The 143,599-nt window shown below is 40.6% G+C and overlaps 10 protein-coding genes across 15 annotated transcripts in view; 4 read left to right on the forward strand and 6 right to left on the reverse strand.

The window, feature by feature from the left end:
• Positions 1-47, forward strand: part of LOC133022559 (myosin heavy chain, fast skeletal muscle-like) — a 13,252-nt gene extending 13,205 nt beyond the window's left edge. Inside the window, exon 39 of the mRNA XM_061089381.1 lies at positions 27-47. Within this exon, the coding sequence (XP_060945364.1) occupies positions 27-47 (21 nt within the window). The remainder of the gene's footprint in view (positions 1-26) is intronic.
• Positions 48-9,562: 9,515 nt separating this feature from the next.
• Positions 9,563-20,676, reverse strand: stxbp2 (syntaxin binding protein 2). Its single transcript, XM_061089389.1, has 19 exons — positions 20,619-20,676; positions 17,262-17,311; positions 17,094-17,175; positions 16,706-16,782; positions 16,548-16,623; positions 16,250-16,353; positions 15,656-15,804; positions 15,486-15,570; positions 14,604-14,734; positions 14,404-14,511; positions 14,039-14,096; positions 13,855-13,920; positions 13,630-13,710; positions 11,831-11,972; positions 11,580-11,686; positions 11,401-11,499; positions 11,229-11,314; positions 10,341-10,501; positions 9,563-10,250 (listed from the first exon to the last, which is right to left on the reverse strand). The coding sequence occupies exons 1-19, from the start codon at positions 20,653-20,655 to the stop codon at positions 10,171-10,173; spliced, it is 1,779 nt and encodes a 592-aa protein (XP_060945372.1). The 5' UTR covers positions 20,656-20,676; the 3' UTR covers positions 9,563-10,170.
• Positions 20,677-25,598: 4,922 nt separating this feature from the next.
• On the reverse strand, positions 25,599-26,993 carry LOC133023264 (protein PET100 homolog, mitochondrial). The gene is made up of 4 exons (XM_061090250.1): positions 26,898-26,993; positions 26,641-26,727; positions 26,496-26,528; positions 25,599-25,930 (listed from the first exon to the last, which is right to left on the reverse strand). The coding sequence occupies exons 1-4, from the start codon at positions 26,922-26,924 to the stop codon at positions 25,841-25,843; spliced, it is 237 nt and encodes a 78-aa protein (XP_060946233.1). The 5' UTR covers positions 26,925-26,993; the 3' UTR covers positions 25,599-25,840.
• A 1,602-nt stretch (positions 26,994-28,595) lies between these two features.
• brd4 (bromodomain containing 4) lies at positions 28,596-59,880 on the forward strand. 2 transcript variants are annotated; one of them, XM_061089399.1, is made up of 20 exons: positions 28,596-28,675; positions 46,766-47,159; positions 48,045-48,182; positions 48,275-48,410; positions 48,491-48,822; positions 49,082-49,141; positions 49,295-49,678; positions 49,780-49,908; positions 50,564-50,794; positions 50,887-51,116; positions 51,476-51,807; positions 51,912-52,007; positions 52,102-52,476; positions 52,968-53,876; positions 53,986-54,092; positions 54,181-54,331; positions 54,441-54,571; positions 54,680-54,885; positions 56,139-56,469; positions 57,462-59,880. In XM_061089399.1, exons 2-20 carry the CDS (start codon positions 46,914-46,916, stop codon positions 57,528-57,530), a joined length of 4,593 nt encoding a protein of 1,530 aa, XP_060945382.1. In that variant the 5' UTR covers positions 28,596-28,675; positions 46,766-46,913; the 3' UTR covers positions 57,531-59,880. The 2 variants fall into 2 exon arrangements, with proteins under 2 accessions (XP_060945382.1, XP_060945381.1); XM_061089398.1 differs by lacking the exon at positions 28,596-28,675 and adding an exon at positions 37,191-37,821.
• A 3,829-nt stretch (positions 59,881-63,709) lies between these two features.
• Positions 63,710-68,373, forward strand: lpar2a (lysophosphatidic acid receptor 2a). The gene is made up of 4 exons (XM_061090146.1): positions 63,710-63,781; positions 65,232-65,978; positions 66,452-66,717; positions 68,122-68,373. Exons 2-4 carry the CDS (start codon positions 65,240-65,242, stop codon positions 68,218-68,220), a joined length of 1,104 nt encoding a protein of 367 aa, XP_060946129.1. The 5' UTR covers positions 63,710-63,781; positions 65,232-65,239; the 3' UTR covers positions 68,221-68,373.
• A 2,386-nt stretch (positions 68,374-70,759) lies between these two features.
• On the reverse strand, positions 70,760-101,881 carry pbx4 (pre-B-cell leukemia transcription factor 4). 3 transcript variants are annotated; one of them, XM_061090145.1, is made up of 9 exons: positions 101,124-101,881; positions 96,956-97,029; positions 81,528-81,772; positions 79,904-80,094; positions 78,875-79,010; positions 77,860-78,016; positions 76,272-76,375; positions 74,901-74,987; positions 70,760-71,946 (listed from the first exon to the last, which is right to left on the reverse strand). In XM_061090145.1, exons 1-9 carry the CDS (start codon positions 101,306-101,308, stop codon positions 71,857-71,859), a joined length of 1,269 nt encoding a protein of 422 aa, XP_060946128.1. In that variant the 5' UTR covers positions 101,309-101,881; the 3' UTR covers positions 70,760-71,856. The 3 variants fall into 3 exon arrangements, with proteins under 3 accessions (XP_060946128.1, XP_060946126.1, XP_060946127.1); XM_061090143.1 differs by lacking the exon at positions 76,272-76,375 and adding an exon at positions 98,732-98,845 and having other exon boundaries at positions 71,877-71,946; XM_061090144.1 differs by lacking the exon at positions 76,272-76,375 and having other exon boundaries at positions 71,877-71,946.
• Positions 101,882-106,889: 5,008 nt separating this feature from the next.
• LOC133023737 (uncharacterized) lies at positions 106,890-112,230 on the reverse strand. The gene is made up of 11 exons (XM_061090799.1): positions 112,136-112,230; positions 111,873-111,903; positions 111,525-111,789; positions 110,633-110,706; positions 109,471-109,543; positions 109,272-109,359; positions 109,087-109,143; positions 108,112-108,183; positions 107,856-108,003; positions 107,107-107,194; positions 106,890-107,004 (listed from the first exon to the last, which is right to left on the reverse strand). Exons 1-11 carry the CDS (start codon positions 112,228-112,230, stop codon positions 106,922-106,924), a joined length of 1,074 nt encoding a protein of 357 aa, XP_060946782.1. The 3' UTR covers positions 106,890-106,921.
• A 5,317-nt stretch (positions 112,231-117,547) lies between these two features.
• On the reverse strand, positions 117,548-128,866 carry atp13a1 (ATPase 13A1). The gene is made up of 25 exons (XM_061090196.1): positions 128,377-128,866; positions 126,928-127,017; positions 125,686-125,949; positions 124,577-124,732; positions 124,420-124,489; positions 124,212-124,318; positions 123,236-123,365; positions 123,109-123,164; positions 122,872-122,998; positions 122,598-122,735; positions 122,339-122,459; positions 122,048-122,205; positions 121,709-121,884; positions 121,510-121,620; positions 121,291-121,416; positions 121,103-121,211; positions 120,755-120,948; positions 119,871-119,967; positions 119,599-119,783; positions 119,285-119,399; positions 118,996-119,192; positions 118,735-118,877; positions 118,495-118,606; positions 118,263-118,406; positions 117,548-118,166 (listed from the first exon to the last, which is right to left on the reverse strand). The coding sequence occupies exons 1-25, from the start codon at positions 128,698-128,700 to the stop codon at positions 118,056-118,058; spliced, it is 3,561 nt and encodes a 1,186-aa protein (XP_060946179.1). The 5' UTR covers positions 128,701-128,866; the 3' UTR covers positions 117,548-118,055.
• LOC133023227 (coiled-coil-helix-coiled-coil-helix domain-containing protein 5) lies at positions 128,514-132,927 on the forward strand. 2 transcript variants are annotated; one of them, XM_061090198.1, is made up of 4 exons: positions 128,514-128,728; positions 130,637-130,777; positions 130,878-131,029; positions 132,578-132,927. In XM_061090198.1, exons 2-4 carry the CDS (start codon positions 130,647-130,649, stop codon positions 132,604-132,606), a joined length of 312 nt encoding a protein of 103 aa, XP_060946181.1. In that variant the 5' UTR covers positions 128,514-128,728; positions 130,637-130,646; the 3' UTR covers positions 132,607-132,927. The 2 variants fall into 2 exon arrangements, with proteins under 2 accessions (XP_060946181.1, XP_060946180.1); XM_061090197.1 differs by lacking the exon at positions 128,514-128,728 and adding an exon at positions 129,668-129,767.
• A 1,897-nt stretch (positions 132,928-134,824) lies between these two features.
• The window catches only part of lmx1al (LIM homeobox transcription factor 1, alpha-like), a 24,418-nt gene continuing 15,643 nt past the window's right edge, over positions 134,825-143,599 (reverse strand). For both annotated transcript variants that reach the window (XM_061090363.1, XM_061090365.1), the window contains exons 4-9: positions 140,180-140,412; positions 138,413-138,576; positions 138,218-138,295; positions 138,003-138,123; positions 136,867-137,022; positions 134,825-134,982 (exon numbers count right to left, since the gene is read on the reverse strand). In XM_061090363.1, the coding sequence (XP_060946346.1) occupies positions 134,825-134,982; positions 136,867-137,022; positions 138,003-138,123; positions 138,218-138,295; positions 138,413-138,576; positions 140,180-140,412 (910 nt within the window). The remainder of the gene's footprint in view (positions 134,983-136,866; positions 137,023-138,002; positions 138,124-138,217; positions 138,296-138,412; positions 138,577-140,179; positions 140,413-143,599) is intronic.

Here is a 143,599-nt window from a genome sequence, read left to right on the forward strand (position 1 = left end):
TAATGATCTCTCCTTCTTTCTTTCAGGGAACTGACTCGGCTGAATAAGATGCAAGATCCAGCTGAGGCCTTTCAACCAAGCTCATGCAATATGGCGTGAATTTCCTTCTTTAAATCTTCAATAAATATTTCAACTTACACAATTGTTGTTTTCTTCTTAATGCTTGTGGGACACTAAGCCAAAAGTCACAGGGAAAAGTGACATGACCGTGTATTATAACAGTGTGCTTGAATGTGATGTCCAAAATTACAAGTCAAGATGCATCATATATTTACTGAAAACATGTAATAATAAACAATAGATGTACAAATTGATCTACATTAATGAATAATGTTACAAGTTGAGTGAAGGTTGTTATTAACCCAAACAGTCTTTGTTCTTCGCCAATTGTGTGCATGAACTAATAAAGCACAAACACGAACAGCTTATCAGGTTTAAATTAAGGTTTTTCTGTTTTTTATTGTTATTGTTTCACACAGTTTGCCAGAGTTGTGGGTTAAATTACAGCCAAGCTACAGTTTCTCTCTTTGGATAAGCAGCTAAAGCAGTATAACATAATTTAACAGCATACAAAGCGTTTACATTTGAAAAAGCAATGCAATTAGTTCTCAGCCAAACCACTCATTTACACACAATGTGTATCAACATATATATGAAATATTTGCCCAGCAAAATAAAACAGAATCATCTTGAGCTAATCTTGAGAATCAAAAACACTAACTAATGACATTTCACATTTCTTCTTAATCATGTTCCTCAAAAGAAAATTTACAGTGTCGCAAACCTGACTATTGTTTATTGCCACCATCCTTCCTATCTTTCTTTCCCTTTCCCTTTCCTTCCCCTGTCTTGTCCCTTCCCCTTCCAGGATCCCCTTTGGGACTTTGTCCTGCTTCAGCCATCGCTCTCTGCAGCTGGGCCATGTGAACCTTCTCAATCAGAGAGAAGCAGTCGTCATCTGGGCTGATAAGTGGGCTTGAAGTTCCAGCATGTGCTCTGCCGGTTGCACTCGGGTTAGGAGATGAAGGTCTTGAGCGAGATTTCCTGGGACTTGCGTGGCTTGGAGAGCCGTGCCTGGACTTCACATCGTCTTTTGGGACGAGGTTTAAGTTGAAGGACAGGGGTCGGCCATGTCCTGGGCTGAGGGGAATCACAAAGGAATCTCCTGGTGCTCCTAGAGTGAGGAAGACCTCTGGGAATGTACACTGTTGAACAGCATCCTCCTGTCCCTTTGATAGATATAAGGGTCAAATTAGCATTGATTAAGACTTACAGCTTTTTCAAGACAATAATGCAGTACAGCTTACCTGCTGTGGTGTGAAACTCATTGATACCCTCACTGTAACCTGTAAAACAAAACAAGTGATTGTTCAAAACAGCGTCTAAGGTTTCACAATGATTGGCCTTTCATGAAAGCTTTAGACTAGACCAGACTTTAAAATCACTTCCAGCAGCAAGTGGTCAGACGTGCACCTTATTGCTGAAACTCACAAAGAAAGGAGCTTGACTCCATCCCCTACATCTGTTTTTATTTGAGGTAAACATGTTACCTGTGCTGGAGAGTGGAGATTCTTCTGATATTCAGTTTCAGGGGTAAATGACGCAGATCTGGGCAGGCCAGATGCTGCATTGACCATTTGGGGTTGAGTGGTCGGTCCGCCCTTCCTCGGTGTAGTTGGTGTACTTTCAGCCACGGTGATGAGTGGAGGGCAGGCCTTATAAGAAAAATGAAAACAATAGGCAATTGAGCTCTCAAGTATTTCATTATAATAGCTGTGACTTCTTTTGAGGTTATTGTGGGTTAAAGGCTAAAGTGTAAGGCAAATATTGCTGTGTTAGCTTGCTTTTATTCTCTACAGATGTTACAGATGTGTGTCCATAGTTCTAGAGTTGAGATCCATGTAATCGAGCCCTAAAGAGGCTCCGAAGAATCATATGGCACGATGTTTCTGTCATGAGTTCGACTTTTGTTTGTCAAAGGAATGTGTCACGTCACAACCTGCATACCACTCACTTTCTGGAAGTGGAACGAGCTACAGTTAGCAATATTTGGCAACATTCTTCACTTCCACACCACCAATAATTAAATGTGGGGTCTCTTACTGGGATTTCAACCTTTGCACTTCCTTTTCGTTCAGAATTGCCACTTATCCCCGGCAGGCGAGACAGGGCCACACGTTGATCGTCTAGCCGTCGCCCTTGAGTGGAGCTGATGATTTTGAAGAATGCATCAGCATCTGCACCTTTTGCAAAGAGTCAAGTTATTTCTTTGACGTGTAACTGGCATAAAACACATTCTTGACCCGCGTGCTTTGTGTGTCGTTTCTGACCTGTTGGTCCATTATTTGAAGAGCTTCCATTGTGTGTGGGTGAGGCAGGTGTGCTTCTGCTTGGTTGTAAAGAGCAACGCTGCTCATCCATACGTCCGCCTTGTGAATGACTAATCATATTGAGAAACTTGTCCTGCTCAGCGGGAACGGCCTTCTAAAAAGAAAAGACATGAGCAGTGGTACAAGTCACAAATCTCACAAAAGAGGCTCAAAATAATCAGCATGAAATAACATTTGTTCTTCAAAATGAGGAAAATGAGCTTTCCTATCTATCCCATTTCCTTCTAAAATTTTTGTTGCGCTCATTCATGTTGTGACTGATCAGAATCTATCTGGAGACACATGTGGGTGTCTGCGTCATCATTTCTAATCGTCCTTGACAGTGTTTTCAAAAATCAATAATTCCAGAGTTGTGTGGACGCCAGGTGGAGCGTTTTAAAAACAAAGTGTAATAGTCGAAGGGTTCAAAACTATGAGCTGAACATTAAGCAGCGTCTCACCTGCTGATCTTGGGCGGTTTTGGCACGGCTTAATGAGGAAGACCTCTGCAGAGTTTTATCAGATGTCTCTGAATTAGGACGATCTTTGTGCTGAGTAGATTGGGTCCCAGGATTTTGGAAGATCTGAGGTGCAGAGCATCGCTGTTCATCCATCCTTGACCCCTGTGAGTGTAAAATACAAGTCACTGTTGTAAAGACGGATCCAAGTGGTTGAGCTTATTCTTAAACATATTCTGTAGATGCACAACACATTGTGAGACTAAATTAACAAGAATAATTAAGTTTTTCGAAATGTTTTTTTTTTACATCACATGAAGTATGAGGCCAACCTGATGTTTGGAGACCATGTAACACAAGTGGCTTGCGTCCCTCTCTGCAGCGCTCGATGTTGATGTGCCCCCCCCATTCTGTATCCCTGGCAATGAAAGAAGAGACACTCGCTGATCATCAAGCCGTCGGCCTTGAGAGTTGGACAGCAAGCTGAAAAACTTGTCAGAATCTGGACCTGGGATGGTGAAAAAACAGACATTTTGAGCACACGTTTAAACTATTACTATTAATAGGAAGGCAAACATATTTGGACTCTAACCTGTGGGCACGGTGCTCTGACTGGGCTTGTGTTTGGGTGTGGCCTGGGGAGTAGCATTTAAGACACATCGCTGATCATCCATGTGTTCACGCTGGAAATTACTCATTAAGTTAAATAAATCATCCTTTTCAGCGTCAGTCAAGTCCTGGATGTGGAAGAAAAAGTACATGCAAAGACAAATGAACATTCAGATTGCAAGCATTTTGCTTTGTTGTTTTCAGATGTCGATGTTGTGAGTTTATAAAATTCACCTGTTTTTTAGATGATTTATCTTTACTCTTTAGTCGTTCTACGTCTGAGCCGGGGCTGAAAGAGGCTGAGCGTGGAGGACCAGAACCAGAACTAGACATATCCTTGTTTGGAGAAAGCTTTTTCTCTGGCTTGAGGATTTGACCCAGCGAGCATCTTTGCTCATCCATTCTGGAACCCTGAAAATATATCGTGATCTTTTCAGCATTTCTGGTCGTTTCTTATCAGGAAAAAAATCCAACAGACCATTATTAAATGATACTTTAATGATTATTTAATGATACTTTAATGATGGTCTCATCTAAATTACAAAAAACAGTCCCTTGTTAACGGTTCTTAAGATAATAACATGTTTATTGTTATATGTTTCCATGAAAACCTTTAAGTGATGCACATCAAAACCACACATGAGAAACTGCACTGCTTTGTTAAGTTATGGCTGTTTGGACTACAAATCATATTTTATTTGTTTAATATTTGTTAATATTCTAGTGACTCTTTTGAACATTTATAATCAGTGCTGACATCAAAACAGAAATTTGGTGACTTCCCCGATTGCAGATTTTTTGTTCTGACAATAAAAAGGACAAACCTGGACTTTAGAGACCATGTAACACAAGTAGCTTGAATCTCCTGCAGCGGGAGATGTGGTCTTTTCTTTCGGTATTCCCGCTAACGGCTGCAGGGCCACTCGCTGGTCATCAAGCCGGTTGCTTTGGGTGTTGGCCAAGAGATTGAAGAACAAATCAGAATCTGGACCTGGGGAAGAGGGAATACAAAAACAAGTGAATTAGTAACATGTAGGTGATTTACTTTAAGAAAGAAAATGCAATTTGTCGGAACATGGAGGAAGCAATCCTTCACCTGTGTTTCCTGAACTTGCCATCTTTCTGTCTGTGTTTTGGGGGGTGCAGGGAGCACTCTTGCTGGGGTTCAAGGAACAGCACTGGTCGTCCATGCGCCCTCGCTGTCCATGGCTGATCATACTCATGAACTTAGCCTGGTCATCAGGTGACTCTGTCTATTGGACAAAAACAGCGTAACAACCATTTGACCAAATGGAGATTTTTAATTATATAATCAATCCAGCAGGAGACGTCTGTAGTAATTGAAGCTGTATGAATGTAGGATAGAACGGACCTTTATTGTATTGGAGCGGTCACGCTGAGGGGGAACATCTAATTGGTGGACGGGTGACTGAAGCTTCCTGTGTCTATCTGGAGTACTCTCGGTCACAGAGATGTGAGGTGCAGAGTCGTTCTGGTCACTCAAAGGTTTCTGAGGAAACAAGCCATATTTTGGAGGACAGATTTATTTATTCATCCCACCATCTGTGCAGGTACATTCACTCAGCACTTTGATAACCTAGAGCCTGGTACCTGGTAGTAACCCTTGAGGTTATCAAGGCATTGTCCCTGCTTGTTGTCCAGGGTATGGGAGGACTCCTTATAGTTTGAACCTGTGGGGACAGGGAGGAAAATGTCCACAATCAATGTACAAAAGGACACATGCAATGTAGATAGTATCTAATGTATTCATTCTTTCTACCAGCAGGTGTAGTTTGGATTTGTGCAGTTTTGGAAGGACTCAAGGTGCAGCGTTGTTCATCCATGCGTCCACGACCTGAGAGACTCATGATGTTCAGGATCTGATCCTGCTCCGGAGATTTCTGTGGAACATTGGACAAAAGATTCAGCAGATAATTAAATAACGTAAGTACAACATCACAATTTACAGAGAATGTTTTTATCCTTGACAATATCATCTTTTGACCCAAACAATTGTGGCTTATTGCCTGATATATATAATCACAGAAAATTAATTCCTTTCTAAACACTCTATGTAAAACATGAATTTATCAAAAAAATTCAACAATATATTACACTGTCAACAAATTGCAGGAAAAGCATAAAAACGACATAATACATTTTCAATTTTTAAACCACAGACTAGAATTTAGATACATTTATCGATTTAAAATTTAAAATCAATGCTTAATACTTTACAAGAAGAACACAACATTGAAATTAAAAGTGAGTGTAACGTTCCAAAGGACCTACCAGCACATTGTTGGACGCTTCTGCATTCGAGTCCATTTCAGCAGCTGCCATCATGAAAAAATATACAAAGAAATGGAAAAAGGTTCCTGAATAAAAACTATATGAACTGAGAAACTTAACAGAAAGTTACACAATAGTATTTCCTGTCATCAGTGAAGATCCGTTCACTACGTCCTGAACAGAACTACTTTCTATGTTTGCCTTGGCATCTGTGATCCCAATCGATGCTGCTCCAGATGTGTTCTGGATGTGGCTCGGTGCAAGGCTTTTAAATGGACTTAAGTGCTGAGTATTAACCCATTGCCATTAAGACCCCAGCCGGTGTGCTGTTGTTAATATTACCATCTGTAATCCCAGATGAAAACATAATCCTCAGCATGGAGGGGATCATCTTCTACACTGATAGGTCGGTGTCCATGCTCTGCGTCATGGCCTAACACTTTAGTTAAACTTTGTGTCTGTGAGTCTGCCTCGCTCTCATTAAAAGGTGAAGGAAGGAAAACATAGAGATGGATATTTGCACCGTGGGTTCATTTCAGCCAAAACTAAAAAACACAATCGCGTTAAAGAAAAGGGTGGAAATGATAGCATGGTACTAATTCTTTTATATATTCATATTATTTTATATTTATTACAAATAAAATCTAAATACATATATAACAAAGTGTTTCAATTTTACTGAGGGTAAAATTTAATATATTTATATAAAATAATCAGTTTGATAGACTGGTTAGATCAATTGAATATAGTTGTGAATAAAATACATTGGAATATATTCTATCCAGGAGTAAATACAAATTATATATCACTATGGTAGTTACATTATTTATTTTTTTATTTTATTTTCCAAAAAATAATCCCTTTCCAGTCACTGCCAATACACTGCAATAATATGAGCACTTTGTCACATCTAGAGTCTGCGCAAAAAATAAGCATAAGCAAAGAGTACATAGTGTTGTTAAGCTGCACCTATTGGCCAGGTTTTCAAAAGTCTGGAATGCATTAAAAAAAGGACCCCACGCCTTCTGAAAACTCCCACTTGAGTGCTTAAGCGAGTATCTAACCTTCTCCAATTTTAAGCAGGACATGATTTCTTCTAGCCATTGTGCGTGAGTGGGGGAGGAGGCATCCCTCCCATATGTGGAAGTGCAAGAATTGACATATTATCATCCGACTGTAGCTCCATCTCTACCCAGTCAGGGCAGTCAGGTCGGCAGTAGTAAAAAGACCAAAACGCAAGACAGCGCAAGTTCGCAGCCCAGTAATAGAAACAAAAATTTGGGAGAGCAAGACCACCAGTAGCCTTGGTTTTCTGCAGGTGGTTCTTGTTCAAACGTGGTCGTTTACCTTGCCATATATATGAAGAAATAACTGAATCAAGAAGTTGAAAAAAGGATCCAGGGATAAAGATAGGTAGGGCCTGAAAGAGGTACAGAAATTTTGGTAAAATGGTCATTTTGACAGAGTTAATACGTCCGACAAGAGATAATGACAAGGGTAACCACTGTGCTAATAATTGTTTAGTCTGATTCAATAACATGGTAAAGTTTTCTTGGAATAGATCTTTGTGCTTTCTTGTAACTGAGATACCTAGATAGGAAAACTTCTTATTCTCAATTCTAAAAGGCAAATAGGTAAGGTCTAAAGCTTGTGCGTTGTTGTTGATAGGAAACAGCTCGCTTTTGTTAAGGTTTAACTTATAGCCTGAAAATTTACCAAACTGACTGAGCAGCGAAAGATTGGGAGGTAGTGAGGCAGTAGGATAAGAAATAAAAAGCAAAAGATCGTCCGCATATAGGGAAACTCTATGCTCCGTGTTACCTCTCCAGATGCCAGATATGTCCTTGCAAGTACGGAGTGCTGTAGCAAGCGGCTCAATGGCCATGTCGAAAAGCATGGGACTCAGGGGGCAAATTAAACGGCCTTGACTGCTGTGAGTTCGTGCAAATTGTGGCTGTGGGGTGTGAATAAAGTAACTTAACCCATGAAGTAAATTTTGGGCCAAAGCAAAATTTGTCAAGCACAGAAAAGAAGTACCCCCACTCAACCCGGTCGAATGCCTTCTCTGCATCGAGAGAGACAACGCATTCTGGGATATCTTCAGAGGGAGAGTAGATAATGTCAAGCAGTCGTCTAATATTAAAATAGGATTGCCTGCCTTTAACAAAGCCAGTTTGGTCTTTGGATATGATTGTAGGGAGGACAGTCTCCAATCTATGGGCTAGGATCTTGGCTACAATTTTAGCATCCGAGGGAAATAGGCCTGTAGGAGGCACATTCAGTCGGATCTTTACCCTTCTTTGCAATAAGGGTAATACAGGCCTCAGTAAATGATGGAGGAAGTGACCCTTGCCTGCAAGATTCGGACAGGACTGAGCATAACAGTGGGGAAAGCAGCAGAGAGAATTTCTTAAAAAATTCTGCCTGGAAGCCATCGGGGCCTGGGCACTTGCCTGACTGCATTGAAGAAATGGCTGAAGCTATTTCTGTTTGGGATAAAGGTTCTTCCAATCTTTTCGTAAGGTCTGATGAAAGACTAGGGATGTTAAGACCACTTAGAAAGTCAGAAATTGCATTAGAGTCACTCTGACAAACTGAGGTATAGAGCTGGGTGTAAAAGTCCCTGAATGCTTTGTTAATCTGTAGGCGAACTGTAGTTATAAGGCCATTTGGTAACCGGATCTTAGAAATATTTTGTTTTGCTTTTTGACCTTTGAGTTGATTGGCTAATAATTTGTCAGATTTGTCTCCATATATGGAGAACATGGTTTTACTCTTTAAAAGTGATTGTTCAATTGAGTAGGCGGTGAGCAGATCGAATCTGGTCTTAAATTCCAACCGTTTTTTATACAAATCTGGACACTTAGTCTGGGCGTATTGTTTGTCAATCTCTCCGATTCGGTGGGCAAGGTCTGATTGTTCTTGGTGAGATTTTCGCTTCACTTGTGCGGAGTAGGCTATAATCTGCTCCCGGAGGTAGGCCTTAAGAGCATCCCACACAATTAAACAAGAAATGTCTGGAGACATATTTGTAGTCAGAAAAAAGGCTATTTCCTCTTGCATGAATTTGAAGTTATCATCCGACAGCAAAGTCGAATTGAATCGCCACTGTCTGTTCCTCTGAGGGAGGCCAGGGAGAGACATGGTCAGGACAATGGGTGCGTGATCCGAGATGACAATACTTTGGTAAGCGCACGAATTAACCAGTGGAATAAGTTTGTTATCGATAAAGAAATAATCGATCCTTGAGTACGTGTGATGGACGTGTGAAAAAAAAGAGTATTCTCTGTCGTATGGATGCAAAGAACGCCATATATCACAAGCACCATAGTTAGAATCTTGAATAGAACGGGCTGACCTACTCGCTGTGCTGGGTTTAGTAGAAGATCGGTCCAAAACCGGGTCTAACCAACAAGATACATAAGAGAATATGTATTAAGATCTGGGAGCAATGAAAACAGTCGTTCAAAAAAACCTACGTCATCCACATTAGGAGCATAAATGTTTACAAATACTACAAGTGTGTTACATAGTTTACCTGAGACAATCACATACCGACCGAACCTATCAGAGATCACATCATGTTGCACAAAGGGAATATCTTGACTGATAAGAATTGAAACTCCCTGGGCTTTTTCTTGGAAAGAGGAGTGAAATCCCTGTCCCGACCATCGTGACAACAGACGGACGTTATCTGAACTGCGAATATGGGTTTCTTGTAGGAAAGCTATTTCTGCTTTAAGTTGTTTCAAATGTGAGAAGACATACATTATTTTTTACACAACTTATTATACCCATTCAAAGTCCTCTGAAACACTTCATACAAAACATCAATTAAAGTCAATCTTGTGTTTATTTAATAACTCATTTTTAACAACAAAGAAACAAACACCCACCACACTTGCTCCCAGGAATATATAAGCATATTATGAATGTGCAAGATATCATACGACAGCAGTTGAGACATTTTGTCTGAGATTCAATTTCCAAGAGGAAGGGGGAGAGATTTTACACAATTAATGTCACTAAATGAACAACGCAAACATACATTGACCTATGTACATAAACTTGAATAAGATTTTTGGTGTGAGATGATCCAGTTTTGTGGAAATTATGCAGATTTTGAGTAAAAAATTAGGGAAATCAAATATAACACAGTAACAAAAATAAGATTTTGAATAAGAATAGTACAATAATCTAAATATTAGCAATTCTATTAAATATTTTTAATACAGTGTCAATCACAGCAGTGTACAGATCCCACATGACAAAATAAATGATAAAAATAAGGCTCTAAAATAAAATTATGATTCACAAATGTTTCCCTCCATGGCTACAGCTAAAATTTCTCTTCATATTTCTCGTCAGATGACCCGATAATCTGAAATGAGAGACTAAACCCTTGTTCCAGTGTGCTCCTCCCTGTTCAGTGTTGTCGCTCTCTAACAATCGGGATTAGGAACTTGGTCCAGACTCTTGAGGTCATTGAGGAAGCTGGTTGGAGTCAGGATGTGAGAGGACCCTGTTAAGAAGAGAGGGATGAATACATTTGAAAAAATTTCTGGAGAAGGCAGATACGAGAACCACAGCCTTTCAAACAGCGATTGCTTACCGATCAACACTTCCCATTTCCCCTCAGTGGCGCGAGTGACTTCATAAGCAGAACGCATCTCGGAGTGGGACGCCCCACCAATCACAAAAACAATAAGTCGAGGTCCAGTGCGATATTCTGTTGGAGACTTATTTTTGTGCCAGTGTCCAAAACGTGCACTGCTGTAAAAGAAATAAAACAATAATTTAGCAAATAGTCACTATTACTAAAACTAAGATCTGGTAGTGAGCAGCCAGTCTTAGTACCTTACAGAGATCCAATAACAGCAACTACTATGTTATGCAATAAAACTATTTTTTCCAGTCTGGAGATGAGCTTTATTTAAGCATATTGTCTTGTTGCTATACATTGTTTAAAGCCGGACATTGTCATGTCCGGTTTCAAATGTGTGTCCTTTCCTATGTGCTGTAGCCAGACTATATTCTAGTGTTAATACTAATGACCACTCAGCTTTAATTCTGCACTTTGCTGAAAGGAAGGAGACATTCTGCATTATACAGATTATGACTGAATCCAGGTCCATCATCATGGTGGGTATTCCCTGAGGGATTAAAGACTATTTAAAGCAAAACTGGCTTCATTTCACCTTTTCATCTCCAGCCTGCTTTGTCAAATATGAGATGGAGCTCCAACTAAGTTACAGGGATAAAAGCTTTCTTTGACATTAATCTGTCTGCGTCCCGTTTATATTTTTTTAAAGAATAAAGCTAAATTTCATTTGAACATTAGATTTTTTTCTCAGATCTCATATTCTTCCTTTTAAATATCTCAACCTTTTTTAATTTTTTATATATATATATATATATATATATATATATATATATATATATATATATCCTGAACTCTCATAAACGTAACCATCTACAGCTCACATATTATTTCACCCACCTGACTGCAGTCTGAGTTGTATTGATGGGAGCAGGATCAGAGATGAATGGCCATTGCTTTCTGTCCAGCTTGTCTTCTATGGCACTCTGCAATACAGAAACACAGATGTTCTCAAAAGCTGAAAGCCAAACGGGGCAGGTGGGCCACCAACACCGTATTTTAGCTGTTGTACCTCCATGACATCCTTCAGGGTGGGTGTCCATCTAGAGAGCTGGTATGTGCTCTCTTTGCGATCCTTCCGCTCTGGCAGCGTGTTCCCAGCATTGCGACCCTGACAAGCAACATATCTCACGTAAAAATTTAGAGCAAACAACATTGAGACTTTAGCCAAATTGCGATCAAGAAACTTACCCCAGCTATAATGTTACAGCCCAGGTTCTGCAGGTTGGTGATGATGTTGCTGTCGGCCTGTATGTTAGCATGCTGGATGAGCTTTACCAGGTTCTCCTCCCCGATGCCTGCATGGAGAACCAGACTCTTAATAGGTGTGAGCAATTCGGTCTAATGAAGCAGCCGCAAACACAAACATTTCCTACTTTGAACAAAAAAATGCAGGTTTAAAAATTCTACAATAGTTGAAAGAGTTGTGTCAAGGGCCACACCTTTTTTCTTGTGAAATATGTACAGCAGGATGATGCGGATTTTGTCGTAAGCTTCAATTTCTTGGTTGAGAAGCACAGGAACAATGCATTTCATGGCATCTTTCAGTGGCTCCCCTTCTGCATTTGATCCAATTGCCAGGTCCTGTGGAAGACAACCATGGTTAACTATTAACATTTGTGCTGGATGTGAGATTGTGAGATTGCTGCTGGAATCTCACAGAACACTTAAAATTCAAGTCAGCTGACAGTCAACTCACGGGACTATTGGCCTCTCGACCTCACTCTATTTTATTTGACTTTTACTTGCATGAACTGTAAAAGTACAGTAATCACTCGAACTCTTTCACTAAACTACTTCAAAAAGGTTAATACGGGCAGTCCAAACACTCAAAACTGATCTTTCCAATAATCTCTGAATATTTAAAAGTTGTCCCTAAATAAACTTTACACTTAATTGCACTGTAAACTTCCTGCATTATGTAATCCTTTAACTGCGTCAAAAATAATGGAAAATATTTGGCCCTTAACCTGGGCTTTTATACTTACATCTAGCTTTGGGGGATTTCCCTTTTATGCAATCCTGGGCACTGTGTGACCTCCTTAAAAAGTCTTGCTAAGCTTTAAAACAATTTTGGACTAAGCCTTGTTAGGGCCAATCAGCATCGGAGCCTTTTGTGTGCGACTGAATCTGGACAGTGACTACAGAAGCACAAATAAAAAACCCTTTGTTTATAATGCTGCACATACATTTGTATTGGGTTGCCCAAACAATGTAGAACACGTAAACGCATGACAGCTGAGAGTGATCTGTTGTTGTTTGGATCACACTGTTCGTCTTAGAGCCAAAAAATGTCCACTAGATTAAAGAGGCAGCTTTCAGACATGCTGACAATCCATTAGTGCAGTCAGGTGATTCACCAGAAAAGAGCCCCATTAACAATGGCATTTCATAATGCCACAACCATGCACAGCTTCCTCTGTGCTTGTTACTCATTTGATGCCAGACTAAATACAGCATAATACAGTACATCCCCTCAAGGAGAAGAAGCATGTCTGGCACATACATATGACACACTAGGAACTGGCACCATATTGAACCATGGCTTTATCCTAAGGCTCTTGTTGATGGAAGGATTTTGACATTACCATGTAGATGTTAAATGCCTTAGCACTCGGTAATGACACAACAGCTTCTTCTACATGTCTGTGGATATATGCCTGTTGACGTCCGGTCCCAAGCTTCTTAGTCAATATTACGATTATGATTCTCCGTAAAAGATTTAATAAAAAAAACACCAGACTGTGCCAGTGCCATTTGAACATACTCCAGAGGATCTATAAATAAAGACATCACATCAAGGGTACTTAGTAAGCAGAGGGAGTGGGATGAGTAATTCCATGTCGGATACTCTCTCCAAGATACTTACTGTCAGTGATTAACACAGTGGGGCATTCAGGTTGATCCCTTGCGATATAAAATCTACACACTCCAGACTGACAAGCTGTTTGGCCAATGATGTTTGAGCTGAGAACTCCCGAGAAAATAATGTTCAACGGCCTAGTGCTCATGTATGTCCCCCTTTCTCTTCAGGGATCAAGACAACATTTTCCACGTTCTATTTATACCTACTATTACAGATGTAAATGTAAATGACTAGGAATTAGAAGTAGTTCAAACATGTTATTTTAACTATCAGTGTTGTTTGTTGCTACAATGACAATACTGATTGTGTCCAGCGTGACCAGAGTCAAAATGTTGATGACACAGTCAAAACATGACTAGTTTCAGAGTGACTGACCTGTTCCACTTCGCAGAGCTTATCAAGAGAGGCCTTGAATTTCTTCATACAAGCTTCAGCTAGGTGCAAGTGAGTAGAGTACTGTGAATACAAAAGAGTATATATTTAATAAACTGTTTAACTCAATCAGGAGGATTTGTTAGTTGTAATCATGAACAGTTAAGACGGTTCCTTCCCCTACAACAGAAAACGTATCTTATAATGATCATGCTTCATGCCACTCACCATGCCCAGCTCTTTCTGATACTGAGGCATTTTCTTTAACATCTGTGACAGATCCTTCATGTTGGCCTGAAATGCAAAAGCATTCAATCAGAACTGCACAATCACACAAACACAGTTCTTTCATGTTATATTATGAGCATCTGGAATAATTGAACCAAAATAAGTACTGCACATGAGCACTCACGTTATCGGTGCACATTCGCTTGCTCTCACAGAAGGTGCGCAGAAGCTCTGTCACTTTCCTGCAAAAGTGGGCAAATGATAAGTCATTTAATTAATTATTTTTAAATCAACTTTCTTACAGCAATCTGACAAATGGCTACAATACACTACAATGGAACTTTATATTTCTATTTAATTAAATCAAGTATTTAATTTATTGACATTTAATATATACTCTCTTTTTCTGCTTTTATTAGTAATTTTAACCACATGACACAATTTCATTCTTGGAGAAAACACACATGGGGAAATGTGTATTTTTAATACTATAATTAATATTTTCTTATTAAGAATAAAACCAGACATATGTATTTTCGACAGACTTACTTTGTGACATCTGCGATGTGCATATGTCTGAGCTGCACCCAGAGCTCATCATCTTCATCCAACAACACTTCCCTCTCTTTTTCATTCCCAATGCCGGTTGTCTGATAACTTCAAGAAGTTAAAAAAAAACACAAATGAGAATACAGAGAAAAGGAGAAAAAAAAAAACAGCATCTGATATGTAATAAGATGATCACTTACGTATAGATATCCTGTTTGATATCTAGCAGGTCGTAGACCATTGCCTGGAAGGTTAGCTCATGTAGAATAGGCGAGATGGGATCAAACCCACGATCCACGATCAGTAGCTGTGATCGTGCCTTATCTGCACCCTAAATACATTTTAAATAAGAAGTATCATCAGGTATAACTGAAAGATCAGATTTGCCTCAAAGATGCATCATGGATGAGAAAAACTTCTTTCTGTTTTTTGTTATGCAGTGAAACTTGTATAAGCTCTTGTCTATCCAAATTCAACGTCACTGTCTGATTGCAGTATGAGGCAGCACTTAAGGAAATGTTCAGTTTCAAGTACAGTGAAAATAAAGAGAATGCTTAGACAGTGCTGCAGATTGATGCACTTCAGATGTGTGGGGACATAAAAAAGGAACAGTAATACATGCCTGTCAAGACTCATCTCAGGAGCAAGGACATGTCAGCTAAGAAAGACATGGAAGAAGAAAAGACAGAAAAAGGAAAGACCCAGCAAAGCGTGAAAAAATAATCCACCGGAAATTAAAGCCAGAAACCAGAAATATCCACAACCTGTGAATGTAAAGAGCAGAATCCCAAATAGTGTGTAATTTCATTTTCTGAGAAATTTTGAAAACATAAAAAAGTAGCGTATGGGTGTTTTCACATCTTTTTAATCTGCTTTGTTTTCTAGGGAGCACACAAACTGTAGCAGCTTTTGTACTAGTAGTGGTAGCTCCATGTTAGATTCCATGGCAATGTTTCTCTTACAGAAATTTGAACTAGTTCAGACAACAAAGTGTGAAAACGCCTTAAGAATTCAGTCCACCATTTTAACAGAAAGCATTCTATTAAGAGAATAAAACAGATAAGGATGTTGTCGTTCCTCACCTCTCCCATGCTTGGGTTGTCAGCTTTGTGAGCAATGAGGCGCTGGTGAACCTCTTCAGCCAGTCTAACAGTCTCCTCTGGTCCTCTTAAAAACAGAAAGACATACAACAACAGAATCAGCTAATAAATTCAGTAGTTAACCACCTCCAGTATATGCAAGGTTTCCATACTTGCGATATCGGATTGCAGGGTACTCCTTAAGTGTGTCACACAGGGTCGCAATCTGCTCGGCCAGATTTTCCATCATTTTGTCTTTTTTCTCATTAGGCTTCGTACTATAGAAATTGTACAAGGACGAAGGGTCATCCAGGGAGAACACCTGCAAGTATGAGGGGAATTGACATTTAGTTTTTCCATATTATGTTTGTAACAACCAAGCTACACCATGCAATATTTTTACAGTACATTCACATAATGCTCATAAAGTCCACAGAGACCTCTGACCCCACTATACAGTTCTTCTCAGCATCTTTCAGGTGATTGTTTTACAGACCACAGCTTTACTGTTGTGTTTCACCTTTAACACTCTCATCAACTTCATTTCCAGAAGCAGTGGGCTAACGTATATGTGAAAAGGTTCTTATAAACTGCAAGGCCAGCACCAAACTCCACACTGACAAAAGTAGTGAGGAGCTTTTGAACATGGTAGAGCAACTACTAGCCAGAGTGAAGAGATTGTTTTTCTCAACTGAACGTTGGAAACCGAAACACACTTACAATGAAAGTGATTAAGAAAAGTGCAGCTTAAAGAGATAAATCCTCACCTGAGACTCATACGGCAGAAAAGCAACATTGATCTCTTTCAAAGTCTTGACCACCTTGGAAACTCTGGATTTCCCAATCTCAGCAAAGAGACCATCTGGACAAGCTGTGGGAGAATATATTTAAAAAACTATCAATGTTCTGCAAAGAACAATTTAATTTACTGATAAACAAAACCATATATCAATATTTTCTATATTAAAGAGAGAGAGAGAGAGAGAGAGAGAGAGAGAGAGAGAGAGAGAGAGAGAGAGAGAGAGAGAGAGAGAGAGAGAGAGAGAGAGAGAGAGAGGATCTTACTGTCAGTGAAGAAGATGTGCACTGCTTTGTATGTAAATGCTGCATCCTTGAAGTCGTTAATCAGAGCACGAACAGACTGAAATAAAAAAAGAATTTGTTTTAAAGATAAAGAATATGAAAACGTAACATTATAGAAGGAATTCTAGGCAAAGGCTAACCTTCTCCACTGGTGAAATTAAATAAATGGCCTCCAAACTAGAGATGGGCTCCCTACGTTTGTTGATGTCTTCCACAACTGAAAAGCAGAAAAGACAGGAATTGTGCTTCAATTAAAAAATTCTAACAATATCAATAATACATACAGTGAATGCTGTAAATGGTATGGACTGCATCTCTTTCATTTTCATCAAATCAAGCAGTGAGAATTTATGCTGTGGGCATAGGAAAGTTTACTTCTATCGAGATGTAATGTAGGGAAGAGCATGAGCATTTACTGTGAGCAACACAACATATTTCACATTCAAATAAAATGCAAATAAAAGTATCCTCTCTTTTGTATACAGAGTTCCATAGTGATCCATAGGATGCAACAAATATATAACTTACTGGTCACCCCCTCGGCCAAAATATCAGACATCTTGCAGCAAGATGACAGAATACGCATGCTCATGTGGTCCACAATGAGAACCTGAAGAAACACAATGTACACAAGGATTATAACTTCTAAAATCTGTTTTTGTTTATAGTTTTTTTTTATCATTGGGCAACTTTTACCTTCCATTCTCCATCCTTCCGCACACTCTTAATGACCCCATTAAGGATTTCTGTAGGAGAGACAAAAAGGTTCATGTGATAACAGTAAGATAAGGAATTATCTCTAAATATCTCTAGATCAGGAATCTGGAACTGTTTTGATGCATGGCTGTTCCCCAACAATCTGATGAGACAAACTGAAAAGCTGCGGTGAGTACAGGTGGATCACTTTACCCCAAAATAGGGACGGGAATCGGCAGGGACCTCCCGATACGATACTATCACGATACTTAGGTGGCGATACGATATGTATTGCGATTCTGTAAGTATTGCGATTCAATATTACGATTTCCTGGGATTTCTTTTGGTTATTTTTTTTTTTTTAAATACTGGACCATGGAAAAATGTTGAATCATACCTTCAAATACAAAACAGTCCAATTCACTTAGAGCTTTACAAGTTTTATTTCAAATATTAACATTAACTTAATGACTGCCGGGCAGCCAATAGAGAAAATAAATAAAAATGTTCCCTATTATTGTATAGCCCCTGTCAACTGCACACAAACTGACAGATTAAGAAATGTATGCCACTTAAGCTACTTTTAAACAATAAATAAAAGGTAAATTAAATAGAATGAATAAAAGTTTACTTAAAATATAAACTTTGAACTAACAAAAAGTAGGCTATTGTTGTTTGCATGTAGGCGATACAAAGCTAGTGCTTGGGTATGTTTAGATTCTTGTGCAAAAACAAGAGCTGGTCAACATGCTCTGGGGTGATGTTGCTCCCCCCATATATCCCCCCCCCCCCCCGGTATAAACCAATAAATATGTTTTTTTTTTTAATTTTTAAAAAATCGATTTGGGAGGCAGCATGGCGATTTAAAATCGTCATTCACAAGAATCGCGATTTGTAACTTAATCGATTTTTTCCCCCATCCCTACCCCAAAACATCCTGAAATCAATCTTTTAGGGGGGAATAGCAGAGGCCCTATTTCACACATGCAAAACCCATTATATTTAGTGAGACTATTGATCAGGCCAACATCTTTCCCCCTCAGCTAAATATTCTCCTCAGGGAAACTCTGAACTACACCCTGAATCCAGTAACACTTGAAAGTCAGTGGCTTATAGTGCACAGAAGGAAGGAGTGCATACAAATAAACATGGAAATGAAGAAGTACTCTGATGTGACACGTCTTCCCTCAACTTCCTTGTTTGACCTATAAACACAGCAGTCACTTCCTTATACATATGACCAGTTGCTTTAGTCGCACATTAGTTTTTCTCGCTAATTGACATGTCATTTATCTGTTTACAGGAATAAGTTTAACTCAGAAGTTTATAATGAAGAAAAAACATTAATGCCCTTCACCTTCTCTTAATTACCATTGAAATCATTAACAAAGACTATGTTTAGAGTTGGAAGATGAACACTATATATTTGTTTCTGGGTCAAGATGATAAAAATAGGAAGGCAGAACTAGTACTAACATGCATTCATTGAACTGTCGACAATGATAGTGTATCCCGTCTCAATCCAGACAACAGGACAAAAGGATTACTTAGGAATTGCCCTGATATGTGAATGGATTGTTAACAAATACTGAACTAAACCTCAATTGACTTTATTGTACCAATGCTTAGAATTGATTCCTACTGCTGACAGATTTCATCAGACATTATCATCACAATGACAAAGGAGAGCACACACACACACGCCCATGCTTTGACTCAAGTTGCTTGGACAGCAACGTTACATACAGCTCGACAACACAACTCTAACACCTTTTCCAGATTCTCTCCATCCAACCCAACAAATACACGTGTTCTCTAATCCACAAAGAGTTGAAAGATACGAAGGTGTGTAATCCCAAACTCACAGATTGAATTAGATTATAGAGCTGCGAGAACAGCAAGATGTTGTTGGTCACGGTTACTTGTATTACCAGTACATGCAGATTTCAACAACTCTCAGTCTGGGTGTGTTCACACTACACTCTATCACACACAACAACTAACAGCAGACATCTCCCAACCCTTAACACAATGAAACGGTTGTATTGACATTATGAATACACAACAGCCTAATGTAAATTATTCAATTGTACATAACCCGAAACCTGTATTTGTTTTGCCTTTATGGAGAGTTGTTTTACACAATGGTTTGCACACTGTCTACATATTCTTACACTCATAGTATATTATATTATCTATTGTATAGTCAAATACTTATATCTATACCTCTACTATATATCATATATTATATCATACTCTCTGTATATTCTTTGTATACATAAGTCTATATACACATATTTATACATGTGTACATGTTATAATTATTATTATATTACTATTACTATTATTATTATATATACTGTTGCTGCCATTATTACTATATACTGCTATTATATTGGTATAATTACTATCATATATAAATATATATTATGTTATATTATATAATATATACTGTACTATTTGTATATACTGTCTAACAATAACATTACCATCATATCATCAGTACTATTACCATCATCTTGCCACTGCACCTTATCTACCTATTTATCTTGTGTTTCTGTTTTTTATTCTTTCTACCTCAATATTTTTTATTTTATTCTATTGTATTGTATTTTATTGTATTCAAATATACCGGCTGCTATGACCACTTAATTTCCCTTCGGGGATGAATAAAGTAATCTATCTATCTATCTATCTATCTATCTATCTATCTATCTATCTATCTATCTATCTATCTATCTATCTATCCATCTATCCATCTATCTATCTATCTATCTATCTTTCTATCTATCTATCTATCTTTCTATCTATCTATCTTTATGTCCAATACTGAACTAGCATTGTTTTGATATTTTTACAATACACGTTTGAATTGAAGTTGACTCCGAAGTATCAGTCATGCTGACGTTTAGATGACGTCATAAATGTTCCTGCTCCATCACAGGCGCAGCAGCTCAACTTCCTCCTCGGTTAGCTCGCTAGCGTTAGCATAGCATCAAAGTTGGGACTGTGACAACATCCCCAGCGCGACTCTTTCCCTGGTTCCTCCTGACCCTAATCCTGAATGTCACAACCACACGACTCCTCTCTCCCCACGAAGGCGATGCTAGCGACACTTGTGACGCAACAACGCCACGTTTAACCCCCCCAATTCCAGTATTTACTTCGCCTTTTAATTGGGACCCGAGACAGGAAGAAACGTCTGGTGGACCCACGTCCCCAAACAAGGGTTTCACTGGTTAGTTTAACTTCCGTTTACGAAACTGCTACGATGACACGTCACGGTACTTTTTCTCGTGTGACTTTATTCTAACAGAGTCTTGAAAATATTAACATTAGAAGCAATAAGTCACTTACTTTCCCCAACTACCGCCTTCAGTCCGCCCGCTGCCATCTTAACAGCCTGCAGGTCCTCACTTCCTTGTCAGCGCCTGTCAGCGCACACAGGTATTCACAGAGAAACACTGCCCCCTAACGTCGGAGAGAGCACATCTCATCTGAATCAGAAAGTATTTATTGCCAAGTAGGTTTACATCTACCTGGAATTTGCTCTGGTTATTGGTGCATACAATGAACATAGAAACATAAAAACACAATAAATACACCACACATAAGAAAAACAATAATAATAATAAGAAAAAAAAACAGTATATATTTACTCACTATTTACTTCTTATTTACTCACTTTTTCTAATATTTATACAAGGTAGCATTTATTTAGACAAATATATCTATATAAAAATATATAAAAGATATAAAAAGTGAAGTGAAAGGTGAAATGCACGATGCACAATGCAAAAAGCAAAACAGTGAACGGTGTCAAATTGCAATATGCAATGTAATACAGTAGGCAATAAAAGTTGGAAATAAATTATCCGGAGTTGTGTCCCTGATGTTCATCATAGAGAGATACATGAGCATCTCTCTGGTGAAAGAGCTCCCGGTTTTAAGGCAGAAAACAGAATTAACTAACAAAACAAGACAAAACATCGCGCACCAAATCACGAGGCAGCCGTCCACGGCGCCATCTTGATCATTAATCTGCACTCAGTTGCTGTGAAAAAAATAACAGCAGCATATTAATTCAAAATCATTTTATTCTGAAATAATAGCCTGCCTTGGGCTTTTATATAGATAGATAGATAGATAGATAGATAGATAGATAGATAGATAGATAGATAGATAGATAGATAGATAGATAGATAGATAGATAGATAGATAGATAGATAGATAGATAGATAGATAGATAGATAGATAGATAGATAGATAGATAGATAGAATCAAGATTTTTTTTATTGTCAAATGAACAGAGATAACATGAAGTAGTCACTGTCAATGAAATGCTTGGGTCACACACTCTCTTTAAGCAATGCTCAGTAATGTCAACCCAAAAAAATAAAATAAAAATAGAAATAGTATAAAATAGCATAAAAAAGAATAAAATAGAATAACATTGAAATAGAATGTCAAAAATCTAAAATAGAAAATAAAATATATACATCTAAATATATATCTTTACAGATGAATGATCAATTTGTGCAGTAGTGCAAATAATATCTGCACTCAGTTGCTGTAAAAAAAAGTAACAGCATCATATTAATTCAAAACCATTTTATTCTTAAATAATAGCCTGCCCTGGGCTTTTATATAGATAGATAGATCGATAAATCGATAGATAGATAGATAGATAGATAGATAGATAGATAGATAGATAGATAGATAGATAGATAGATAGATAGATAGATAGATAGATAGATAGATAGATAGATAGATAGATAGATAGATAGATAGATAGATAGATAGATAGATAGATAGATAGATAGATAGATAGATAGATAGATAGATAGATAGATAGATAGATAGAGCATTAAATTAAATGCATTCATAAACATTAAACATATAAATATGTATCGTGTATATATAAACATGTCATTGCTCACTTTGCATCTAATTGCATTGTGTGTCTGAATTTAGTCATTCTCTGTCTCTTGTTGATTTGCATCTCCCTGTAGTCCCTTGTTTGTTGTTTTGCATCTCCATGTTTTCACTTTGTGTCGAGTTGTACTTGTGCTGTGTTTCTTTGTAATAGTTTTGCATCTGTTTTTGCTTGTTTGTGTAGTTTGTACATCTGTGTGTTGTTCCATGCAGAAGCTCTGGCCCCTTGGACTCATGGGCCTGTGCCTAGTATGGCCCATTTAAAAAATGCAACCGCAAGTAAATAAAACATCATCATTTGGCTTTGAGCAGCATTTCACAGGAGGATTGGTATTTATCAGCCCATCAAATCATAAAAATATTATCATACCATATTTTGAATGTGACTTTTAAAATGAGAGGCAGCTGCGAAAAAGAAACAGCTGCAAGAAAGAAGTACAGGCTCTCTGTATTGGCAGTGTCTCCAGCCAAAGACTGTGAAACAATTGACTGCCCACTTTCATTCGATGAGCCTTGGGAAAGCCATGTCATCTGTTAATGAGGATGGCTGAGAAGTTTGACATATTGTTATGCCTGATTATTGTCAGGACACATCCAAGACTCAATATCAGACTGTCCTCTCAGAGACTGTATCTTCATACTCAGGAGATCAACAACATATTTTCTGGTCTGATTGAAGCTCAAGTCCAATTCAAAATGATTTATCAACTGGGATTCTCAAGCATGTGAGAACAAGTCTTACCTCTTAAAGTAAACTGCCTCGCAACTGTTGCATTTATTTTCCTGTCAACACACAATCATTGTGATGTGTGTAGCCAGGGAATTGAAATCATTGCAGCTTCATTATTCCTGCGTCCTTCATCATAACCCTTTTATTTAAAATTAAATGAAATGAAATGAATTATGCGCAGAAGTGGACTGCGCAGGATTAATTTAGTTTAATTTAATTTTTTGGGGCCCCAGCACTTACAGGCACTAACGGACAGTGAAGCCCTATTGAAATTGTAAGGATTATTATTATTATGATTATATATTATAAATGATTATTACCAACATGTAAGGGAACATGTTCACATTGACCGATCTTCACAAAAATCAATACACATGTGTATCATGACTAGACAAACAAAAAAGTCTATAGGTCCAATTTGAAATTGAAATTCCACATTTTTCCTTTGAGGTACTTGTACCAGGGCTTACATCAGATCAACTTCAAATTGAGATGAGAGTCATCACAACAAGATGGAGATACAAACTACCTCAAAGATCGATTTTTCGTCACACGGAGTGACCGTGACGTGACGTCAAAGTTTGATTACACGCCATTAAAACACGATGTTCGCGGACATACATTTTGACCGTCAGGACATCACGTGATTCTCCTCTTTAATAGAAATGTTCAAACGTAATCTGAAAACCCATCTTTACTCATTAGACCTTCTTTGTGCCTAAATTGTCATTACAGTAATGAGTGGTGGTGGTGGTGGGGATATGAAAATGATTGATATGTGTGTCTTGTTTAAACATTCACTGTTATAATTGTGTTGTAAAGAACTTTGGATCAACAAGGTAGGTTTTATTGGACTAAATAAATGAAGTTGTAGAAGTCGTATAAACACTGAGATATATAATGTAAAGAGACGTGACTGAGGATCTGTGTGTTCTCTCTACTGACAACTCAAGAGACATGAAAACGCCAGGGGACACCATGTTGTTCTTCTTGATAGTTACTCATACAACCACACGGATGGACTCACACTACACACACACACAGCTCCTGTCTGCACAGTGACATGCAACAGACATATAAGCCGTGATGATGTCACGTCACGGTCCAGCAGCTGGGAGTTTTTTTTACACAGCTCAAATCAAATCAAATCAAATCAAAGTTTATTGTCACATGCACCAATGACAACTTCATTGGAGCAGTGAAATTCTTGGGACATGGCAGGCAGCATCTACACAGTAGACGGGCTTTACAAAATTTTAAAAAAGAATTGACATACCATATAACATATTAAAATATTAAAATGAAGCAGAAAAATATTTAAACGAAGCAGATGTTTACCGGGTGGAGTGGGGAATATTAAATTAAAACAAAAAAATATGAATATATATGTAGTAAGTACGTAGTAAGTGGGACCTCTGATCTTTTGACCTGGCAGGCAAGGGCTTTACAAAATAAAAATAACATACCATATAACATATAACATAGCAAAGCAAAAAGAAGCAGCAGTTTACCAACAGTTTGAAGCGGGGGGAATATTAAATTAAATAATATGAATATATGTGTAGAAAGTGTATTTGTATGGGTGGTGGAGCAGAATGTACATTGCTGTTACACATTATAGGTTAATGGCGAATATTAGCCTCTCCTTGGCTGAATTATCCCTTCCAGTGAAGACTGGGAGTGTTTCCTCTTCTTCTCGCTACCGCCCAATTTCTTTTTCAGCATTTATAAATTGTTTTAAACTTATCAACGAGGTGGTTTGCTCTCTTGTTGTAGCCACTTGTTAGAATTGAACCTGCCGCGAGTGTTGCGTCACAGGCCAGCGACGGCTACTTTCTCTGGGGGACGGAAGTCAAACAAGATTCGCCTCTTTCTCCAGCGCCACCTGCTGGTCTGGAGGATTCTGACTGTTTTCACTTAATTTTGATTTTATAATTATAACTTACTTTATTTGACAAAATAGTTGTGACACTCCTTCATAGTTTTTTTTAAGAGAAGTCCAAACTGAGAAACAAAAAATAAAATTAACATAACATTTATATATTTCATTAAATCTATTTAAAATATATATTTGTGATAGAAAAAATTATCAAATACAAAGCTGATCCTGTTAAATGCTCATTACCAGATTTATCAAGTTGAAATTGTTTATTTTATTCATAAACCCAACAAAACAAATTTAAATGCAAACAAAAAATCTTGAATTAAAAAAGGAGCAGAAAAGAATAATCTTAAATAATATTTCCCTCTTTCACAAGACCTTTGCAAAGCAGATAATGTAATAAGGGTCCATATCGTCTGTGTTGTGATGGCGCCTTTCTTCCACTTCCACACGAGCCGCTTCCCGTGACCTCTCAAGCTGTTGACGGAAGTGCGAATAAATTCAAATCTCCTCGACTAAACCAGCACTTACCGACGCTGGGGTTTTTGTGGCTTTAATGTAAAAACATAAATTGTAACCACTTTCGAACTTTTTGCAAATTTTGGTAAGAATTTGAGCATGTTAAAGCCCTCAAAAAGCCAATTCATTTGCCTGAATAATAAATCCTTACAATTTCAATAGGGCCTCACTGTCTGTCAGTGCCTGTCAGTGCTCGGGCCCTAAATACATTTTATAGGCACTGTACCTCACAAAAATAAATTATTGTAATTATACAAAATCCAACTAGATATATAATTCAAATAATTATTTATTATATAACAAAATCAGCAGCCAAACACAAATAATTCACTTAAGCATGAAATATTAGGCTTCATGGGTGTAATTACTCCCTGGAAATCATCCTGCAAACTTCTCAGACTTCCAATGAGATGTGGTCTTACTCCAGTCCAATCAGTTTCTTCTGCTCCAAAAAACAGTCCCGAATAATCCTGCACGAGTGCTGAGCTCGTGCATTTCTTCAACACATAATCCTCAGTTCTGAGATTCCTCAGAAATATGTTTATTGAGGTTCTTCTCCTTTCGTACACGCATTCGCTCTTTGAAGTCTTCCAACTCTTTCCTCTGGAAAACAAATATAGCACAATGATGATTACATTAATGCATCAGTAAATCCACTTTAAACAGACTCCAATGCAAACACTGAACGTAATGGATATTTTGAGAAATCAAAGTAACATGGAGAGAGTCAAATTATTCTCAATACAACAATGGTATATGGTGTCAGGGATGAACAATAAAAATATACACTCTATTGTGTCTTTGACCCGAAGCTTGAAGCAGAAAAACACATGCACACAACACACGTAAAAACTTGAACTGTCGTTCACAAAAAAATCTAAATAACTAAAGAAAAAAAGAAAATTGAACAAAGTACAAATAACTACAAATACAATATTTTCTACTTTTTTATACAATAAAATAAAAGAGTGCATTGACCTTTTTAATTTAAACCAACTAAAATAAAGTTTATAACAGGGTATATGATCTAAAAAATAATTTAACCTTCATTTAAATGGATATACATGATATGAAATACGGAAGCCAGACTAAAAAAGGTAGGTCTTGCGTTTACTTTAACAGGCTGTGGGGACGCAATAAATACATGATCTCTGTGTATTATACTTACATGCAGTGCCTCATTAGGGGGGAAGAGCTCCCTCTGAAAACCACACAAGATGCCATAAGAGAAAAGACAAAGAGAAATCTGTTACTACACGAACCAGGAGTGATGACTGGTGTGTGTAAGAGGAAGAACAAGCAGTATCACTGACCTTTCTCTTTACGACATATTCCTCAAAGTAGTCTGCTTGATTCGAGATCCAGAAAATGGACACAGGAAAGGACAGATACAACATCATCTGTTCAAAACAAAAACAAAGCAGTGAGCTACATTAGAGCACAGTTACATCATGGCCACAGATCGCCTCTCGATTCGGACTAGCTGGATCAAAACACCGAAGCAAGGCTGATATAAACCATTACGACATCAAAGCCCACAGACTTAGCTCTTAAAATATTTGCAACTTACTCTGAAAATCTCTATTTTAACGCCCATTGTCAGCACCAGCTTCAGACCCACAACGAGGAAGTGTTATCTAAACACCGACCATTGCCGAAGACCTTCACACACGCACACACTACTTCCGGGTTGCTACCCCCCGTCCAATCACTTGAGAGCCACGACGCATGCGCCAGAGCGGTGAAAAATAAATATTTGTAGCAGACGTAAAAATGGTCAGACACGTAAGACTTTGTTCCTACGATGTTTATCTGTTAATAAACTGCAGTTTGCATATTTTACGATCTGAGGCTTACTTTTGGATCGAAGCTGGAGCAGAGTGTCCACTAGGGGGCGCAGCACACCACTGCTATAGATAAATGCTATAGATGTGAAGCAGTGTAGCAACACATATATTTTTAATTAGGGCCAAAAATATATCAAGATAAAAATAATTCCTATCATTCACTAGGGATAATTATCACAATAAAAAGACGGGTTATTTTTCCTGAGTGGGGGTCGTGCTTTTTTTGTCAGAGATTTACAAACACTTGATAAATAAAGAAAACGTTCTAAAAATTTGATCGATCATTAATTGATAGCAATATATCTATATATATATTGAAAAATGGTTATATTGCAATTGATGAGAGTCAGTGTGATAACTATGGATATTGTTTTATTGCCCAGCTGTCACCAAGAGACAGGACCTGAGCCACAGAACCTCCTCTCCACCATGAAAACCTGGAAAGAGGACAGACCACACGTCTAGTAGCAGGAAACAAGCACCACTTTTGGGACATATGGCCTAGCTTTATTTCTTTGTTTCTGTAAGGATATATTAATAGTACACTGATTTGACTACATTAGAACTGGAGTTTGCTGTTTTGGATTTTTAAATTTGTTTACTTCTACTGAGTGTGTACTTTAGGGGGTATATGAAGTCGGTACCGCTGAGACAGTTTCATCCCCCAGGCCATAAGACTTTTAAACTCCTCTGAACTGCAATAACTCCACCAAACCAGCACCCTGGAATATTTGCATATTTGCACCAGCACCATAATAAGCCCATTTGAATATTTGCACTACTGCACAAACTGAACATTCATCTGTAAAGATATATATTTAGATGTATATATTTTATTTTCTATTTAACATTTTTGATACTCTATTTCATTGTTATTCTATTTTATTCTTTTTTATTCTATTTTATACTATTACTATTTTTATTTTATTTTTTTTGGGTTGAAATTACTGAGCTTTGCTTAAAGAGAGTGTGTGACCCAAGCATTTCATTGACAGTGACTACTTCATGTTATCTCTGTTCATTTGACAATAAAAAATCTTGAATCTTTTGAATCTTGAATCTAGTATATCTTCTGTATAGATCAATTATAAAATTAAACTTACTTTGTTAGCACTTGAAGATGAGTATACAGGAGGAAGTATACAAATACAAAAGTAAATACAATTTTGATGAAACCAAATACCACATTTTCCCAAATAAAGGCTTTAAGAATACAATCGATAACAAACCTGCAGAAGTCTTTGACATTTCTACACATGTTGATCAGCGATGGTTCTATTAGTTATGAAGCTAAACACGTGTGGGGGGGAAGCATGAAGCATAAATCCTTTCCAGAGCGGGTTCCGATCCGCTCACTTCTCCCGAGCTGCCTCCGGAGCCGCAGTGACGCGCTCTGCACGTCCCCGACGAAAGACCTACGCGTGACGTCACCGACAACGAGAGGTGTTCAGGATCCTCGGAGAGAAAGATCCCGCGCGCCCTGGCAACCTGATAAACCCAGGTAAACGCCGTTGTTTCCAACAGTTTTGTGCCCGCCATGTTGTTGCCCCGGACCGAGCGAGTAGCCGGCGAGAAACACGGTCGCAGTGGCGTCAAGGGCTCGGATAACACGGGTGTCCGGCGCCCACTGAGACCGCTCACTTGCACGGCGGCCTGTTCTGGCTAGCTAGCTTGCTAGCTTAAAGCTACTTGGCAGTTGTCTGTCCAAAGACACAATAACCGCACCTCCATTGTGTGTCCGTCTGACATCCCTCGTCTGTCTCACCCACCGCTGGCCACCACTACGCTGGAAGTGGTCCCATAAATGCTGCTACGACCACCGAGCTGGGCATCTAGTGCTAGTTCGCTCGTCGACTGTCTTGTGTTGTGGGAGACGGTGAAGCCGTCACGGCGATGATGGCGCACACAGACTGGGGCTATTCTCTGAGAAAGCAGCCAGTGGAGCAGATAACAAGGATATACATCTAATGTCCATGTTGTAAAGCTCGCTTCCACGACCTCTGAAACCAAAACACGCGTTTCTTTGTACGCGTTTGCTTCCCCTGTGTGCACGGACGTCCATTACGACACCCAGGCAATAATCTATGCCCTGTGGCCTATCGTCAGGATCTTGGCTCCTCGGCGATGGTCGCTCGCCAGCAGTCATTACTTTGCAGTTTATCGTTGTGTTGTCCACCACATCTGGTTGATGAACCCTGTGGCAGACAGATGTGCTTGGGTCGTGTGAGTGGGACTAACGTGGCTGGGTGTTACAGACACAAAGCAGTGGCATTCAGCCGACTGATGTGTTCAAACAGATTACTCATGCATAGGCCCGTTACTCAGCTCCAGGTCCCTGCTGACAAGTTGCTGTCTGACATGTTTGTTGTGTTTCATAATAACGTTTGGCTCCGTCTATAACAGCTCTGAAGCCTCATGTGTAACAACATGGAGCTTTATCCAGAGACAGACTAGCAGGACTGCAGTCACATGCCTGTTTGAATAAGCTTTATTAAAAGGACACAGAGACTGACACATTTTAAAGCTCCAGGTTTTACAGTAACTGGATACCAATGTACTTTAATGTTATTACTTACAATGAATGTTCCTAGTTAAACCGGAGATGTTCCATAACTTCGTAGAACAGACTGAACTACGACTGCATATCTCAAACAACAACATGTTCTAATCTTTGTTTCTTCCAGTTGGAAACATATCAACTACACACAACATACAAGGAATGTCAAAAAACTATATGCCAGATGTGAAAATGTGCACGTGAGCTACTTTATCTGCGTTATCACACTCGCATTGTTGTGACTCTGAGGCGAGTACAAAATGTTCACGCAAAGCGAATAGCAACTTGTTAATCAAAACTATTTTTAGTAGAGTAATCAATATGACAAAGTAGCTGTCTGGACTTCACTGAGCAGTCAGCTGTTTGTTTGGCAGCTGGCTCTAATGGAAAGCTTTGGATGTGGATTTTGTCTCGCTGTGATTCTGGTCATTATATTTTTCCTGTGCTAAAAGAAATATTTTCTTCCCCCCCGTTGCTTCTCTTTCTTATTTTTGAAATTCCCTTTTTTTGGGTTCTGTTCTCTCTGCTTTAGTTGCCATGGTAACATCATCCTTGGCCTAGTTGTGAGTGACCTCTGAAAGAAAAGGAGTGTGGTCTTGTAACAAATGAGCGAGCCATCAAAATCTATTACAATGTGTACGGGTTTATGTGCTTCATTTATCACTGGAATCACTGTCAAGATGAGACTCGCTACAACCATCGCACGGCTACTACTGCGAAAAGGTTTGTGGTGCATGGAAATTGCCTTCTCTATATCCACAAAAAAGCAGAGCATCATTGTCATACAGTGGCATATTGGGATGTTACATTTTTTATTATTTTATAGTAAGGCCTTTTTAGATAGTATCTATATCAATATTTAAGTTCACATTTAATGTAATTCAAATCCTCCAGTCAAATGTCCATCACTGGTTCCCACTCTTAATATGTTTTACCTGGAAATCACAGTTACAAATGGTAGTAAATAGCGTACAAACTGTGCACACAGTCCTCATGACGCAATACACTCCTGCATGCTCGACCAAAGATAAAAGGAGAGGACAGACCAGAATGCTAGAGTGATGCAGTTTTCAAACTCGAAGACAGGACTTGAGAGGACTGTCTAACAAATCAAATCAAGACCTCCTCTAATTTCCTGCGCCATTTATCCTCTCAAAACCACTAATATCAAATATTATTTTTAAATAACATTAATTTATAAATGTGATATAATGATGACATAAATCGTGATATGTTGAAACAGTACTCATAAGACACAACTCAGAAACCTCGGGCAAACACTTTCTCACACCATATAGCAATGTTGTCACACTTTGACAGTTGTATTCGTGGTTGTTCATACACAAAGGAGTTGGTGTTGTTAACATTTTAAAAGCAATAGGCTTCAATTGGAAGGAGTGACCTACTACAACATCCAATAAGCAAAAGCCATTCCCTGTCAATATTCACAATAGTTGTAATTACCCTGTGCGTCTATGAATGAGCATTGAGTAGCTTTGAAAAAAAAAACATATTACAGCTATACACCTCAACCTGCTTAGTCATGTTATTATCCAATCAGCTAATCAAGTCATGGCAGTGCAATCCATGAAATCATGCAGTTACAGGTCTGGAGCTTCATCAACAACGGCCCCTGAAGTTTACAGTGAGCACCAGTCCATTGGCTGTGCATGAGGGGGTCTCAGCACAGCTCCTGGATGCTGTGGCTGTGGGAAGGAGCACTGGGGCTTTTCCAGCACTCGCAACTTGCATGCAATTGCTGACAAGATATCCAGAAGGAGCCCACGCCACTCAATCGACTTCAACAAGATGTCGCAACCAGATGGAATTTGGCATTTTATATGATGCAAAGCTTGGTTGAGCAGAAGAGGGCACTGGTTGCATATGCTGCTGATTATTACCCTATTGGAGGCTGTCAGTGATGGGCTGCCTGGTGCAGCGTGAGATGATTATTCTGTTGCTGCCATCATGCTTGATGCCTGATACAAAGACTGAAACTTCGAAGTGGAAAAAAAAGATGAGTGCTTGAAATCTTCTGCTTCAAGTAGGATGAAATGAGTGGCATTTAAGATGCCAACAAAGAGGATCCCCCAGGAGAGCGAAACAGGATAGCGGCTGATCATGTGTGGCTCCATTTTGCGGGAGAACGCCATGTTTGAAGAGCACACCGAAACCAAACCTGCATCACAGTTATACCAAAAGGCTTCAATCATACACTAATTTAAGCAATTTTAAATTATTAATTTTAAAACATTAAATATGTCTTGAACTACTGAAAGTATCCAAAGGGATAGTGTGAGTGTCTTAAATATTATTATGTCAACTGTTGTCATTTTTCATAAAGCGACGATTGGGGCATAGGTTTTATTTGTGTCATTTTTTATGATTAATGCAAAATCAATAGTTAATTCATTGATGATTTATTGATTTGTAAAAAACAACTTGTAATTGTCTAAGAAATTCAAAGTAAAAATATTCAAGGCACTGCTATTTCTGTATTTCTGTTATTTTGTAGTTAAACTCCCACCTACTTCATGCTACAAGTTCCTAGAAAGAGAGTTTGTCGGAATACTACAACTGGCACCAGGGTCATTTCCACACACTCGCTTATGTAACACCAGATACCTGTAGTGTTGTCAGCAAACATTAATTGATAGATGAAAAGAGACATTATGTATATTGTAAAAAAACAGAGATGGTCATTTAGTAAAACGACTAAAGATTAATGATTTACTGTCAATATTTGTAAAAGGATACAGTCAGGGTATGGTCGAATGTTTGTCTTTTTTGTGACAGGTAGTTTCACAAAAAGATTAACATGTTTTTGCTAGGAGAGACTGTGTCATTCTTTTCAATCAAAAAAGACGTGTGTGTATCTTGGTATCGGAAATGACAATTGGCCAAAATGAGTTTGAGATTATCTGCAAATTTCTACCAAACCAGGATCGTGCATCCTTGTTAAGTTCAGTACTGCCCTTATAAGTTGGTGGACTCTAGAGAGACAATTTAGAAATGAATGGTAAAAACCACAGAAGCCGCAGAAACCTGGGCTTTTAGTCTAGTATCGGGCGAGTCTTTCAGGTCAAAAACAAGTCTCAAGTTTAAGCTAATTCAAAAGAATAAATTATTCAGGCTCAAGAAAGCTCCCTCTACATCAGGGGTGGAGAACCATATTCCTATCAAGTACCATTTACATCTTTATAACATCCTTAATGGCCTTACTAAACATACACACACTGACCTCCCTACTGCGATGGCTGGGACAGCTTCTCTTTGGTGATTCATCTGAACTCAGACGATGGTGATGAATAATGCTAATATCATGAAAAATGTGAAATTTTAAAAAGAGGTTTTTAATCTCAATGGGACTTTCCTGGTTAAATAAAGGTCAAATAAAAAAAAAATCAGCTGGTTTTTCAGGCTTGAGTCTTTTCAAGAGTCGGTGTCAAGAAGAGCTGCTCTCGGTTCCAAAGAGAGATTCAAACTTCAGTGTGTGTCTCCTCAGAATGTGAAAGTCTTCAGGATATACAGCTCAGCAGGTTATATAACCTGAGTAGAGGGAAGTTGGATTTAGTTTGGATGTCAGGCACATCAGCTGGTTCCCCTTTAAACAGCTAAACAAGATATTTAGGTCATTTTGTTTACTTTTCATGTACTGAAACCTTGTTCACATTCAGCATATTCACATGTTGTATGAGGCTTCTGTTCTTGCAGGAAAATGCTTAGTGTTTACACCCAATTCACTATTTTAGTTTGTCTCCCTCCAGCAAGGTACTCCTTCACAAATTCTCCTCCTGAATGAGGTTTCAACTTCTCAGCTTTTAGTCAGCTCGCCACAAAACTAGCCTGCAAGTCGTTGTCTCTGTCAGAATGCAGTCTAATGAAAGCTGCTTGTTGTTCACCTAAAGTCCCAACAGCATTCACTTAATCCACTGGCAATTTTCCTTGCAACTCATCCAGTTAAGCTGCATGTTTCCGATGGCAGTGATGCTTAAGTCCGGACACACTGCATTTTTTAACAAAGAATTTTTTTTGTCCATTTCTCCAGTGTTATATTCTTCATGTGTTTTCCTTGACAGTCACCAAGATGCTTGTCAGTGGTTACCCTGCGTAAAAATGACAGACTTGCAGCCAGACAATCCATAACTATACATTATAATGCGGTACTTAAGGCAAAGTGCTACACATGCTTGTTATGGTTTCCAGTAGGGATGAACCAGTTACCGGTTTCCATGTATACTGTGGTCAAATTCCTGATGGTTATTTGTACCGTATAATCTTGAATAACATGATGATTTGGTTGATACTGTGCAGCATCAACCAAAGTCAGCAAGTCTCCAAGATGCAAGCGCAGCATTTGTTTTGTGTTGTAGAAACCCGGTGGAGGGAGCAGCAGGCAGGTGTGGGCTGTAACAGCCGGAGAACTGCTAGTGATATCTGGCCATTGCTAACGGATGCTAACATCCACTGACACTGATATGTTGTCCTGACTGTGACTTCTGGATTCCACATCTGCACTTAATGTAAAAAGTTGTCACCCTTCAATAAATAATGAAAATGCTATGATCATTTTGATTGTCTATATATATTATGTCAATATAAAACTTGCTGAAACTAACTACTATAGTTTATGTATCAGTAATTTTTGAACATTTATAGCACATTTTAAAAGTACCACAATAATTCCTGATAGTTTCGGTCACTATAATCATGATGTAATATTTTAACACCAGTTCTTTCTAGTTAAGAGGCAAGATTGTCTAACTACAGAAGCATTCTTTGTTGAATCCAGGTAACACTAATCAATCAAAAGGGGCTTTGGTTGTTATTTCAACTAAGTAGTTCTTTCGCCACCCTTTTTGTTGTCCAACCGCCCCCCCCCACACAAAACTGAATATATAGAAGTGCATGCTACACCATGTCAAGTTGGCAAATTGCCTGTTCTCTATTTTCTCCTCTCCTGGGTCCCTGTAGATTCTGGCTGCTCCAGCGCTCTGATGATTAATGGAAGCGCCCTCAGACTTTCACGCAGTCTCATCTCTGTGTGTACCGGTGTCTCTTCCTCTGACCCAACCCCCAGTCGAAATGCAGCAACTCTCTCCTTCGCTTTTCATCTTCTTCACACTCTCCTCCCTACCTCCTTCCTTCTCTGTGTCTGAAAACCATCCCCCCCCCCACCCTTCCAGTGACAGGGCCATCGTCTTGGCCTACTCTGAATTGCTGTGGGTCAGAGCTTTGTCACTCTGGCAGCTGCTGTATTGTCTCAGGGAATAGTGCATATGGCACGTGGACAGGGAAGTGGGTCTGAGGACGCTGTCAGTGTCTGGCTTTCAGCGCAGAGTAGCTGCAGCTCATTTCATTTGGGAATCAGACATGTGCATCGTCTATCACCAGTCACCTGGTCAGGGAACAACTATGGTTTAAATATCCACTCACTTGGCCCAGAGTTGTCACACATTCCCTCCAAATGAGTAGCGAACTGAAGGTTTTAATTCTTGTGTTACTTTAGCAGGGTTAAGACTAGGGACGGGAATCGGCAGGGACCTCCCGATACGATACTATCACGATACTTAGGTGGCGATACGATATGTTTTGCGATTCTGTAAGTATTGCGATTCGATATTACGATTTCCTGGGATTTCTTTTAGTTATTTTTTTTTTTTAAGTACTGGACCATGGAAAAATGTTGAATCATACCTTCAAATACAAGACAGTCCAATTCACTTAGAGCTTTACAAGTTTTCATTTCAAATATTAACATTAACTTAATGACTGCCGGGCAGCCAATAGAGAAAATAAATAAAAATGTTCCCTATTATTGTATAGCCCCTGTCAACTGCACACAAACTGACAGATTAAGAAATGTATGCCACTTAGGCTACTTTTAAACAATAAATAAAAGGTAAATTAAATAGAATGAATAAAAGTTTACTTAAAATATAAACTTTGAAATAAACAAAAAGTAGGCTATTGTTGTTTGCATGTAGGCGATGCAAAGCTAGTTCTTTGGTATGTTTAGATTCTTGTGCAAAAACAAGAGCTGGTCAACATGCTCTGGGGTGATGTTGCTCCCCCCATATATCCCCCCCGGTATAAACCAATAAATATGTTTAAAAAATCGATTTGGGAGGCAGCATGACGATTTAAAATCGTCATTCACAAGAATCGCGATTTGTAACTGAATCGATTTTTCTCCCCATCCCTAGTTAAGACGCAGTGTTGTCGTCTAGTTTGGATATCTGTTTCAGAGTAAAAGGGGTCTCTGTGTGTCTCGAGACATGAGGCAGTATCTTGAGTTGAGATTTCTTCCTGCTGGCAATGTTTCCCGATCGTACCATAACCCTACAGAGAGATCCCTGTTTCTTTGGCCTTTTCACACATGCACCAGCACTGATGTATTTTTGTAATTATCCTTAAACATTTAACGTGTTTGTTTACCTGGCAAACTAAAAACCAGATTTTTAGTTTGGTGAAAAAACGCTAGGTCAACTAAACACGTCAAGAGTAATATGCAAAATTATATTTGTCTAGACAGCAGAGTATTACTTAATGACGTAGGAAATAATCCAGTTTATTTGATCAATACAGTTCTGTACTTTACTTTACTGTACTACCATGAACATAATAACAGGAGACTGCTCTGCTACCGGAGGGGACAGTGGGTGGTCTCACTGTTTTCAACTGCTTCTGTCACACTCTGATCACTTAGGTCTTCGTTTGCATTTCCAGCTGTTGACCTTTACACTGTCCTACTTTAATTCATGAGTTTACCTGACATTTCCCCTCTACTCAGGGTGGGGTGCTCTATAAAAGTTGTTTCAAAACTTTTGGAAATATTGTAAATATTAGAATTTGTTGAGCTGTGCTGGAACAATCATTAGTCTTCAAACACATTTGCTGCTGTGGTCACTTTGGAACCTCTAACCAAGTCTTCCTGCTTGAATTAGATTTGATTTGGAGATGCTTGTGTGTGTATAGGACTGCAGAGTTGTTGTTTTTTTTAAAGATCTGACCCATCATCATATTCGCTCTCCTCAATAGTTTGTAGAATAACTAGTAGCCCAGCCTTAATATGAAATGTGAGTTATGTATGAGGAGAGGTGCAGTGCAGATAAGGGAGTCCTTAAATTGGTGGGGGAAGGCATGTACAAGATCACTCTTAAGAGAGGAGAGTGAGTGGGTGGGGGTGGGGGGATGGGCATGGGCATGATGAAATGGACGGAGGAAAAGACAAGAGGGGGGTAGGGTGTTAAAGGTGTAACTGAGGGAGGGAGGGAGAGAGAGAGAGAGAGGAGAGAGCAAGGACCTCAAGCTATTGATGGGGAAAGAGGGGAGGGGTGGAATGAGCAAGCGCGTAGGAGAGAGAGAGGGAGGGAGGGAGGGAGGGGTGTGTGTGGGCTGAGGCTCCGCTGAATGAGGAAGCAGCCGAGCCATTTTTACTGTTGAGTAACTGCATGCTGGTGTGCTAGTGCTAGAGAGAGGGTGAGGGAGAGAGCAAGGGGGACAAAGTGCTCCTCCGGGATCGTATCGGAGCCTTCTCCCTTCTCTCGCCTTCCTCTCTCCTCCTGGTACACGGCATGCTTGTGTCCATTTAAGTTGGGGAGGCCCTGGAGAGGATACACAATGGAGCGAAGAGCCTGTGGCAACTGGGCCGTTGTACTGCTGAGAGGGGGATGGGGTAGAGAGAGGACCGGTTCACACAGCTAACACAGCCTGCTGGCTGTAGGCTTCCTCAGCCTCTCCTCCCCTCCTGGACCAACTGGTTCCAGGCCGGGGCCTTTTTCCTGGAAACAGCCACCCCCCCAAAACTCTGCTTGGACTACACTAAGGATTACTCACCATGTTCTGTGGGATTTTAGTATACAAAACTGGAGCCTGAAGACTAAATCTCTCCCGTGTTTTGGATGAGAGAAAAGAAAGAACAAACTTCTGTGTGATTCTTTCGAGCCCTTGTTTTTTTTGGTTTCTGTTTCTGTTTAGTGGAGTTCATAAATGGATTACAAGATGCACGCCAAGTCAAACGATTTGCTGGATTTTCAGAAACTGGACGCCCTTCTGGAAAAAATTGCACATTCAGTCTCTGTAAAAAGGTAATGCTGTCTGATGAGGTAGACTCTCCTACAAAGTTTTCAAATATTTAACACAGTCACTGTGGTTCTTACAATTATCTATAGAAGCACATATACATACAAAACACAGTCAATTGGAATACATGGTTACAAACATAAGGAGGAACCTGAATGAAAGACAGCCTGGAGTTATGTTTCTCAAGATTAGCATGTGGTTAGCAGTACTATCTCTGGTTTTACACAACCCGGCTCAACAATTTTGTTTGGAAGTATGTCCTCTGTGTGGTCTGTAGAAACTAGAATCTTTGACCAGATTTCAGCCAGAAGCCATGGACCTACCTCCTGGTGAGAGAGTGGGGGGTGTGGGGGAAGGGGAAAAGGAAGAAGGGGGTTGTGTGTTTGTGGCAGTTGTGGAAATGTCTCCTGATTCCTGGTAGGGGCTGGCTTGCTTCTTCCAAGCATCTGAAGTTTAACCTGAAAGAGCCTCCACGAATCTGGCCCCTTCCTGTTATAATGTCTCTGACTCATGGTTAGACCCCTTGAGTCACTTTGTGTGCTCATGCACTGACTCATATTGTAAGTGCTTGTTATCTGTAAGGGAAACTTCTTCAAGTTTGAAACCTTTCTATTAATTATTTCTGGTTTAAATACCCGTTACTCAGAAGTAAACAAAGACCCCAGCTGTTGTTCTCTTTCATTTATCTAGTGACACAAGGCAAGTAGTATAGGTCTTGCCTGGTAAGCATCCAAAAGTGGGATTTGTATCCATCAAGAAAAACATTGTGCACTGGCCAAGAAGTGTTGGGAGAGTTACCATAGAAACCTTTGCAACATTTGGGTTTTCCTCATAGCCAAGTTTTATACGTAGTTAAAGAAGCAATAGACCAATCATACATGATAGAATGTCGTTCTGAGATATGTGGATTGTGTACGTCACCCAAGTGCGTACAATACTGTCACTAATGAAACTGCTGATAATTATCGTCATATAATTACTCACTGTTTAAGACTATACTGAGAAGCTCACAGTGATGAATAATAAAACATCAAAGCTCATAGTAAATACACAAATTATCTTCATTAACTCTTTAATGACATTGTTGCTTATTTTACCAGCACATTGAATCGAACAGTAAACTAACTAACACTAGTATTTTGGTTACTAAATGAATCAAATCATTAATTATGTTAAATTGTTTTACTCCAGTTTGGCCTGTAGTTCACAAAAAGGATAGATATATTCAGATGATGTGGTAGTTTTAAGCAGCGTTCAAGCATTATTGAAGAGCATTTCACCCGAGGCTTTGACTCACTTGAGTCGGTAGGTGGCTAGTGGCCTCAGATGCCACTGTCATACTTGAAGGTTAGTTCCTGATCATTGCCTACAATTCTCCGTGAGGTGGGAACTCTAAGTATCAGTTGGCCCCCGTTAGGTATCGTGTAGACAATTAGCATGATGAATCAGCAGTGAAAGACAGCTCCCATCAAGTATTTGATTAGATCAGTGAAGTCTCTTGTTATTTTGTCCCCTGTACCGATTATTTTCTAGTTCTACTTAGAAGGCCCCAGGCTTCCAATGCAACATTAAATCACAACACCACATCATAACTTGGTGTTCTAGTCACATGGAAAGCACGTTATGCGGTGTCCTCATCATCATAGGTTGTGATCACAGTTGTTTATGGTATTGCTTGAGTAACTCGCGGCAGAGAACTCTCTTAATTCTCCTCCTATTTTGCACAATGTCATTGAAGGATTCCTTGATCATTCAAGTTTTTAACTGTGATAAATCAATCATCTTTAAACCCTATCGTAGAACTTCTTTATTTTTTGTTTCCTTTTTGTATGATTACATATATATTTACATCTACGTATTAACTCAGTGGGAGAGAATTACTTTTATCTGTATACACCTCGATGGTGTACTTCAGGAAAAAGAAAACAGAAATAGAAATACGTGTAAAAGGATACCAATGAATAACCATCAGTGTAATCAATACATGGTGTATTGGCAGACATGGTAGTATCGAGTGGAGCTACTCTCTGGAGTAGGGTTGAAGGTGGAGAATAGGCCACGCTGTTGTGTTCTTGGGCTTGTCATTGTGGTCCAATGAATTATTTATGCCTTTGCTTTCAGGCAAAAACAGGCCATCATTTCACAAGTAGAATCTGTAGACCGACAGTTTTGCCTGAAATTGACCCCTTCCCTCCCTCAACACACATGAATGATTAATAGTTTACTTTAATGGGGGTGAAGACATCTTGCTATTATGTCTCCCCCTTCAATCAAGAATGGTCAATGGAAGGTTGCACACAGGACCAGTTCTGTTTCTCAATTAGCGTACTTCCATACTCATATCGGCTATTTTGAGTGCATAAATGTAAGCATTCACACCGACAATTATGGAAGAAGTACAGATGTCGCACAAGAGACTTTTTTAATGCTCGACACTTCTCAACCTTAATGCTAACTCTTTTTGCTATGTAACAAAAGAAGAGGGACCACCAGCACGTTCTTAAATTTGAAACTGGCAACCCATTGTCAGCGCTGATCCCGCCATAATTTCAATGTTGCATGTAGAAGGTTAAACTGTAATTGATGGAAACAGCCAACAGATATTTTGGCAGGTGGCAATTCTTGGTCACATGTAGCGATCAATCATTTCCAGTGTGATGCCTGCAGCGTGGTTTGATTTGGGAAAACACTGCCCTGTCAGAAATGAGTCACTCTGCCAGTAAGTATACTGTAACACAGGGTGCTACGTGTGGGTGTACTGGCTGAAGTATCAGGCTGGAGACACAGCATAGATTTCCTGGTGTGAGATATGCAACCCCCACCCCGGTAACCAGAGCCACTTCCTCCTGAGAAAACATTCCACACCAGTCTGCTGTGATGTATGTCCAGGTTAAAGGTCAACTGTTATTCCAGATCTGAGAGCCATGTAGGACATGCAGCAGCAGGAGGTGGACCTTTTGATTGACCTCTGTTGCGGGTGTCTACTGATTTGATTAGTCTCACATGCCAACATTGTTCCTGCACCAGGAAAGCAGCTCATTGAGAGTGAGTTCCAATACTTTATCATGTGGACTGGTTGAATGTGACGTCACTATTGACGACAACATAACGTATTACTCAACCTTTGAATGGACGCAAAAAATCATCATATATTCTGCAATTCTATTTTTATTGTAATGCAATGTTGGTGATCTACATTTGTGATTATTTAGATTGAAGTTAACAAATAGTGAAAGGTTGACTTTTATGTAGATTCTTAACTTGACTGCAAATGTGCCTGCACACGTAAGTGCCTGCTCTTAAGGTCAGACATGGGTAAAGGGTGTCCTGGTATCTGTCTTGAATTTACTGAGAAGTCAGTGTCGCTGACATTTTATTGATCAGCTGGAAACTAAAAGTTAAAATTCATATTTGTAGGTTAAATAACAATTAGAAGTTCAACTATAAATCGAAACTGAAACATCCCTTTACTTGATGCCATGGAAATACGAAGAGAGAGAATGAATGGCATTTTTCCGAGGAGTGTCTCAAAAAAAAAACAGGCCCAGGTTAAACAAGTGCCATCATTAAGAATTCATCACCGTAGTAACACGTGCCCTTGAAGTTAATATTTTGCAAGCTGATTGAAGTGTGTAATCTAGTAGCTGGAACGGGTCTCCTGTTTCGTGGATTGCCTTGCACGTTATCCTCAAATGGCTTCTCTGTGCAATCAAGACAGATGCAGACAAGTATGAGATTCATAGGAATGTATAAAAATATGTGCAAACACGAACACACGCACAACAAACCAGGAGCTGGAATAGAGCTTTCCTGCGTTAGTGTGTCTGTGAGAAAGACAAGGAACCTCAAGGCCAAATGACTATCAGCAGCACCACAAGATAGACTGCAGGGACGTCTGACAACATGTTCCATGTGAGCCTACACTACAGTTGTTTGAATCCTTATGCATTGCACCTGTGTGTGTGTTCTCAGAAGTTTGTTTACACTTGTCGTTGCTGCATAGTTGTATTGTCCCTAACTGTCGCTGTGGGTGTGCTTGACGCTGATGTTAATGAGCTGCTGAAGACCATCTGGCAGTGTTTGTGTGTGTGTTTGTGTGTGTGTGTATATGACGAGACTTTGCTCCATGCAGCCCTGAAGGCCAGCTGGAAAGGCCTCATGTTGTGGCTACCTTATTTGACTTTGCCCTTGTTGAAGACTTTCCTCTGGTGCTGGCTCCAGCCCTCCAGCCCTGTTAATGGGTCTGCCTCGTGCCCTTAGAAGCCTGGATCGTACCTGCCTGTGATCATGGTAAAGGCTGTCTCACCTCAGACTGGCTGCTTCCTCTGTCTTCCCTCTAGGCTCATCATCTTTCCTACAGTTTGTGCCATTACGAAAGCAGCATTTTAAGATTTTGTACACGGTTATAGCAATGATAAGTTATTGAAAGATTGCACCTGCCCATTGGAGCTAATACTTTAATGTATATGCTCCAATGTCTATGCAGAACAAGTAATTTGTAAATAGTTATTATCTCGACCCCCTGTAGTATCCTAAAAGGCATCATATGTAGTGTCTAAATTCAGTTATCGTAGGCAAGGGGCAAGATTTTGAGGCGGGAAGCCATCTGGTTTCTGTTTCTAGACTGATTTTGTTTGAGCAGGGTTTGGTTGCCCCTCAGGTAAACAGCCTGTGAAGAGAGCAAAAGAGATGGAATACATTGACTGAAATGTATCTGCCTTCACAAGCAGATAGCTGTTGATAGAAATGAGCCAAAATATCCTCTGGACCATAAACACCTACTAAAGGGATTTATGTGGAAAAACTTGTGTGTTAAAATAAACTATCGTCAGACTGTCTTGACCCGTATATCTGCTGTCGTCCCACTGTCGACTGAATAATGCAGAGGATTTATTGCTAGTGTAAATGTGTCATCGCAGAGTGAAAAGAAAACTGCGGGTCAAGTCCCAATTCTCCAGACTTCGCTGATATGGTCCAAGATTGATATTGAGTACACTGGGAAACTCCAAAACAACTTGAATTCAGTGTAGTACAGCAGTACACTACCACTTTTTATGTTTGTTGAGACATGTTTGTTATTTGTGTTTGAACAGACTCTGTTCTCAGTTATTTTGAGGCTGTACTTTGTTCTGATGTGGATTTTTGGAATATCTTGTTACCTTTTACAGATGTTGAGTAAAAAAAACTGGGCCCAATACGCAGAAAGGTGTGATCCATTGTGTCTTGTGATGCATTCCTCTGATAACAGTCATTAAAATGTTCTGCCACTTGTCCCACAGTGCGTCTGTGGGTTTGGACCTGACGCACTTAGTTGCCCTCTTCCTGTTCTATTGTTACGAGATAATAATCGTCATTCATTGCATCTGTGAGGGGTCATATCTTTGACTCATGTTTATATTTAGAGACGGAGACACTAAGAAATGTGGATTTCCATTGTTTTCATCGTCATTAAATGATTCAACACCATCCTTATTCTCCAGTTTTGCCAAAAAGAACCTCCTCGTATCAGGCAGTGTTGGTGTGTAGCTATTTATGATTGTAAGTATGACGTCTTTGCATTGGGGGAAGGTTATTTTAGTTCAGCTGATGTCCGACTTCCTCATAACTCACTCAAAAGTTGTTATTCTAGTTGGGCTTGTTTAATTATTTTGTGTTACGTAAAACAAAATTTCTCTGTCGTCTCCTTATTGCTTTCCATGGACAGTTTTTTGCAGTACGTGTTTCTGTATAAAATGTATAAAAAAAGGTGAAACGACTGCCAGTCTAAAAATTATTATAAACCTCTCTCCAGAAAGTCCAGCACAATCTGTTGCTTATACAGTTAAGAAGTTAATTTGATTTCCACTTTCATTGTTCATTGACAGTTGTTTTGATAACCCAAATGTTCCTGCCCAAAAAGTGACATGTTGGAAAGAGCTTTTGGATTACCTTCTGACTGTTTTCATAACTTTTACAAGCAGTGATAAGTTGTGATAACTGTGTCACTTAAGGCTGGCAGAAACACCTTCAGCTGAAGCGGTCTAATGCTGTCTCTAAGGGCGCTTTCCCACCCACCTTGTTTGGTCTGTACCATCAGACTTTTCAGTTTAGTCTGAACCAATACGGATGTGAAAGATACCTCGGCCCTGTTCTGGGCCAAAATCCAGTCCAGCTAAAGGAGGTGGTCTTGTTCTGAATCAAACTGACCCACAGTTTGGTTTGTTTGAAGTGTAAAAATAGTTATAGTGGTGAGTTTGGACTTTCAAACTGATTGCAGGAAGCTGAGACAGCATTAAACAATAGAAGAACAAAAAGAAACAGATTGCAGGATCGCCTGCTGTCATCACTTCTTATAATATGTTTGAACAAAGAGGATGTTCATTTTACTGATATTACAGGTATGACCAGGGGAATTCATTTTCTCCATTAAAATAGAAGGATAACCTTTTATTTATGCACTTTATTCATAAATATGTGGCAAATACATTAGCCGACTTCACAGACCCCCCCATACCAATCAATGTCAAGTATAGGTAAAAGTAGAGCATGTACATGATGATACTAAGACGTACGTCATACAAACATCTTAAGTTGCTCCTAAATTGCAATGTGAAACCAAAACTATCTGAATCAAATATTCACTTTGTAACAAAGACATGAACAGCGCTTGTTGAAACTGTGTCAGAGTTGAATTGATTGATTCTGCTCTGGTAACTTTTCCCCCCAAACATCTTGCGTGAGCACATTTCTTATCCTTATTTGCCTGGTGGGAAAATGGGGAACGAGCAACATTCCGGTATATTTAACTTCTACGCTCCATGGTGTTTATTATAAAAACAACTTTATTAGTTCTTAACTGAGTCAACATGCTGTTTTTATACACAGCACCTGTAGTGGCACACTTAATGTGGCTCGAGCAAACCACAGTTAAGCAGATATTGATAACACCATGTTTGCACTGCTGTTACACCCGTCACATCAGAATTAGCTTTCATTCCTTTGTCTAAAGATATGGAAGCTCAGTGACCGAGTCAGAAATTCTTTATTTTCAAGTTTTTTAAAAGTATTTTTCTTAGACTTCACCTCATATCAAGTGTCAAAATAACCAGCTTGTAGCAGACAGAGCTGTGATGTGGGCGTTAGTGAGTGGGTTTCCATACGTGTGGTTCCAGCTCCTAAAGACAATTTGCTATTTTTCTTCATCGTATATGACAGTAAATTAAATACCTACAGGTTTAAGAGTGTTACTCTGAAGACCTTACCTTGGCATATGAAAAATAATCTTATTTGAGAAGTTATTTTGCTTCAAACAGCATTTAAAGAGTCATCTGTGCTGGACTACCCTCCATGTTGGACTGTTTCTTTTTCATGTTTTGTCATTGAACACATTAGTCAGATTCTCCGCTGGGTGCCTGGGGGAGTCTAAGGCAGCGATCATGTGGTGTGCAAACTGCTTCTCTCTTCTCAGAAAGTGACTCAGCAGGAATGTGATTAATCACAGATCTATACAGTGGAGTGTGTTTATCTTCATGGGCCTTTTGTGGTGGTGAGCTTCAAGTGTGTGAGACTCTGGAAGGCTATTGTGTTTCTAATTGAGAGTTAAATGTCCTACCTCATAATCAACAGTAGTTCTGAAGCCTTCAATTATTTCTTTATTATTATTATTATTATTATTATTATTATTATTATTATTATTATTATTATTATTATTATTATTATTATTATTATTATTATTATTATAAGGCCTTGTTGTCTTAACAGCCTTTGTGTGTATCTTGAATGGGAAGTCCCTCCCTGCCTGGGAGAGGACATTATCTGGGACTGAGCGCTGCGTAGTGGAACACCGTCCCTCAGCTGCCAGATGACGCTAACCCCCCCCCCCCACACCCCCCTCACACCCTCCCCCTGCCACTCTCCACCCTAAACACTCCCACGTCCCCAGACAGAAAGGGTAGACAAAGATCCTGGAAGAGCATACAAATGCGAGACCCAAACCTTGACCCCTTGACTCTTCAGAATAGAGAGCAGATTTTGTTTCAGTTGTCAATATCAGTAGAGAGATAACAACCCTGCTATTTGAGGTTGTAATTAATTATTGTGAGCTTGTAGTGCACCTTATACCAAACAGCTAAATAAGTGGAAATTGTCATTGGCATTGATATTTGTATTTTACAGGTATTATTATATTTACATTTTTGCAGGGCAATTGCAATAACCAAGGTATCACAGGTCTACTTAACTATGCTAAACGATTCCGATAGAATTTCTTTTTGAGGTCTGTTTACTAGGGGTGGGAATTGGCAAAAATGTGACGATTCAATAGTATTGCGATATTTGGGCCACGATTCAATAGTATTGCGATTCTGCAATATATTGCGATACTGCAAGTATTACGATTTGATTCTGCGATTTATTGCGATTCATGTCCTCCATGTTATTCAAAGGCATTACAAAAAATGAGGAAAATAAGACTGCTCACCTCACTTCAAATGTCACATTTAATTCTGTGAACAACATTGTCTTCTACACATTAACTGAAGTGCAAAAACTTTGTCCTTGAACATTCAGGACACAGGACCTTTGTAATTATTTTCTGAATAGGAGACCTCTCACATGAACACTGAGCTCAATCATATAAATAAAAATAACCTAGAGCTTCAATCAAATTGAGACCTGCAAGGTCATGACCCAAAAGGTTAAATTCATTTGGGAATATTGGCATTTTTGTTCAGAAAAAGGAGTTGGTCAACATGCTCAGATGTTAAAGTTCCTCTGGAACGTTACTAATATATATATATAATTGTAATTTTTTTTTATTTTTTTTTTTTATTATAAATATTGCAATACTTTGTGGTACAGTATCGATATAATCGCGGGCGCAAAATATCGCGATACTGAACAGAATCAATTTTTTCCCCCCTCCACTACTGTTTACACACATGCTAACACTGTGTTCTTTTTTCTCTTTAGAGAGTCCAGCGAGGAGTGCAATGGGATCAGCAGTGCTCTGTCAGTGGAGTCTGTGCCGGGGCCAAGACTGAACTGGTGTCCTGCCAACACCTCTACCCCGGCCCCTGCCCCTGCCCCAGCTCCAGCTCCCCCCCCGGGGCACGGGCCCATGCTCAACCCACACAGAATGGGGGACGGCCTGGACGCAGCGCAGATGTCGGGTGGCAGCAGCAGCCAGGGGCAGGCCCAGTCCTCGGGTCACCCCTCAGCCCCTGACTGCGTCATTCCCGACAGGCCAAAGCGCCAGACCAATCAGCTGCAGTTCCTGCTCAAGGTGGTGGTGAAGACGATGTGGAAGCACCAGTTTGCCTGGCCCTTCCATGCACCAGTGGATGCAGTCAAACTCAACCTGCCTGTGAGTATTCATCACCCCATGTGCTTCACACCTCAAAACAAAGGAGCCGTCACATACTAATTGTCAAGATTCAAGATTCAAGATTTTTTATTGTCAAATGCAGAGAGATAACATGAAGCAGTCACTGTTAATGAAATGCTTGGCTCACACACTCTCTTTAAGCAATGCTCAGTAATTTCAACCCCAAAAAATAAAATAAAAATAGAATAAAAAAGAATAAAATAGAATAACAATGATATAGAATATCAAAAATTTAAAATAGAAAATAAAATATATACATCTAAATATATATCTTTACAGATGAATATATATCTTTACAGATGATAATTGTCACCACCTTCACTGCATCTACACATTCCAGCCGAACATTTACTGTATATGTTTCATATAGGTTGATTTACATTTATTGCAGGCTGCAGAACAACTCTCTCCTGTATGTGTTTATATAGTTCTGTTTGAGATATCAGGGTTAGGGTTATTTCTTCCAAGATAAGCTAAAAAGTTGCTTTGTCATTTTTGATTTGTGTTCTGCCTATTCAGTCAGGTCGGTTTTATTTACATAGCCCATTAAGACTTATCACACAACATTCTGTACATGTTTACATACCACACTCTCTACCCTTAGAGAAAAACTCATCCAGAAACTATGTAACCAAAGAAGAACTCTAACATTATCCCTCCAAATATCTTCTTCACCCTGACACACATTGTCATGTTTGCAATATGTTTGTCGGCAAGAAGAGCATTTGATTTCCTTATTTAGTTGAAACTGAAATGGATAATAAAAAACTTATTTTGTAAATTATAAGAAGAGATAATTATTTATTTATTTTTGATTGAAAAAGCAATCAACTTTCTTGAAATACTTGTATGCAACCTTTCCAGGACTACTACTCAATCATCAAAATTCCTATGGACATGGGAACAATCAAGAGAAGGCTTGAGAGCAGTTACTACTTGAATGCCCAAGAATGTATCCAAGACTTCAACACAATGTTTACCAACTGCTACATATACAACAAGGTAAGTTGAACCCTGGAACCTGTATGATCACCAAGTGCTCAACATCCTGAGATGCCTCTACTTTTGCTAAGAGTGTTTGTCTCCCCCTGCAGCCTGGAGATGACATAGTCCTGATGGCTGAGTCTCTAGAGAAGTTTTTCCTCGGGAAGATCACAGAAATGCCTCAGGAAGAAACTGAGATCGTTGTCATGACAGGGAAAGGACGCGGGCGGGGCAGGAGAGAGGGAGGTAGGTGTCTTAACTTAGTAGCACATTTTGGTTCTTGGAGTTCGCCTCTACCAGCTATTAATTTGTGTTCTCTCATCAAGGCCTGAGCTTGAAACCAGGGGCCATCATTGATCCTTCGTCCACGACTCCTCACACCCGTGGTCTGTCAAACCTCTCAGCATCCCCGCTGACCCGAGGACCTGTGCAGGGCCCACCTTCACTACCTCCCCAGCCTCTGATGCAGGCCCACGTGCCCCCGACGTTACCCAGCCACGCGCCTCAGCTCGGTGGTCCCTACTCCCTGGGCCAATCGGACTGTGCTCCTCAAGTTCCCATCATGACTTCTGTGCCTCCCCCTGCTCAGACTTCCCTTCCTCCAGCATCCATCCAGAACACTGCCCCCATGCTGCAGAACCCTGTTACCATGACCAAAGTGAGTGTGACACAGGAAAATCTGCTCTAGTTTTTGACGAATTTGGATTTTTGTAAGATCATTTTAGACGTAATCTTCATCTCAGTCTTGAGATAAAAAGTCCATGTTACGTTTAGTCATGTTTAATCAACCTCAGCCTTACGTATTTTTGGTCTTCAGTCGACTTGATCTGGACATTTTAGTCTAGACTTTTTATAATGTAATCTTATACCTCAACATAAAAAAAACTGTCACAATAACAATAAACTTTGCACCACAGCCCTGCAGTCAGTCGAACCCGCACATGATCCGATTTCTCAACAAGTCTTTGGAAATAAAGGTTGGCAAACATGTTAATCCTAGTATTAATGAACGAAATAAAAAAAAATTCAATATATTTGAGATGTGGTTTATTTTGGCATCACCATTAATTTTTGTCTTTTTTTGTCCTTTTTCCCATTTCTGTGCTTTCTTGTTATTCACTGCTATCCAGCAAAGAAAGAGCCAGAAAAGGAAAGCAGACACTACAACGCCCACAGCAAACGACCAACTCAGTGAATCTTCGCCAGCAGAGTCCAAATCTGGGAAGACGTTACCCAGGCGAGAGAGTACCAGACCTACAAAACTGATTAAGAAGGAGGCTCCAGACTCTCAGCATCACATAGGCCTGGGTATCGGACTGAGCGGACCAAGCGGAGGTCATAGCCCCAAACCTCAAGATCAACTGGGATATTGTGCTAGTTTGGTTAGGGACATGCTGTCAAAGAAACACGCTGCCTACGCCTGGCCATTCTACAAACCCGTTGACGTGGCTGCACTTGGACTACATGATTATCACGATATCATCAAACATCCCATGGACCTAAACACCATCAAGGTGTGGTGAAGACGGCACAGTCGGTCAAGTGCACCATAAGTTATTAAAGAGAGGGGACTTGTTGCATGGCAAGTAATTCATATCCTTGATGTGTTTAATAGGCAAAGCTGGAGAACAGGCAATACCGGGAACCCCAGGAGTTTGCTGCTGATGTACGAGTAATGTTTTCCAACTGCTACAAATATAACCCACCAGACCACGAGGTGGTTGCTATGGCACGCAAACTACAGGTAAATACAGCCAACGTGCAAACAGTGTTACTTTGTTAAAATACCAAAAAGATCAGGAAGTTCATCTCTGTAGAATTTAATTAATCTCAAAAACATCCACTTGAAGAGAAACTTGGCCAAACTCCAGTGCTGTTTTAGTTAGAAAACTCCAATAAAATATATAGTCATTGAGAGTCTTATGTATTATCCACTGATTATTCTTTGTACAATACAAATGCAACATGTATTTATTTATACTATTTATTACAGTTTGTCTAGTTTTCTGTTAAAAAATAAATCAACTCAACCACAGGTGTGCTCCATTTGTTTTCACAGCCGTAGTCTTATCGTATCCTTCTCATTTCCATCTTAGTGATTGAAATTTGCCACATAGTTTATAATCTGATATTCTATTTCTCAAGGGGTAATTAGAGGCAGCATATTCACAAACAAAGCGCAGACACACAACTCACCTACAAACTCGACAAACTAGAAATACTGATTAGAATTACATTGCTTAATGATCTATATTAGTCAATAGTGTACAGCTGGCCAACAAAGTGCAGTACACAAAGGCACACATTCCATCAGAAAAAAAGAGTTGTGTTTTCTTTTAAGTCTTTACTGACAAACATACACATGCATCTTACTTAATGTGTTTATTTTCATTTTCCAGGATGTCTTTGAGATGCGTTTTGCCAAGATGCCCGATGAACCTGAGAGCAAACCTCTGGTTTCTGCCCCGGCTCCTACACTTCACCATCCGGCCCCTGTGAAGCCTCCACCTCCTCTGGCCCGCATCGCCTCGTCTTCAGACAGTTCCAGTGACTCATCTTCTGAGTCTGAGTCTTCCACCGATGACTCTGAAGAGGAGCGAGCCCAGAGGCTGGCTGAGCTCCAGGAACAGGTCAGTAATCACAGAAGGTTCAGAGTGGCGGCATATTTGTGGTCCAGCCCTTGTTACCCTTTGTTGAGAACATGTCTCTTCCCTTGATACAGTTGAAGGCTGTCCACGAGCAGCTGGCCGCCCTGTCTCAACCACAAGTCAGCAAACCAAAGAGAAAAGAGAAGGAGAAGGAGAAGAAAGAGAAGAAAAAAGAGAAGCATAAGAAGAAGGGAAGCATGCCTAGCCTTGTGGATGAAATGCAAGACACTATACCTGTTTCGCAGATCTCTAAGAAGAACAAGTCGAGTAACAACAAAGAGGTTGTTTCCAAGAAGAAACACAGGTGGGTTTTATACATTCTTGTTATCCATTTGTTTTACTATCAGCTTGTTATTGCCCAATTCAGTATTTCCTTTACTCCTTTTTTTTTCAAGCGTTTATGTTCTTATTGTGTATTTGTGGCTACAGTTGATATTTACAGGAGGCTCAGTAATCTGAGTTATCATATTTCAAAAATCTGACCGGTATCTTTTATGAGTTGACATTGAGCAAGCACAATGATATTAGGGGATCTTTATCATTTTTTCTTCATATTTGAGTCATTCATTCATTTTTGTTGTTTGAGTTGTTTTTCCAGAATGTATAGATACACCTGCCATTTTTACCTATTGGTAAATTTCACATTTTATTTTGCCTCTGTAGTAAAAAGGAAGGGATGAAAAGCCACCATCCACCCAATCTGCAGCCGGTTCCTAGCCTGGAAGATGACCTTGGGGCTGCTGGGTCATCAGCGTCAGGGGAAAAGGGCAAGCCCATGACATATGAGGAGAAAAGGCAATTAAGCTTGGACATCAACAAGCTTCCAGGTGACAAGCTTGGCCGCGTAGTACATATTATCCAGTCCAGAGAGCCCTCACTTAAAAACTCAAACCCTGATGAGATAGAGATTGACTTTGAGACGCTAAAGCCTTCCACTCTGCGCGAGCTGGAGAGATACGTTTCTTCCTGCCTCCGCAAGAAGAAAAGGGCTCCAGGTAAGTGACTATGGGAAATCAGCAAAGAGAGCAGTCACTCTGAGGTATAAACTAGCCGTTGTGTTATTCAAGACGTGCATGAACACATAGTTGTTGTTTTGCAGTTGAGAAGACTTTGGAGTCCATGGCTACCTCCAAGAAGATGGGCTCTTCTTCAGAGAGCACCGGCTCCAGCTCGGACAGCGAAGCAGAAGGGACAGGTGACTTACTGCAGATTTTAACACTCGAGTGTCCCAAATCAAATAACAAACACAGTGTTATCTGTGATCTTATCTTAATTTTACTTTTTTTCAGAAATAATAAAACACCAGAAAAAGAAGAGCCAGTCTGTAAAGGAGGGGAAGAAGATGCATCTTCACGCACAGAGCGGCTCTGCTCACTCTGGGCTTCACTCCCAGCCTGCAGGCCTTCAGCCGAGTCAGATCAAGCACCATCAGCCTTCTCCTGCAGGCTTCATGGCCCCCCCCGTAGCGGCTCTGGAGTCTTCACAGCTACTGGAGACTGGCTTCGAGTCCATGCCACCTTTCAACCAGCCCCTCGTGCACCTGTCTCACCACTCGGGCAACTCCTCCTCACCTCCACCCCCCCACCTCAATGCTCATTCTGCTGAGCCTGTGTCCCCTGAGACCCACCCCTTCCTAAACCAGCATCTCGTCCTCCCGCCTCCAGGTAAGGCTGTGTCCACAAGTAGCACTTAGATGTTCATTGATTCTTAATATGTACCTGCAGTCCTTCTGACAATAATGGATCCTCCAAGTGAAGTTGACATTTTCATACTTTGTCAGCATTAATGCGTCCCTCCCGATTTGAGAATATAATATCCCAAGTTTCCTAATTTGGCACAATTATTCACTAGATTAAACTTTGTTGGTCAAGATAGAGATCACCCTGACCTCATGTACCTCTAGTCTAACCAACAATAAATATATATTAAAAGAAATGTATGTGCAGAAAAATATGTTTGAAAAAGCACATATTACTCACCACTGGCCTATGCTTATTTCCATATGAGACTGTTTCAACAGTATTTTCCTTATTTCCCTAATATACTAGTACGCTTAAAAATGAAGCTAAATGAACATCATTTGTTTTTTTTAAACTTTGTCATGGATCACAAAGTATTAACAATGCATTTGTTTCTTCGCTATTTGTGATTTTAGCCTTGCACAGTTCCATGCCGCAGCAGCCGTCTCGACCCAGTCACAAGGCAGCGCCGCTTCATCCTAAACTCCCTCAGCAGCAACAAGCAGCTCCTCCTCCTCCTCCTCCTCCTCCTCCGCAGCCAACCCTGCAGCAGCATCAACACCCGCAGCAGCAACAACAACAACAACAACAACAGCAGCAGCACCAACAACAGCAGCAACAACAACAGCAGCAGCAACAACTACAACAACAACAACTACAACAGCAACAACAGCAGCAGCAGCAGCAGCAGCCGCTGCAGGTCCAGTCAGCAGCGCCCCCACAGCATCAGCTCCCCCCTCAGATCCTTCACCCCCCTCAGCCTCTGCACCAACGGCCCATGTCCCCCCCAACACTCACACCCCAGGGCTTGCTGTCTTCTCAACCTCCTCAGATGCTGCTGGAGGACGATGAAGAACCGGGGTCTACAACGCCTTTGAACCAAGTCCAGTTATACCTGCAGCAGTTCCAGCAGCCCCGGCAGCCGCAGCAGTCCATGCAGTCGCTGCAGGCGCAGGCTCGTCAGCAGCAGCAGCAGCAGCAGCAGCCGGCACAGACTTCTCTCCTGCAGTCGGTCCAGGGTCAATCTCAACTCTCATCTCAGGCGACGCTGCCTCCTCCCCAGCTCCCGGTTCAGTCCCAGGCTCCTCCTGCCCCAGCACATCAGCCCCCGCCCCAGCAGATGCCTCTGCTCCAGGCCCGCCACATGCAGCACACGCAGCAGCAGCAGCAGCAGCAGCAGAGCTACCAGCAGGGTGCTGGACTCGCTGCTCAGTCGCTGGGACCACAACACAAGGTTTCAATCTCTACCAACAAAGCACAGCAGATCCTCCAGCAGCAGCAGGACCTGTCCTCGCCTCGCCCGGTCAAGGCTGACCCCTACACAGGTGAGTCTGAGAAGATGACAAAAGTGTGACTGGTGATGGAAGCAAAAAGTGTTGCTGTACAAATGAATGATGTTGCCTGAAGCTGCACTTGCCTCTGTTCTGCTGACAGGTCACATGAGGGACAACCCATCCCCTCTTATGATGCATTCCCCACAACTCCCCCAGTATCCTCCCGTGTCTCACCCGTCTCCACCTCACAACGTGCAGCCCAAAAAGGTGAGTGACATGCTCTGGTTGGACAGCACTGTTTCTGTGGCGGTTTAGAGCCGGACCAACGTTGTGTCTCCATTCTCCTGCCTTGTAGCAGAGGGCCCCTGGGAGCCAAGGTGGGTTGAAGGAGGAGAAACTCGCTCCATCACCAGTGATGAGAGGAGAGTCTTTTAACCCTGCAATGAGACCAGACCACCACAAACACCCCGATAATAAACCTTCTCAACCAGGCCACGGCCAACAGAGTGAGTAGCAAGACTTTCCCTCAGACTTCCTGCTTTTAAATATGTATGAAGAAGAAGCTGCACATGATATTGAAACCATGCTTCTCTCTGTGTGTGTGTGTGTGTGAAGATGTGAAGTCCATGGACAGCTCACGTCCCGTCATCCGCTCCTCTGAGTCCAGTGGGCCACCGCCCTCCCTGCAAGACAAGGACAAGTTCAAGCAGGAGTCCAAGACGCCTGTTGCCCCCAAGAAAGTACAGGTGGGTGCAAGAGAAACATTTTTCATTCACTTTATTCAGTTTTTATATTTTTTTTTACCTTGCAAGATGCTGGAGTTGATGACAGTGAGTCTCTGTGTCCATTCCCAGGATGTGAAACTAAAGAACATGGGCTCATGGGCCAGTCTGGCACAGAAGTCCACGTCTACGCCCATGTCTGCAGTGAAATCATCGAGTGACAGTTTTGAGCAGTTCCGTCGTGCTGCTCGGGAGAAAGAGGAGAGAGAGAAAGCCCTGAAGGCCCAAGCTGAGCAGGTGGAGAAGGACCGGCTACGCAGGGAGCAGGACAAGCTACGGTAAGGACATCAGGAAGAAAGACGGAGACATGAAACACAGAGGTCCTCAAAGTGTATCTCATTAGGTAACTGTTTTCTACAGGAGACGTATCGGTCATCTCTTAGGAAAAAGGCCATTTAAGGCAGCTGAAGAGAGAGAACAGGTGGACTCAATATCCCTTGACAGATAGAAACTGATCAGGCTGATTAATTAAGGCTCATTCAAAAATATTAAATCGTGAGAGCTCGACAAGTCTCTCTGTTGAGCTCGTATAATTACAAATGAAGGACGGTAAGAACCTCAACTGCCTGAGTCAGTCAGATTTGCATTACTGATGTAAACGACGTCAGGAATGTAAAGCTTTAAATAATACTTCATAATACAAATTTACAAAGGCTCTTGGGTCTCTGAAAGTCGATGTGATATGCCCCCTAGTGGCTGTATTGGAGGACTGCAACAGCAATAGATTTTTAATTGAGGACTGCAGGAGGGGTCGTTTCATCTAAATATAAAACCTGAGGAGTTTATAATCTTCGCGGTTAGGGTTAGTTATAAGGGTGTGATATCCTGTTAGTGTATAAATGAGTGTTTACTCTTCCTCAAATTTACAATTTGCCGTTTTAATCATGTCTGAAACTAATGTTGTTTAACAGCTCCCTTAATAGGCAGCAGATGTTCAAGGCACTAAAATCTCTGAAGTTCTTGATAATAAACCTCATGTTCCGTCTGCAAAGCTGAGGCTGACAATCCAACCTTTAGATTCAGAAATGCAGCTCAAGTTTCAACGTGAGAATGGGTTTTGGTTTCCAGATGTTTTATGCGTGTGAGGCTATCGAGACGTTTAATGTTGCATCGGGCCAGATTTTAATATTTATGTCACATCAAAAGCAGGAAGTGAGGCTGCGAGAGGAAAGTGTTTCCCATCTGTTGTAACTGATACTCCACAGACTTTCTGGAGCTGCTTAAAACAAATCTTTCCGTTCCATTGGTGAACATGTGTTCCAAACCTGCTCATCAGAATCGGATCTTTAGCTTTTTAGCATATTTCCAAATTTAGAAACCAGTTAAACATGCCTGCACAGAGCTGTTCTATATCTGTACGACCACTCGTGACTTCAGGACATGCAGTTTTATGTTTAGTCATTTTTCCTTTGAAACATCCAGACTGGCACCAGATGTAGTTTGAAGGAGATCTCTTCCTCAGTCACGAACCCCCTACAGCTAAGTGTTGGATTTCAGCTGGTGTAAATTATTTCCTCTGAATGTTTTCCAGAGGTCGGGATGAAGACGACGTCATGGAGACGACCAGGAGGGTTCACGAGGAGCCACGCCGGCGCCAGGAGCAGCAGCACATCCAAGCCGCTACGCAACAACAACAACAACAGCAGCAGCAACAACAACAACTACAACAACAACAGCAGCAGCAGCAACAACAGCAACAACAACAACAACAGCAGCAGCAGCAGCAACAGGAGCCCCCCCCGGCCGCCATTCAGCAGCCTCCTCAACCCCCCACGCCGCCTCAGCCCGCCGCACAGAACCCGCTCGACCAACAGAGGGAGCTGGCACGCCGCCGAGAGCAGGAGAGGAGGAGGAGAGAAGCGGTGAGAGGATTGTGTTTAACGTTCAATTTGAACTTGTTACAAAAGAAGGAGAAATGTGAGAAATAAGCACCAGAGAAGAAAGTTCAGTTTGAAGACAAACAGTATTATAACTATTAGGGGTGGGAATTGGACGAATCAATAGTATTGCGATATTTGGGCCACGCTTCAATAGTTTTGCGATTCTGCGATATATTGCGATACTGCAAGTATTGCGATTCGATTCTGCGATTCATGTCCCCCATATTATTCAAAGGCATTACAACAAATGAGGAAAATAAGACTGCTCAACTCACTTCAAATGTCACATTTAATTCTGTGAACAACATTGTCTTCTACACATTAACTGAAGTGCAAAAACTTTGTCCTTGAACATTCAGGACACAGGACCTTTGTAATTATTTTCTGAATAGGAGACCTCTCACATGAACACTGAGCTCCCAGCACATAACTTACAATTATTTAAATACATTACAGTAACATCAAGCAGACATAATAGAGTAACATATACCTGAGAATAATCATATAAATAAGAGTAACCTAGAGCTTCAATCAAATTGAGAAAAATAAACAAATGTGTTCTACTAGAGTCCAGTCCAGTTGGATGAATGTTAAATTCATTTGGGAATATTGGCATTTTTGTTCAGAAAAAGGAGTTGGTCAACCTGCTCAGATGTTAAAGTTCCTCTGGAACGTTACTATATCTCCTGCAGTGGAGAACATCCTTTCCTCAGACACACTAGGTATCTTTTAAACTCTGAAACTCTCCTCGTCATGCTTTGCCAGCCAGGGGCTGTTACATATATAATTGTAAAAAAAAAAATTGCAATACTTTGTGCTGCAGTATCGATATAATCGCGGGCGCAAAATATCGCGATACTGAACAGAATCGTTTTTTTTTCCCCCACCACTAATAACTATCATACTTACATGAAGGTTAAAGCTCTCAGACTTTATGACTCTAAAGGAAATGCTTCTGTTTCTTGTCTCCTCAGATGGCAGCGACTATTGACATGAATTTCCAAAGTGACTTAATGGCTATCTTTGAGGAGAACCTGTTTTGAGGAGAGGAGCAACTGAAACGTAACTGCAAAAAAAAACAAAAAAATGACGATTCCCTTTGGTAAAAGAACCTTGGATGATTGACACTTCCTCTAAAGTGAGATTTGCTGACCACGCCCCCCAGAGGGACGCCGGGCTGTGTGCAGACGTGACGGACGCTCACAGCCGCCCGGGACGGTCTCATTGTCCTGGATGTAACTTCCGAGGGAAGGACCCCCCACCCCCCCCTAGTCGGCACAGTTGCCTTTTGTCACACTTGCTTCTAACAGTGTGCGTGGTTGCAAACAATAACCGCAAGAGAAGAGACAGTAACTATGAACATGCTCTGATAATGTACTGACGGACTGCGTTTTGAAACTGCCAGAGGAGGTGAAGAAGAGGACTGGTCGGTTTTGTTTGTTGTAAGTGAACACATGAATGGTTGGAGTGGAGCGAGGGGGGGGCGGGGCAACTTCCATACTGTAAATCCTGTATATTTCTCAGCGGAGAAGGTACACTTTGCCTTACACCTCTTTCCTAAACAGACCATAATGTCCTGTGGCCTGCACACATGGACAAACCAATAACATTTAAAAGCAGGAGTAGGAGCAGTGCAGACCTTTTTCATCATGTAGTATCTACTGTAAAGAAGTATTTTCTTATACTACAATAACTGTTTATTTTATTTTTTCCCCTTCTCTGAATCTTCACACCAACACACTCCGCCACTTACGTCTATGCCAAACAACCCATTCTCTTTTATTCTCTATTACTTGTCCTAAAACACGCTCGGTAGTGGGCGGGGGATAAAAACCCCTGCGTATATGCATCAATCATAGATCCAGTGAGGATTTTATCAGACACAGAATCATTTTGAAGTTTTTAACCTGCCTTGTATTTCTTATTTAAAGCCGCAACAGGAAACTGGTTAGCAGAAGAGTAGAAAGGTCCGGTTGTTTTCCGAGTTTTAGTTGAAATCTAATTTAACTACGAGTGTTGCACCGTTATTTGTATTACACTTTTAGACATGAAGTTGGAAATGTTCATATCATCGGCTCGTTCGCAGCAGTCACGTGAGGAGTCGAGGAGCCCCCCCCCCGCGGGTTTTGGATCACATGTCAACAAGCGTTCGAGGGAGGAAGGGAACAATCGGGAATAAAAACAAACACTCGCCACCTTTCTGTAGCTGTGAATCAGGTTAGGAAAGAATAGTTGAAGGGATGAGAGAGAGCTCCTGGTTACGTCACCACGGGCACAGTGTCGACGACACACAAATAAAAAGACAAAAACGATTACAAAAGTCACAAATCTGAAAACGCTGAAAAAAAACAGTTTTGATTTCTATATTTGTTCTTGTTCGATAATAGTGGATGTGAGTTCTGATTCTGTTCTTGGAGTTGTCGTCTGGAGTCGCGGATGAGTGGAAGTCTGAAACGCATCTCGTCCTCTCCACTCGTCTCTCATGGTGTTTTTCTCCAGTGCCTGTATTGTATTGCAATTCTCGTTGGCTTATATTACACTTCGAGGGGGTCTAGAAAGGGGGCGAGTCCGGAATTGGGTGGTGTAATATTTGACCGGGGAGGGAGATTTTTGAAAGAGTTTGTGTAAAAAAAAATAAAATGACATAAAAAAAAGGAAAAGACAGCATTTTATATTTTACCCGGTGTCAATATTCGGGTTTTAAATTTAGTTTTAGCTGGAGTGTACACACCTGACAACTACTTTCTCCTTTTGTTCAATCAGCAGATTTTAGATAGAGATGTTTCAGCATTGCCACACTTAGCGTGTGAGTCTGGTCTGTGAGTGTGACTGTGTAAATTTGGACGATTGCGTGACTGTGTGTTATTGTTATTAATTTTTTTTAAGTGTGTGGTACAAGGAGGTATGTTCCGCAATGTAGATAAGCATTCTATTGAGGAGGAGGAGGAGACGGAGGAGGAGAAACAGATGAACAGTACTTCAGGAGAATTTTGTTTTTGTGCTTAAGTCACCTTTTTTAATTTCCATGAAGTCCACCATATATGAATATATAATTTTTATTATTAGACTGGTTTTGAAAGGGTAAAAAAAACAAAAAAAAAATTCATTCCTGTTTAGCCTTTTTGTTTCTTTTCACAGTAACTGTTGGACATAATGTGCCATGAGTTCTACCGAGAATGTGCTGACCCGCAGCTCAGCCCAGAGTTTGCTTTATTCAGGTATTTTATTTTGTGTTACATGTGTTCTGTTTGGGGGGGGGGTTTTGTTCAAACCTTTTCCTCGATTATCGTTTGGTATGTGACTGGTCTATCGAGGTTCCTGATCTGTTATAAGTCTGTTATGATCATTGAATAAACTCATTTCTTTTATAGAAAATAAAAAATAAACGAAAAACTGTTTGTCTCTGTTTTGATTCGATGCCTCTGGTGGATCTGCAAGGTCACTGACGAGCTCTGGGATTCTCTACTAGCAGATTCTTAAGGGAGCAGCTCTTTTTACATCCTTCGACATGAAAGGAAAGCTTTACCTGGAAGAAACGGAGCACCTACATTTTAATAAGAACTGTAATAACCAGAGCCATTTAGATAGATAGATAGATAGATAGATAGATTTCTTTATTCATCCCCGAAGAGAAATTAAGTCGTCATAGCAGCCGGTATATTTGAATACAATAAAATACAATACAATAGAATTAAATAAAAATATTGAGGTAGAAAGAATAAAAACAGAAACACAAGATAAATAGGTAGATAAGGTGCAGTGGCAAGATGATGGTAATAGTACTGATGATATGATGGTAATGTTATTGTTAGACAGTATATAAAAATAGTACAGTATATATAGTATATAATATAACATAATATATATTTATATATGATAGTTATTATACCAATATAATAGCAGCATATAGTAATAATGGCAGCAACAACAGTTTATATAATAATAATAGTAAATATAATAATATGTACACATGTATAAATATGTGTATATAGACTTATATATACAAAGAATATACAGAGAGTATGATATAATATATGATATAGAGTAGAGGTATAAATATAAGTATTTGACTATACAATAGATAATATAATATACTATGAGTGTAAGAATATGTAGACAGAGTGTGCAAAAGACAATATTATTGTATAAAATTATATATAATATCACTATGGTTTATATGAACACATATCACATATGATGTGAAGTAAGTGTATATGGAGCGGAGTGTTGTACAGGTCCACAGTGCAAGGAGACAGGTATATTTAGTGCAGTTCTGTGATGGTGGCTCTGACAGAGGGAGAGGAGTTGTACAACAGTTTTGACACGTACACTTTTCAGTTTTTGTAGATTTCACAATTTCAAACCGACCAAAGTCAAGCAATCAGGGCAAAACTGCAGAAAATCTTAATTCTGTTCTATAGTTGTCACACTTAGACGCCTGCTTATGTCAACAGTACGAAGTGACACACTGCTGAGGCTCAGCAAATAACTGAAATTAATATTTTGATTTAAGAAAACAAATGAAACAATATTTGAATTCCGGTAATAACACCTAATATTAGTTTGGTTTGATATAATTTACAGATGTGATGGTGTTGTCTATGTTGATTCTGCAGTTCTTGTTATTTGGGGAACCATTTTAACAGGGTTGCAGTTCTCCCTTTAGTCTGTGGGGACAGTGAAGAACCCCGATTCCTCAAATATTCAAGCGATCTAGACTGAACCAGCACTTCCGGCACTTTCAAAATAACAACCAGGAAATACCAACATACCACTTCCGCTGATTATGTTTCTATAAGGTTATTTGACACTTACAGTTGTAACATTTAAAATGACGCAGTGACTGAAAACACTTTAAATAGCAATAAATATCAGTCTCATCTAATTTATGGCACTGAAAATATGGTTAAAAGTTTAGGTTTTAACGTTGTGCTGCTTTAAGGTGCTTCTACTAATTAACACTAATTAAACTATGTCTGTTCCATTTCCCAGTGATTCGAAAAAAAGGTCTTATTTCTGCAGTTTAAGCATCAGAGCTCATTAGCATTTCAGTGTTTACTTCCGTTGTAGCTCCGACATTTTGGTTTAATCACCCAAATGCAGCTTACACAAAAAAAGTGATTTAAAAAATAAAAACTGGTAAAAAAAACAAACAAGAAAAGCATTTTCTTAAGAAAGCAGATCATGATGCATTCAGGATTTTGCTTCCAAGATCGAGAAGTACATTCTCTGCTGCGGAATCTGATGTTTATTAACCGACTCAAGAAGACTGCGGTCAGGCCAGCCGAAACAGAAATTCTACTGCCCGCATATACTGACATTTATGGTAAACGCATCCAAAGCGTTCTTTCAAAATAAACTGTTGACATGGAGCATATACAAAATGCATAATTGAAAAGGAAATTGATTGGATTATATTCACAAGAACTATATATAGTCTCACGTGTCATTTTTATGAATAGCATTTTGACTTTATCAATGTAGAGATTTTACAAAATAAAAGTCACACATTTTTAGCTTCAAGTAGCTAATTTCTGGATACTTCAAAGTACTGTAAAAAAAACTTTGATCAATAATTCCAGAGAGAGACTGTAAGTACTGTAAAAGTGTTTTTACAGTACTTTGAAATATCCAGAAATTATATATTCCTTAGTGAAAATGTTGGACTTTACTTTGAAAAATCTCTTAATCTTTAAAGTAAAAATGTTTGATCTTCAGTATGCTGGTAGTCAGAGAGGTCCTGAACACAGGCTATCAGTCTCACTCTGAACTTATTGAGCAAAGTGTTTTTATAGAACTTTAAATTATCCAGAAATTAACCGATTTGATTGTACACATGTTGGACTTTACTTTGAAAAATTTCCAAATCTGTACAGTAAAAATGTTTGATATTCAGGATGTAGGTAGTCAGAGAGGTCCTGAACACAGGCTATCAGTCTCACTCTGAACTTATTGTTTTTCTTTTACAGTACTTTGAAGTATCCAGAAATTACCTACTTGAAGCTAAAAATTTGTGATTTTTATTTTGTAAAATCTCATAATTGATGCTGTCAAAATTCTATTCATTAAAATGACACAGGTAAGACAATATATACTTCTTGTGAATTGAATCCATTATTTTTCAATTATGCATTTTGTATAGGCTCCATGTCAACAGTTTATTTTGAAAACCGGACGTAGGCCCACATGTGTTCTTCCTCTAACTTCCAGTACTCCGTTGCCGTCCCCTCTCTGGGCGGTTTGGGTGAGTTTACCGTAAGTGTCAGTACATGCGCGCAGTAGAATTTCTGTGTCGGCTGATTTGACCACAGAGATTGATGAAATGTTCAAATTTTCTCAGATTATAATGTCCAGAGTTACCGTTAACAGATAGCAGGTGGATGTGGGGCCACTTCCGGCAATGGTGCAGCACTTCTGGCCCTCACAAAATGAATGGCAGCCTGATGTGGCCCCACTTGTAAGCGCTTGTAGCAAAACGTGGCCCAAAACCCAGAGAACCAACTTCAGCATTTTGTGCGACGCTCCAGGCAAAGTGTAATCTGGATGTGAACCTAAAGTATAAACATTAGAGTGAGTAAATAAGAAGTAAATAGTGAGTAAATATATATTGTTTTTTTTATTATTACTATTGTTATTCTTATGTGTGGTGTATTTATTTTGTTTTTATGTTTCTATGTTCATTGTATGCACCAATAACCAAAGCAAATTCCAGGTAGGTTTATACCTACTTGGCAATAAATACTTTCTGATTCTGATTCTAAAGTGACCAGGGAGGGAAATGGGGATTATGGCCCAAATAGCACAAAACAAGTTCAGGCCCCCTGTGGGTTGATGTGCAGTATTACTCTGGTTTACTTGTGGCCCAACTGGTAAACAGGAGTGGGCCAAATCTGGGCCAAACCAATTTCGCTAAGTGGGAACACTGAGTGACTCATGGTAATTAAAAAAAAACAAAAAACACTTGAGCAATAGTCCGTTTGAAAAAACTTGATGAGACCTGTGAGCCTGGAATAAACCCAGTGTGTTTTTTTCCCCCACATTCCAGGTTGTACGTGAAGGCACCATCAGTCCTGTCTGACGGGTGCAGCTGATCCGAGTGAGAATGATTCAGTATCACCTGAAGCTGCACCAGCACCACCAGCACCTGCACCAGCACCACCACCACCACCACCACCACCTGCACCAGCACCTGCACCACCACCACCTGCACCAGTACCACCAGAGACACCTTCCGTCTCATGTGAGGCAGCGAGGAGCTTCATGTCTGGATGGAGGAGACTCTGACGCACACACAGTAAGTTTGGTTTAATATCTTTAATTTCCTTTATGCATAAAGTCCAGATGAAAATCTCCATTTGTCTCTCTTGACCTGTTTGAGTTACATGTTACAATCAGGAATAAAATAACAAGTGTGTTGATCGCAGCTTCTCAGGTTGGAAAGTTAATTTAAAACACAACAAACTCCTGAATCACTGTTATCTGGACTAAACACGCATTTTGATGACATCACATTTAGTCTCTTCTTCTGACTCTTTTATAGAAAAAACATTTCAAACTTTATTTGCTTTCGTGTCTTACTGTCAAACTGTGGTAATCCCGACTTTCACACACACACGTCACATGCGTGCATAGCCTAGTTTTATCTATATCTATATCTGTATCTATATCTGTATCTATATCTGTATCTGTATCTATATCTATATCTGTATCTATATCTCTACATTCTGGCAACCACTAAGTCTGCTGTATCTGTTTTTCAGACACTAGAAGCCGTAGCTACTTTCTGTCTGTCATTGAGGATTATTACAAAAATACCAAATTGAGTTAAAAATTAAAAAGGCACAAAAAAAAAGAGGAGGCATTTGTTTGGAAATACATTCATTTTTAAAACAAGGTGCTTATTGGGACAGAGGTTGTAGGTTTTGTTTTGATGCAAAAAAGGAAATAAATCTCAACAAAATAAACCTACACCCCCGTAAATATGTACCTCTATAAATTATATATGCATATACCGATACTTCTATAGATAACATTTTAAAAATGCACCTGCATCACACTGGTTTTCATCAGGTGCATTTTCAGATCTTTGCCACACTAATAAAGTCTTTTTAATGTTTCCACTTCATGAGTTATTTCCCTGTTTTGCTTCAGTATAATATTATAATATTGTCAGGTCACAATCCAAAATGTTTTGATTGAATATTTATTTAAGCCTCGGAAGACACATTGAGGGATAAGACCCTCATTTTCAATGGTGCCGAGGGTACAATAAAAAAGTTGATACATTAAAAGATAATACATTGAATAAATAGGAATGAAATAAATATGCATATATATATACACAGTAATACAAGGTATAAAACAATTCGTCAATAAAATACTATGGCAGAGTCAACTAGCAGTTACAGTCGAAAATGTCAGGTCAGGTCTTTAGTTCTGAAGACGTCTTCTGTTGTTCTTCAGTGTTTCCAGTTTGTAGCAGCATCAGAATCAGAATCAGAATCAGAATCAGAAGTATTTTATTGCCAAGTACGTTCACACATACAAGGAATTTGCTCTGGTTATTGGTGCAAACAATGAACATAGAAACATAAAAACGACATAAATACAACATGCACAGGAGAGCAATCTGAGTGATGTGGCTGAATCTGAATCTCCTGCATTGTGAAAATCCGTCTATTATAAAAACCATATTAAACATTGACTGTTGCTGCAGCTCTTTGATGAACGTTGTGATTCTGCAGCCGCGGCCATGGAGAGCAGCTCGTCCGACACCTGCTTCTACAACCACAACGTCACCTTCTTCTACAACCTGGTGGGTAAGAAGATCAGCGTGGCGTGGACGACCCGGGACTACGTGGTCATCGGCCTGGGCCTGACGGTGTGCTTCATCGTGGTGCTGGCCAACCTCATGGTGATGGTGGCCATCTTCATGAACCGCCGCTTCCACTTCCCCATCTACTACCTCCTGGGCAACATGGCGGCGGCGGACCTGTTTGCCGGCGTCGCCTACGCCAACCTGATGCTGAACACGGGCCCCTGGACCAGCACGCTCACCAAGGAGCAGTGGTACATCCGCGGCGCCCTGATCGACATCAGCCTCACGGCCTCCGTGGCCAACCTGCTGGCCGTGGCCGTGGAGCGCCACCAGACCATCCTCACCATGCAGCTGCACAGCAAGATGAGCAAGCGGCGGGTGGTGCTGCTGACCGTCTGCATCTGGGCCGTGGGCATCGCCATGGGCCTGGTGCCCTCCACGCTGTGGAACTGCGAGTGCCGCCTGGACGACTGCTCCACCGTGGCGCCGCTCTACAGCCGCCGCTTCCTGGTCTTCTGGGCGGCTCTGAACCTGCTCACGTTCTCCATCATGGTGGCCATGTACACCCGCATCTTCGTCTACGTGCGATACCAGAGCCTGTACGTGTCTCAGCACAGCTCGGAGCACGGCCAGACCGTTTTCAACCTGATGAAAACCATCTCCATGGTTCTGGGTGAGACCTTCAGCCCCGACTCTGGAAACACGTCGAGACACAGGGCGCAGCTTTCTCTTGATGTGCGGCCAGTTCTGCACAAGTCTCAGATTTTAGTTTCACTCCAAACAAGAAACACGTATCTCTCGTACATATATTGATGAAGTCATGTTTAATGGCGGTATTCATCTCTCCACTGAAGAGAATTGATAATACTTTGTGTTTTGAGGTTAGTGGATGAGCGGCTGGAGCCACAAACCAGTTCCACAGCTTTAGCCTTTTGTGTTTCTTCAGAACTGCGGGTGTCATAACTTCAGAGCTCATCAGGAATTTGACGAAAGATCAGAGATGAAATCATGTTTTCTCATGTATCAGGTGACTCATGTCCTTGAGCCAGTTAACCACGGTGATGAGTAATCACAGGCGGATGATGTTCTAGCCGCACCTCCGGCCGATCGGGTGGAAGGTTTGAGGTCATTGCTGTTTCTCTGCAGGCGCCTTCGTGATCTGCTGGACCCCCGGCCTCGTGACCCTGCTCCTGGACGGGCTCCTGGGTAAAGACAGCCACGCCAACGACTACGAGAAGTTCTGTCTGGTGATCGCCGAGTGCAACTCTCTGGTGAACCCGGTCATCTACTCGCTCCGGGACCAGGAGATGCGCCGGACGTTCAGGAGGATCCTGTGCTGCCTGTGCTGGAGAGGAGGAGGCGGCCAGCGGAGGGATCCTCTTCCTGTGGAGATCGACTCTCCACTTCCAGAGGTACCTGTTGTTCCAGTTAGAGTTCAGACTAGAAGGTTTATTGACCAGGATGTGCAACATGTGACCTTTTGAAACCGGCTTTTTTCTCTTCAAACACTACCTGTGGTTTTTAGATAAACAGGACAAGCCTCAGATTCTGAACATTGCTCACAACAAACTCCTGTTGCCTCAGGTCTCGTCACATTCTGCCTCAGTGACTCATGCAGGTTTTTGTTTTACCGCTCAAGTGCACATGCCGATTTCTAATCTAACACATCAGGACGGGAGGAAACAAAACTCTGGTGCACGAGGAACCAGGACGACTCTTCTTTGTTTGATTCTGTCAGAGCTGAATATTTGTTCTGATTCCGCTTTCCTCTGCGATCTGAGACTGAAAGTGACGTTACTCGACAACTGCAGGGGGGGATTAGCATGAAACTCAGTAGAAGGTCGTGGAATAGGTCAAGGGGGAGAACCCATTCATTGGTGGTGTGAGTCTGTATCGAGGAGCGGATCCAGGAATTTAAGATTAAGATTAAGATTAAGATACATTTATTTGTCCCAAACACATGCACAGACATGCACAAGCACACTCCTGCAAGGAGGGAAATGTAACCTCTGCTTTGAACCCATCTGGTGCAGGACACACAGAGCAGTGAGCAGCCATGTACGGCGCCCGGGGAGCAGATGTTGGGGGAGTAAGGTGCCTTGCTCAGGGGCACTAGACAGGGTAGGGAGAATCCTCTTGGATTTTTGGACAGATTAATCCAGGTTCGTCTTTTTGTTGTTTCTCCGTGGAGTCGAACCAGAGACGAACCAGAGACCTTTTCTGCCCAGAGTCCAAGTTTCTGACACTAGTCTTGTCTTTCTTGAACATCACGAGAAAACTAGAATGTCCCTCAGTGGAGCACATACTTCCACAAGGCCTGACAGTCCCCTTGTGAAGCTGCATTTAAATTCACAAGAGTTTTACTTGTTGTTCCACAAACATGTCAGATTTTCAACCAAGATTCATGTGAAATCATCAAATTAAAAAAGCTGGATCTGCTCTATGATCCAAATCAAAACCAACTCTCAGTATTTTCTTCCCTTCCCTCTCCTTCTGTTGAGCACTTTGTGTGTAGTCTAGCTCATTAACAAACAAATGAAAACATAACAATCTTGGCAAAGGTGTGTGAATCTTGATATGAATAATTCAGACTTATTTGGTAGCTTGGTATCAAAGTGTTTGTACGTTATTGACATTATTTGGTGCAAATAAAAATCCATATCCAGTGAATTTGAACATGTTTTCACACAGGAGCAGTTGGACCCTGGAGGTTTTCTCTCTACTGACATTCTGGTTAAACGTTAATTTGATGAAGTTGGTCCCGGTTCTTTGTCTTGGTTTTCCTGTGCACTAAGAAAATAATGTTGTGTCCCCAGGAACCTCTCACCTGTGTCCAGAAATCCGATGACCCGACTTTGTGTTTGGACCGAGACGCCAACAATAAAGAAGACAGTTGGACGATGGGGGGGGTATGATGGCTGTACGCCTGCATTTAAGAAACAACCTGATTTTACTGTCGCCTCACCGGGACACAGTGTGTAAAAATGTTGATCCTGACAAACTACCTCGAGTGTGTTTGCATGTGTAAATGGACTTAACTATCTGTATATAAAGATCATTTAAAAGGATTTATCATTTCTCAGGACGATTGACACGTTCACATCATCAGATGGTGCCATCTCTCCTTTTATTACATTTGACTATCACAAGAGCATTTGTGACAAATTATAAAATGAAACACTCCTAGAATTAGAAATCAAATACTGGGGGGGGAAAGAAAAATCACACTAAATCATTTTATTAATTTTCTAATAAGAACACTACAATTTGTCATATTCTTCCTTTTGTTTTACTCTTTCTAGAACAATTCTAAAGTTGAGGTATAAAAGGAGTTCATACAGACTCACAGGTCTGAAAACAGTGGGGGTTATATACAAGAGAAATGGAAAGACAGAGGTAGAGAGAGGGGTAAATACAAGGGAAAGAAGGGAGATACAAATATACTAATAAAAACAAAGAAATCATAAAGGTTCAGAGTTCAGACGTCTGATGCTGTGGAAGTCATTTAGTCACTTGCAGAATCCAGACACTAGAAAGAGAAATTAAGTTTGGTATTTCCGATGTGCAGCTGTTAAGTGCAGGATCACAGAATGAACCCTCGGGTGTTTGGAGTTTCTTTTCAAGCCGAGTCACAGGAGCAAAATGCAGATTATGCATTTACAACGTGGAACCTTTTCCTCCTGTTTCAGCGTAGAACAAGAATTTAACATCAAAATATAAGCTGCCGTTTAGTTCTAATTAATCGAATCAACTTTACACAACACAAACATCTGCTCCTTTTGTGTTAAGCTGCTGCAGGTAAAGCCTAAATTTATCAGCGTCTGGTATCAACACAAACTGATTTCATCAAATTTTTTTAGCAGCTTTTTAAAAATAATTACGCTTAAAAAAATGGCAACTATTGGAGGAAGTGTCTGTAAAACTGAGGACGTGTGGACAACGTGGGTGGAGTCATATGAAACGTGTCCAAAACTCAATGCATTGGAGAATCTTTCCACAGCACCAGACGTTTCATCTCTAAACCTTAAACATTGCCACTCGGTTATGTAACAAAAGACCTAAATAATATTCAAAGTTGATACAGAGTTATCGTGAATCCGTGACACAAAAGGCCAAAAGTAAAAACTGGCGTCTCAACCGAACATCGAAGTTTATAAAAGAAAGAAAAAGAAAATATATACGGAAACATTACACAAACTGTACAGTGACATCCATTACAACAGGTAGAAAAAGGAGGGGGAGGGGGGGGGCATGACAATTTGGTGCGGTGATAATTTGTAAGATACAGTCGTATGAACTGCGATGAGTAACAAAAACAGGTAATTAAAAGGTGGGGTTATCACATGTGACCAGCTTAGAAGCTCAAGTTTTGTTCTGTAACATATGGTTCAACAAAGTCTCGACTGACACTTAAATATTCATAAGGCTTCACCTTACTATCAAAATGCTTTGTTATTCACATGACATTTAAATGTATAAAATAGTTTCCAAAAGAATGAAAATCCCCAAAAAAGACGCTGCAGGTTCGTGGTCAAACCGGAGCTCGACTGCACCCGGTGCCGCCTCTTTTCTTTTGGCAACGGAGGAGAGACAGAGAAGAAGAAGAAGAAGCCCTTGCCCCAATCGGCCACAGAACTTAAAAACAAAAGGGGTGTGGTTTTACCGGAGGAGAATCAAAGATGGGTAAAGGGGGAGAAGATGCTCTCGATGCTCACAATCAAATTACAGGTGTGATATGACAGTTTTTTCTCTGGCTCCACCCATCCTTCCCATGAAGAAGCCCCACAACAAACCCCTCCCCCTCCCACAAAAAAGAGAAATCAAATCAACTTGAGGCATGACAACACCACACAGAGAGACACAGATACAAATATAAGCCCCTCCCCCCTCCTGGCTGTGCACCAGCTGCAGAGCGGGAGGCGGAGTCGCATTATTACATTGCTGAACGTGGTATTTTTGGTTTTTGGTACAACAGAAGGTTGTAGCGTGTTGCCTCGGGCTCAGGAGCGTTAAAATGTTTCCGAGATGGGGAGGGGGGGGAGGAGATCTCAGCCCAGCCCCCCCCACCTGCTTGTGTCATTGGCTGGTGGAAGCACCCAGTCTCTATTAATGCTCACGAAGGTCAGAGGGCACCAGCCAAGTTTGACTTAAAACATCCACTGTACACACGCCCACACAGAGACACACACATCATAGCAATACATGATGCACTTTTTCCTTTTTGGTCTGACTGTAATAATTATACCCTTTTATTTTTTAGGTTTTTTTTTTCGTTAATAAAAAGGAAGCTAAAAACTCGGAAGGTTAAATGAAAACAATAATATCACGCCTAGAAGTCCTACATGCATGGAAGACAGTCACGTTTCTAAAGTCATGTCACGTTTGTCCCAATAACACATCGATGCCCCACAACCTCTCCTCCACCCCCCCCACCCCCCGGCCCCCCCCGCCTCACGTCGTCCTGATGCTTTATTGAGCTCATTTTTGGTGGTGGCTGGTGCATTCTTGGTGAAACAGCATTAGAAAATAGCCTACAATCAAAATAACTAGTGGACAGAAAGCAAGAAGTAAAGTCTACAAGCCGTCTACCAACTCTGCCCTCTATTGGTTAGCAACAAAAAGGGCTATTAGTTACATCCACTCCACCAGAGTTCTTCTCCTCTCTCATCCTCTCATCCTCTCATCCCCTGTCCTGCCTGGTTGAGAACAGTGATCCCTTCACTACCTCTCTTCAGGTAGACACGCCCAGAACAAGGATGCTAACGTTTGTGCTTGACACTTCTTTTTTTTTTTTATTAATGTCAGCTCACTATGAAAACGACTGAAAAGTTGTGTTGCTGTGTGTGTGTGGTATGGATGAGGGGGGGGGTTTTGCATGCACCTTCTGCACGTGGATCCGTGATTCACTTTGAAATCTCCAACAGAATGAAATATCAACCTAGGAGGAACCCGGGGAGATGCGGCGGTGGCGTCTGGTGTCGGCGGAGGTCGATCCCGGAGGAACCGATGTGTTGACGACTGCTGAGGCAGCACTTTGGTACGAGCCAGGTGAGCAGCGCCCCCTGGTGATCCACTGTATCCACGGGTCGGCTGCAAACGCCAAGGCTTCAAGAGATACAGGCAATCACACACAGTTTCCCAAAGCAAAGGAATGGAGTGCAGAGGTCAGAGGTCACGTGGACGAGCTGTGTGAGTCCTGTGTGGAGCTAACGTGCACATACACATTATGTACAGACATCATGATCATCTACACGGCTGGGTCAGTGGTTTTTTTCAAAAAGTCTGTGATGGCGGAGATGTTTGGAGCTCCGTGCCTCGAGCGGGGGCGGAGTCACGGAGTGTCGGAGCGCTGGAGTGGAGCCGTGAACCCCGACGGCGGGTCGGCTGTCCTGTGTTCCAGCACAGTGCGTGTTTATGAAATGCAAAAAAAACAGGCCGGTGAGAGACTGTTTGTTTACTTGAGAGACGAGGGAGTGTTGAAGAGCAGTGGGGGGGGGGGCAGAGCGGACCACGGTGGGAGTGAGGTGACGGCAGAGGGAGGAGCCACCGGATCAGTTGGAGGTGTCGGAGTGGACGCTGCCAGGAGGACCGGGAGGGGAGGTGACCGAGGGGGGGGTGGTGGTGTCCTGCCAGCTGTTAGCCTGAAAACACACAGACACACAAAGTGTTGAGAATAAACACAAAGTTCAATATGAACTCAGGGATTAAAGTCAGATACATGTTGTGCCTGAAATGTAAAATATAACCTCAGCGTTCGGTCTGAAAACCATTAAATAAAGTGAAACTTCACATTCAAAATGTTAGAATATATTCATACCAGGGTTCATACACATTTTGATCAATGGATTTCCATGACTTTTACATGACTTTTCAATAACTTTAAACCAAATTTCCATGACCGAACATTTTGTGAAATCTCGGTGTATACACAAAAAGTGACAAAATGTAGTATTCAAACTAACAATGAGAATTCCGAGGCATACAGTAAACCTTAAATGACACAAAACCAAGTATGCCTGCTTATATTTTGAGCGTATTTCTTTAAAAGCATCTTAATTATTTAAAACTCAGCGTAAATGAACTAGAAAGAAATGAACTATCCCTAAAATGAACATGAAAATATGAATATAACAAATTTCCATGACTTTTCCAAAACTTTTGGAAGATTATTTTTTTCCATGACTTTTCCAGGCCTGGAAAAACACATTTTAAAATTCCATGACTTTTCCAGGTTTTCCATGACCGTACGAACCCTGTCATACTAGTGCTGTCAAACGATTATAACATTTACTATATATCTACTCAAACAGACAAGCAACAAAATAACAAACAAACAAAATACACAGGCACGTGTCGGCCTACTTTGAAATAAATGAAACAAAGAACTTTGAAGGGCTATTTGAGTCCTCCCCTTATTTGTGGAAAATGTATGAAATAAGAAGTACCCTATTTTGAAATAAATAAAAACATATAGCTGCAGCCTAATAGTGTCACAGACTGGGTTTATGTTTGGTTTTGACGTATGTTCATTAAAACACTGTGTTGAAGGAGCGTTCTGATGTCTGAGGGTCAGTGAAGGGGTCTGGGTGGAACATGTGACTGTTCGGACCAATAGGATGGGGTTGTTCGGGGATCAATGAGGAAGTGAAGTGTTGTTGATGTGTGTGAGTGACGGAGTAAGAGCGAGAAGTGCACATGTTCGTGAAGAGGATAATAAAAGCTACTAAACCACGAAGAAGTTCCGTGTCCTGTGGGACGCTACAATAGCTTAAAAATATATATTTTAGTTGGCGAAATATTAAAACAAAAAGCGAGAGCAGGTCAGACTGGAGAGAACAGATACTGAAGCTGCAGCTCTGCTTTAACTCGCGTTAAAAAAATTGATACACAACATTGACAGAACTTGCTTGAGCAGAACTAAACATGTTCTTGTCCCAAACATCTTCAGTTACTCCTCCGATAGAACAAGGGGACGACAACTCTCACCGATACTGATTCTTATCAGTTCTTTTTGTTATTTCTCATGAAAAAGAGAAACAAATTAAGTGAATATTTACGGATGACTTCATAAATTCTACATGATCATATCATCTCAGATTCACTGAACTCGTACGAGAGGAGACAGTTTTCACAGCCTCCACACACAAACACTTTCTATTGGATTTGACCCTAATGTAATAAAATGTAATGACACCAAACTATTCCTCTTGTGTTGAGTCTTCCATAATTGTTGTTTTGATAACAGTCTTCAGTATGACAGGGTGGATTTTAAAAACACTGTACAGACGATCCGTGATCATCAGGACAGCGTTTTATGATTTAACCTCCTGTTTAAATTGGCTTATCACTTAATTGCTGGTCTGTCTCTGTGCAAATTGAACTTTGAAGAAATTCAAAACATGCGTCAACGGTCAAAATACACATGAGCAGAAAAACAAGACACGCTCTTTTTAATTTGTCCTATTTATACTGTCAATGCTCAACATCAGTCCTCATATTACCTTCATGTCAGACTGTGTAAAACAAGCCTCTTTGACTAATAAAAGCGAATTCTCCAATTACGCAAAATATGAAAGTGTTCAGATGTTTTGATGCAACATCTGAACCAATCAGCTCTAAGGTCAGAGAGATCCCTGGTTTCCCATCAGGCTCCGACGTTGTTCAGTCTGGCTCCAACAAACCTGCAGCCGCCTTGGATCTGGAGGGAACTGTCGCCATGACGTCAGAGCGAGACCTGGCTCGTGTCAAACAGACCATAATGAGCCCGGAGTAATAAATCCCTGATGTTAAACCCACAGAACTTATTTCCCTGTGAGCGTTCGTTTGACGGTTTCAAAGATAGTACGTTTTCGGAAACATCTAGATTGTAACTGTTGTTTCAACGTGCAGATCTTCTTTACACTATATATTTATCCATATATGGGTTGTTTTTAACTGTATGTTAAATGTATAATTTGCAATATGTTCTTTTTAACTTTTATGCACTAAAGCTTTCACAATTTTGCTGTGTTTTGTACAAAACAATTTAAGCGTTTTTATCAAATTTTTATTCTATCTTAACCTTACAACCAAATGTATCCAGATTTTAAAAAGCAATTCTACATTGTGGACTGTAAATCCACTTCCTGTCTGTCTCTATCCAGGCATGAAGCCAAAAATATCCCAGACATAAGCGCTGACCATATTTGGAGCCAGAGTAACAACAGCAATCAGGGGAAGGAGCCGGGGGGGGTCGAGGTCCTGCCGACACATGGGCTTGACCAATCAAGAGTCAGTCTCAGCTGTCAATCATAAGGTCCCACCACAACCATATAGAATCAAATAAATAAAACAAAACTTACCCAAAAAAATTTAATATATTTGGTGTGAACTTTGAGTTTTTATTTTGGCCCATGTCCCATCCACTAACATGAAGGAGGCGGGGTTGGTGACCTATACTGCGGCCGGCCACCAGAGGGCTCTCATGTAGTCTATCTTTATATATCCAGTTTATGGTCTACATGCTTTTTGATCTGCAAATCTTATTAGCTATTTATTTTTGAGTGTGTACGACAGATACTTGTGATCCATCAGCTGCACCACAAGAGGGACTCACATCCAGGTGATGGGGGGTGTAGAGGCCACTACCCGACAGCTCCTCATAGCCGCCCGTCAGGTGTGTAGCACGGTGCAGGGTATCCACCTGTCAGAGACAAAACACACACACATTTCAACACAAACGTCAACACAACACCAGGACGACTAAAATCTAAAAAGCTGTTTTTTTTAAAGTCCAGTGTGTAAGATTTAGGTGAAAGGGATCTATTGGCAGAAATTGAATATAAAATAATACTATTAATGTTTTCACTAGTGTGTTTAATAAAAATTGTTGTCTTTATCCTAGAATGGGCGCTTTATATTTAAAAACTGTATATTTACAGGTCATACAGTGGCCTAAACTGGAAAAACTAAACACCTTTTGAGTTTTTATGACAACTGAAGGCTACCACAGGTTCTCCTTCATGCTTGGAAGAGGAGGGTGAGGAGTATTCAGCTGCAACATGCAGCTCCACCACTAGATGTCACTAGATCCTACACACTGAACCTTTAACTAGACATCCACGGGCTGTGACAGCATCCACAAACCTCTACTGCATCATCACCAGTCTATTAGTTATGATCATTCTCCAGCTTGAATACTCCACCATTTAGTCAGTGTAGCTCAACGTTAAACCCATCAAATAAACGACTCCATTACACCACATGTTTGAAATGAATGGAAGACTATAGCTCAAGCCAAAAAGCTGGTACTTATTTAAATGAATCAACTTCTAGATTAAAAAGTGTTTAGCAGCAGAAATCTGTGGATTCTTCCAGAACAAAACTCTATAAGTCAGGATAACGACCACAAGGAAGGTTTGGAATATCTCGGTCTACACGGGTGAGAGGGTGGATATTTAAGGATATGGGATTGAGGAATGTTCAGGAGGGCAGGGAGGCTGTTGGATGGTTGGAGGTGCATGAGGTCCTGAAGGTTCAGAACCGGATCATTGACCACAGGGTCCGCTGGTTCAATCCCCAGTCCTGATTTCCTCACAGAGCTATGAGAACTGAGCAAAGTCCTGATGCCCAGAACCTTGTCTAGGGTTTCTGTAATCTAGCCGACTCGGTGCTCTATTAAATTATACATATTGGTAAGGATTGTAATGGAAGTACAAAGGGAAATGTAAGATTTCTACTTTATTCCTCTCAAGTGAAACCATAAGCTCTTCAGGGCTCAGTGTGCAGACTACAGAAGGGTCGTTGGTGTGTGCTTGTGTTGGGGAAGGGATCAATGGGGTCAAAGGTAAAGTCAGGATGGGATCTGGGGAGAGGTCGAGGTCGAAAGGAGCTACGCGGGGGGGTGGGGGGTGGGGGTATCCAAGGATTCTGGGTGGCTGGGTTAACGGCATTGAGGTCAACTCTGCAGCTGTCCCTCAGTGCGTACCTGCGACTGTAGAGAGGGGGCGATGTTGAGACCCTCCCCGTTGAGTGAACGCAGACTGAGGTAGGCGTCGCCTGCGTGAGACAAACTGTATGACCCTGGTGACCCTGTTGGCAATATACCCAATATCCAATCAGCCGCAGCACAGTGCCATGGGATCAAAAGGTCACCACAAGTCGATGTGACTGGTAGCACAACATTTTTATAACCATCGTCAATGTGAGGGTCACTGTTCTCAGCCAGTGTATTTTAAATTGTCTTCAGCATGGACTCTAAGCCACACACTTGCAAACACACATTTTACCACTACAACATTTTTATTAAAATGTAAGTTTGGCTTCTTTGGCTGAGCCGCCACTCTGGGCAAACTCTGGCCTGGGCTTTAGAAAAGTATTGGGAGAAGTGAATGTCAGGAGCACATTTACAGTTCCTTAGAGTTGGTGGTGTTCCAGTACGGAGCAGGGCAGTCTGGCAGGAGTGGAGGACAGGAGACATTTCACAGGATGTATAAAAGGTTAAACACTGCTTCATTCAGAGTTTTGACTGGATTGAAATCACCAGGTCTGTTTGTTTTGGAGGTGGAGATCTCTGCAGATAATTAGGCTCATGGGAAAGAAAACCTCCTGAATGATTACACTGAAGGAATCCTGACTGGGAGAAAAGCTGACGGTGTCAAAAGAGGTGGAGACAACTCCCATGATCCCAGGCTACGTCAGGAAATCACCAACCTCTGTCTTTTGTTACCGTTTTTAAATGAGAAAGCACTTGCATCGGAAAATGACAAACTGTGAGTGTAAGTTTGGTTTTCCACAACTCTGCTGTCCAAAGTTAACATGTATTTTGAAAACGAAAAAATAATAAAATAAAAACATCTGAATAATCAACATTCAGCTTCCTCTGTGAGTCCGGGTTATTATACTATTACCACAAGCTGTGTGTTATATAATTATTTGAAATGTACTTAATATATGCAAAGATCCAAGTTTCTCACACAACAAAAGCAACAAACAAGCAAATAAATGTACAGTGGGATGACTTTCAGAAAGAAAACATGAAAGATGGACACAGTACTTGAGGTTTACATTAGGTCGGGGCCTTCATCTGATCATCTAGTTATTCTTTGAACGTTAGAAAAGCGGCTAACATCTAAAGCCAAGCATAAGATGAATGCAAATGTTAGACAGACATGCAAAAACCCCACTGCACAAACCAAAGGAGCAACAACTTTTCAGAGTTTCACATTTAAAAAAGGGACTCTTCCCTTTTGAATGTAGTTATGAAAGAAAATCCTGAAAAGCTCTACATTTACAGAGAAGTGGTTACCCATTATTAGTATGGTGTTCCTAATAAAGTGCTTAGTGAGTAAGTAACCAATCAAAAAATGGGCAAATGAAGCTGTAACTTTCTGATTGTATACAGGTATATCAGACATAATATTTCATACTAAATAAAAAAGGATCATTTGTTGTGCAGTGTGGGTTTTGCTTTTTGATGAGTCAGCCAATGATTCTGTGGTCAGGATGTAAAGGAGCTGAACTTGTTAATGAGAAGTGGCCGAGCTTTTGAAAGGATGAGATGGAGCAGTAAGTACCTGAGTTGGGCGTTGCTGGGGAGTTAGCCTGGCTAGCCTGCGCCGACACATTGGCAGCATCCACCGCCGTTTTAACTGCGTAGAGGTTTGCCTCCTCCTGGAACTTACCGATGTTCTTCTTGTAGCGTATTCTCTTGTTGCCAAACCAGTTAGAAACCTGAAGGACAGATGGACGTCAGATATGCAGGGTTCATACACATTTTGACCAATGGATTTCCATGACTTTTCAATAACTTTAAACCAAATTTCCATGACCGAACATTTTGTGAAATCTCGGTGTATACGCGAAAAAGTGACAAAATGTAGTTTTCAAACTAACAATGAGAATTCCAAGGCAGACAGTATACCTTAAATGACACAAACCCAAGTATACCTGCTTATATTTCGAGAGTATTTCTTTAAAAGCATATGAATTATTTAAAACTCAGCATAAATGAACTAGGGATGGGCATTCGATTAAATTGTCTTAATCGATCGTCGGGAGAATTCACGATCGATTTTTGATTAATCATTAATCGAAAATGATTAATTTACAGGTGTAAATTAATCTGTAAATTAATCAGGGCAACTCGGATATTCCGACCTCCTGCCACATAGTGAACATGCAATAGTTTTCATCGATGAAAAAATGTCATTTACGAAATTCTTAATGATCAATTAGTCGATTGTCTATTAATTATGCCCATCCCTAAAATTAACGACATCAAAATATGAATATAACAAATTTCCATGACTTTTCCAAAACTTTTGGGAGATTATTTTTTTCCATGACTCTTCCAGGCCTGGAAAAACACATTTTAGAATTCCATGACTTTCCCAGGTTTTCCATGACTGTACGAACCCTGGATATTCGAGTTTCGTCATTTAACTATTGGAGCCTCATTGTTTCAGCTCACTCGGCTAAAATGATGTTAAAACTGCTGTAAACATAAAGTGATAATTTCGACAAAACAGCACAAAAACAGCTAAAATGTGTTTTTATTGTCCCGGACAATAAGCATTGTTAGCAACTCACCTGAGACACAGTGATCGCACACTTTTTGGCCAGCTCCTCCTTGGCTTCCTCACTGGGGTAAGGGTTAGACAGGTGGGAGTAGAAATACTCGTTCAGCACCTCTGTGGCTTGCTTGTTGAAGTTGCGCCTCTTACGTCTGAACACACAGAGAGAGAGGAGAGATAATGACCCAAATGCTCGGAATGTACATGTCACAACAAAGTCAACGCGCTTGGATCGCTTCAGCCCTCAAGAAAATAACCAGCCATTTAACATACACACGCACACATTTTGCGCAGCTATCCTTGTGAGGACATTGCATTGACTGAGATCCATCCCAGTCCTTAATGAGGCAGAACAACATCTCTGATGTTCTAGTTAAGGTTGGAATAGTGGATAGCCTAAACAATAGGGATGGGGGGAAAAATCGATTCAGTTACGATACGATTCATTCTATTTAATTTACCTTTTATTTATTGTTTAAAAGTAGCCTAAGTGGCATACATTTCTTAATCTGTCAGTTTGTGTGCAGTTGACAGGGGCTATACAATAATAGGGCACATTTTTATTTACTTTCTCTATTGGCTGCCCGGCAGTCATTAAGTTAATGTTAATATCTGAATTAAAACTGGTAAAGATCTAAGTGAATTTGACTGTGTTGTATTTGATGGAATGATTCAACATTTTCCATGGTCCAGTATTTAAAAAACAAAAAATAACCAAAAGAAATCCCAGGAAATCGTAATATCGAATCGCAATACTTACAGAATCGCAATACATATCGTATCGCCACCTAAGTATCGTGATAGTATCGTATCGGGAGCTCCCTGCCGATTCCCGTCCCTAGTAAACAAAACCCTAAACCTCTGCTTAACCATTACCAACTCACCTTAACAAAACCTAACCTTAATTCACACCATAACCAGGATTATTATTATTATAATTATTATAATAATTCGCCTCATTAAGAACAGGCCTTGGTTCTCATGAGGATTTCTCTTTCAGCACAAACACAGAAAAGAGAAAACACAGCGAGACACGTGGACCGACCTGGCGTCTAGGAAACGTGAGCGCAGGATCATGACGGCCTCGCAGGTGCTCTGCTTCAGCTGCATCTGAATGGAGCTGAACTTGCGGTGGATGATGGCCACCATGCGCTCAATCTCCTTGGGAGAGATGGGCCGTGTGCGAGACTGCTCTCTCAGCAGGTTCATTACATGGTTGGTGAACTCACTGCAGGCCTGGACCGAGGAAAGAGAGAGACACAGAGAGAGGGAGAGAGAGAGGAGTTGAATGTTATTGTGAGAAGATCGTCTGACCACAGATTCCATCCACTGCCCTGACATGTGATGATGACATGTAGGGCCTTGGATTTCTAACCGCTCTGTTGATAACTTGCCTTTTTCCCAAAAAACAGGCTAATATTAGAAAACATGATTTGTGAGACAATAGTGGCCTTTGAAGCATGAAATACAGTCTGTAGCTCTGCCTCTCAAACAGGTTTTAAATCAGTGAGACACCAGGGAAGGGAGGGTCTGCCAAATACCAAAAACCAAGTGGTTTTTCTATTCTTGTAGAATAGTTGTCGAAAAATGTTTTTTTGTGTCAAATCTGACTTTCATTCTTTACCATGGAGCGAACATCTTTCTCCAGGCAGTTCAATTTCCTGAGACATGTGTTTAACAACCCCAGCTCAGGTTTTTATTTCACACCACAGCAGCTGATAATATAAATTAAAATACATTAAAACGTGGAAACAGAGGTAATCAGCCTTGTAGTGCTGCTCAATTGGCCAAATTCTAACAGAGCAACAGTTCATTCTGTACTCTATACATTTCCTTTTGCTTAGCACTGAATGCATGTGACCACACTAGTGAACCCAGGTACAGAGGAATGAGTCTCTGACTAAAACTGTCTTCCTACTAGGGATGAGGGGAAAAATCGATTCAGTTACAAATCACGATTTTAAATCGCCATGCTGCCTCCCAAATCGATTTCTAAAACATATTTATTGGTTTATACCGGGGGGATATATTGGGGGAGCAACATCCCCCCAGAGCATGTTGACCAGCTCTTGTTTTTGCACAATAATCTAAACATACCCAAGCACTAGCTTTGCATCGCCTACATGCAAACAACAATAGCCTACTTTTTGTTTATTTCAAAGTTTATATTTTAAGTAAACTTTTATTCATTCTATTTAATTTACCTTTTATTTATTGTTTAAAAGTAGCCTAAGTGGCTTACATTTCTTAATCTGTCAGTTTGTGTGCAGTTGACAGGGGCTATACAATAATAGGGAACATTTTTATTTATTTTCTCTATTGGCTGCCCGGCAGTCATTAAGTTAATGTTAATATTTGAAATAAAACTTGTAAAGCTCTAATTTAATTTAACTGTGTTGTATTTGAAGGAATGATTCAACATTTTTCCATGGTCCAGTTCTTAAAAAAAAAAAAATAACCAAAAGAAATCCCAGGAAATCGTAATATCGAATCGCAATACCCACAGAAATCACAATACATATCGTATCGCCAGCTAAGTATCGTGATAGTATCGTATCGGGAGGTCCCTGCCGATTCCCGTCCCTACTTCCTATATTAATCTATTACATCATGTTAATTTTAGTGATTAACGGTGTATGTTCAAGTCTTTCGGTCAGCTCAGCACGCACCTGCTCATACTTCTCCAGCTCAGAATGGTATATCTGGCGGATCTGGGCGAGCTTGGCTCTGTAGTCGGAGTGTTCTATGCTGCTGTCGGTAGGTGAGCCCCCTGCTGCTGCTGCAGCTGCAGCCGCTGCGGCCGATCCTCCTCCCTTCTCCGGTCCTGACACCCCTTCTGCCAGCAGCATGTTGTCCAACCGCATGATCTGGGGATCTGGAGGGTCCTCCTCCTGCACGCCTCGTATACTCAGCACTGGACGGGAGAGAAGAGAAAGCAGGAGTTAGACGAGCCAAGTTTGTGTTAACCTACTACGGGAAAAAAAACACCTTTTATAGTTCTGAGAAAAGTTGCAGGTTAAGAAGTTTTGGAAAAACTGAGAGACCGCACATTTCGTTTGAAGGAAAAGGTTAATACTGTGGGTTCTGGGGTGCACAGGAAGACATTTTATCATTGCTGGAATTCAAAGAAGTGCAGCCCTGTCAAACCCTAGTCAAGTTTCTCCCCTGAGTCATTGCTTCCAGCGCCCGGCTGAATGCTCAATGAGCCTGAACTTCCTCCAAATCAACAGCAGAGGGCAGTGTGGCCCCTCAGTGGCAACCTGCCAGAGATAAGGGCATGAGGCATGGGACCAGTAATGGGAGTGCATGTGCTGTCACTATGAGCCCCAGTGGCCATAAGTATAGTTATCAGTCGCTGCTCTCCACCACTGTATTATACCAGGACCTCTGTCAGCCTGCAGCCATGCTCTCATCTCTCTCTTCCCGAAACACACACACACACACACACACATACACACACACACACTCCCACACAGATACCACTTTGTTACTCTAAAGTTTTAAGTACAGACAACCATCTTTGCTTCAGAGCCTGAAGCTTTCAACTCTCGACTAAATGTCCTCTTGCCCCTTTTGCTTCTCAATCTTTCAACTTCAGAAAGTAAGAGAAGAATCTTGGCACGTGATTTACTAACAGTTTATTTATCAATAACCAGTACACCTTAAAGTAAAACAATTCAAGAAGGGAAAATGTGGTTAAGAGATGTTACTCAAACCTGATTTTCTTTACTTATTTTGAAAATAGGCAACACCTTAGAGCTCTTTTTTTTTTACAATTCGTTTAACAAGCAAACTAGGGAATCGAACAAAAACCCGAATTGCACCTATTTTGATGATTGAGCAATTCTTCTCTTTATTTTCAAGCAAAAACCCACAAACTATTCACAAATAAACAAACAGGTACTGGTTCTACTTAGCACTGTTGTCTAGGAGACTAAAAACATAAATTCATATCATAAATAATCAGCTGACTTACTGATAAAGTAACCTTAACTGGAAGAAAAGTAACACCACACCGTTTATATTGCCAAACTCTTTTAAAAGAGTCAAATCATAAAATAATTACATTTGAATGTATATATTCATTATGAAAGTAAAAATTGTTGTTGCTGGAATTTGTCCATTAATATGTATACCAGGGCAAAAAGGTTCAAATGTGATGCCATCGTGAAATATTGGTTCAGAGTCACAAATAAAGCAATTACTATGCCCCCACTTATGCTGATCTTTATATTATAGGATTAAATTAATGAGGTAAAAGCCATTTTATAAGGCAGGGAAACCAGACAGGATTCTGAAGGAGACAGACGCCAACAATATGGATGACAGGATTAATCCCAGTGGAAACTGGGTGGCGTTAGGAGCTTGTCCTCCTCAAGGATTACAGTAGTTAATCAAAGCTCATCAAAAGTCAGGGGGTGCATGAATTAGTTAATTCAGGGATTTTCTTGTAGCCACAACGTTCAAACGTGTATTAGTCCTACTGCTGCAGTAAAGATTTCCCTGTAGGAGTTCTGCAGAAACACAAGTTTGCAGCCGTGGAGCGGTCGGAGCTCACACATTAGCAGGACTGTAGCGCGGGGCTAACAGATGTGAAAGAAATGAGGACAAAAACAGTTTTGCTTAAAAGTTTCCAAGTGCTACGGAGAAGGCGTTTTTTTTTTTTTCCTTTTCGAACTTCATTTGATAAATGAGTCTGTTCCACCATTTAAGGCCTCCCTTAGCAAAGTGTCCAACTTTCCCTCTTTTCCCCCTTTCTTTCTTGTTCCTTCTTGCCTGTTTCTTTCCCTCTGCTTCGGTCTCTTCTCTCTCCGAGGCACATTCCTGCTCTGCTGCTCCCCCATCTCAGGGCTCAGGAATGCAGCAGACCCAGCCGCCTGAACTAATGACCCTGATTCGCCCATCTCTTTCCCTCCACTTTTTCTTTCCTTGCAGTCATCCACATATGATCCCTGCACCTCCTCTTGGCCAGATAACCCGACAGCTAATTCAGCGATCAAGGAGCAGAAGTGTTTGTTTTGTGCTGATAGTATGTGGTCGTGTGTGGTTGATCTTCACTGTCCTTTTACAGATAAGTACAACTGAACTACAGTGGGGAGGGCAACTGTGGCTCTTGGAGCCTCTCACCTCTCCCCCCTCTCCCTATTGCCCCCACTCCTCATTATGGCCCCCAGCTGTAGCCTAATGCCCCTACATTCCCCTAATTACTCCAATTAAGCTGTGATTACCCACAGTTGCACTCATGCTCAGTCTAGTGGCCTAGTGGTATTACAGCAGCTGTTGAGATGAGTTAAGATCCTGCACAGAAAAAGACCATGTGACATGGATGCACCTTAAAAAAAAACTCTCCATGAGACCTCAGAAAAATACAGTTTAACGTTTATGAGAAACATGCAGCTCTTAAAAAATGCAGCGTTGCAGTTTGATCAACCAGCTCCTTACGTCTCCGCCGAGCTAGTTAAATTACAGAGCGCCGAAAACTCAGAGTGCTGTAAGTAATGATACTTAAATTCCTTTAAAAAAATAAAAAAAAAAGCAGGAAGACATCTTAGGCCTGCAGCCTGCATCCACCGCTCGCCGGAATCACACCATTATGCACACGCTCCCACCCCAGCCGAGCTGTGTGCCACCGAGAGACGGAGCGAGCAACACATACTATGAAATATTCAGGGTATCCAGCTGGGCTTTCACTGCATACATAATCATTCTCATTTCTGCACAGCCCATGTAGGAACGGTGCGGCGTGCAGACACAACACGCAGTGTATGAAGTGGTGCAGGTAAGGGTGAACCACCCGAGCACGAGCGCTGCTGTACATTAACTGTATTTCCTTCCACACATTGAAATAGATAAGACTTAAACGCAGTCAGTATATCATTGCTCAGCTCGCAGCACAAGCTTTATCCTTGTCTGTCTTTTTCCCCTCGCTAGCATCCCGCTTTTCACTCTGTCTCCCCCAACACACATCCCCTCCCCCCTCTCCCTTTCAGCACACCCCCACCCACCTCCCCCAGTGCCCCCCTCCCTCTGTTCTCCATTTCAGTCGAGTTCTCCATGTGAGCCGCAATCCCTCATGCTGTCAGCCCCCCCCCCTCTCCCTCTCTCTGTAGACAGACAGGATTAGCATTTTAATTGCATCAGCTCCCTTGGGTATTCTCAGCCTTTCACTGGGAGAGAGCAGGGGAGCGGGAGAGAGAGAGAGAAGCATAGAGAAGGGAAAAAAAAGGGGGAGAAAAAAAAAAAGGTAAGAAGAGAGAGGGTGGAAGGAGAACCAAGGAGAATTGAAAAAAGGAGTCACAGGAGAAGATATGTGTGCGAGAGAGGAAGAGACAGAGAAAGAGAGAGAGAGAGAGAGAGAGAGAGAGAGAGAGAGAGAGAGAGAGAGAGAGAGAGAGAGAGAGAGAGAGAGAGAGAGAGAGAGGGAGGGAGGACGGCTACAGGAATATACAGAATCCACAGTACAGACGTGCCAGCGAGCGAGCGAGCCAGAAAGAGAGAAAAGATAGGACTGTGAAAACATCAGTTTTTCCTTTCATTGCAGACAGAGAATTCAGATAAAGAGAAAAGGCCGTAGAAAGATGGTTTTCACAATGAAAATATGCGACATGAATATGTAAATTCACCTCAGGAAAACTACAAAAATAAATCTCCACTGCAGCTGGGCAAAGAACGTGTAACAAAAACTGTTTGCAAGATGTAAATTATCATCTGGGGAATACAAATGCAGCAAGGGAAAACTGGGACCAGTCTTCACATATTAAACGACTCTTCACTGGTTTATGTTTTTACCATTAAAAAACACATTAAACTTTGAAAAACTAGAATGGCACTCAGTAGAGTCCCTACCTCGGCAAGGCCCAGCAGCCCCATTATGAAATCACATTTGAATTCAATAGATCCAGATTTTTATTTGGATCTGCACCAAAGTGCACACTCAGTATTAGTCCCCTTAATATGCAACATTTTGCAAGTTTTGTCCACCAAAATATTAAAAAAGACCAATCTTTCAGTTTTAAAGAAAGAGAAAAGAATTCCGGACCCACACATAAATTAAATGTGTTTTTCCTGACCCATTCTGCATCTTTACACAAAGTTTCATGGTGATTCATCGAGTACTTTTAGTGTAACATTGCTAACAAATAGACAAACAAATAGATAAAAACACAACCTCCTTGGCAGAGCAAACAAATGGCGACCTAACTTCTTCCTGTAAATTGCACAGCACTAAGATCATGAAAACCCACCATATTTTATTTGGTTTCCAGGTTCTAGTCGGACAAAAAATTTGATACAGAAATTTAGCTTCAGTGGAAGTTTGACAAAACCCGAAGCCAAACAGATGTGGTTTTTATTTTTGCTTATTTATGTCAGTTCGACCTCCATATATATTTTTATGAGAGACATTAGAGAACAGGGAGGAGTTTCATCAAAGTCCTTGACCTTTAAATCAATGCAGTAAAATACACGCTTCACTGTCATGATGTACAGTTAGTCACACAGTTTAAATCTGTAAATCCAAAATCCTGTACTGGTATCAGGTGGTCAGGTGGTCTTCTGCAATCTGAAAAAGGGCATTGAGGCCAGTCACACCAGCTGGTTAATATCAACTTCTCCAAACAGGTTCCTCTGTGCATACAGGATTCTGATTTTCCATTTCAGTAGACTACAGTGTTCCTCAGAAAAAAGACTCGGGTGAATAAAATGCTGCCTTGGGCGAGTTGTAGAATATGGCATTAAAACTAAAGAACAGAAAATGAATAATTTCACTGATGGGCTATTTGCCAAATGGATATTGGGGAAGAAGCACTTCCAGTGCAAATACAACATAAAGCCTGTGTGCCCCATTCTTTTAAAAAGGAGCTTTAAGAGGAGTACAGTCAACTTAATGAGCCCAATCCATATGTCCTTTCCTACTTTTAAGCAGCTCACGCTAATCAGCATCTGTTTGGGTAGTTCACAAGAGTCCTGTTGCACGCAGCCCCCCAGTCTGCCACGCACGCACGCAGGCGCACACACACAAACAGACGCACACAAACACAAACACACACACAGAGAGTAAACACAGTGTGGTCTGATTAAGGTGTGAATTGGAGAACTCACACCTTGGGCAAACACAACACTTCAGTCCAACACATCATCAATCAGCCCTTAATTAACTAAAGAGAGAGGCTTGGACACTCGAGCGATGACTACGTGTGCCCCCCTTGAATGGTCACACACAAACACACCGTCACACACACAAACACTAATGAGGGATCAATTTGTGTTGGCACCCAATCTGCACAAATAGATGCTAATAAATAATCTACAATATATATTCCCCATGCCCATCACTTACATTAATAGCTCTTTAAATTATCGAAGCAGTTCCCAGATAACTGGTTTAAGATGTTTTTTTAAACATAGAAAGTAAAAGGTAGCAGGAAAAAATAAATCTAAAATATATATACATTAAAAAAATACATTAACTTGAGAAAAACATGACAAAAAAAAACTTTTCTTTGCACTAACCCAGCAGAATTTGTTTTCCCTATGGATTATTGGGGCCTAATGATACAATTCTTATGCCAAAACAAATGACTGGTAAATATTCACAGGGTTTTCTCTGACATTGTAAGACTAAGAAAGAAAGAAAATAATTCTACATTGTTTTTTCACATTTAATTACACGTTCATTAAGTGGGGCTCTAACGATTCTCCACGAGCTCTCTTTTTTTTGGTTTATTATTCTGAAGCCACTAGTCACTTCTGTGTGTTGGTTCAGATTTCACTGGGTTTGGTCTCGGGCTTGTGATTCGATTGGAGTGTGTCAGGACACGCACACACGCAACAGGCTGCACCTGATGCTGTGGCAGCGGGTGCGACTGGGCAGGCAGACGTGTTGCGGTTCCATCTTAGCGTAAAATTAACCAAAACCGTGGACGTTCGGACTGCAATTTTGGACACGGTTCAAGAATCTTTACAACCTTATCATTGAGTGTAACAGATCTTCTCAATGAATGGAGTGAAAACCAGTGTAACTGCAGACTTTGACAGAGTGTTGCGTTATGGGTTGGTTGCAGTCTGTGTAGAGCAAGTCTTTGAGAGTTAAGCTGCCTGACAAGTGTTTGGTTTGTCCACTTAAACCTGCAGGAGTTTCTGAGGGCAAGTGAAACATGTTCTTCTGTCACAGAAAATGAGTTATTAGTATCTCCTGACATAAACACTATCAAAAGACCTATCTGTCATAGTTAGACCTGCTATCAGGAGCACTGGGAGGAATCCCGCCAAAATGGTGGCCTGGTGGGCCGTCAAAAAATCCATTATGTTTTTACCGTCCTCAGAAGGCACGCAGAACTCTGCATAACACTGGTAGTTTATGCTTTAGCTGTTTGTGTTCCCACAACAGGCATACAGTCCCTCTCCCCATGAAACAACATGTAATTATGTTTCAGTTTGACTTATTCCGTTTCTGCTTGGGAGATTTGTGTAAAAACCTGCATTAAAACAGTTGCTAGTTTTACAGTGCCGTAAAGCAGTGTGGGATCATGGGAGTTGTTGTCGATGAAAATCTGCTGACGTTACTCAGTCAATATTAAAGTTTTATTCACATTACAAAATTCAGGAGAATTAGGTCAAGGCGTTTTTAGATATAATAATGAAAGATTGCTACATATTAAATCTTTGGAGTTGATGTACACTTAAATAGGCCTCAGAAGCCATGTAGTTGTTCACTTGGCGCAGGTGGCTATATCTAGTCACATCTTTGGGCTAATGTTATACTACTATATGAAATTACACCCACATATTGGGTCTAAACACTGTCGTGAGCACAGAATTAAAGTAGTTTGTGACTTTAGTTTACCTTTGACATCTCACATCGATCATGTGTCCACTCTGTTTTCTAAAGAAGACCTGTCACAGGCCTGAATGGACCAGTGACAAATCAATCAACTGCACTGAAACTTTCACTGGCCCTTGGTCATACTGTATGTCAGACCCTGTATAGTTTGTGGTCCATTTTCTAGCCATTTTCATTCACATATTACTCATAAAACAAAATAGTATATATTAACAGGGCCTGTCAAATGTAAGAATAGAATAATGTGTGAACCAAGTCACTCAAACAATATCAAAATCAAAACTAGCTAAAATACCCTAATATATGACAGACTGCATTTTAAATCAAGTCACACGTTGGGAGTTTGCATGTAAAATCATGCGCTTGTGACCAAAAAAAAAGTGGCACTCAAGTGTGGGCATGCTTAGCAGCGGAGATGGTGAAATTTTAAATCAGCCTCGTTTACAACCATAACGGTAGAGTATATCTTTTTTTATGTTCTTTCCTCGTGTTTTTAGGAATTGTATGTTAGCCCTGTTATTGAATCAGGACAACACAAGAAACCTCCTTTTGGAACACACTGACAGCCTGACAAGTAACAGATCACACAATGATGTTATTTTAAGTAACTGAGCATTATTACAAAAAAATATAAAAAATTAGAGCTACTATGGCATATGTGCTAAAACGAGTGATGTTTGAAAGATATAGTAAGCACTTTGAAGCACATGTGACTAAATCTGTAATACAATATCTCTGGTCTAGTACAGTCCTGCACACACGGAAAGACAGAGAGACATGGAAGAAAGAATTTGAAATGTCACAGGAGGATGACGAAGAGCACCTAAGCAGGAGGCTTGTTATAGCACTGCTAGGATCTTCCCCCAGTCAACTCTCATCAGGCCAGCTGCCTCCTGTGCTCATTAGCACAGACTCTTAAGGAGCTCCTAAAGACTTTGTGAAAAATGAACGCTCATTTGAGAGGTCGTTAATTTGCACTGTTATGCAAATTAGGTGGCAATTAAGCGATAGATCAGAAGAGCAGTGCCCATTTATAACAAGTGAACAAGCATTATGACACAGTCAGATGGTGCCAGGGAGAGCTGAGGGTACATGGTTAGTCTGCACAGGTCCAATGTACCAGTTTAGTGAGGAATAAAAATCACCGTGCCTATGATATGTACGGCTGGTCAGGATAACAGTTTACCAGGGGTTTTACACACAGACTACGTTAACATGTAACTCGCATTAATGAGTGCACATTAAAAGAGATACTGAATTAAAAAAAACTAATCAACCTGCCAAAATAAGCCCTCAATCTAGTTCAGTATTAGATTTATAAGGAGCACGAGGGGCTAAGATGGAACATGGGCTTCCCAGTATCTGTAATAACCCAATAAATACTGCTAATCTCCGAGTGGGTAGTAAAACTCGCTCCCTCCACCGGACCTGATGTTTCCATCTTTCCCCTGCATTTATGACATGGTGTGAAGTATACAAACATGCCGTCCAGGACAGCAATGTGGACTACTGAAGAGGGGTGGAAGGCTCCCATCAATTGTAATTAATCCTTAATTAGTCAGGATTAGAAGCTAGGCTCCGACACACTCCCACCCCACTGCCACCAAACTAATGCAATCCAGCTGAGGCCACATTTACATATCTTTAATTAAAGCGACGCCAGCTTCCTTTAAGAGCAAAGCCTGAAAGCAGTGTGAGAAGCATACATGCTGAGGGGGGGAGGCTGGGGGTGAAGCGTCAGGAGTCCAAACTTGACCAGTACTGAGGGGTCACTCGGTATTTCTTTGTTAGGCATAACTCACTGGGAAGATATGGATCAAGAGCTGGACAAATGATGGTGCTTTGCCCAACGTGACACTCTAGCCAATTAAATCAGTCTCTGTCACCAATATAAGCTCGTCCACTATCTTTATTTGCTGCAATTTGATTTTGTGAGTACATGCAATTAATTAATCCAATTAATTTCATTTAAATGTTCTGCTCCCTATCAGCAAATTCTGGAATAATATATCAGATGTGAGATTCACAGATCATTCCTGAACCAGCACTAACAACATATATTATCATATATAGACACAATCACCTGGTGATTTTTAACCCAATGTTTTGGGCTCTTATTCATTAAATCTCTGCATCACAGCATCATATCTCACCTTCCATTACACTTAATGTTTTAGCATCAAAACTGTTTGCAGAGCTGAATTACACAAGAAAAAAATAAAGTGGGCTGTTGTCCTAATCTAACTATGCAGTACAGTCAAAATCTATCTTGTTAATGCTCATTTTCAATTAAAAACTCAGTGGCTATCCATATCCAGACACCGTGACCTGGCTGAAACACTGAGGGACAGCACGGTCAAATCCCTGCCCTTGATGAATCCTGGCTGAATTCATATTGCAGCAGTCTTAAAGGTGAACAATTCCACTGAGCTTTTCCCTTCCTATAACACACTCAAGACAGCAGTTCCCCTTGTCAATATACAGACGCCCTGTTCCTACAGGAATAATACCACATGGGAAAATCAGCGGGCCCACACACCATTAGGCCGAGGCTGAAGGTTGGGGTGCTCTGCCTCCCCGGTTTGAGTTGGGGTGGGTGGGTGGGTGGGTGGGTGGCGCTGGTGTGTCTGTCAAGGCCAGGGGTCTGTGTGATATTAGCCGTCTGCCAATCTGGCTTGGGGAATGGACACCGAGTAATTACTCCTGCTCTTACTGCCTCATCAATCTCCCTGTATTGCTCCTGCACCCCCCCCCAACACACTATCTTTTTTCATTCTCTTCAGCAGAGGCATCGAAGAGAGAGAGAGAGAGAAAAAAAAGGAAAAACAATCCAGTGGCAGGACACCACAAAACAAAACGGAGATTTCTGAAACACCAATGAGACAATCCTGCACCACTACATAGCAAGAGTAAATTAAAATGAACTATTTAAAATGGTGATTTGACCATGTGTCCTATTCCCTTTTAACACCCAAGAGACAATAAAACAGAAAATGCAGGTTTGGTAGATACACATGGGTTGTATTCCTGCCACAATACATTTTTTATCTAGAAACAGCTTTTGGCTTAAAATGCACGATATGCTCTCCATCATAAAAATATATAATAAGTCTTCCCACAGGTTCTGAACAAGTCATGAAATTTTATGGCTCTGTTCCAAATTGAGCTCTTTGAAAACTAATAATAATTAAGTTGCTTTAATGAAGCATGTTAGTCACTAGACTTCATTTACTGTAGTCTATCAACGCTGGTGAAGTGCAAACATCTAAATCAACCATGTGATGCTGAAAGGGGTTTTCCTTACAAAACTTGCGACCAAATAAAGAGCCTCTGTTTTTGTTGTTAACATTCACAAGTGCCCTCTTAAATAAATATACAAACAAATTTCACAAGACTCAGAAAGGTCAAATGTTTATTCTGGCGGTGAATAAACAACTGGCAACTATGTGTGACCTTTAATACTGTGGCATTGTTTAAGAGTTTTTACGACTACTAATGTGCTGTTATTCAATTAACATGTAATTTGGGCCATTTGGTTGCTTAAATCCTATTGTAACGCAGACTTGAGTTCAGTGAATGCATCTGATTAGTGGAGTTACATGGTCTCCAAAAACATTACAATCCCAATAAACATATTTAACACACTTTGTTTAATAGACTGGTTGCTGTCGGAAAGAGCCAACAAGCTAACATAAGATAATAAAGGGATCCATTCATAAACATGTTATTCTACATAGCAACACAAATGGTCTGCACATTGTGAGTGTTTTGCTACAGGTTACAAAACAGATTTTATTTACATAATTTTGAAGCCTCAATAACTAGTTCATGATCTCCATTTCTTTCAGTAACACATAGCTAATTCAGAATGATTCATTTTCATAAGTGACACAGCTAGATTGAGGAACAAAAAAAAAAATCTATTCGTAATATATAAATGTTATATATATATAAAAGTTAAATCAACCTAAGCAAGACCTTTGAGTATTCACTGATAACAGGGGGGAGTTCTCTGTTAAATATAGTCAGAAGGAGCACTGAGAAAACCAAAGCAATATTATTGAGTTCAATAAATCTCACCTTTCATTCATCTTGTACAAGCGTTAATAGGATGTGATGATGGGTTGTCAGCTAGACGCCTTGCAGCATAGTAGCTAAGTGCTGCTGGCTCTGCTGGGGAGCAGCAACCGTGAGGGTTTGATGCTTGTAGGTTGTTATAATAAAATATGAAACTTCCATTCAGGTAGATGGTAGGCAGTCAATTAAACAAACATTAGAAATAATTAACTCAGGATGCAGTCAGTGGGTGTGCAGTATTACATGTAGAGGATTTATTTGTGGTGGTGGTTGGTGTGGCGTGTGACCGATGTGCATGCAGAGACTAATGCAGTTTAGAGTGGGAGAGTGTAAACCAGGTTCTCCTCTGCAACTACAAATCCCCATGTTGTCGTATCAATGATCCCATAAAGCCTCAATTTAAGCTGCTTTCAGACATGCACTGGACTCCGCAGTTCCTTTATGTTTGTATCTAAGGACTTGCATGTGTGAACACAAATGTCCGAGTGAGAAGCTCCACAATTTCCATCCAGGAGAAGTCGATGTGTGAACACAGCAGGATCCCCCGGGAGCGATTGAGAGGTTGTTAACGCTACTAACGCACGACAGATGCAAAAATGAAAAAAAATAAATAAATAAAACGAATATATCCCGCTGAAAAGCAGTGAACATAGAAGACACAGACAAAGTTGTCTAGAGAGTTTGTTGTAATAAGAGCCGTGGATGTCAGGGTCCTGTACACAAAATCATGGGATGTACACAGCAGAGTTAATACGTCACTTCCTGCCTCTGTCTGCTGCACCCGGCTGCTCCACCTCTTCTTATGCGGAGGATTTGATGGTGTTTCGAACACATTAATGCAGAGAACGGTCCGCCGAGTTGTGCATGTAAGAAACTTCCTGCAACACACACAACTCGAGTGTGGGGCCAAAATCTGTTTGTTTTAAAAGCATGAAATAAGGAGCTCCAACATAAGATCTACTGAAATGAAAACTTAGTGATTCCATCTATACGACGGGGTTAGGTCCCCACACACATTGTTTGGACACTGGCGTACCTGGGCACCCAACAGAGCTATCATCTGGATAAAGTTAACACGACACTGGCTACAGGCCAGCAGGACGTCCTTGTTGTTACTGTCGTTGTTAATATGGAATATATGACCCGTATGAATGATTATGTATAGACACATCATTATCATAAGGATAGTGAATGACACATTTCAATAATAAGGTGACACAGAGCCAGCCATTTCACTCTAAGGTGTGTAGGCTTCTAGCCAATTTGTCTCTATTTCTACACAGCCAACTTTAGGCATTATCCCACAGACTTGTTTGTCGGACAGCTAATCAAGATGAGTAGCAAGTGTCGGGGGTTTGAACTTGCCTGAGTGTCTTAATGTTGTCTCCAAGCAACAAAAAAAAAAAGAAACCTGCTTTTATTCCAATTGAGAAACTAAATTTTCTCTATTTAAAAAAGGCATCCAAAAATAACTACAAGAGGGAAAGTTCAAGCTTGAAAAAGAGGGACTGGAGCAGAGTGACAGAACAGAGTGAGTGACAGATTCACTGTCGTGTAAAGCACCAGAAACGCATAAAAGTAAGGAGCAAGCCTCAAACATTCCCAAACTAAATGAGAAACTTCTGAGAGTAACTGCATCGGCTCGTGAGAGATTTTGGCATAAGCTGTCCCATTGCACCAAGAGCTATTTTTACAGCAAATACCCATGAGAGGGACAACGGCTCTGAGTTACAGCAAAGCCACTGGCTCTTAACTTTGATCATTTCCCGTCTCCTCTGAGTGCGTTAAGTTCTTTTTTGGACAGCATCTTTAATAAAGTATTGAAATGTATAAAATTTCATGCAGATGGAGGTCATATTTAATGTGAGAGTCCAAGAAAACACAGGAACTGTTGTGAAACGGGCTGTTTTGGGGGTGGGGGGGGGGGGGGTACTGGCATTTGCGCAGAACATTTCCTTTACAATGAAAACAATCTAACCAACTGCAGCACTCAGAGGAATTCACCTCCCATCCCCCATACCCCCCACCCACCCACCCTCCCTCCACCACCACCATTACATTACCATATCAAAGCCCGGAGTTCAGAGCAAGTCTTCTCTTTCAAGAATGGGAGCTAGGCAGAGGGAGGGAGGGAGGGAGGGGGAGAAGAGGACAAGACCAAGGCAGGCAAGAGTAGACCCAAGACCCGAGTCTGCTTTCATCCCTGTTTGGTGTGTGTGCGTGTGTGTGTGCGCAAGAGAGACACAGTGTGTATGTGGGTGTTCCGATGCAAGTGCATGTTTGTTGGCAAAAAAAAATACTGCAGAAAAATCTGGGGAGATACTAGAGGACTACTGATTGGATCTTCCACGAGCTGCACCGAAGAGAAGTCAATTCACATTCCAGAGGCACATAATGGGGCCTGCAGGGGGTCTGACGGAGAAACAGAAATGCCAAAGCAGGTACACAGTGCAGTTAGCAGGGCACTATGTGGCAGATGGCCAGCGGAATCCAGGCAGAGCCAAGGAGCTCTATATATCTCATGGTTGGAATATTCACCTCAACAACAGATCTGTTGCTAACCTACACTACTGCCATGTCTTGTCTGGTTTTTTTTCCTGTTCAGCTCACTGTACAAGAGCTCACAGACCCCCCCCCTCTCTCCAGTTTGCTGGGAGACTAAATGGGAAAATCAAAGTGAATGGCATTAGGGTAAATAAGACCACTGGTTGCCTGGGAAACAGTGTACCCTGCCCCACTCACTCAAGCCTAGCCTTTACTTTTCTCCCATCACTGGAGAGCAATAATACATTATTGACAGAGGGCCACAACAGGCAGCAGTGCAGCATTTTCAAATTGTATTTGAACAAGAGAGATTTGCTGTTCGTAGATACACAAGGCAAATGAAAGAGAGTACAGCACGCAGATAGACACGAGCGGAGGGAGACTGGCAGTTGGGGGAGAATTCTAAAAACCCTCCCCATTCACACGACCATAACCATCAATCTGCCATCCGTCCCAGGCTTCCTCCTTTGAACCCTACTAGAATCTGTCAGAGAGCTGACTGGAATCGCTAACTAGAGGAGAATAAGCAGCTTGTTTACTTGGATTTTTTTTTTTATCAACCAAAGCTAATCAGAGACACTGTATTTACGTAGGAACTAATTTCATAATAAGGTTTTGTTTCCCTGAAATTCACTATTATTTCTTAGAACAATATAAGAATAATCTCCTTTTTCTTTGCATGTTGCATTTAGATTAAGGGGTTGCATTGATATGCATTGAAATTCACTCTCAATGCACAATTACCCTTTATGGTTCAGCTGTTGGAGAAAGAACATCTTTGTACTCTAATAGCATAAAAGTGTAACAGTTAAGTAATTACCCAGGAATTTTTCATATCTGTCTGCTGCTGCATGAGTTTAGGAACAGGTTTGATTGTTTGATTTGATAGTTTGAAGAACACATTAAAATTTCGGTGTGGGTCAGAACCCGGGGGCTGATCCGGGAGTTTTTTCCCACTTTCCTTAACATTGCCAAAATTAAGCATTTTTCAACAATTTCTGTTTCTGATTTGTGAGAGAATAAATAGATTCTGGACTGATATGTAAGAGTATGTGCAATTTGGTGTGGTTCCAAAAAAACCAAGGGGTTGTTAGGACTGTTAGGCCGTAGCAGAGGTATGCAGTGTACTGTGTGTTATACTAGTAAGTGACAACCATAGTACTTCTCCTTTCGGCTTCCTCAGTCAAAACGGAAAACTGGATTGCATTCTCATTAATAAGGATGTGATCTCAACATGTTTGAGTGTTGTTCTGCCGCAGCTTGTGCTGTCTGACTCAAGTTTCAAAGGCCCCAAATCCCTAAGATGAGTTTCAGCTGGTCGGTGGGAAGCCTGGACAGTGGCCAGAAATAGACCATTTTCTTTTTATAATCACTAGGAAAAAAAAATCCAAACTAACTGCAATTCATATATATATATATAGAATGATCTTGAACAAAAGCATGCACCATACATGCAGCTACATGGTTGAGTCTGCAGCTTAAACAAACAATACTCAATCAATGGAGTTCTCCAAGAGGCCAATAAAAAGCATATCGGTGCCAGGAAAACTGAAGCATAGACGCACTCGATCCCAGCAGTGAGTTACAACCTGTGCAGACTGGAGAACACAAAGAATGAGCGGAGTTGAAACTCACCCGTCTTCTCTTTGATCTCACAGAGAACGCTGAAGAGGGCTGGCTTCATTCTGTGACAGTTCAGGGCATGCTTCCTGTAAGAGAGAGGAGGGAATAAGAGAGGGAGAGAGTAGGGAGGATTACGATAAACAGACCTCCATCTCAAGTCATACCATGTCCTCCCCCATAAACAGGTAGTGTATTATGCATACAGAATTTCATGTAAAGTACAACACAGCCGAACAGAGCTATGTTGTTTAAAGGCATTTTTAATGGCCAAATGCTTTTGTCAGTGCATTAACATCCTTGATGCTTCAATCTGAACCAGCAAGAGTAATATTGTCATTTGGATGCTTTGCACTATGGGACAGGTAATGATGCCAAACCTCAAGGTCATTATTACTGAGCACCAGATTCCACAGTAATCTAATTTCTACCTCTTACAGAAAGACTTGTACCATAAAAGTAGATTACAAGTTGATAGAGGGGATTAGTATTAAGTTGCAATTTTAATTTAATCACCGGCATTCTCGTTATTGCCGAACAGGCTAATAGCAATTAAAGGAGAAAAGGCAAAACTTCAGAGCTTGAACTACAGGTTATCGTAATCAAATCCCAACACTTGAGCGTCAAAACTTCCTGCTAATACTCACACATGCACCCACACACACCCGTCCAACTTACAGTTATTAAAACATGTACAGCTGGGGTCTGCTGCAAAGCCTGAACCCTAATATGACCCTAAATGACTTGACTGAATTATCTCTAACACTATTGTGTTGACAATACAAACCAATTACATGAGGGAGAAGTACATTACTTAGCTTGGTACCTATTAAACTGCATTATAAAAGTGAGTCACTTTTTCACATCTAAAACCAGGTTAAAGGCAAGAATGTGCAACTAAGCATTAATAAATTATACCAGCCCCTGTATCTCACAGTGTTCCACTATTGTTGAGGTTTTCAGAGAGGTGTTGTTAACTTCTAGAATAACTGTGCAGCTATAGTTTGCAGCGCTGCTGTAATATTGTATTATCTTGTAAAAGTGTTTCTGTAATTGCACTGAATTGTCCTACAGAGAAAGCAAAGAATCATTTGGATGTGCTCTAGTCATACTTTCACTAATCCCAATAGATATAATTTATAGAATAAACTGAAAATGTTCCAGCAATTGTAAAAGTGCAACACAAATAATGGTTAGGTGAAGAACGACTCAATTTCTGATAAACATGAGCTCGAAAAGACTAAACACCTGAAGATCACCCTTATATAAAGCATTTCTTTTCCAAATTACACATTGATAGAACAATTTTGATGCAATTGTAAAATCACAACAAGGATAATGTTATGGTGAAAAAACAAAGACAACATGAAGCCTCCATTTCTGATGAAAATGAGGTGAAGAAGATGACACAAGCAAGTCTAAAGATCATCCTTACACAAAAGCATTTATCTTCCAAATAACAACACATCAACACAACCACAGATGGAGATGATTTGGCTACACCTGACCTCAACAACAATTCCAGTTGTGAATTTCCGCTGGCGTTTTTAATGAGGGGACTAAGGTGAACTATCAAATTGTGCGCCTGCTGTATATATGCAACAAACAACTGCCATTATGTTTGATTATTGAGGCAGGTTGATGTCAAGAGTTGTGCGTCTAACATTAATTATGTCATTTTGTCCACCAATTTTGTCACTGCTGGATTTGAGTTGGGGGGAGGGCTGCCTTCAGCATGGAGGGTATGAGCAGGAGGGGGAGAAGGAGGTGCTCATGCGGTCCTGTACTGACCTGTGTTGGAAGTTGAGTGGCAGGCCACCCCCTGCCATGCCCCCCCCTGCTCTCCCTCCCTCTGTGGGGTCGTCTGATCCACCCCAATGCGCCGGCGAGTCCTCTGGCCAGCATCTGAACATATGGCGACAGGGTGAGAGGATGAGGGCGGATGGTGCGCAGGAAGTGTTCTCTGCAACGCCGAGTTCTTGCACGGCACTGACCACTCCCCATCCCAACACACTGCCACCCTACACGGCGAGGGCGTCGTGCTCACACGTGGACCGCCTCACACATTAATTTGTAGATCACGACTGATGGAAGGACTGATGTGTGGGTGACAAAGAGTTAAGGGTGATATTGATAAAGTACATTTGAAGTCAGACCAGCTGCTAGATATTAGCAAACCTATTTATAACAACAGGCTGCATGTTGTCATGAACCTGGTTGTGGTTTAACCTTTTACCTCAAGTATACCTAAGAAGTCAATTAGCAGACAGACAAACAATCGCTCATGCAGTGCAAACCAGCCTGTCAGCTAATGATACATAGGAAATAAATATATTATGATTGAAATGCCTTATTGATTATATAAGTGCTATGCTAAAGGCAGCTCCAAGGACTTAAACCGTGCGTACCATACACTTTGTATCATGTCTGCTGACCTACAGTCGACTGCATTCCCTAGCGTTAACCCTGCTCTCACACGTATAACAGGAAGAGGACCTGCTCTGAGATGGGAGTTCAGATCAATACAAGCATACAGCAAGGACATCTCTGGCACTTCCAAAGCAGCCACACCTTTAAATACTTTAATAGTCTGTTTACATCTAATAATAAGACTGCTTCGTGATTCCCAATAATCTAATTGGGCCTTTAAATCCCAATCATCCTAATTATGGCATTTGATTAACCACAGTGTTTTGTAAATGGTAAGGCGCATTTCATTAGAAGAGAATTAATCACGGCCTGCGTGAAATATTCCAAAGCAAAAAGTATTTGCAATGGTCCGCGAAAGTGAGGAACTGATTAAGTCCTCAAACTTGTGTTGGAGAAAAAATGTAATATCCCCAGTGTTCATAGGCTGCTGGTGTAGCATCATCCCTCCCCCTCACCACCATCTCATTAATAGAAACTCGATTTGCGGACAGCTGCACTCGCGTACACATTATAGGAGAATTGATTGCACCCAGCACACAATGAAAAGGATGAACACCAGGGAGGGAGGGAGTGAAAGAGGAGTGAATTAATTAAGAGAACCAGGTGGTCAAATGTTGGGTGGAAAATCACTAGCTAATGACACATCACACTGTGGCCACCGTTTTGCAGTGGACGGTTGCCTATTGTTCAAGGAATACTGACGCTTCATCTGAAACTGACCTTCTGCTCCTGGAGCCACATGGCGAATGAGTGCGAGTCATTCTCTGGCTGCGGAACCCACACACAATAACGATTTGGTGGAGAAGAGACACACACAAAAAACACCTCGCACACAAACATTAAGTGGCGAGTGATACCAATGACCGATTGCTGTCATCACAACCAGCACTGGGGCCTTGGACGATTGAGTAATCCTCACCCTTACCTTAATCCACCCACCCACCCACCCCCCCTTTCTCCCAATTTACATATCAATGACTAATGATATCTGCTCTCATTGATGTAAAGCGCCATATCAGATACATGCTGTTGTAATTAGGCAAATCTAACGTGGCAGAGTCTGATTAGTGGTATGAAAACGCTTTTTTTCCACCACAGGATCCACAGGAACTCAGATACAACTTGCAAAAACATGCACTGTCTCACAAAGCATTGTCGATTTTGTTGACACACTTCGTCTTGTGCAAACGGGATCTCTAACTTTGCATAGTCCCTGCGTGCAAAATGAGATGTCAAATTGTTTTTTAAAAAATACATATAAGATGTGTTTTCTTTATGCAACCTGGGGGCACATGGAACTTTATCAACCTACACAGAAAACAATGCTACAGTGTTTGGGGGGAAGTGGTTAATTCTCCTAGACTCAAAAGGAGTAAACTTTTTGAAAAAGTGGCACAGCATTAACAAACCAATTAGCAATCATCGTTCACGTCGTATTTCCACCGAATCAACATGTCTACAATCACAGTTTGACCAGGGAGCTCGGTTTTGAATTAACAAAGAACCTCGTCTCTCTCCAGGCACCGTAATGTGCTGAAGTTATTCTGCGAGCAAATGTATCGTTCGTGGGTTTTGCAGAATTAGCGAATTACAATGTAGAGTGAAGTTGCATAATGTTGTAATTGCGCATTTACCGTACGTGAAGATTTCATCTACAATAACGCAAAAGTGAGGGTACACACACACACACACAACAGCGCACTTTAGCTTTAGCTTTTCCGAGGAGTGGAAAATGGCTCTTCGCCTGTCTCACCTGGCCTGCGCTTCGTCCAGGCTCTCGTCGGTGATGGCCATGATCTGCTGGAGGATATCCCCGATGTCCTGCTGGGGCTGACCCAGGCTCTGCTGCTTCCTGACCGAGTCCGGGTCCCCGACGTCGCCTTGTGCTAGTCCACCGAGTCCGGCGAGACTCGACAGCATCCTGGTCTGATCATCCATTACTTTAAAAGAAAAACTCGCCCGTTCTCTCCCCTCGGTTCGAAGAAGAAGAAGAAGACACACAAATAGCTAGCCCCTCTGTTAGCTAGCGCGCAAAGTATTTTCCGCGACGAACCATACAACACTTCGTACCTCGGGCCGACGGCGACGATTGTTGAGCAGCGACGGGTTTGTTGTCATAAACACACAAAACCTCGAAACCCTCCGCTTTTACATTCGCTGCTGTTCCGTCTCTCTCCCCCCTCCGCGAGTCAATGGACGCGGCGGCTACGCGAGGCTAACGTTAGCTAGGCGCCGAGTGAGAAGCTAGCTTAGCTTAGCTTAGCATGTGTAGCCCAGCAGCAGGGACACACACATGCACGGACTGTGTGGGCTCGCCAGCAGCGACTCGCACATTGTCCACATAAAGAAACGGGGGGGAAAAAAAACACGACAATACTCGAGCTCTCCCTCTTCTTCTTTTGTTTCTTTTTCTTTTTTAAGCCTTAATGGTAAAACCCAAAAAAAACCCAAAATAAAAGAGACGAAGAAGAAGCTGAAGGATGGTGTGGCTCCCGATCAGAGAGCTGCTACCACAACACACCGCGGTTTGCCATTGTTGTTGGTGTCGCGCAGGGATGTGGGATGTGCTGTGCGTGCGTGTGCGTGTGCGTGCGTGCGCCGCGTTGACCATTGAACTCGTAGCAACGCGAGCGTGCGTGTTGGGTTGGTGGGGGGGGGGGGACCAGTGCTACACAACGAACGGAGAGCTGCACTACACTACACACCGCGTCCATGTACGAGCTGCTGTAATGGTGGCACTGGTTTGATTCGAACAACACACACATTGTGTATTGACACACACGTTGTGTAACCGCATCACCTCCGCAGGTGACAAGAATCTCATCGTGCACGGCCCTTTACACACACGGAGAGCCCCTTACGTCATCACCACTGCTGGTCCTTGTGTAAATTGTGTATTTTTATTTTTGTATTATTTGGTGGGATCATCTACATGGCATTAGAAAGCAAAGATTGCTTCTTTTTTATTTTAAATAAAACTTTGAAGTGCATGTAGAGATGTGAGGTTTCTGCTATTTGAGATTATAACAAGATGAGGATTAGAAAACATTGTGTAATAATAATCACTAACGGAGCCTCTCATCAGAATCAGAATCAGAAGTATTAATTGCCAAGTAGGTTTACACCTACCTGGAATTTGCTTTGGTTATTGGTGCATACAATGAACATAGAAACATAAAAACACAATAAATACACCACACATAAGAAAAACAATAGTAATAATAAAAAAACAATATATATTTACTCACTATTTACTTATTTTTTACTCACTTTTTCTAATATTTATACAAGGTAGCATTTATTTAGACATAAACATATCTATATAAAAATATGTAAAAGATAAAAGCTATAAAAAGTGAAGTTAAAGGTGAAATGCACATATGTTCTGCACATACATATTGAAGGTTTGAACAAAAATAGGAGTATCGGATTTAATTTGATCTCCCATTGTTAAGTAGCATATCATTTCATAAATTGCTTAGATAAGCAATATACCTGCCCTGGGTAACAGTGTTTTAATCTAGGGTGGGATCCCCTACAAAGCATTAGAAAGCACAGATTGCTTTATTAAATAAAACTTTGAAGTGCATGTGGACATTTGAAGGACTGGGGATGGTGTGCTATTGGAGATTATAACAAGATTAGGATTAGAAATAATAGCTAACACGTTGGAGTATGTTATGCACATTCATTTAAAAGGTTTGTTTCAGCTCATCAATGTAATCAATGGAAAAAATTTGAGTTTTGAATCCAATTTGATATCTCAGTGTTTAGTAGCCTATCATTTCATAAAATTGCTTAGATATACAATAAGCGTGTCCTATTGTTGTTGGGTAACAGTGTTTTTATATGAGGTGGGATCACCGACATGGCAGGATTGGTTTTTTTTTTAAGAATACCTTGAAGTGCATTTAGAGATTTGAGGTATTTTCAGATGATAACAAGATAAGGATACAAAAAAAAGTGAAATAAGAAGTAATGGAGCCTCATATATGTTCTTCACATACATGGTGAAGTTTCTTTTGAGCCGTCTGTCCCTGCTCATGAATATGATCAATGGAAAAAAAGAGGAATATTGGATCTAATTTGATATCTCCTGGTTAAGTATCATTTCATAAATTGCCTAGATATACCTGCCCAACTGTAATAGGTAAAGGTATTTCTTGTCATTAATGTGGGATCACCTACATGGCACAAGAAAGCACAGACTGCTTTTGTAAAAGCTTTGAAGTGCATGAGGACATCTGAAGGACTGGGGATGACACGCTGTTTGAGATTATAACAGGAAGAGGATTAGAAAGCATTGTGTAATAATATCTAACATGATGGGCCCTCTGCCATATGTCATTCACATACACTTTGAAGATTTGTTTGAGCAGCTGCGGAGCTTTTTGAACCTGTCCCTGCTCACAAATATGATCAATAGAGATAAATATGAGTATTGGATCTAATTTGATCTCTCCAGGTTAAGTATCATTTCATAAATAGCTTAGATATACAATAAGCCTGCCCACATACGCTATTACTGGAAATACTGCTTTCATAATAACTGTCATTAGTGCTCCTTTCTCTCTCATGTAATTTCTTTGTAAATACTTAAAACAAACCTTGATACACCTCTTAATTCATATTAGACATCGTCTTTTCTCCTGAATGTTGTAATTATTCTTATTTTTCTTGATGTGCTTTGTAACATGTGACATCTATCGCACTTCTGGAGAGGGATTCCTCACAAGCTCACAATCTGAGGTTCCTGCGTTTCTTCCCCTGTTGTTCTCCCTCACTCTAGTCTGTGGTTAAGGGCTGAGGATGTTGCACCTTGTTAAACCCTATGAGGCAAATTGTGATTTGTGAATACGGGCCGTACAAAATTTGATAGAGAGATTGATTAACTGTGCCTCAGAGTAAAAGCCCCAATACCCATCTGTGTGGGCACATTCTCGCGCCACCAGGAGCAATAGTCAACCTCCACGCAGAGCAGACAAACCTACATCATTCTGTCTTAAGACCCTGATGAATGAAACATCCCATCAGTTTTCAGTATGAAAATGTTGACAGCACAGATTGAAAACAAGTGTCCTTGTTTTTTTGCAAACTGGGCAATTCTGCTGTAGTTTATCACTCAGATCAGAGAGACAGCTTTTCCAAGACGAATGACTGGCTGAATGGATGTGGAGGAGCGCCGCAGCCAGTCCTGCTGTAGCGAGGAGGAGATGATGGGTGTGCATGAGGGAGTAGGACCAAACTGGCAGTGGTTTATGCTGACTCTCCGCACATCCATCTAGCACAATCTGTGGCTAATCAATCTAAAGTTAGAGACAACAAGGATGGAGAATATACAGTAAACCTGAACAGTAATTGTTCATTGAATGTGCATATAACACAATTTCAGGCATCTTGGTTTCTGTTGGTTTCCACCACAACCGACACTAGTCTCTAAAACTTTAGGGTTAAAATAGGGAAAGTACTTCCCATGCATATTAATACATACAACACAAGATCCAGTAACTACTTCACTTGAGACATCCCTCATGTTAATATTGGCAGAAGTGGATTCAGTTACTATGCACCTCCTAAATGGAATGATTTACCAACTTCCCTCAAACTACAGTCTTATCCCCTTGGAGATTTTAAATCTATACTATTTGTGACTGTTTTTAGTAATAGGTTTTTATTGTGTGGTTGTGTTTTCTGCTTATTGTAAATGTTTCTTGTTCTCAGGTCTCTTTTGTAAAAGATATCTCGGTCTCAATGTCACTGCCTGATTAAATAAAGATTAAATAGAGCATAAAAAAATAAATAACTGAAAAGAGAATCAACTACTTCCTCCTAATTGTCTGCAAACAAGGAAGAAACTGGTCCCACCCCGGGGACCTTTGCATTCAAATTAAACACTTAAAGAATAACTTCTAACACACCATTTACTGGGGCCATTGAGGTTGTTTAAAGCAACACTTAATCATACAAATTTAAGTGAGCAGCAGCAGGGATTACCATCGAAGCTCAAAGTCAGTGTCAATCACTATCAAGGGAGACCTTCCTTGAAAGTAAAAAGAGTGTCAGTGGCTTTGTAAACTTCTTGGTTTTATTGTTGGTGATTCATTTAAGGATCATTTCTGTGGAGCCTCTATTCATTTGGATGCTAAAGCTGCCCTCCTCTCACCCCACGAGCATCAAGCCTCATTTTCATCTAAATAAGAATCGATCTCTCCTGCTGTGCCCCATCCTCCCTCACTCACAACTCTCACGGTCACAACACTGCTTCTCTTGGCTCGACTCCGTGCTCTCTAGTCACATCTCCTGTATGCAACCACCAGGAAAATTCACCATTTCTCCATGTTTGGAGATCCTATCTGCATAGCACGGAGACCCATTTACACCGTTGGGGGTGGGAGAAGAGGGGTTTTCCTTCCTACTGTAATTATCATTGGAAATAAAAAATGAAGTATGAACGTTAATGAGTGAATGGCTCCAAGAGATAAGAGTGATAGTGAACAAAGCGTTGACTGACTGGTACAATGTCAAAGCTTCGTTCTGCATCAGTGACCGAGCCAAACGCAAGAGATGGGGGTGAGTCACTGTGGGGGAGGGGCCTCCTCCGGAATGGTCAGGGGACACAGATGAAGTGAAATAGATGCAGCACCAAAAAGAGAGTAAATGGGACTGAGGATGAGCATGTAAAACAAAGAGACTGCAGGCAAACTACAGAGCAGGATCCCCATTTATTCAAAGTCTCTCACCAATGTGCATTAATAATAATGCTTTCCCTTTGTCCAAGTCAATTCTAATTTAAAAACAGGCACATTTTCAATAGATTTTTAACCTTTTTTAAATTTAGATTATATTGCGTTTACTCTTTGCATAAGGACTTTAGAGGATACCTGTATAATAGATGCTGTTTAAATGTAACTTAAAATACACCCGATCACTCAAGTTCTTTGAAAAGTAATTTGTTTAAAAGAATGAATCAGTTTTGGTTTGTGATACCATTATAATTCAATGTTTGAAGAGAAAAGACTTCACTCTGAAAAGGGAATTTGTTCCAAGAGGTGGGGGATTTCTTTCCCAGTCTTTATTTTATGAAGATACACAGAATGACCAATATTCTGGTTTTACAAGAAGTTGTCAAAGTCTTCGGAAACATTTGGCTTTGCTCCATTTCTGACAGATGACACTCAAATCTTAATATCAGGTTTTGCAGCCGTGAATAAAGTCAGGTTTAACAAAACATAAAAAAATCCCCCTCTGGCCATTAACCCAGCATGCCAGGATAAATATATAAAGCCTGCCACTGCCACCTGCTGGTCAAGCACATGGACTACCTGAACTAGCTCTATTACCAGTCCTGCCGTTTGCTGAATGAAATAGTTTCATTTGATGGAGAAAACAGGGGTTTAATTTATTTTAAAAAGACAGAGCAAAGAAATTAAGAAAATTATGATCCTAAATCACATAACACCAATTTAAAATATGTATAAGCTCATATACAATTTATAAAGAGCCAGAGTCTGTTGATGTGTTGGCGTTTGTTCTTCCGTCCTGCCTGAGCGCTCATGTGGTTGCAGAGGATACAGGTGCTGCCATAAGGTTTCGAAATGGGTCAGGTGAAAGATCCTGGAATCCTGCTTCTGCCGCTGGTAGAGAAAAAGAAAGCAGAATTCATGTTAATTTGATAATATATGAAAGCAACAAAATTATTCCACAGGAAAGACTCAAAGAGGAATAAAGTTCATTACCCAATCGTCCACTAGTCTCCTTCACGAGTAACTGGGACTGCTCCTTCACAGACAAAAGGTCTCTAACCATCTTACACTGAGTGTCCATCTACAGATGAATAGATAAAAAAGGAAAAAACATAGTTAAGCAGGTCAAAATAAATTCAATACACATGTTAACTTCTATAGTAATAATTCCCTGTGTACTTAAAGGCCTTAAAACAGAAAAGCCACAATTAAAGTTAGGGTTTTAAAAAGATATCCATAGCTAGAAATATATCTACATTTATTGATACATTTTAACCACAATCAACTTTCAGAAAGTGGGGTCAATTTTAAATACCGGACTACACAACAAATCCGAAATGTCAAGTGAGAGAAAATTAAACTGTTTAGGGTGAAAATACTGTGTTTGGTGGATAATATCTCTTATAACAGGAAGCTGACTGAAATGCACTGAGAACTTGTTCTGTTGAAATTTGTTGTTTGAATATAATCAGACAAAACTGAATGTGACTTTATTTACTTTACTGGCACCGTCGCCCACGACAGTTGAGAGCCAAAAACTTGATAAACATTTCAAAGATGCAGAAGAAAGAATGTGTTCCAATTTTTTGTGTACAGCCAAGAAGCATTTCAATTCTTTAATGCCAGCTTTATCATATAACACCATAAAGATGGCATATCACAACAATGTTTTAATTAAAACAACAGGTTTTGGCTTTTGCTTAAATTGTCAGCAGTGACATTCAATTTCATTTGCAACTTACAATCACGGCTATAGTGTGAAGCTTGGGCTGCTGTCTACAGAGGAGGCCGTGGTAATCAGGTTTGTTCTGTATGAAAAGGAACTGGGAGGACTCGTCCATACATGAAGAGTCTAATGCTATGCCTCTCTCCTGGCCCTGCTCCACTTTCCTGAAACAAATCCAGAACACGTTATCGACACAAAACCAAGAAGACAAAACTGCCACACTAACAGCATTACCACAGCATTCCTCAGGGACACCACTCACACACGCTCACCTTTCCACTTCCTCTGCTTTACTCCGGTGTTTGTTCAACAGTGCCTCCCAAGATTCACTCTCAGCCTGGAGCCTGAAACAGAACACAGACCCATTAGGGATAGGTAGGGTTGCAAAGGGGCGGAAACCTTCCGGTTAATTTCCGGAAACTTTCCATGGGAAGTTAAGCTCGGGAATTTTGGAAAAAAAAAAAAATAAGCAAATTAAACGCTGAGCAATAAAAACATCATTCAAAACTCTATTTTAAAGATGTATGGAACGTTGAGTTTCAACCCTCCACTGTGCATTCTTCCATCACATGCACAGATAACTCCCAGCATCCTTCACTCTACAGCAGGGCTATTGAGGCCTGCTGTAGAGTGAAGGACTAGTCAGGTAAGTTTCCATGATATTACTGGGAAAATATATTAGCATGCTGATTGAGGATTGTTCATCTGTTCATCTAGACTATTTCCATTCATTTATCCATCATGTAAATCATTTTTACAGACGATTCCAATTGTTTGGCTAACTATTTATATCTCTGGCATTGCATTAGTGTTTTTTTACAAACTTTTTTCTCATCTTATTCTACAGAACAATGCCACGTGCACTCTCTCATGTGTGGAGACATTTCACCTCATCCAATGTAGAAGGAAAGGCTGTGTACATTTGCAAATACTGTGCAAAGACCTATGTTAAGAATGACACAACGATGCAGAAGCATATAGTCAAGTGCCCAAAGTTTCCTCAGGGCTCAAATCAGCCTATGACACAACAAAATGTTTATATTTATGTCTGTATATGACAAGGTAAATACAGTTAGAATAAATTACCCACAACATTTCCAGTGTATTCCCGTTAATTCCCGTATATTCCCGTTTATTCCCTTTAATTCCCGTTTATTCCCATGGAAGGTTTCCAAGTTTGAATATTCCCGGATTATTTCCGGTATGAAGGATTTGCGTGTGCCGGAGTGGAATGAAGAGCAACATGCCTGTTGATGGTTTTCTGGACTTTTTCCACGGCTCTCTGCACGGCAGGATCACACGAACTGAAACAAAAACAAAAAGAAGGTATGAGAATAAATGCAGAGTGATACATCAATCAGTAGCCAAAAGGAACCAATAGTTATCAATATCTTTCATGCAGAGATGTAAATAAATAGAAAAGCTAGAATACCTGGCTGCACTAGCATGGAGCTGATGAACCTGTGGTTTACTGTGTAGACTTTTGGCCAGATAACCCCACTCTTTCTGCATGTGCTCGACTGTACCGTGGAGGACACACAACACAGACACACATCTTATACTCAATTTTCTTTAATAAATACTTTTAAAAAAATATGTGGCATATCAAATAAAGCTGTGCAAGAACTAACCTTGTTTTTGAAAACACTCCAGTGAGCTGCTCGGCACAGACTGGAGGGAATTTTGAGTTCTTTCAACTGCCAGCTAGAGACAAAACAGTTTGGATTAGACCATCAAGAGTTATGAACTGTACCAATTATTAAATGCAAACAAACCCCTCACAGTCTTCTCATTCTGACACAAGTATTGTCTTTGAGAACTTCATAAAGAAATCTTCAGTGCAGTCTTGAATAAAACCATAACATCAGGACGCTAAAGTTCTGAAACCAAATCTCAGTAAATCTCACAATGTTCTTATCAAACCACTTTTACAACAACATAAATATCTACTTTGTGCAATACAACAAATGGAATCTGATGCCCCTTAATTTGTTGGACAGACACTTTTTATTTTGCATGTATCATCTTTCCAAATATTTTCAGTCTAGTGACCTAACAAGGTTTTTATCACAAATGTTAAATAGATGAACAGTAATTTATGGAACATGATTACATCTGTCAAGGAGGTTTATGTTTTCACCCATATCTGTTTGCTGGTTTGTTTGAAAGCAAGAGACTGAAAAAACTACAGCACAGATCACTACAAATGCATTTTGTATGAATCAGGGCAGTCCCGAAAATCTAGAAATTAGTACATAAAGCATTAAAAATTAAAAATCTAGAAATTAGTAGAAATTAGTACATAAAGCATTAAGTACTCAAAAGGCACTTATGGCAAGAATGAGTGTTATAATATGGGAAATATATTTAAGTGTGTATTTACAGATGTCAGTATTCATGATTGAAAATCAACAATTACTATATATCATAGTAATAATACATTATATTATGACTTTTTGTTTGGATCCGGATCAGAGAGCAGATCAAGGATTTTCTTTCAGATTGGGAGATAGGGCGTTTTTCAACATTTCCTTGGTTTCTCAGAGGATAATTCATGGACCTTGATGTTATCAAGACAAATCTGGCATATTCATTGGACTGATATTTTAAGAGTTTGTCAAATTTGGTGCAGATCAAAATAAAAAATCTGGATCTACTGAACCTAAATGTGGTTTCATGAGGGGAACTGTTTTATACATTCAACTTTTCCTTTCTGATTAATAAATGTCACATTTCTAATTAAGTTTGTCATAAGATAATTCACTATTATACTTGTGACTCCTTCACACTTACCCTCATGGAAGCCTCCATCAATCTCTCCAGCCTCTCTTGAGGTGACAGAGACGTGCTTATGCTCCTGCACAAAACTACATTAAACACACACATGGGCATTAATGGACAAATATCCCCTGAGGCTTATGTTGCTGATCACAGGGGGGGGGACGGGACACTAGTGGTGGGGGAAAAAAATCGATTCTGTTCAGTATCGCGATATTTTGCGCCCGCGATTATATCGATACTGTAGCACAAAGTATTTTTTTTTTTTTAAATATTTATTTAAAATGATATATGTAACGCAAAGCATGACGAGGAGAGTTTCAGAGTTTAAAAGATACCTAGTGTGTCTGTGGAAAGGATGTTCTCCACTGCAGGAGATATAGTAACGTTACAGAGGAACTTTAACATCTGAGCATGTTGACCAACTCCTTTTTCTGAACAAAAATGCCAATATTCCCAAAATGAATTTAACATTTTGGGTCATGACCTTGCAGGTCTCAATTTGATTGAAGCTCTAGGTTCCTCTTATTTATATGATTGAGCTCAGTGTTCATGTGAGAGGTCTCCTATTCAGAAAATAATTACAAAGGTCCTGTGTCCAGAATGTTCAAGGACAAAGTTTTTGCACTTCAGTTAATGTGTAGAAGACAATGTTGTTCACAGAATTAAATGTGACATTTGAAGTGAGTTGAGCAGTCTTATTTTCCTCATTTTTTGTAATGCCTTTGAATAATATGGGGGACATGAATCGCAATAAATCGCAGAATCGAATCGCAATACTTGCAGTATCGCAATATATCGCAGAATCGCAATACTATTGAATCGTGGCCCAAACATCGCAATACTATTGAATCGTCACATTTTTGCCAATTCCCCCCCCTAGGGGACACACAGACAGACGTCTCACCCTGATGTGGGTTGGGCAGGGACGGTAAAGAGCGTCTGGTCAGGGTGGCTCTCCTCCAGGACTTCCTGCGTGCAGACGGGCTGACTGAGACCCCCGAGGACCCCTCTGGGTTTCCTGTGTTTTCTGTGTTTTCCATCTTGTCTGTTTCTGGATGTGGCTCCTGGGTGGTGGTGGGCGATGGGGGGTCGGTCCGGGGGGATTTGTGCGGGGGGGCGAGGCTGGAGGCGCCGGGGCTTGTGGAGGAGCATCTTTTGGACGAGGACACCTGAGAGGACAAACCGGAAGTGAGCTCTTGGACACACAACAAGCTGGGTGGTGTTAGATTGTATGTGAAGACAGATGTCTCACCTCGGTCTGATTCCCGGCGACAGTCCCGAAGCTGCAGAAAGACACAGGAAGTCACAAGCTACACGTTATACATGTGCAGAATAGAAGTAACACACGTAAAGACAAACAACGTTACCACGGTGTTTCACTAACACGTCTACGTCAACCGCAAACTAAACAGCGACTCACACCAGACACACACATTAGCTGGGAACTCATCACAACACAGACGTTCATCAAACACACGACTCACACTAACGACGGAGAAAACAACAAATACGAACCCGTCGTGTTCCGCTGACAAATGTTTTTCCGCCATTTTTTCTTTCAAATAGTTCTCCTCCCAGCCCGCGCCCATCGAGCACATACTTCCGGCCATTAAGCCGAACCCCTCCAAGACGCTAAGAACTATGGGAAATGTAGTGTGAGCGCAACACGAGAGAAACGGTGCAAAGGAAGGTATTTTACAGTTTTACTGACAGAGCATCAACAGTTTGTATAATATAATTTAATATAATTTAATATAATTTAATATAATTTAATATAATTTAATATAATTTAATATAATATAATATAATATAATATAACTTTATTCACATACTACATATATATTCACACTTACTACACATATATTCATATTCATATTATTTAATTTAATATTCCCCACTCCTTCACCCGGTGAACACTTACTGCTGCTTCTTTTTGCTTTGTTGCTTCTTGCTTCTTGCTTATGCTATGCTATAGGTTATTTGTTATGTCATATATTATATGTTATATGTTATATGGTATGTCATTTTTTAAAATTTTTGTAAAAAGCCTGTCTACTGCGTAGATGTTGCCTGTCATGTCATAAGAATTTCACTGCTCCGATGACACTGTCATTGGTGCATGTGACAACAAACTTTGATTTGATTTGATTTGAACTGCCATACAAGAAATGCAGCTCAAAGTGATATAACATAATAAGCTTAATATCAGACTAATTTCAGTATTAAAAAAAAAGTGATAAAATACAGAACAGTTTAATTATATAGTTAGTCTATGCTTTCCTGGAAACACAGGCAATAAACATTGTTGACTGCGGCCATCCATTAGAAATTGCATGATTCTCCACAAATTTTCTAATGTGAATCATATGACTTCTTAAATTACAGACCATAACCCCATATGCAGATAAAGGTTGGTTTTTTTAAACTCCTAGGGCTTCACTTTTAAGATGATCCATTAATGACCATATTAGCTTTCTCATGCATGAGTATATTTTAACGTATATATATAATCTTGTAACTGATGTTTTCAGTTTATCATAACCTCTCACCGAGTCGAGTGAATCAACTCTGATCCTCCTTATAATAATTGATTGGATCTGTAATATCTAACAGTTCAATGTCTTGGTGGTTACGTCTCCTAAATTCAAGATGTTGTGCTAAATAGCTCATTTCCTTGGGAGTGAATCTCCTTTTCTCTTCTATTGTGGTTCTGCCATTTCAATTGTTACTGTTTGCACATCTCTTCATTTACAACAGCAGGCCTTTCAAAACTGTTCCTCCACTATTTCATTTCTTGACCCCTGGATGTAAATAAGTGGATATATAACAAATATTTATAACAAATGACTGTTCCTTTTTGAAGTGTCTGAAAAAGCTTTTTTCGTTTTCTATGTCGCTTTTTTTATCATTAAGTTGCGTTCAAAAGTATCATTAGGCAAATTCCTTTGTAATGTGGCGAAAAGGCGAGATATGTGTGTGCTATAGCTGAGTTTGAAATGTAAATTTAAAGAAAATCACGAAAGGCACCAGCTATTGAGATTTATTCATGTTGTTCTCTTTAAAATGAGCTTTTGAAAGATAAGCTTATTGTCTGTCAAGTGTACATATACCAAGGCTCAGCTGTGGCAGCCTCTTGTATAATGAATTTTATCTTTGGTCTTTGTTGAGCTCGGGTTTGGTTTCAGGTGGTTTATACAGGGCCGGCCCTGGCAATGTTGGCACCCTATAGGTGAGATTTCAAATTGGCGCCCCCCCAACATACACACGCAAACTGTCATGCATCCACAACAACTTTTGGACTGTATACAGATGCACACACAGGCAGACAAAATTGTAAGCTATAAAAAACAATAAAAATTTATAACAAAAAATATAAAGAGTCTGAAATCAGCTGTACTGATAGCATATCATGTCATGTCGACAAAAATAAACATTAATGATGTTAATAATTAGAAACAGGAAATTAAAAGTAGAAGAAATGTTTCTAGAATATCTAAATAGTTGACGGGTCATTTTCTGTTGGTCGACTTTTTAATTAATTTATTAAAAGCTCATTTCCCACTGCTACTTAGTCTATAGGGTTTTTATATTGTATTTTATTTAGATTGTATACATTGGTTTATTTTTGTCGTGCACTGGTTGCTGGTTGTACATCAAACTGCCCTTGAAGGATAATAAAGATTTTCTTTTATGGACAGCTTTAGTTAATCACAAGCTGCACAAACCAAGCAAGAGCAGCAGAGGAACCCAGCAGCCAGCAGGGGGCAGCCTCAGGACATCACATGGAAACCAGCAGCAGCAGACAGTGATTCTTGTAAGGCGTCAGAAGACAAGTTTGGAAACTACAGGGTTATTCTCTAACAATAGGTTTTTAAAGCATGTTAAATCCTCCAGTATCTAAAATCGAAAAAATATAAAAGTAACTTTTAAGTAAGGTAGTAAAGTAGAATGACATGAACACACACACGATCATTTGTCCATGTTCTTAGGGTGCTTAGTTCCCTGCGGGATTAGGCAGGCGGTTTGGGCTAGTGGTTAGAGTGGTTGATCATCATCATCATGAATGTCGCGGGTTCGATCACCCATATGTCTTATATTCGTGCCGGTAATATACTGAACTCTTAAAATTGGCAGGATTTCAATCACCTATTAATTGCAAAATATATTACACTATGTAAATTTAAATTAATTAAATATAAAAAAAGAAAAATTAAGTTAAAGGGACTCTTACCTTTGTTGCATTTGAGAATTACAGCACATTCAAATCATCCCGCCTTCCTCCAATGCCCCACCCCCTCGTTCCCATCCGCGGTGTTTTTTTGAAGAAACTTTATTTACAAGCAGACTTACAATCTACTGCCTCCGCGCACGCACGTGAGTTTTTGTTTACCAAAGCAATGGATTCGGTAAGTTATATACATTTACATTCACATGCCTTGATGACGCGGGCCCGAATGCGCCACAAGAAGCAGACGGAAAACCTGCATGTCCATGCAGCAAACAGACAGGTCTGTCGGCCAATAAGGTCCTTCGGTCCGAAGAATTTTATTGGTTGAAGTTTTCACTAAATATTATGAGAGTGAAATAATTGTTTGTTTTTACTCCTGGTGGGTCTGTCTTGCATTTTAGAGTGTCATTACCTTATTAATACCAATTTAACCTTATCCAAAAAAAGTGTAAAAATGCAACAAAGGTAAGAGTCCCTTTAAATTAATTAAAAAAATAACCTGCGGGCGCAATTCCTGCGCAATGGGCTTCTGCGCAGGATGTGCGCGCGCAGTTTAAAAAAAAAATGTAATTACATTTTTTTTATTTAATTTAATTTAATTTTTTTTTATATATATTTAATTTAAAATGGTTATGGTTCTTTTTTTTTTAAATTTACATATTATTAGATATTGTGCAATGAATATGTGGTTGAAGTCCTGCCAAACTTCCCCATGAGTTGGGACCCAGCTCCTGAGTCCACTGGTGTCCTAGTTCCACCCATGGCAGCGTAGTGGCGTGGGGCTGGCTCATCCCTGCGACCCAGGGAGCGCATTTCTCCGGCTGGTTCAGGGGTAAATGATGCTAGTCTTCACAGGTGACTGACCTACGCAAGCCTGTAGCCGCCCCCCACCCCCCACAGGAGATAATGTGCTTGTGTGTGTGTGTGTGGCCGCGGCGCTTCCCGCCTGTACCAGGAGCCGCCCTGGGTATATACCACTTAAACGATGCCAGAATTATACACATTTTAGATATCAAGGCCATGTAACAATTTGATTTGGTATAGTACAGGGGTCTTCAACGTTTTTCAGTTCAAGGACCCAAAACAAATGGAGAGATGAAGCAGGGACCCCTACTATATATATTATAAAAAATTGTGTTTTATATTAAACTGGGCCTAGTGCCATGTATAAACATAGCTACCCTGTTATTGTGCATTCAATACTAAGCTATTCAAATAATACACAGGTTCATATATTCATGTTTTTATTAATATGTGTCGCTGAATGAAAGATGACGTCTTCTGCCTCCATTTATCTGTTCGCTACAATATGTTGGATTCATGTTAATGTGTATTTACATCACTTTTAAGATGATCCATTAATGACCATATTAGCTTTCTCATGCATGAGTATATTTTAACGTATATATATAATCTTGTAACTGATGTTTTCAGTTTATCATAACCTCTCACCGAGTCGAGTGAATCAACTCTGATCCTCCTTATAATAATTGATTGGATCTGTAATATCTAACAGTTCAATGTCTCGGTGGTTACGTCTCCTAAATTCAAGATGTTGTGCTAAATAGCTCATTTCCTTGGGAGTGAATCTCCTTTTCTCTTCTATTGTGGTTCTGCCATTTCAATTGTTACTGTTTGCACATCTCTTCATTTACAACAGCAGGCCTTTCAAAACTGTTCATCCATTATGTAATTTCTTAACCCCTGGATGTAAATAAGTGGATATATAACAAATATTTATAACAAATGACTGTTCCTTTTCGAAGTGTCTAAAAAAGCTTCTTTCGTTTTCTTTGCGCTTTTTTTATCATTAACTTGCGTTCAAAAGTATCATTAGGCAAGTTCCTGTGTAATGTGGCAAAAAGACGAGATATTTGTGCTATAGCTGAGTTTGAAATGAAAATTTACAGAAAATCACGAAAGGCACCAGTTATTGAGATTTATTCATGTTGTTCTCTTTAAAATGAGCTTTTGAAAGATAAGCTTATTGTCTGTCAAGTGTACATATACCAAGGCTCAGCTGTTGCTTAAACGATGCCAGAATTATACACATTTTAGATATCAAGGCCATGTAACAATTTGATTTGGTATAGTACAGGGGTCTTCAACGTTTTTCAGTTCAAGGACCCAAAACAAATGGAGAGATGAAGCAGGGACCCCTACTATATATATTATAAAAAATGTTAATGTGTATTTAAATACATTTGAATTCGTCGACAAAAAATATTAAAAGATATAAAAAATTGTCTAATCAACCAAAAATTTCACGACCCTCCTGCAGTACCTCCGCGGACCCCCTGTTGAAGACCTCTGGTATAGTTCATGATCCGCAAGTCGAGGGACTGGTTTACTATATGTATTTTCTAGATGTGTTTTACAATTCAAGTTGACTTAAATTCATATCAAAGATAACGAGCAAACAGTTTTTGATATCTTGCGATCTCCGTTTTTTGGTAGTTAGAACCTGTTTATTTAACATAAATTTGACAAGCTTCAAGTCTTTTCTACTGTCAATTGATGCTTAATGGACTGACACGTTTGGATTTGGTAGGTGTCCCGTGTCCCAAGTTCCATTGGGGGAATGTCTACAGGTTTACTGTCTTCATATACTCTCATTACTTACTCACCCATTTCTGGGACCAGAATAGTTCATTAACCAGCTGGACGTCCTCATCCTTTTAATGTACAGACACGCCAGTAGTTGCATTTGATAACACACTTGACAGACGTCATAATTTTTTATCTGTAAGTCTTTATAAGTCTGTTAGAGATGTTTTTCACTTTTTACAAAATCAAGGAGAGGAATCAAAAAATCAAAAACACTTCTGCAATTCTCTTAGAGAATGCCCATTTGTGTGCCCGTGTTTTCACTCTGGTTGGCACACAGTCTCGCACTCCACTCAATACTGCCGTCTTCATGTCCTCGTAGCAGTGGGGAGGGACAGATGAAGAGAGGGATAAAGAATTGTAGAAAAAGATAAAGAGTTATAAAGAAATCAGATAGAGAATCTAGAGAGAGACAATACAGAAACCCAGATGGTTGAGGAAAGGCAGAGTAGGACGAGGGAAGGAGTGGAGTGTACACTACTGCTCGCCATGTCTGTCTCGGCTGTTTTGTCACAACAGCTTCACTTGTTTTCTTCTTCCAAAGTCTTGTCTCCCTTTACAGTTTGGTTGGTAAGGGCAGCAGGTGCTGTTGGCACAAGTTCAAGAAGGCAGCCTGAGAGTTCCTTTGCCCAGCAGAAACTCCAGGACACGGTCCACCAGCAGGGCGGCAACAAAGTCCACCACCAGAACCTGGGCAATGATCATTTTGAACTGCAAGGAAGTAAAGAGAAGGCAGATTACATCATGGAGTTATTAATGACTACAAGTGTATGAGAGGCAAACAACGGTGAGATAATGTCAGCTTACGTCAGTTGGAATATCTACTAGAGAAAATTGTTCATTGAATTCTGGCGAGGAACCAGAGAGAAGTCCCACAATTGCTAATCCTGACAGAGCGATGCTCCATAGAAGTGGTCGATTCTCGGTGAGAGACTCCATGAAGGGGTGACCCTGTCAAACCAAACAAGGAATGCTGTAAATCTATTATTCCATAATGAATGCACAGATAAAAAATACTACTGGGACTAAGGAGAGGTACCTTGTAGTTAATGGCAAAGGTGGCCATCTGCATCGCCATGGACATTATATACACGGTGCTGTTGATTAGACTTGGTTCAAATTCTTTGTAAAGATCTGCAAACATCTCCGCTCTGCAAGAGAAAATTGACAAGATAATAGTTATATAATGTATTAATGTAACGTTAGAAATATTTAACTGGTAAAGCAGAATTTCCGTTTACTCTCCCATTCTCTCTCTTTCTGTCTTAGAGTGATTTACCTTGGCGGACTTCTGCTCTGTGCCTCTTTGTAAAGGTACACCAGACTACAGAAGTGAACAGCAAACTGCAGCAGCACAGTCAACACCGTATAAAGATTGAAGATGTTTGGTAAGGGCCGCTCTCGAGACAATGTTTTCAGTGGCTGTGTGCACAGGAGAGAAGATATGAAAAACAGAAGACATTTTTCATGTTAGACGTAATGATCTTTCTTGGAAAACAATCAACCAGGTCCAGACAATCAATCTTTAACAAATTCTCACCTTTGATCTTGAGATGAAGAGGAAGCATCCGGCCAGCAGCAGGCCCTGCAGGGTCGCCTGGAAGTCACTGAACTTGACCCCCTCGAGGTAGAGCACGGACTGGCTGTAGGCCAGCACCAGGGCGTTGAGAGCAAGGATTTTAAACATCTGGAGCGTTGTCACCAGGGTGCAACGGCCCTGCTTTATGACATGACAGACTGTGGACAGAGACGAAGTGACATGGTTCACATGTGGAGTGACCTCATGTTTTAATCAAGAGCTGAAAGCTGAAAGATCAGGCCTCACTTACTGCACTGAATGGATGAGAGCTTGGAGGTGAATGGGGCTGCGATGGAGGCATCACCCAGCTTCACTACTTGTACCTGATCCTCTTCAAGTTCCCGTAAGACTTGACTGATCCTCTCCTGTTAAATAATAAAAGACCTTTAGACCAGTACACTTCAACTCTGTCAGTAGAATTTACATTTATTCTCTGTTTTGGGCTATAAATACACAATTTCCTCAATCTTGTTAAAGTTAGTGGAGAGGAGACTAAAAAGAGGAAATTACTCATAAACTATTCCCTCAAGAATCAGGGTGGAGTTCCTTTCTGATGACACACACCTTTTGTGCAGCCAGCTGCTCTTCTCTCTGAGCCATCAGCCTCTGCCTGGCGGCCCTGGAGCTGACTTTGCCTCCTGAGCTGACGGGTGGAAGAGGTCTGGGTTCTGCGGCGGGTGCCTCCTTCTCTCTCCCCCGTTTCTTTTTTTCGGGCATGCGCTCGGGGGCGTTGGCTAACAGAGCGACACCTGAGGAAGAACAAAGGGATCGTCACTGCTTACTGTGTCATACCTTTGCACAAAAGGCTGGGAGTCCCGGCATGTGATGGACCGTACCTATGTGGGCGTGTTTGAGAGCGCCGACATCATTGGTTCCATCACCGCACATCAGTGTTATATAACCCAGCCCCTTCAGACTGGTGATCACAAATTCCTGTAGCACAACAGATAGACCAGAAACATCCTTAAAGTTCACCCTTCAAGACAATTACATGGTTACATTTTTTATACTCTAGATTTGCCATAATGCTTCTCAACTAGGGTTGCAAAGGGGGGGAAAGTTTTCGGCAAATTTCCGGGCTACTGAGGCCTGCTGTAGAGTGCAGGACTAGTCAGGTAAGTTTCCATGATATTACTGGAGAAATATATTAGCATGCTGATTGAGGATTGTTCATCTGTTCATCTAGACTATTTCCATTCATTTATCCATCAATTGTAAAATATGTTTACAGACGATTCCAATTGTTTGGCTAACTATTTATATCTCTGGCATTGCATTAGTGTTTTTTTACAATATTTTTTCTCATCTTATTCTACAGAACAATGCCACGTGCACTCTCTCATGTGTGGAGACATTTCACCCCATCCAATGTAGAAGGAAAGGCTGTGTACATTTGCAAATACTGTGCAAAGACCTATGTTAAGAATGACACAACGATGCAGAAGCATATAGTCAAGTGCCCAAAGTTTCCTCAGGACTCAAATCAGCCTATGACACAACAAAATGATTATATTTATGTCTGTATATGACAAGGTAAATACAGTTAGTATAAATTATCCACAACATTTCCAGTTTATTCCTGTTAATTCCTGTATATTCCCATGGAAAGTTTCCAACTTTGAATATTCCCAACATTTTGCAACCCTATTCTCAACGACCAAAATTACACAACTACTACTATTAGTTTTGAAGGATAGACAGCTGCTGTTCTGGGACTCACTTTCTGTTTCGGACTGACACGAGCGAACACTTGTATGTGAGGCAGGAGGGCGTTGAGCAGCGGAGTGTCAGAGCTCAGTCTGGCCAGCCCCTCGCCTGTTACACACAAGTCATACTGTTGCACGAAGGAGGAAACGGAGGGAGGGGGCACTGGGACACGCACGCTGCCATCGATGGATTCCCACTGCCATTCACCTGAAAAACAAAAACATCAGACGCCCGTCTTTGGAAATACCTTCTGAAAATGGATTACGACAATAATCTCGGTGTGTATCAGCTACAACATTTATTTCTGTTCCTGACAGGCTTACTTGAGCAATACATATAATTCTGTGATGACTAGTCTTACTCTGATCGACGCTTGGCTGCAATATAAGAGTGTGTTTTTTCTCAATGAAGTGAAGCTCTCTCGCTACGTGGCACGCCGTTAGAGGGTTGTCTCCTGTGATCATCACAACCTGAAAGCAGAGGGAGACGGATCTTAAAACAATGCCGTTTGTGTACCGGTGCACAATGGTGCGTTTTCAGCTTGTTTACATGATGAGATGCTTCCTGGATCTCTCTGATTACTGCCTTGCTGTCAGTCTTGAGCGGGCAGGACACAACCATGAACCCAACAAACTGCAGGTCACACTCCAGTGCATCGCGACTCATCTCCCGGACCTACAAGAACCCAGAAATATCACAATCAGTTCAAAACCTGCTCAAAAGGCATCACACAATATCTCAGAGTTATGAGAAAAGTCAAACAAGAACCTGCTGATGACTGAGGTGTCCTATCTCTTTGTAACCCAGGGCCAGCACTCTGGCCCCTTCCTGGGACATTTCCCTGTGGACTTTGTCATAGCTCTCCGGACAGGCTGTAAACTGCAAACACAGCCACATTAGAACATCAGTAGATCATGTTGAATAGGGTAGAAAACAGCAGAGCATGTAATAAGGATGGTGTCAATACCATTTGTCTGAGTGTCTCTGGAGCTCCTTTGACAGCTGAGATGTAAGAGAGTTCAGACGAGCCCATTTTCTCATAGGAGGCCAGAACCGACATCCTCTTCAGAGCGCTGGCAAAGTGGAAGCGCTGGTGGATCTTCAGTCCCGGGGTTTTGATGCCTCGTGGGAACACCTTTTCATCTGGTCAAAGAGACAAGGGTCAACAAGAAGTACATTAAAGCATGATGCCACTGGGAGCCAAAGGTACCACAATGTATGCACCATGAGGGGGCCACACGATTATATGTAACCCACACTCTCCCTACACTGGGCACGAGGGAGGCATGTGGAGTTCTCCATGTACCTTTAGTGAGGATCCAGTCAGCAGCGGTCAGCATGGCCTTCTCTAGTGGATCTCCGACCAGCTGTCCATCATCCAGAGTGACCAGTGAGTGACAGGTGGCCACCACCCGATGAGTCTCAACTGGGATCTCAGATACAGGCATCACCTCCTTTCCTTCCCTGTGTCATAAACACAAACATCACTCAAATATCCTCGAGACAAAGTAGTGTGATAACTAACTTCAACCATAGCAGAGTATGCTTTGTGTTTGTACATTATGAATTATGTTGTTAAATAGCTGGCTGAGTTTACCTAAGGCCTGCTACTCCACGTACCACCAGACTGTCACTGGTCAGTGTTCCTGTTTTGTCAAAACAGCAAACCTCCACTTTCCCTGCAAATGGTATCCTGAATGGCTCAGTACAGAATACATCTAGGCAGGAGAAGAAAAGGAAAATGGGAATGAACCACAGATTTTACAAGCTTTTCATTATTTGCTGCTCAGTTCAAGTCTCTTTGTATATATTGAAAACACACACACACACACACACAGGAGCAGAAACAGGCTTACAAAGTTTAGCCAGAGCGATAAGAGATGTGTTAACTGCCAGGGAGAGCTCTATGGGGAGTTCTGGTGGAACAACTGAGGTGAGGATAAGCGTGCACTCCAGGAACAGCTTGTAGCGATTCCTGCTGAGATCTTTGGTCCCTGGGGGTGACAATACAAAAAGTAAAGATAGTATTTGGGCATTGCTTACGCACTCGCCTCCACCTATCAGCTACCACTTTAACTATGATAACATCTGTGGGTAATTTGAATCTTGAGTTGATTCCATGCACCTCACCTTCAACCCACACATAGCCAGCTGCAGCAATGGCGAACACAAGAAGGAAGAGGATGAAGATGAAGGTCTCCATGTTGTTTGCCGTCACTCTCTTCACACCAAAGAGGATGGTTCGTAATAGTTTACCCTGGAAGACAGTTTGTACATACAGTCAGCACAATCATGTTTTTTTTAACTGGAATTAAAATGCATGAAAAGAAAAAAGGGGAATATTGATGAACTAAGTAGCTTTCTTACCTGAGAGGTGTAGAACCCTGTTCTCAATACATAGGCCACACAGCCATTGTCTACAGCTGCAAATAAAGAAAAGGTTTAAGAGTCTGCACCTTGTTCTGATGGTTAGGAAACAGGAATTAGCACTTACGTTTGAGTCCAGCACTAGCCTTTAAAGGAGGGGTATGTTGGACCACTTTGGTCCCACCGGAGATGATGTGGAGTCGAGAGTCTGTCTGAAGGTCCAGGACTCGCTCTGGGTCCAAGTCCTCTACTGGCTCCTGCACACCCCACATTATCAGCAGTTAGATTGATAGATAGATAGATTACTTTATTCATCCCCGAAGGGAAATTAAGTTGTCATAGCAGCCGGTATCTTTGAATACAATGAAATACAATACAATAAAAAATATTGAGGTAGAAAGAATAAAAAACAGAAACACAAGATAAATAGGTAGATAAGGTGCAGTGGCAAGATGATGGTAATAGTACTGATGATATGATGGTAATGTTATTGTTAGACAGTATATAAAAATAGTACAGTATATATAGTATATAATATAACATAATATATATTTATATATATGATAGTAATTATACCAATATAATAGCAGTCTATAGTAATAATGGCAGCAACAGTATATATAATAATAACAGTAAAAATAATAATAATATAATAATAATTATAATTATAACATGTACACATGTATAAATATGTGTATATAGACTTATATATACAAAGAATATACAGAGAGTATGATATAATATATGATATATAGTGGAGGTATAAATATAAGTATTTGACTATACAATAGATAATATAATATACTATGAGTGTAAGAATATGTAGACAGAGTGTGCAAAAGACAATATTATTGTATAAAATGATATATAATATCAATATGGTTTATATGAACACATATCACATATGATGTGAAGTAAGTGTATATGGAGCGGAGTGTTGTACAGGGTCCACAGTGCAAGGAGACAGGTATATTTAGTGCTAATTTATTACTTAGTTATTGAGATGCCCCACAAACATCCCATGTAATTTAGCCAACACTCCATCAAAGTCCATACCCTCAGCTCTGGATAGTGTTATCATGCATTTATAAGATGATACCAACCTTCATCTGGGGCACGGACTCTCCGGTCAGCATGGCCTCGTCCACAATGCAGCGGCCCCTGAGCAGCAGCACATCACAAGGTACCAAGTTGTCCTGGGGCGATCGTCCTATGCAGGGGAGAGTATATATATATATATATATGAAACACAGACTAACAGTGTTGATCTGATGCATGTGAAGAGATTCAAAACACTGACAGAAAACGAACCTATTGAGACGATGTCACCAGGGACAAGCTCATCACTTGAAATAGGTCTCCACTTCCTGTTGCGATATACCTGGTACAAAAAATACGAAGACATTTTGACTGGAGAGTTTTGCAAGATAACCTGTTTGTTTATAACTTAGAATTGGATCAAACCTACCTGGATCATGTAGGGCTTGTTTCCCATGCGGCGGATCTCAGACATATTCCTCATTTGCTGCTGGACGAGGGAGGCCTCGAACGCCACCAGCATGAACAGTGTGAAAACGCTGTAGTACCAGTACTCGTCCAGACACCAGAGCCCCACACAGAACACCTGGTGGAGGACAGAGGATAGATAACGTTACATGAGTATAGTGGTGGGGGAAAAATCTATTCTGTTCAGTATCGCAATATTTTGCGCCCGCGATTATATCAATACTGTAGCACAAAGTATTGAAATATTTCAAATTTTTTTTTTTTTTGATACTTTATTTACAATTATATATGTAACAGCCCCTGGCTGGCAAAGCATGACGAGGAGAGTTTCAGAAATTAAAAGATAATTAAAATTGAAAGATAGTAAATGCGGAAAGGATGTTCTCCACTGCAGGAGATATAGTAACGTTCCAGAGGAACTTTAACATCTGAGCATGTTGACCAACTCCTTTTTCTGAACAAAAATGCCAATATTCCCAAATGAATTTAACATTTTGGGTCATGACCTTGCAGCCAACTGGACTGGACTCTAGTAGTACACATTTGTGTATTTTTCTCAATTTGATTGAAGCTCTAGGTTACTCTTATTTATATGATTATTCTCAGGTTTATGTTACTCTATTATGTCTGCTTGATGTTACTGTATTGTATTTAAATAATTGTAAGTTATGTGCTGGGAGCTCAGTGTTCATGTGAGAGGTCTCCTATTCAGAAAATAATTACAAAGGTCCTGTGTCCTGAATGTTCCAGGACAAAGTTTTTGCACTTCAGTTAATGTGTAGAAGACAATGTTGTTCACAGAATTAAATGTGACATTTGAAGTGAGGTGAGCAGTCTTATCTTCCTCATTTTTTGTAATGCCTTTGAATAATATGGGGGACATGAATCGCAATATATCGCAGAATCGAATCGCAATACTTGCAGTATCGCAATATATCGCAGAATCGCAATACTATTGAATCGTCACATTTTTGCCAATTCCCACCGCTACATGAGTACAGACACTATTACCAGGTTTACAATTATTACCAATAAAGTTCTATTATTATATAGAGAAACTTTCACACATACCTGGAAAACAAAGAAGGGAGCTGTGGCCCTCTCTCTGAAGAGCTCCAGGAAGTCTGGCACCACCATCTCGGCTCGATTGGTGCTGTAGCGCTTCTCCGCAGCTCTGAGTTCCGTCTCCTCCTGGTAACCACGGCAGGACTGGAAGTGTCCCATTGGCTGGCAGATGGGATACGCTATTGGAAGGAAGCATTTCTTCTCTTGGTGGTCAAACATGTAGCGGATCTTTTGAAACTCAAAAGATAGGGTCCCTTCCCCGTTCTCATCCTGTTGGTCGCACAACAAATAGAAAACAAATTATTACATAATAAGTTCAAGAAAGATATGTTTGTTTATTCACATATTGGAAAAACAGTCTATTTTATCCTTTATACTTTGGACAAATCACATTATAACACAGTAAATAACTGAAACTAACAATTTTCACTCACTAGGTGACAAATATAAGTATTTTTAGAGGAATGCATCAGTAGATCATCCTCTTTGAACAATGTATTTAATCGTGAACATCCCATTAAAGTGTGAAACTTTGTTTTTGGGCAATATATTATTTGAAACAAGGAACATAAAAGACAAAAAACTGCTCGCTATACTGTTGGCAGCTAGTAAGAAATGTGTCACGAGGAAATGGTTAAAAGTGGACCCTCCCACCATTGATGAATGGATTGAAATTGTGTATGACATTTATGTTATGGAAAAGATCTATTTTTCCCTCAAGGTCGAGAAAGACCTTGAGGGAAAAATGGACTAAGTATGTAACCCCAGTTAGATCTGATTTTATTTGAATATACTTGTGTTTTGTGTGATCCTCCTTTTTTTTATGTGTAGTGTGCTCCCCGGTTGTGTTCTATTTACCTCTGTTATTGTTCCTACATGGAGTAGTTTAGATCCATAAAACAAAACCCCAGAAAGGCAATATGAACAAAATCACCCAAACTTACTACATCCATCCTTTATTATGTCCTTGACAGACTAAAGCTGTATTTTATGTAAGTGATGGAAATGTGCCTTTGTAAATAAAAAGAGAATTTCAAAAAAAAGAATATCCTCTTTGGACAGATACAATCACAAATGTCAACAAAATATAACGACTTTTATCATTTTCAAACATTGAAGCCATTTCCAACCAATCTCTTGACGAGTGATAAAGCGAAAATGTATTTCTAAGAACTGGTAAGATCGGGAGACATATTAGAACTTGACAGACATAGAATGTGAATCCTGACAGAAACTTGATGAACTGACCTGGTCCCTCTGTAGTGGCACGAGCTCAGCAGAGCCGTTGTTGGGGCAGGGGATGACCTTTGCCAGCGTAGCCTTGTTTGGGTCTGGTTCCTGTATGAACAGGTGACAAATTCACACACAGTGTTAAGGTATTGTTGGTACAGTCGTGTGCCTCTGCAGCTTTGTCCCTCTCAAATGAGAAATGCCCCGACATATAACTGCTTGATCACAATGATATTTGGTGCAGCTTGATTGAATTTAAGGGTACTTTTGGGCCTTATAATGTTGTGTCATAAAACAAAATTTCTCCTCATACACTGGCAGTGCAACTCCAAGGTTGTGATGAAATGGAATGGAAGCTGAAAATGAAACTTGTAGGAAGGGACCACAGTCACACAGTTACAGCCTCTAGGCTCCATCACAAAAACATTGGACTGTATCAGCAGGTCCCAGAGAAGGGAAAATGAAAGAGTGATGATTAGTGTGTTTGAAATCAGTGCCTATAAAGCCCACTGTCCATTAGTGGTGGGGGAAAAAATCGATTCTGTTCAGTATCGCGATATTTTGCGCCCGCGATTATATCGATACTGTAGCACAAAGTATTGCAATATTTAAAAAAAAAAGTGTTTAAAAGATACCTAGTGTGTCTGTGGAAAGGATGTTCTCCACTGCAGGAGATATAGTAACGACCCAGAGGAACTTAAACATCTGAGCATGTTGACCAACTCCTTTTTCTGAACGAAAATGCCAATATTCCCAAATGAATTTAACATTTTGGGTCATGACCTTGCAGCCAACTGGACTGGACTCTAGTAGAACACATTTGTTTATTTTTCTCAATTTGATTGAAGCTCTAGGTTACTCTTATTTATATGATTATTCTCAGGTTTATGTTACTCTATTATGTCTGCTTTATGTTACTGTATTGTATTTAAATAATTGTGAGTTATGTGCTGGGAGCTCAGTGTTCATGTGAGAGGTCTCCTATTCAGAAAATAATTACAAAGGTCCTGTGTCCTGAATGTTCAAGGACAAAGTTTTTGCACTTCAGTTAATGTGTACAAGACAATGTTGTTCACAGAATTAAATGTGACATTTGAAGTGAGTTGAGCAGTCTTATTTTCCTCATTTTTTGTAATGCCTTTGAATAATATGGGGGACATGAATCGCAATATATCGCAGAATCGAATCGCAATACTTGCAGTATCGCAATATATCGCAGAATCGCAATACTATTGAATCGTGGCCCAAATAATGCAATACTATTGAATCGTCACATTTTTGCCAATTCCCACCCCTATTATCCCTGGTTCAAGCCCAACACCTGCTCTACTGTAGTGCCTTTGAGCAGGTCATTGATTCCACGTCACTCCTGCTGGCCCTGACTCGTTATCTCTATGCAGAGGAGATAGTGGAAAATAAAAATGTGTCTAAACCGTATTGCTGTTATTGATGATGTTTATTGTTTACCTTGGAGCAGGTGAGCAAACAGTGCGCGTGCACGGACCAATAACCGGAGAGAGCAGTGAGGACGTGCGCGATCCCGATGGCAGCCAGCGCTAGGAGGCCTGCCTCCGGGTAGTCCGAAGCCCCGTACACCCCCAGCCACACGTAGAGCCAGCCCGGGTAGAGGAGGGCCAGGAACGGGAGCACGGTGCCGTGCAGCAGCCGGGGCCTCCGCCGGTACAGCGTCACCGAGCGGACCAGCTCGTCGCCGGTGCCGCTGTCATGCTGCTGGTTCACCGAAGGGGCCATTTGCAGCTCGCCCGGTCCCCGGATCCCGTCCGCGGCCATTCTCGCCTCTTTCTCGGCGTCGTTCACGGTGCGTGTCTCTCTCCCCCGGGCCCCCCTCTCCTCCGCCGCCGCCCCGTCGTGCCGTAGCCGGTAAAATACAATATCTACACGAAGCGATGCTCGGTCCAGCCTCCGGCGCCAGTTTTCCTCAATCGCTCGCTCTCCTACCGTGGCTTCCGCATACGTAATCACGCAACGTCACGTAATGCCTGAAAAACCGGAAAAGGCAATTGTTTTCTTCCCACCAGCGTTAGATTCGCTTTTTTTTGATAATTTTTCTTTCAACTCATGAATAACGAGACAACTCCGACAAGATGTCGTCGTTTGTTGTTGAACTCTTTGATTTCACATCACGCGAATACGCCTTTAATGAATTCTACGTCATTATCAGGGCGTGGCCAGACCGCGAGATTGACACAAATGGGATCCAATCACAACAAGGAACCGTGTCACGATGTTGTATTTGTGTCCAATCAGATCGCAGTGGGTGTGTACGGTGTAGTTATCATAGATTTACATAATAAAGGCTAGATGTCTCGTATGCGTTGCCGGCCAACGGAGACGAACGTCACCACATGGCGGCCATCTTGCTAGGGGGCAGCTCGCTCACCCATAACAATGTGTTGGTAAATAACCATAACTTGCTCAATTTTCAACCGATTTTTAAACAGTTTGGTTTGTTATAAACGTCAGAGATGTATATATGACACTGCATACTTATGAATAATTATGTTATTTTCTAAAAAAATTAAATAATTTATTCAGTGTCATAACTACATCTCTGACGTTTATAACAAACCAGATCGTTTAAAAATCGGTTGAAAATTGAGCAAGTTATGGTTATTTACCAACACATTGTTATGGGTAAGCGAGCTGCCCCCTAGCAAGATGGCCGCCATGTGCGGACGTCCGGATCCGTCGAACGAGATATCTAGTCTTTATTATATATATATCTATGGTAGTTACCGCACAGACATGGCTCCACATGCTCGGCTTGTTCCTGTGACCATTGACTGAATGTTGCGCTGTAACCTTCACTGATCAGACTCCTCGTTTGAGATCAACATGTAAGAATCTTCCTCCTCTTTAATGCATGTGTCATGTCCCACTATCCATCTATCTAGATATGTAGAAGCCGTCTGTTAATTATACGACTTTGTGAATCAGGCTTCATCCTCCACATGAATACTTGTAACAGCAGGTTTATCAGATCAGTGATCTATGGCTGCATGACCACTTACTAGGGACGGGAATCAGCAGGGACCTCCCGATACGATACTATCACGATACTTAGCCGGCGATACGATATGTATTGCGATTCGATATTACGATTTCCTGGGATTTCTTTTGGTTATTTTTTTTTTTTTAAATACTGGACCATGGAAAAATGTTGAATCATACCTTCAAATACAACACAGTCAAATTCACTTAGAGCTTTACAAGTTTTATTTCAAATATTAACATTAACTTAATGACTGCCGGGCAGCCAATAGAGAAAATAAATAAAAATGTTCCCTATTATTGTATAGCCCCTGTCAACTGCACACAAACTGACAGATTAAGAAATGTATGCCACTTAGGCTACTTTTAAACAATAAATAAAAGGTAAATTAAATAGAATGAATAAAAGTTTACTTAAAATATAAACTTTGAAATAAACAAAAAGGAGGCTCTTGTTGTTAGCATATAGGCGATGCAAAGCTAGTGCTTGGGCATGTTTAGATTCTTGTGCAAAAACAAGAGCTGGTCAACATGCTCTGGGGTGATGTTGCCCCCCCATATATCCCCCCTTTTTTTTTTTAATTTTTAAAAATTCGATTTGGGAGGCAGCATGGCGATTTAAAATCGTCATTCACAGGAATCACAATTTGTAACTGAATCGATTTCCCCCCCATCCCTACCACTTACTGATTTATATCCGTCTGTAAACTCTCAGGCAGGCTGCTATGGAGATCACGGCAAAGTACTGCCACAAAGAAATGGAGGAATATGGTTCATGTGTGGCCTCCAACCCATCAACATGGCAGCAGAACTGTCATGAGCTGAAGATGAAGGTGGCTCAGTGCACATCATCACAGTAAGGCCCCAACAATCCCACCTATGTGACTGTTTCATCATTCACACAACCATCAGAGCACATTGAAAACAAACCCCCCTGTGTGTTTTTGTTTTGGTAGCCCGGTGATCCAGAAGATCAGACAGGACTGTTCCCAGCAGTTTGTGGAGTTCGAGCGCTGCCTGAAAGAAAACCAGAACCAACCTGCCTCCTGCTCAGCGCACGTGGCTCGCTTCCTGGGCTGTGCGGAGACGGTGGATATCAGTGGAGTGGGTAAGCACCCTGCTGGGATCGGTCATACATAACTCAAGGTCACATAGGAACAGTTGATCAACATAAGAACATTAGAACGGCACTTAGTCGTGTGCAGACATCAACCAAGGCCCAACAGCCCCTGAAACCACATTTAAGTTTAGTAGATCCAGATTTTTTATTTTGGATACGCACCAAATTTGACACACTATTATATAGGGGTGGGAATTGGCAAAAATGTGACGATTTAGTATTGAGATATTTTGGCCACGATTCAATAGTATTGCGATTCTGCGATATATATTGCGATACTGCAAGTATTGCGATTCGATTCTGCGATTTATTGCGATTCATGTCCCCCATATTATTCAAAGGCATTACAAAAAATGAGGAAAATAAGACTGCTCAACTAACTCCAAATGTCACATTTAATTCTGTGAACAACATTGTCTTCTACACATTAACTGAAGTGCAAAAACTTTGTCCTTGAACATTCAGGACACAGGACCTTTGTAATTATTTTCTGAATAGGAGACCTCTCACATGAACACTGAGCTCAATCATATAAATAAGAGTAACCTAGAGCTTCAATCAAATTTAGAAAAATACACAAATGTGTACTACTAGAGTCCAGTCCAGTTGGCTGCAAGGTCATGACCCAAAATGTTAAATTCATTTGGGAATATTGGCATTTTTGTTCAGAAAAAGGAGTTGGTCAACATGCTCAGATGTTAAAGTTCCTCTGGAACGTTACTATATCTCCTGCAGTGGAGAACATCCTTTCCTCATACACACTAGGTATCTTTTAAACTCTGAAACTCTCCTCGTCATGCTTTGCCAGCCAGGGGCTGTTACATATATGATTGTAAATAAATATTAAAAAAAAAATAATAATATTGCAATACTTTGTGCTACAGTATCGATATAATCGCGGGCGCAAAATTTCGCGATACTGAACAGAATCTATTTTTTCCCCCACCACTACTATTATATATCAGCCCCATAAATATGCCAGATGTTTTTTGATTTCTTTCCAGCCCATGAATTATATTCTGAGAAACAAGGAAAATTTGGTTAAAAGTATTAACTCACATTGTTGAAGAGAATCCTGGATGTGCCCACTGATCCGGATACTGCAGCCATTAAAATTTCGTGGTGACTAAATTATGTAGACACAATATCAGTCCTCTCAACATGCCCGTTTTTGTTTTTTTTCTCGCAATGTCAAAGAAAGTGAAAAATATATTCCTGGATCAATACTCTGATCTAAATGCGCACACCGTATATTAAGGGGTTCTTTCCGGACCCATACTGAATCCTTCCACCCACTTTCATTGAAATCCATTAAATAGTTTTTGCGTCATTCTACTAACTAATAGACAAACAAACCAAAATGCTAACGAAAACTTTGGTACACGGAACAGTGGGATATGTCACACATGTAGTGGTGTCCTGGACCTTTTTTTAGAATTTAGATGCAAGAACACATATTTGATTTGTATACTGTATCATGTTTTGGTGATATTGCTTTAATAGCTAACATACTAATAAATTAATTTTCTTTTCCAGATGCAAATCCTCCAGCTCAGCCATCGTAGCACGGAGACGCCAGCGTTCCTCCACCTTCAGATCACACCTGTGATGGTGTCGCTCCACACGTCCACAGGCTCAGTTACTGTATGTACAGTGCGGTTTGGACATCTGTTTTCCTCTGTGTGCATTTGTGCTCAACAATAACAAACAGAGGATTGTGAAAAGCACTGTGACCTTAATATATATATATATATACATTTTAATTACTGTGTCCCTTTATCATGTGAATGTTAATGTCAAAATAACATTTATACTTGAGTGTAAGTGGAACGTCTGGTTTGTACTGGATTTATTGACCAATTTCATTAAAAATCCGACTTCTATTACTCATCTGGTGTGGTCATCCTCCATTGTCTCCTGCTGCCTGGGTCTGTCCTTCTCACCCTCCCCAGGTCTGAGTCAAAGTCAAATATTAAACTGGAATGTATCACTCCCACACAAAGTCTCCTGGCTACTCAATGACTGAGAAACAGGGAGTCTGGGAAGAAAGAGAAAGGAGGAGGAGGCCGTCCAGCTCTAATCAGCAGGACTACTGAGAGAGACCGAGGGAGGATGTTGAGTTAGGAGCCCTGTGACCACTGAGCAGAACAGACCTTTTCTGGTTTAATTATTAAAGCGCTGAAGGGGGTAGAGGAGGGAGGTGGCGTTCATTCTTCTCAAGCGTGATGAATTACCTTGGTTCATATCAGACGATTTATCATATTAAGGACAAACAAGGCAAGCACGCGTCAAAGATGAAACCGCAGATTGTATTGAAGATACGGCAACATTACATTCAAAGCACATCACCTGGCAGTCACTGAACAAAAACAAAAGTAAAACAGGATTCTGGCCTAAATACCGCACAAATAAGTTACATTCACAAAAATATTCACTTTAAAAATACCATGAGTCAGTGATCAGAGTCAAAACATAATGTCATGAAGAAATGTCACAAGCTGTAGCCAATCACAGGCACCGTAATGAAACAGGTATGATCCTATAATCCTATTTTATTCTGCCCCTCCTTGTGAGTCAGATCCCGACGTTTTGTGGGAAACACTCGAGCTATTCAACGTAAGTTCCGAGGCTATTTCCTTAGACCTACTTTGTGACACATATATATCATGCTACAGTTTAAATATTTGCTGATTATCACAGAAAAATGTACAAAATATCTACCTAACATCTAATTTGCGATGTTTGAGAAAGGAATAATTACAGAAAGTGACTACAACGACTAACTGTAACACAGTCATACTCACGTTTACATTTGGAGTACACCATCATGTACCCAGTGTCCTACGTTTTGGGCTTTAGAGATCTATTGGTTATCATTTGCTGTGCTGCTTCTTAGCAATTACATGATACAAATAAAAGGGAAAGCCAAAGCAATAATAACTTACACCACCCTGTTTCCGCATAAGGCTCTTCAAATGACCCTGTAGTGTTGTGGAAATGCTAAAAAATTAGATTTTTTTTGGTCCATATTATACTTCACATGCATGATCAAAAACTAAAATGGAACTTTTACACCTGGTTTCATCCTCTTTACAATCCTCCAAATCATTGGGCGACTTAAATTGTAATCCTATCCAGCACAATATCCTGAGTTATGGCTCAGGTTTACATAAACATACACACTAACCTGAGAGCAAAATTGTACGCCGATCCATATACAGTGTTGTATATGCTGCAGTCTTTCACACACAATAATCAATCACTAGTCCTGTCACAAAAAAAAAGAACTTAAGCAGTGTTTTAATTTAATTATAGACCCTTAGCTGCTCGTAAGACTCCTACATACATGTAACTTGATTGATGAATTCACTTTCAACAACCAATATTTCACCTGTAATTCGTGATATAGATATTAATATGTGTGATAGGTGTCTTTTGCTTTTTGTTGGAAGTGCCGTGAAATGCGTTTCATTGAACATCACATAAATACAACAAGAGAAATTGAGGTCCTTTAACATATCTTGGACTTTTACAGTGTCTGTATTTCCAGCATATGATTCTTATCGAGAAACAACGGTAGAGACTTTATGCAAATCTGTTGCAAAGTAATATGACTTGACGAGATATATCTTGGCCTGGGATAAAAGCTCAGAAGTGTGTTTGTGTGTGGGCGACTTCACGGAGAGAGCGGTCCCACGGGCAATGTTGTTGGACTGACTCCATTAGCTGCATCTCTGAGGTGAAAGGTGGATCGGGAGGGGAGAGGGTGAGAGTTTATAAGGGTCAGGAGGTGAAGTAGGAGTTCTGCATGGAGTAGAGACGGTCGATGGGGTTTCCCACTCGCCCTGCCAGGAGACCGCCGTCCCCTGTTGCTAGGAGGCAGTCGCCGAGGTGACCGAGGCTCCCGTCGCTGTCCAGGTCGTGGAACACGGTCTCTGAGTCTGCAGGAGAAGAGAGAGACAGTGAGCTGAGCTGAAGTGGAACTGTCTTCAAAGCTGTACCAGCGAGCACAGAATAATATGGAAAGAACTAGGGACGGGAATCAGCAGGGACCCCCGATACGATACTATCACGATACTTAGGTTGCGATACGATATGTATTGCGATTCTGTAAGTATTGCGATTCGATATTACGATTTCCTGGGATTTCTTTTGGTTATTTTTTCTTTTTTAAATACTGGACCATGGAAAAATGTTGAATCATACCTTCAAATACAACACAGTCAAATTCACTTAGAGCTTTACAAGTTTTATTTCAAATATTAACATTAACTTAATGACTGCCGCGCAGCCAATAGAGAAAATAAATAAAAATGTGCCCTATTATTGTATAGCCCCTGTCAACTGCACACAAACTGACAGATTAAGAAATGTAAGCCACTTAGGCTACTTTTAAACAATAAATAAAAGGTAAATGAAATAGAATGAATAAAAGTTTACTTAAAATATAAACTTTGAAATAAACAAAAAGTAGGCTATTGTTGTTTGCATGTAGGCGATGCAAAGCTAGTGCTTGGGTGTGTTTAGATTCTTGTGCAAAAACAAGAGCTGGTCAACATGCTCTGGGGTGATGTTGCTCCCCCCATATATCCCCCCCGGTATAAACCAATAAATATGTTTAAAAAATATCGATTTGGGAGGCAGCATGGCGATTTAAAATCGTCATTCACAACAATCGCGATTTGTAACTGAATCTATTTTTTCCCCCATCCCTGGAAAGAACATGGAAAGTCTTTTTTATTTTAAGCTGAATTGAAGCCAATTAAGTTGAAAAACACACAATGTTCCGGCCTCAGAGTTTGATCTCAGCCTCTACTTATCTTTATGCAACTGGAAACCTGTTTGAAACGTGCTTCAAACGTTCTCCTATCAGCTGATGGAACATATCTGATCTGCTTATTTTTGCGTCATTATTTCCCACTGCACATTTTCTAAGTAAATGATAAAGAAACATTAAGCAGTTTAATTAATCGACAGCAGTTTAAAGGCAGCGTTAAACCCATTGGTTTGGCAGATGGCTGACATTTACTCATTCGACGATGGTGATGTTGCAGTCTGCTGCACGTAGGGTTGCAAAATTCCGGAAATATTCAAAGTTGGAAACTTTCCATTGGGAATTAACGGGAATTAACGGGAATATACGGGAATTAACAGGAATAAACTGGACGTTTTGTGGGTAATTTATACTAACTGTATTTACCTTGTCATATACAGACATAAATATAAACATTTTGTTTTGTCATAGGCTGATTTGAGCCCTGAGGAAACTTTGGGCACTTGACTATATGCTTCTGCATCGTTGTGTCATTCTTAACATAGGTCTTTGCACAGTATTTGCAAATGTACACAGCCTTTCCTTCTACATTGGATGAGGTGAAATGTCTCCACACATGAGAGAGTGCATGTGGCATTGTTCTGTAGAATAAGATGAGAAAAAAGTTTGTAAAAAAACGATAATGTATTTTACAATTGATGGATAAATGAATGGAAATAGTCTAGATGAACAGATGAACAATCCTCAATCAGCATGATAATATATTTTCCCCAGTAATATCATTGAAACTTACCTGACTGGTCCTTCACTCTACAGCAGGGCTATTGAGCCCCGCTGTAGAGTGAAGGATGCTGGGAGTTATCTGTGCATGTGATGGGGAATTTTGGGAATTTTTTTCAAAATCCCGGACTCTGCCTTTCCTGTTGCAACCACCCAGATGAAACTACGGAGACTAACTTGCTGAATGACCCCATGACCTTATTATTGTTTTGACCATAATGGCGTAGGGATCTTTGGGGGAAGGTCTTGCAGCTTTCCCCTCCTCTCTTACCATAGGAGTGGAGCTGCTCGCTGGTCAGCTGCGGTGGAGTCAGCCCGTGTCGGAACGGCTCTCCTCCGTAGATGTTGGGGTCCAGAGCCAGTAGCTGCTGACGTGGCAGAGAAGCATATCCCAGAATCCCATCCATGCCATGAGTACTGGATCCATCTGGTAGAGGACGAGAATCCCCTTAGTCACACAGATTTATAGCATATTGTTTATTTTCATTTTATTGAACTATTTTTAGGGCCTGAGCACTGACATCAAAGGTCTGGTGAGACCCTATTGAAATTGTAAGGATTATTATTATTATTCAGGCAAATTAATTGGCTTTTTGAGGGCTTTAACGTGCTCAAATTCTTACCAAAATTTGCAGAAAGTGGTGAAAGTGGTGAAAATGTACGTATTCTGAAGGAATTTTCAATGGGCGTTGCAAAATGGCTCAACGTTGCCCCCCCGAGACCCCCCGAGACCCCCGGAATGTGTTCCCATTGACCAATCTTCACAAAAATCAATACACAGGTGTATCATGACCAGACAAACAAAAAAGTCTCTTTATTATTATTATTATTATTCAGGCAAATGAATTGGCTTTTTGAGGGCTTTACCATGCTCAAATTCTTACCAAAATATGCAGAAAGTTAGAAAGTGGTGAAAATTTACGTATTCTGAAGGAATTTTCAATGGGCGTCGCAAAATGGCTCAACGGTGCCCCCCCGAGACCCCTGGAACGTGTTCACATTGACCGGTCTTCACAAAAATCGATATACAGGTGTATCATGACCAGACAAACAAAAAAGTCTATAGGTGCAATTGGAAAAACACAACAGGAAGCCTGCTAGTTTGCATTTAGTGGCCATTTTGGCCATATTCCACATTTTTACTTTGATGTACTTGTACTTCTTATTTCATTTTGTTATTATCATTAATTAGAATAATTTCTGGATAAGAGTATTCCTCATCGTTTCAGAGCTCTATAAACTTTCATGGATCCACACATTTTTAACTCTACCTAGTGAAATTTGTGTTCCCCTGCCTAGTCTGTGAGTGTTTTCTGTTATTCTTGTGTGAGTGTGTGAGCGTGTGTGTGTGTGTGTATGTGTGTGTGTGTGTGTGTGTGTGTGTGTGTGTGTGTTGACCTCTCTCACCCTCACTGTCGTCGTTGCTCTGGCGGCCTCCTCGGCTCTGACCTCTCCGGGTTCCTCCGAGCTGCTCCTGCTCCTGCTGCTGCTGCTGCTGCTGCTGCTGCCGACGAGCGATCTTCTTCATCTGAGACACAACCACGACGCATTGTGATGAATTTATATACGCATGTAGACGTGTGTCATTGTGTCTTCATGTAATAAAACGGGTAAAGTCTCACCTTGGCTCTCTGGTTTTGAAACCACACCTGCACAACCCGTACTGTCAGACCAGTCTCAGCCGCTAGTGTCTCTCTCACCTGCAGGGGGAGATGTTCCATTGTTTTTTCTTGAGATTTACTGCTTTACAAACTGATAAAAACACTAGAACAACAGGACAAAGCTTTTAGATTGATCACACGAGCGGATCCACCCACCTTGCGGCAAGGCTTCGCAGACACTTCGAATGAGGCCTTGAAGGCGCGGCGCTGCTGTGTGGTCAAGATGGTTCGTGGTCGTTTGGAACGCTTGTGCTCCTTGCTGTCATCACCACCTTTCCCCCCCCCGGAGCCCCCTCCACCATCCTCATCCTCACTCTTCACTGAGAAAGGTAAGCAGACAAACAAACAATCAGACCTTCCTGTATGAGAAGGTACCTTTTTATTCTCAAGTGTTTGTAACATTATGAAAAAATAAAGTACAACACACCAAAACCAAATTAAAAAACAATCAAATATCCTGTTTAATGTTATTTGCATAACACTTTTTAAAGCAAACTTATAAAGAGCTGGAAACAGAATAAATCACAAATGGATTTAATAAAATCAAGCAATTAAAATACAAAGAATATATATGATCAAATAAAAATGAATAAAGACCCCGACAAGGAAGATAACTGCTGAATAATAATAACAAAAAACAAATAAGGCATGCTTGCATTAAGACCAGGAGCTTAGGATTTCATAAAAAGATCAGTTTTGAAGTGATTTAAAAGCAAAGCCATGAAGTGCTTTAAAAGTAATGATCTTAAAATCAACTGGGAACCAGTGAAGGGAAACAGGGCTGATGTGAACTTGTCAAGCTTAGAGGGAAAGTTCACCTAAAAATGAAAATTCACTCCTTATGAACTCGCCACTATGCTGATGGACGAGTCCACACAAACACTTTTGGAGTTTCAGGGGTAAACAGCGTTGCAGCCAAATTCAACACAATTGAAATAAACGGTGACCACTTCTTCAAATGTATAAAAACAACAGAAAGAAAACATAGCATAGTGGTGAGTAGATAATGAGTGAATTCACATTTTTTGGTGAACTATTCCTTTAATGTGTGAAAGTGCTTGTAGGCTTAATCCTGAATATAAAGAGTTGCAATAGTCAAAGTCATCTTTATTGTCATTTCTGCCGTATGTACAGGACATAGACGGGATTGAAATGCCGTTTCTATCTGATCCTCTGTTGTAAACATATACTGTAATTAGACAGAACATAAAAGTACTCATATAGTCTAAATGAGATACAATAAAAGCAGGGATGTAGTATATGTACTTCAAACTTAACAAGGGAGCAGCTTGAGGTTTTAACCCATTAACCCCTTGTTGAATGTCGCAAATTCGCCTCAAACCCCTTTCCGGTCTTTTTATCCCACATATGCCTGATGGTGCAAATTCTACATATACCATGAAGGTATTGGAAGTACTCTGTAGTAGTTGTCGGAGTCGAAAATACACACTAGCCCCTTGGTACTGTGCAGCAAAGTTATTTTGAGGTATGAAGCTGTATTTGAAATACTGTAATGATGGAACAGCAATGATTGTATAGAAACATATGTTGTTATTCAATTTCAAGCAAAAGTATAATAATCTACATACCAGAAACTGGAAAATTTGTTAAATTATTAATTATGCCCCATTATGCCTAATGTCCCTAATTTGCCTCATACCTAAATTGTATATCTATTGTATATGCTATATTGGAATTAACAATCTCCACTTAATTTAGCATCTGTATGACAGCCAAAAACACTAATAATATATTTTTTTATATAATTGGAAATTAATTCAGGCAATAAGGGGTTAAAGGCCCACTCGCTGGTTTGCTGTGGTGGAATGTGACAGGAGTGAAATGAAAATACTTTGGGCTGAATGATGATAAAAGAAAGAATGCAGATGTGTGCGGGTCCTGAAGTGAACAAAGCTGCTGTACTTGATTCTGTCGGCGTGGGACTGATGGCGGCCAGCATCTCCCTCTCCTTCTCGTAGTCCATGCGGCAGAGCAGTTGACCTTCCTTCAGCACAAACTCGTCGCCTCTCTGCAGCCGGCGCTCACACTCGCAGCAGCTGAAGCAGCCCAGGTGGTAGACCTGGCCCAGCACGCGCATGATCAGCTCGGAGCGACCGATCACCTGCAGGCAGGCGCTGCACTTCCTCACAAACAGCCTGCAGACACACACACACACAGTGAGGTTACACATGTGAAGGATGGGAGTCAAGGAGTGGAGAAGAGAGAGGTAATTAAAGATGGCGGCTTTGACACATTTACACCCGGCTCCAGTGATTCTGGAGATTAACATAGTCGCTTAATTAAAGGTCGTATAAACATTCCCCAATTCACAGAGCAACAAGGTGAACATCTGCTGAGAGGAATTACAGTAGTCGACATTTTTTACATTGTATTTCCTCTTCTCCCTCATGACAGTAGGGGGCAGTAGAAAGCTTTTGTTGAGAGAACTCCCTGTTGTGATTTCTTTTTTTAATTCCTTAAATGTTGAGAGCGGTTTAAAGGAGTGAACCTCTGTCTCCTCACATCCCACCAGCAATCTGAAAGGGCTGATTTCACGTTATGAATAAAGCTTAATAAAGATTATTGCTCAGCTCCATTGCATTTCTCCACGACCACTTTCCTTCTTTTGTCCCCCCCCCCCATCGCTCTCCTCCTCCTGAGAGATGTGATCACCCCCTCGGTTTCTCTCCTGCCTCACCGTCTCTTCATATCCCGATTTCCATTCACCAGGCCTAAGTCTCTGCCATTAAATTCCTCTCAAATCCCTGCTCTCGCACTCGGTTTCCTCCCCCTCCCTCCCTGGTATTTTCTGCCAGCATTCCCAGTTCTCCCTCATGCCCTCCCAGCCTGCCTCCCCAGTTCACTGAAACTAATAAAGACAGGATTAATTAGATTGTTGTTTAAACAGTGCGATGGCCAGACAGACGCTGTAAACTCATAACCAGGGATTGGGGATAGCATGGGGTTAATCTCTCTCCTCTCACTTATGCACACTAAAACACATATACACACACACACACACACACAAACATAGACACATGCACGTGCACGCGCCGGGCACGCACACAAACATTTGCACACACCCACTCTCAGTTTCAGTAAACCTAGTCTAAAATGTGGCTAGAAACCATAACCCATCGTCCTACTTGTGGTGTAACCAACCTGCAGTGAGAAGAAAGTGAACATACACTGGATATCACTTCAACATGACTATAGCCAGTAGTGGTGGGGGAAAAAAATCAATTCTGTTCAGTATCGCGATATTTTGCGCCCGTGATTATATCGATACTGTAGCACAAAGTATTGCAATATTTTTTTCAGAGTTTCAGAGTTTAAAAGATACCTAGTGTGTCTGTGTAAAGGATGTTCTCCACTGCAGGAGATATAGTAACGTTCCAGAGGAACTTTAACATCTGAGCATGTTGACCAACTCCTTTTTCTGAACAAAAATGCCAATATTCCCAAATGAATTTAACATTTTGGGTCATGACCTTGCAGCCAACTGGACTGGACTCTAGTAGAACACATTTGTTTATTTTTCTCAATTTGATTGAAGCTCTAGGTTACTCTTATTTATATGATTATTCTCAGGTTTATGTTACTCTATTATGTCTGCTTGATGTTACTGTATTGTATTTAAATAACTGTAAGTTATGTGCTGGGAGCTCAGTGTTCATGTGAGAGGTCTCCTATTCAGAAAATAATTACAAAGGTCCTGTGTCCTGAATGTTCAAGGACAAAGTTTTTGCACTTCAGTTAATGTGTAGAAGACAATTTTGTTCACAGAATTAAATGTGACATTTGAAGTGAGGTGAGCAGTCTTATTTTTAGGGCTGGGCAAGTGAACTCGTTTTAATCGAGTTAACTCAAGTGATGAGTTAACTCGATTGTTTATCCGCCAATTATTTTCTTTTTTCCTGTTCTGCAGCAGTCAGCAACAGACTTTCACAAAATAAAAGCCTGACTTTCACAATAAAACAATAAATAATCAAACCTGAGTGAATGTGAGATAAAATAATTAATCGAGTTAACTCATCACTTGAGTTAACTCGAGTTAACTCCATTGAAACGAGTTAACTTGCCCAGCCCTACTTATTTTCCTAATTTTTTGTAATGCCTTTGAATAATATGGGGGACATGAATCGCAATATATCGCAGAATCGAATCGCAATACTTGCAGTATCGCAATATTTCGCAGAATCGCAATACTAATCACTTTTGCCAATTCCCCCCCCTAGTAGCCAGAGCACATAGGTGTAGGTAGTCGAGAGAACAGGACGGGCACCGGAACGAAACTGGATAAGAAAGACGGGGGGGTGTGTAGGTGTGTGTGTGTGTGTGTGTGTGTGTAGGTGTGTGTGGGGCAGGTGGAGGAAGGGACGGTGTTGGAGCTCCCTGACTGAGCGATAGGAAGGTGTCGCTGCCCAGATCTGGAGAGTAAAGCAGGAGCCAGGTCTGCACATTAGTGCTCCTAATCTGTGATTCTGTCCCAAACACAGCTGCCACGGCTAATCTTTCTCAATCCATCTGCCAAACGCTCCCCAAAAAATTCCCCAATTGACAGTGTCGCTAACGCAACATCAGAAACACAAGTGTCCCCCCCCCCCCAAAAGCATCCCTGCAATAATCTGCTCCGACAGGGCCTGGATGTTGCTCCACCCATTTCCCTTTTCAAGTCTTTAAATTGTATCTTTAAGAAGTTGTAAGGATCTTTGTAAGGAACCACTGTACAGTTTCTCCCGAAATTATATTATATTATATATAATATATGTTATAATTATATTTAATTATGGTTATCTTATTTCACTTTACTGTATAACTGTAATACACATACCGTGTTATACCTGCACTTCTTTTCTCAGACTGTCGCACTGTTTGTATTTTGTATTGTTTTTGTGACTGTTCGTATTGTGCTGTTTTGTTTTGTGATGTGTATTCTGTGTAACACACTGAGAGACACTTTACCGAGTCAAATTCCCTGTTTGTGCAAACTTACTTGGCCAATAAACCTGGTGCTGATTCTGAAATCTACGAGACGCCGCACGTGAAACTAAATATTTGACAGATTTCACAGCGGAGAGCGATGGGCTCTGAACTCTCTGCAGCTTCGGTGTCTCCAGACAAACACGTTCAAGGCTTCAACAACTTCAATGACTCTTTTAATTGCGAACAAAATACAAGACAACAGAATTGTCACAGGAATGCTTGCATAAGACTGACGATATTGCCGGTTAAGTCCCACACTCCCTAATCGGGGTGTACACAGCACGCTAGGAATTTACTCAACGTGGCAAATGAAGGCAACTTGGGGCAACTGCCACAGAGGGGGGTCTGTAAGTAGAT

The sequence above is a fragment of the Limanda limanda genome, chromosome 17, assembly GCF_963576545.1.
Source record: "Limanda limanda chromosome 17, fLimLim1.1, whole genome shotgun sequence".
Lineage (NCBI taxonomy): Eukaryota > Metazoa > Chordata > Actinopteri > Pleuronectiformes > Pleuronectidae > Limanda > Limanda limanda.

Coding starts and splice junctions, on each gene's coding strand:
- pbx4 (XM_061090145.1), bottom strand. CDS start 101,308: ATGGATGATCAGACCAGGATGCTGTCGAGTCTCGCCGGACTCGGTGGA. Junction 76,376..77,859: donor CCCAGCAACGCCCAACTCAG/GTACTTACTGCT, acceptor TATTGCCAACAG/GGTCACCAGGGTCATACAGT. Junction 71,947..74,900: donor ACACCCCCCATCACCTGGAT/GTGAGTCCCTCT, acceptor GTGTGTTTTCAG/GCTAACAGCTGGCAGGACAC.
- stxbp2 (XM_061089389.1), bottom strand. CDS start 20,655: ATGGCAGCGGGCGGACTGAAGGCGGTAGTTGGGGAAA. Junction 11,973..13,629: donor AGCTCTGCGAAGTGGAACAG/GTCAGTCACTCT, acceptor TGTCTTCCACAG/GACCTGGCAATTGGATCAAA. Junction 11,687..11,830: donor CATATTTCACAAGAAAAAAG/GTGTGGCCCTTG, acceptor TTCTCCATGCAG/GCATCGGGGAGGAGAACCTG.
- LOC133023737 (XM_061090799.1), bottom strand. CDS start 112,230: ATGGCCGGAAGTATGTGCTCGATGGGCGCGGGCTGGGAGGAGAACTAT. Junction 111,790..111,872: donor TCGCCGGGAATCAGACCGAG/GTGAGACATCTG, acceptor TTGTCCTCTCAG/GTGTCCTCGTCCAAAAGATG. Junction 107,005..107,106: donor GGAGACTAGTGGACGATTGG/GTAATGAACTTT, acceptor TTTCTCTACCAG/CGGCAGAAGCAGGATTCCAG.
- LOC133023264 (XM_061090250.1), bottom strand. CDS start 26,924: ATGGGCGTTAAAATAGAGATTTTCAGA. Junction 26,728..26,897: donor TTAAAATAGAGATTTTCAGA/GTAAGTTGCAAA, acceptor TGTTTTGAACAG/ATGATGTTGTATCTGTCCTT. Junction 26,529..26,640: donor AATATGTCGTAAAGAGAAAG/GTCAGTGATACT, acceptor TGTGGTTTTCAG/AGGGAGCTCTTCCCCCCTAA.
- atp13a1 (XM_061090196.1), bottom strand. CDS start 128,700: ATGGCCGCGGACGGGATCCGGGGACCGGGCGAGCTGCAAATGGCCCCT. Junction 122,999..123,108: donor CAGGGTTCTACACCTCTCAG/GTAAGAAAGCTA, acceptor ACTGTCTTCCAG/GGTAAACTATTACGAACCAT. Junction 122,460..122,597: donor TATCGCTCTGGCTAAACTTT/GTAAGCCTGTTT, acceptor TCTCCTGCCTAG/ATGTATTCTGTACTGAGCCA.
- brd4 (XM_061089398.1), top strand. CDS start 37,724: ATGGATTACAAGATGCACGCCAAGTCAAACGATTTGCTGGATTTTCAG. Junction 51,808..51,911: donor CAAGAAGAAAAGGGCTCCAG/GTAAGTGACTAT, acceptor GTTGTTTTGCAG/TTGAGAAGACTTTGGAGTCC. Junction 54,093..54,180: donor ACAACGTGCAGCCCAAAAAG/GTGAGTGACATG, acceptor CCTGCCTTGTAG/CAGAGGGCCCCTGGGAGCCA.
- lpar2a (XM_061090146.1), top strand. CDS start 65,240: ATGGAGAGCAGCTCGTCCGACACCTGCTTCTACAACCACAACGTCACC. Junction 65,979..66,451: donor AACCATCTCCATGGTTCTGG/GTGAGACCTTCA, acceptor GTTTCTCTGCAG/GCGCCTTCGTGATCTGCTGG. Junction 66,718..68,121: donor TCGACTCTCCACTTCCAGAG/GTACCTGTTGTT, acceptor TTGTGTCCCCAG/GAACCTCTCACCTGTGTCCA.
- LOC133023227 (XM_061090197.1), top strand. Junction 130,778..130,877: donor GCTCAGTGCACATCATCACA/GTAAGGCCCCAA, acceptor TTGTTTTGGTAG/CCCGGTGATCCAGAAGATCA. Junction 131,030..132,577: donor GGTGGATATCAGTGGAGTGG/GTAAGCACCCTG, acceptor TTTCTTTTCCAG/ATGCAAATCCTCCAGCTCAG.